At 35.7% G+C, this 144,179-nt stretch overlaps 3 protein-coding genes across 8 annotated transcripts in view; 2 read left to right on the top strand and 1 right to left on the bottom strand.

The window, feature by feature from the left end:
- The window catches only part of spir (spire type actin nucleation factor), an 825,932-nt gene extending 782,562 nt beyond the window's left edge, over positions 1-43,370 (top strand). For 3 of the 4 annotated variants that reach the window (XM_069842160.1, XM_069842159.1, XM_069842158.1), the window contains 6 exons: positions 8,182-8,365; positions 21,502-21,731; positions 24,966-25,103; positions 27,436-27,537; positions 29,996-30,297; positions 37,145-43,370. In XM_069842160.1, the coding sequence (XP_069698261.1) occupies positions 8,182-8,365; positions 21,502-21,731; positions 24,966-25,103; positions 27,436-27,537; positions 29,996-30,297; positions 37,145-37,328 (1,140 nt within the window). In that variant the 3' untranslated portion in view covers positions 37,329-43,370. The remainder of the gene's footprint in view (positions 1-8,181; positions 8,366-21,501; positions 21,732-24,965; positions 25,104-27,435; positions 27,538-29,995; positions 30,298-37,144) is intronic. The other variant, XM_069842161.1, reaches the window with a different exon arrangement.
- Positions 43,371-59,947: 16,577 nt separating this feature from the next.
- On the bottom strand, positions 59,948-66,084 carry LOC138710947 (cytochrome b-c1 complex subunit Rieske, mitochondrial-like). The gene is made up of 5 exons (XM_069842157.1): positions 65,767-66,084; positions 64,988-65,131; positions 63,528-63,705; positions 60,816-60,964; positions 59,948-60,368 (listed from the first exon to the last, which is right to left on the bottom strand). Exons 1-5 carry the CDS (start codon positions 65,972-65,974, stop codon positions 60,229-60,231), a joined length of 819 nt encoding a protein of 272 aa, XP_069698258.1. The 5' UTR covers positions 65,975-66,084; the 3' UTR covers positions 59,948-60,228.
- A 210-nt stretch (positions 66,085-66,294) lies between these two features.
- Positions 66,295-109,118, top strand: chinmo (Chronologically inappropriate morphogenesis). Of its 3 annotated transcripts, none has more exons than XM_069842154.1 (6): positions 66,295-66,424; positions 67,172-67,315; positions 67,538-67,755; positions 68,331-69,063; positions 91,167-91,346; positions 108,744-109,118. In XM_069842154.1, exons 2-6 carry the CDS (start codon positions 67,198-67,200, stop codon positions 108,971-108,973), a joined length of 1,479 nt encoding a protein of 492 aa, XP_069698255.1. In that variant the 5' UTR covers positions 66,295-66,424; positions 67,172-67,197; the 3' UTR covers positions 108,974-109,118. The 3 variants fall into 3 exon arrangements, with proteins under 3 accessions (XP_069698255.1, XP_069698257.1, XP_069698256.1); XM_069842156.1 differs by lacking the exon at positions 108,744-109,118 and adding an exon at positions 98,929-99,080; XM_069842155.1 differs by having other exon boundaries at positions 66,400-66,660.
- The last annotated feature ends 35,061 nt before the right edge of the window (positions 109,119-144,179 follow it).

The raw sequence follows: 144,179 nt of genomic DNA, 5'->3' as shown, positions 1-144,179 counted from the left end.
GTTGAGACGTCATTTTTAAACTTCCTGCGCTGTGGATTTTTAAATCACACGTCCGCTTTTATCGGTTTCCAGTCACTTCATTTTTTTTTGCTACATTTCCAGAAAAAAATGGATATAATTTCTGAATTATTAAATATACATACATGAAATTTAGAACACACATTCTTTAGACTATTAGGAAACTTTTCTCTGTAACAGAATTTTGTTGATTGATTTCATTTCCGTTTGTTTGCAAGAAAGGAAATCAGAAAATTGTTATTAAATTTTAATTGTTTATTTTACAAACGTAGGGTCTAATATCAAAATTCTGTTAAGACAGTTTGTAGAACATGCTTTTGCAAATACAATGCAAAAAATTGTTTGAATCTATCTTTAAAAACGGTTTAGATATATCGGTTTTAGTACAATCCTGCATTGGGTATTTTTTTTTTCAAATTTGGGCCCCAAATATTTTTTTTTTATTTTTATTTGGTTGAGTTGCCACAGCTTTGAGCTCTCTACATAAAAAAATTAATATTTTACACCAAATAGGAAAAAAAGTTTTAAAAATTCCATCCTCTCCCCTTAATAGCGGATAGAACAAACTAATTACACTTTCTAGTTTAGTATTATCATGTAAACATAACAGAAACATACTTAAAAATGATTAAGCTAGTAGAACAGTTTTCTTCGATTATCCACAATACTGAAAGAAATTACTTACGTTAGTGCCTTTTAACAATGACCGATTTTTGTATTAAATCATAGTTGCAGGATCCGGTGCGGAAAGCTATGTGCAAACGGTGGCATTGTCTAAGCACGTAGTCTACTGAACATAAGAGAGACCCAAGATCGTGAAGTTTCTCTCTCGTGAGAAACTCACTGCGCCTTCAACTATATCAAGGTGCATTTAATTGATGCAATGTCTTTCCAGAACCAGACAAACTACTTCGTGATTTTGTAAGTGTAATCTGGGACTGTTTAGTAAGTAAACACGGCGAACCACGTAACGTGGTAACACAAGCATTGCACAAGATTGCAGTCTTATAATTGAAGCTTAAAACGCTGCCTAACTTGACGGGGTTGTTGCTTTGTCATGCCTTAACCTACTTCAGCTTACTTTCGTAATACAATCAACTGGGGCGAGCGAAATGATCTCCCTAGTTTCTTTTGTTAGTTGGAACTATGCAAGTCACTTCTCATTGGCTTACCCGTGCATATTTAAGGTGTCTACATAAATTCTTTGTAATGATAGGCCTACTTATATTATTTATAATTGTTTACATATGCCATCATTGTATTACTTTGCAAGAGAGCTAAATCTGTGTAAAAAGTGTCATTTTCAATGAAGAGGCATTCTAAATAAATTAATAATTACAAATTGCGTAGTGGAGATTGTGCACCAACATAACCTCAAAACTGAATATTCTACAGGGAGGCCACAAACTCCCGTTATCCCCTATAATGCCGCACTTCAATTATTGTGACGTTTTGTTAAGTGACCTAAGTTCTGAACTGTCAGTCAAGTTACAGCGAGCTCAGAATATGTGCGTCAGATACGTGTACAACATCCGACGATATGATCACATATCACCGTCCTTCGCAAGTCTCTCGTGGCTCCGACTTAAAGAACGTAGAACTTTACACACTTTGTCTTTACTCTTTCGAATTCTGCACACTTCAACACCAAATTACCTTTCTTCTCGTTTCTCTTATCTATACTCTAACCACGACGTAAATACCAGATCACTTATCTGTGGCACGCTAAGTATACCTCTTCATAGAACATCTTGTTATTCATCATCTTTTACAATATCCACCTCGCGTCAATGGAACTCCTTGTCACAAAGTATTAGGGGCTGCAAGACAACAAACACCTTTAAGAACAGCTTAAAAGATAACCTTATTAGCATTTCACTCCAATCATACTGATTTAAAATATCACTGACTACATTGTTACTTTTTTCTTTAGACATCATCCTGATTGTGCTGTATTTTAATTGTCTCATAATAATCTCTTTCTATTATATAATATTATTTGAAATATATTAACATCCTATGTATTTTAGTTTAATTCTGCTACACAGTTTATTTCAGTGTTTAATTAATAGTTCATAGTATTTTGTTGTTTAATTTGTAAATAACTCTTGTATACATGTAACTCTCATCTAAATCAAATTGTTGAATTCTTTGTCAGTTCATGCATATGTATATACACTTTTTGCTGGTTGAGTGGAAGAGAAGGCCTTACGGCCTTAACTCTGCCAGCTAAAATAAATCATTATTATTATTATTATTATAATAACCAACATAAACCCCTAAACTTAAAGAACTAAAATGAACGACAGTTCTTTAGAGGAGGTTTCTTGAGATACGAACCATTACTTGTCCAAAGGATCAGTCTGTGTACCGTCATTCTTATGGCAAAGGATAATACGCCGCCAGGTTCTGTGCGACATTTTTCGGAGCATTGCTGGTGTAACGATGCACTCGTTACTCTTTACCCGTTTCAGGGAGTGCTGACGACCACTGACTTGAATGGACTGAAATTGAGTGTTTTCTCTTTACCTGCTAAATAAGCTCAAAGATTACAGCTATTAATCGGAAATATTTTAAACTTGAACTAGTTTCAGAAGTTAATCTGATTTAAAAAAACAAAAATGTTATTGTGTTATGACTGAAGACCGTTTTCTTAGTCCCACAATATTGGAATGAGTGTAAGTGCACTGGTTATACAATACGGCACGCGCTCTTCAGTACAGACTCTGCTCACAATCACACAAATAACGCGCACTGAAGATTCCTTACTCCTAAACAAGTACGGTTTAGCACTGTTTATGATATTACACACTACTAGTTGAAATAATTATGTCTAAAACAAGTACGAAAGTATAGAAGTGGGCACAGGAATTCGGAAGACAGTATGTTTGTGTAAGTGGCGACGTAATGATGTGTAATTTATTTAAGTCTGGCTGTATTTACAGCAGCACTATAATTTAAAAAACATAAATCATTTTAAATTGATAGAAAGAGCGAGTCTGACGAGCTACCTTCAACTAATAATTCATTGTCGGCGGACGAATTTTGCAGAGGTCTGTGTGAAATGATGGTGCATACATACCAAAATTCATTTCAACAAAGTTGATGACAAACACTTTAAAAATTCTGTTGGAAAATAGGCCTACACTTATACACAAGGCCAGTACCTGTGTTATAGTAGCACCGGTCTTTAGGTAAAATTTTAAGCAAAGATTATTGTAATATACTCGTAGACTTACACAGTTCATTAAGAGCAGTGCCTGTGTTACTGTTGTATCGGCATTTTAAGTTAAAATTTTACAACAAAGATTATTGTAATGCAGACTTAAACATTTTATTAAGAGCAGTGCCTGTGTTACTGTTGTACCGGCATTTTAAGTTAAAATTTTACAACAAAGATTATTGTAATGCAGACTTGAACATTTTATTAAGAGCAGTGCCTGTGTTACTGTTGTACCGGCATTTTAAGTTAAAATTTTACAACAAAGATTATTGTAATGCAGACTTAAACATTTTATTAAGAGCAGTGCCTGTGTTACTGTTGTACCGGCATTTTAAGTTAAAATTTTACAACAAAGATTATTGTAATGCAGACTTAAACATTTCATTAAGAGTAGTGCCTGTGAAACAGTAGCATTTTAAGTTAAACGTTTACAGCAAAGACTGTTTATTTATTTATTTTTTTTTGTAATACACAACACAGCCCTATCCTTGAAATCATTCTTTTACGATTGTGTGTGCTTCCCTTGATGGATGCGTCGTCTGTTTTCATTGTACAGCACGACGTGTCACTATTCTTCAAGTCATTGGCTCCTTGCACAAACTCCGTACTCATTTAACTTCAAAGGTTGAGGATTAAGTTTCCGGTCTCTACTTATGACTTACGAGGCTTAAAGAATCACATTCTTGGATAATATGTCAGATGTCCCCTTTTTCCAGCTCAAAAAGGTGAAATTTACCAGAAGATTTCTTCGGCAAATCAAACTTTTATCCTTCAATTTAGTATATTTCCGACGAATAAATTGAGATTAAAGTTCTTTCTATTAGTACGGATTGCTTATTCTGTGTTTGTCTCGAGTTTAGTGACGTCTACTTGTAGGCGAGCTTTGGGACGCCACCCTCTCTGTGAAGATAATTCAATTTAAAAAGTTATTCTTGCTTTCGCTTGCCCCACGATTTCAATTAAGTTATGTAAGTGCGTGCTCTCGCTAAGAATGAATTACTACTGTTCTGAAATTCGTAAATTTTTATTTATCTTAACTGAGCCCCATTATTACTAAACTCCAGGAACCACCACTACTCTAGTTCCATCAAATGTTGACGTTGCTCCCTTGTTCACCACATGAGCAGAAATTGCGCTTGATGTCGTGATGTGTGTAAGATTAGTTCTTACAAAAAAGAACGAAGATGTTTTGTTTCGTTACTAATTTTAATAGGACAGCGTTTTTTCTGCATTATATCTCGTGCAGAACCATATCGACAATAGTAGTAGAAGTTTCTTTCGTAAATGAACAAAACTGGTGAATTCATAATTTTTATGGTGGTGTGTCGAGACAAAACGGTGATTCACTCCCTTCTGGTATCTTAGTATACACATCAATACAGACAGAATAAGGTGAACGTCCGGCTCCAGCCTCCTCCTGAAGTGGCTGTGCTCACTTCCGGATACAATTTGTTCAGCCACTTTTTTTCACGACAGAAATGACTGTAAAGGAACGTATCACCGGTCTTTCACCCTTGCCCTCACGAAGTTTAAAATGACGGAGGAGTTGTTTGATAAATAATCCTGATGAAAGAAGCCCGAACAATCCTCGATGTAGCTGTAAGTCTGCATGTCAGTCATCTATGCGTCCAAAAAAGTTTTCTTAAACAAGAGGAATTTTAACGAAAACGTCAGGTCTAGACAACTTTCTCCGCTGCTGATAAAAAAGATAGTACGGTGTATTCATGCTTTCCAACCTTTCCCTTCTGATATAAAGAGCGAGAGAGAAAATAAATGCTAGTCATTGGGACCGTCACAAATGGTCGAACCCACTTCTCTATAGTCCATCAGCAGTGAAGTAATCCTGATCTAAATTTTAAACATGCGTGTTAGATCCCTTTAAAGTGAAATGCTGAAGTTTATTTCTCTAAATTAAACGTTCACAGATTCAATCCTGGCCGGAAGTTATGGATATTAATTTATAAGCAAACTAAATAAATAAATAAAAATTAGTGATTAACTATCCTATTTCTTTACTGTGTTAATATTTAGGGACCGTATTCATAGACATTTTTAGCGCGGGTTTCCGGTGGATGATCAGCGTTTTTCGTATTCATAAACCAGTGTTAGCGATAGGATATGATTTGAATTTTGTACTAGTAACCAGTGGATAGCCGGGGCTAGCTTAGTACGCTCGTAGCGCGTGCTGCGAAATGTCTATGAATAGCACCCTAGGAATTTACCTGGCGACTAGTTTCGAAGTCTTGTTCTTCGTTGTCCAAAGCCTAGTGGAGAGCCCGCGCTGTCTTCTGGTTTCCTATTGTGGTGGGGTGTGTTAATTATTGTGTCGAAAAGTGTGTGTGTTTTGAAATTGAGTTGAGTGTTCAGTGCTGGGGTGTGTTTTTCTATTTTTATAAATTTCATATTGTTCTAGAGTATCAAGTTTCTGGTTTTTTGGCTGGATAATGTAAATATTTTCATATCGTTGTCTGTGTTACTTCCAAACTGGTCGCCAGATAAATTCCTAAATCTTAATACAGTAAAGAAGTTGGAATCCATATGTAGATGAAATTATTGGGGATCATCAGTGTGGTTTTAGGTGCAATAGATCGACTATTGATCAGATTTTTTGTATTCGACAGATATTGGAGAAAAAATGGGAGTATAAGGGTACAGTACATCAGTTATTCATAGATTTCAAAAAGGCGTATGACTCGCTTAAGAGAGAAGTTGTATTTAATATTCTTATTGAATTTGGTATTACCAAGAAACTAGTTCGATTAATTAAAATGTATCTTAGTGAAACTTACAGGAGAGTCCGTATAGGCCAGTTTCTATCTGATGCTTTTCCAATTCACTGCGGGCTAAAGCAGGGAGATGCACTATCACCTTTACTTTTTAACTTTGCTCTAGAATATTCCATTAGAAAAGTTCAGGATAACACAGAGGGTTTGGAATTGAACGAGTTACATCAGCTTCTAGTCTATGCGGATGACGTGAATATGTTAGGAGAAAATCCACAAACTATGAGGGAAAACGCGGAAATTCTAGTTGAAGCAAGTAAAGCGATTGGGTTAGAAGTAAATCCCGAAAAGACTAAGTATATGATTATGTCTCGTGACCAGAATACTGTACGAAATGGATCTATAAAAATTGGAGATTTATCCTTCGAAGAGGTGGAAAAATTCAAATATCTTGGAGCAACAGTAACAAATATAAATGACACTCAGGAGGAAATTAAACGCAGACTAAATATGGGAAATGCCTGTTATTCGTTTGAGAAGCTTTTGTCATCTAGTCTTCTATCGAAAAGTCTGAAAGTTAGAATTTATAAAACAGTTATATTACCGGTTGTTCTGTATGGTTGTGAAACTTGGACTCTCACTTTGAGAGAGGAACAGAGATTAATAGTGTTTGAGAATAAGGTTCTTAGAAAAATATTTGGGGCTAAGAGGGATGAAGTTACAGGAGAACGGAGAAAGTTACACAACGCAGAACTGCACGCATTGTATACTTCACCTGACATAATTAGGAACATTAAATCCAGACGTTTGAGATAGGCAGGACATGTAGCACGTATGGGCGAATCCAGAAATGCATATAGAGTGTTAGTTGGGAGGCCGGAGGGAAAAAGACCTTTGGGGAGGCCGAGACGTAGATGGGATGATAATATTAAAATGGATTTGAGGGAGGTGGGATATGATAGAGAATGGATTAATCTTGCTCAGGATAGGGACCAATGGCGGGCTTATGTGAGGGCGGCAATGAACCTCCGGGTTCCTTAAAAGCCAGTAAGTAAGTAAGTAAAGAAGTTGGAAAGTTAATCAGTGATATATAAGTGTTAAAAGTGTATATGGAAAAATGAAGAAAAAATAAGAATTGTTAGTACCGGTACGTCTTTATTTGCAAAGAAAGTAATGCGTGAAAGTGTCATGGAATGTGAGAGAAATCTGTTCTTCCAACAAAGGACTAGGCTAAAGTAACAAAACGTTTCTCTCTGTGTCAAAACTTGAACGTTTGTCGATTATTATCAGTGTAATGCTTTGTATTGTCTTAAGATGAAGAGATCTTACGTCGTGGTATAACTATGTCACAGTGTGTTAATGCACTATTTAGATCACATTTAGATAAAAATGAGATATATGAACCTCAATATCGTAATATAGGAAAGGACAGACTATAATAAAACCACAGTCTAGTATATACAGTCACGAAGCTTGAGTTGTGAGGGTGCTAGGAATAATAGACTGTGCCGGTACTATTTCGCATTGTCTATAATGAGGCGATATTAGCGATCCTAGTGGTCAGCAACTGTCTATGGATTCATACGTACTACGTATTGACCTTCGTGACTGTATATAGTAGACTGTGATAAAACTAAAACGGTTCCAGACGCGTATCTTTTTTTTTTTTTTTTTTTGGGGGACTTAAGGAAACTAGCATATGAACGCAAGGAAAGTCATTATAATATTTAAACTGTAGATACACGGAAGGTTGCAGCCGTAATGTCATTTTTACGGCGTTACAGATCATTTAAGAATGTATGTATGAATTTATTCACTGCAAATGGGTATATACCCGGTGGCAGTGGTAACTAATTACACTCAATAATGGCAATTAATAATTAACACAATTAATAAAAAATACAATTAATAATAAATAATAATACTAATAACTAATAATAATAATAATAATAATAATAATAATGACGACGACAACAACAACAGGGAGCATCCTAAATTAAATGAAGCACGATCACATAAAATAACATTTAAAGTAAATCTAATTTGTATCTTAACTCTAAGTACGAACTGAAACCCACGAGTATGATATGTTTTAGATCCACAATTTTTATTTACTATTGCATACTATGTGAAAAAATATATATATATTTTTTAATTTGCATGTAAAGTACAAAGGATGGCAGTTCGAGATATGAAAATAATTTCTTTTGTTTGCAGATGGACGATGACGAAGACGATGATGATGACGAAGACGATGAGCAGGATTCCGGTCCCGGAACATCCGGCGCCATAGAGAACGGCTTCGGAGCGTCGCGACGCAGAAAGAGCGGGAGTAACCCGTGGCACCGGACAGGTATCACGCACCACGAGTATCACAGCTACATCGACAGCGCACTGGAGTGTAGGCGTCAATCTCTGAATTAATTCTTTGTCTCGATGTTGTGTGCCTGCATGGTCTGCCTGCCATGCCAACGCAAACTGCAGCAGCGTGCATCTAGGGTGACCAGGATTACATAGCACGTTTTGCACACGTAGTTCACATGCGAGTTGCTTGTTTACTGTTTTTGAGTCGTGAAATATAAGTGATGAGACAGAAAGAATGTTTCACAGACAAGTAGAATGAGTTTGTCAATCACTGAATGTATATAAATTGATATGTACAGTATATAATGTTTATGGTGATTAAAATAAATCAGTTTATTTTATAGCGCTATCAGTGCTTCCAAAGTACATAAGCAATTCTTGAACTTGAATAATAAAAATTACGACTCATTCAATAGTGGCGTATTGCGTTTGAGTCGTGTACATTTATAAGTGGTGTAGCAGTTTAACACCCGATTTAAAATGTAACTAGTTAACTTAAGTATATGCCTAATGCATGTGTTCCAGCAACAAGCTTCAATCAAATAGGGAAGAACGTTTAGCTGAACCATAAAATGTCACCTGGTGCAAAATGTACTCGCTCCTTCTAATACACTCCACTTGCGTGACAAACCAGTCCTGAAACAAGGGAATAGTTGCAAGGAAGGGAAAGCTGATTACTAGAGCATTCATTTTTAGCCCCTTACCTTTTAGTTGTGCGCACATGGAGTTCACGTCGTTGTTTGTTGAAATCAGATCGAAGGGGTGGAGTACCCGCTAGGACACACCGGACACGTATACTCGCATTAATATAAAGGTGAACCACTTCTGTTAATCATTCTTGAGCGAAACACGTGAATTTCAACTGTTGCAATTTATAACTAAGTGCATGCGTAAAGTATCGAAATTAAAGCTTCTCCTGCGATCACTCAACAACAGTTTGTATTTAGAGAAATTTCTCTCAACATCACAAGACGTTATTGGAGCAAACAGGAAATAAGGAACGTTACTGTCTTTTACTCCACCTTGTGCCAGTTTTTTGACACATAAAGCGTCTCTGGCAGAACACAATGCCGAATAACCGGGGTTCTTGTGTAGGACTCCTTTAAGTTTTTTTTTCTTAACTTTTTCGCCAACAGTTTTACCTTGTACATATAGAACATTGACGTTTCTTTCAAGTTCTTCTATTAAATTAAAGGCGTCTGACATTTTCAGATCACGAGCTTCTATACTTGTAATTGTTTTCGAGAAACTTGAAAAATTATTGTGGATGTACAACAGATGTTATGTAAATATCGTTCACTAAGTGTTGTAGGTCGTGGTAGTTTTTGTTGTGTATATTTTTCCAGAAAGTCCTTAAAATAATTATTTTCGAGCTTATGAAATGGTATATTACATTTAACCATCATTTCACATAAATCTCTGTAAAATTCCGAGTCCTTAACCTGATTTTCTGTAGAGATGGACGATTGTTCATTGCCTACATAGCTGAACAAATTTACGCGATAAATATGTTTCTTCGAATTACAATGTTGTTTCAAGTACTTACTTTTACTTCCCCTTATTGACGTCTTACACAGAACCCATATTATAGAGTCGGCATGTGACTTTATATGTTCATTTCCAAAGTCTTCCACAATCTTATTCAAACGATCCTGTAAAGAACGTTTTTCTTTCGGCATTGTAAATGCACTGATCTTGTAAAACTAAAGATAACTGACACGCTACGTTCGCTGTGTGCTCTACGTGGACGGTCTGTCTTACAACTCCCCAACTATTTTGTATGTGATCCGTACGTACGCAAGGTCAAGTGACGTCATCCATACTCCGTACAGCTAACTTAACATTCGCCGTCTTTTATGTTGTGGGGCTAAAAATGAATGCTCTACTGATTACGGTAGGGTGGTACAACCAACCCTTTTCGCCATTGTTACCGTTACTGAAAACTTCAAGGTCACAATGGCTGGTAAATGCAAAAGCACTTAACTAAATGCACATGTTGAGAACATGTTGGAGTACTAACGGATATGTAGCAACAACAAATTACTCTGTTAATATATGTACATTAACGCTGAAAATATATAGATAAATCTTTAATTTTGAATCCATCTGTAGAGAATATTAACATACCACAGCACCATAAATCATTATCATTTGGCGGTGGTAGTGATGATGCCTTTGTTTTGCGTGTATAACTTCCAGAAACAAAAAATGACTGATCCTAATGAGTAAATGCGTATACAAACAGTACAATTGAAACCTAAAACTGCTTTATTTCCTTTCACTATATTATTCCGCGTACAAGTATCTGAATCCCAAACCTATTAACTTATTATAAGAATAAAAGTATGGCAATGTTTGTGTTTTTATAGCTCGATCAGTGAATACTACAGTACTATAATCTGGATCATCTTTATATTGTAAGGGTGAAATCTAACCATTTTCTCCCTATTGCTACATATGCTAGTGGATTATAGTGATTTTATAGTTGTCAGGTTAAATTTTCTTTTGCCAACTTTTTCTCGGATTCCGGTAGTGACAAATACTGTAACTGGCAGTTACTTTCCAACTGTTAAGTTGACAGCATCATGTGCCCTTAAAGAAGCTGCCAACACTCATGAAATAAAAGTTACTAGCAAGTGTTATTTAAAATTTTAACATAATTAATAATATTATTATTAATTAATAAAACACTAATAATAATTAATAAATAAGTAGTAGACGTTTTAAAGTGGTTAAGTATTATTCGATTTTCGGAGTTGGTACTAATTTCATGTGGTCAGACAAAATGAATTAAGTCTCATGAATCGTAAGTTAAACAGAGCTGAGAGGTCCCGGGTTAAATCATAAGTTGTTTAGTCAAACCAATTAATTTCATGTTACCAGACAAACAATAGGCCTATCTTGATATTAGATGAGTCATAAATAAGTAAATGAATGAATAAATAAATAATTTTCAATACATAACCTTGAGTTGAGATTTTGCCTGTTTTGGTGATATCTGGTAATAGTTGGCAACATTGAAAAGGCGGCCATATTGCTTTTTAGGAACTAATCTTACATGAACTTCACTAAACAACACGCTCACGTGTTCTAAACAAACTCGTTTCTTCAACATTTTCTTTGTAAATTGCAATGGATTGGACGCCATAGTTTTAAACAAAGTAATAATAATAATAATAATAATAATAATAGTAATAATAATAATAGTTTATAACGAAAACAACGATTAATTAGGCTACAATCTCTGAATTTTAGTAAATTATAACGATTTTATACTACCTCTTTCCCCTATTATTGAACATATTATATTAATCATGTTTGTCTAGATCAAGCAACATGGTTGAGTTTGCGAACTTAATACTGGTATTACCTAAAACGTTTCCGTTCAGTTGTATTTAATTAATGTATGCCGTAACAATACTATGGGTATAATTACGTTTGTTTTGATGATTTAATTAAACATATAACCCCATTAATGATTCCAGTGATCATAGTAAGGTGAGTAGAAAATGAAACGCCCCCCCCCCCAAAAAAAATAGCAAGTCAAATCACGACAGATTGTCGTCAGAAACATTGTTAGATATAGCCTGTATATGTATAATTTTGTAATATTTTATTACCTCTTCGATATAAGATAACCTGCTACGAAAGAATACATTGCGACTTTTCCTGGAATCTCTCCATATACGCCTTATTGCTAGTCTTCTTCTCTGCCTTTCAAGCGGTGCGTTTAGTATAGATTCGAGGCGTGTCTCTGGTTCTAGATAATTATTTATATGAGCTCTTAACTTCTCTGTTTCCTATGCCCTGTGTTTTGTTTATATTCAGGGCTGTCCAGAAACTTATTGATTGCTCCTTGTATATATTTATATGGAATATTTTTTAATAGCTCAATACAATATAATAGATTCAGGATGCTGAATATTATGCGAAAATTCTCGCACCACAAGATGAATAATACACTTGATAAATCAATAAAATAATTAACTCAATTCTTATTATTTTTCTTTAATTCGCATAGAAATTGTCATTGGTAGTTGATTATCTTTAAGCTACTGGAAATGTTTAAATGTAAACCCAACGTTGATGCATCGACTATTCATATTAATCATAACTGAAATTTGTTATAATCAAAATGTAAAAATAATTGACGTTTATTTTTTACTTTGAAAAGTTTATTTGAGACGAGCATACTGTATATCAATATGGCGACTCTGCAAACGTGTAAAAATATGAAGTGAAGTAGTACATTGTGTTGAATTTTGATTATGATAACTTCATTCACTAGTTTGAAAGATTTCGTTTTGTAAATTCTTAGAGAACTTAGTAACTTATAATAGAAATAATTAATGTGTAACAATCTGGTCACCCTAAAATAGAACATATAGCATAGTAGTTGCTGGCACGTGTTCAGCTTGTTGATCTTGTGGTATCGTAACTATTGTTTTTTCTTACATCATTAAATTGCACGACGTATTATGCACCAGATTCAGGAGACGTGCAGTTAGGACAAATCATTATAGAGGCATGTACCTTTATGATTGTGTTAAGTCTCAGAAAATAATTTAAATTTGTTAAACATTATTGTGTTGAAGGTAATTTAATTATATATTTTATTTCTTTAAGTCTTTCATTTTCAAAAAATATTTCAGACAGTACGCTGGGTGGAAGACAGATTCAATAAAAGAGACGTTATTTCTTTAAAATACTATTTTTCAATAATTCAGGACTAACAACAGTGGAAATGAAAATTCTAAATAAGAGACTAACTTAGCTTCCACTCTAATACCAAGAAACACTCGTCCTGTTTGTACACTGTTCTTTCATGAATTTGAAAGCTTTCTTTCGAGAACAATTGTGATATGAAATTGTAATTATACTTACATGGTACAATATCTGAAAATGCTATAATAGTAACAATACCACGAGCAGAATAATTAAAATTAAATAGACGTTGTAATAACAGTGCATCAATTGATACGTATTTCTAAAATTTCTCAAAATTTAAAGCGAAATTAGTTTATTGCAATAATAATATAAAATTGTTACTTAGCATTTGTGCCATGTAAATACCTGAAATCATAGATGACTGAATGTAGGAAATACTAGTTTTAATGTTTTATTTTTCTTTTGTGGTTGTGGGTAAAGAAAATATTTAAAATCTTTTATTTTATTAGAATAGTAACTCTCTCCTTTCTCACTCTTTCTTCTTCTTTCTAGCTCTTTCTTAATTTAAGTACTTCAGTGAATGTAGTCTTCGAACAGAAATAACTAAACAATTGCACAGTTCACATGAACTTGGAAATTATAGCACTTCGGAACATTTTGATGGTTATTGTTTACGACGTGAATAATGGATCTTTATTTGAGGTACTATTATTAATTATAAAAAAAAATGGAAAATGTGTACAGTAATATGAAGTTCAAGAAATCTCCGATAGATCCTGCACATGCGAAAGCGTGCGCGTGCTGCCATCTGTCGAGTGTTGCGTAATCTACTTTCATGTGAATAAGCGACGAAAGAAAACGTCAATCGAATCCGTAAATAAAAACTACCGTTGTAGCTCAGTTTGCCTGCTGATCCGTAGCTGCACTCTGGCATGGATTCTTTTCGCTCTTGGGCTGATTGGGTTTTTTCCGAGGCTTTTCCCAAATCTCAGGTAATCCATAGCAAATCATTGGCCTTATCTATCAAAGTACTACCTCACTACAACCAGTTGCATCGATCTACGTTACCTAGCAGTTGATACAGCGTCGTTATATAACTGAAAAAACTTAAATAACTAAAAATAAACAAAAAAATGTTTCTAATGATAAAAAAATAGCATTCAATTGCAAAACAATAAAACAGAGAAATATTCACGCAATAATCGGGATTGTGTGTGAATCCCATGTTATTTTCTTTTATTATTATCAATATTATTAGTCGATTTAGTTGCGGAATGAAGTATTGAATGTTTGTTTGCTTGTTTGCGTGCTTGCATCGCTGCTCCAACTGATTAGTTCAAAAGAAAAAAACTTAATTCGTTTGTCTTTATTTATTTTAAAGGCTCCTTCAAAATCAAAACTTTCAAGTTTGATAATTTTCGAGTAGAATATGCATGGTAGTCGCACTTTTTTTTTAATTATTATTAGAAATTTGATTGCAAGAGATCATTAGTGTAGAATATTAACACTTTTTTCGCTTAAAATATAAGTGACTAAGTAAGACTTGCGTTGAATTCAGTGCTTCATACGTTGGACGGAGGAAATTTTAAAATTATTGTAATAATTGGACAGTTATGCAATATTAGTCTCCAAGTAGTGAGTAAATCAGTCATTGTAATGCTTAAGATCTGACAGAGAAATTCACAGCACTGACCACTTTTTTTTACTCTGAATTTACGGCGTATTAAAACTACTGACTCCTACTTTTCTCTTTTGAAGTAGGCTATAATATAATAGCTGTAAAATTAATGATACATACTGTATACTGATACTGTTGAGCTGTGGTTTTGAGTGGACAGTAATTTTAAAACGTACATCCTTTACAAAAGAAATTCACATTCGTTCCGTGATTTATTAAGTTAAATTACTGAAATCAAATTATTATACCAATAAAAAAAAATATTAATGATGAAATTTACATTAACATTCCTAGAATTTCTGTAGAGTTCATGGTGTGCGGTCAACTCATTATCACAACATTAATTAAATTTGAACACTTTTAAATGGAGCAAAAAACGGAACATGTGATAGAAATAAAGAAGTACCTATAAATTCCAGTACCGATACTAAAGCTTCTTGTGCAAAGGTAAAAAGCAATAAAGCTTTTCTAACATAAAAAATATAAGCTACCGGTACACTTACATATTTCGAAAATCTTTCCTCTTTCCAGTGTGTTAAGCACTGAAAAATATAATAATTCTACAATACAAGTATTTATAATACATTACAGTAGTTGTAAATATGAACTTCACTGAATATAATGCAAAGCATATTTGTTTTGTTTTTGTTAGAGGAATGGATACCGTGTAGTCATATTTAATAGCTTTAATCATATTTGAACATTGTCTCTTGTGTGGAGTGTAATATTCAACATTTACGTAGAAATACGAAACCTGAATTTAGTTGCATCATTGATAAGAAACATGGTCACTGTTACAAAACTCGTAATAATACCTGGATCATAATTAAAACATAAAAAAAGAGAATACAACACACGTATATTATTCATAAATGAAAGCAGTAAGTAGACGTTAATTCGTTCAAATGTGAACGAAATTGGTCTTTTTATTTTACATTATAAAGTGTTCTGTGAAGTTTGTGTATTTTTTTTCCAAGTTTTTGGAAGAATTTTTTATTTTCTTCACATATGTTTAAAATTTAGGTCGACACTGATACGGTATTGATTGCAGTCGACTTGGGACTGTGGTAGTATTGAGATGTTTCTATTGCATATTGCAGTTTCTAATGGCTTCTGATGTTTTCAAACAAGATGCGACTATCAGAATGTTGAGTAATAATGTATATGGATATTCTTTGTCTTGCAGGCCATTTAAACTGTTATACCTTTTCGTATATAATAAAGAATGGCGATGATAATGGAATATTGCAGTACAGGCAATTTATACAGGCCAAAACGTACAATACAAGAGTTGATCCCTATGCTGTAGCCCTGACTTATTTATGGTTAAAAAAAATGAATCTTACCTCATTTTTTCACAGAGTCCCTAGTAGATTAATGCTTCAACATTTCCAGATTTCTGGAAGAAGGATTGTCCAACCTCTGCAAACCACTGGTTTAAGGACTGTATGACTTCATTATTGGATGAAAATTTCTTCCCATGCAGGTATTCTTTTAGTTTTGAGGATAGTCTGAAGTCGCTGGGTGCCAGATCTGGTGAGTAGGATGGATGGTTCAGCAATTCAAATCCTGCTGTTGAAATTGCAGCCATTACAATTGAGGACTTGTGACTTGAAGCGTTGTCTTAGTGGAAAAGAACCTTTCACCTCAACTTGACACGACGTTTCTTTTTGATAACATCCCACAATTTTTCAACTAAATTTGCATAATAAAAGCCTGTTATTGTGGCTCCTTTCTGCAAATAGTCCGTCAAAATAACACCTTGAGCTTCCCCAAAAAAAAAAAAAAAAAAAAAACACACACACACACACACAGAGCAAAACCTTGCCTGCTGATGGCTGCACCTTGAATTTTTTAGGGGTCGGTGAACCCTTATGATTCCACTCCATACTTTGAATTTTGGTTTCAGGGCCATAGTGGTGAACCCATGTCTCATCCATAGTCGCATATCGTTCAAGGATTTTTTTTCTCTAATATTAGTTAAATGCTGCTTGCAGAGCACTGCTTTTTGTCATTTTTGTGTCAGCGTTAACATTCGAGGCACCCATCTTGCAGTTATTTTTTTCTTGCCCCAATTTACCGAAATATTGTGCACACTATGGTATGAGAAGCTTGTTTCCTCTAATATGACTTGTCGATTTTGCAGCACTAAATCATGCACTTTATTGATGTTTTCTGGTGTCGTGACAGTTCTCGAAGGACTGCCAGCATGTTCATCTTCACAGTCATGATGTTCTCCCACATTTAAACATTCTACACCACCTTTTTGCTATATCATACCTTTTATATCTTGGTGAATTTGAGCTGGAGACATTTCTTATTTTGCGGGTACCGATATTCAATCACAGCTCTTTGCTCGCTAGGCTATTTTTATCTACTGACGCAGCACCTCCGGCCACTCGAACACCTGCTACGAGCCAACGCGGACATGTATAGACTTACAACCTAGCATTTAGTCATAACACATTTCAGTCATTTGTGTACCACAAAATAGAAATTTTAGTTCATCTAGAAATATATCAGGGCTACAGCATAGTGGTCAACCCTATATATTCACTGTAGGCCTATACAGTAATCATTTCCTTCACTACAAATCTCAAAGAGTAAGCCCATGTCGGAAACTGAATCTCATTCCTGTATATGAGAAACTGCCAGATAATTTGACTGAACTGCGACTAGACCATCACAGTAACAGTTTTATCGACCATGTTATAATCATTCCAGACAAATGACAATGTTCAATAATTTTACCTGTTCAGGTAAAAACACCTTTATTTATATTAGATCGAAGACGTACTCTTCTATCTAGTAAGCTAATGTAAATATTTTAATACTTTGTAGAATAATTGCATTTTGTGAAAGAATCACATACTTTTATTTACGTATATAAATATAAGGTTCTGCATGTATGTTCAAATCAGAATACTTAAAATCTGAAACTGAATTTTTTTGGTTACGACAGACTAAGTAAATTATCATTTGGTTTATCACAATAGCGGTAATAAAAAACAAAAGTTCTAACTTCAGAAAAAGACTTCTGGGAATTGCACCACGTGCTGAAATAAAATCTCCTCAAATGTTTCGGAATTGTAACTTATAGATGTTCCTTCCTCAGGTTATCTGCAGTACCCCTGATCACATATAACAGATTGATCAGCCTAATGGACTTTGAAGACAACCACTACATGGCCAATCTGATATGAGTGTGATCAGGGTAGTACTTACATGAACTGAAGAGTCACTTAGGCCTTTTCTGTTTGGCTCGTTATGTCCGGCTAATGCAAGCAACATGGCTACTATTTTCCCTGAAGATAGAACATGTATGCAATTCCGAAACGTTGAAGATGTAAAGTTCCAGCACATTACTCAAGAATGCTTCTGAATGCAATCACCCTGAAGTCCCAAATATCTTATCAAAGTTCTGACTTGTACATAATGAGGAAGTCTAATATAAATTCCGACTTGTACATAACGAGAAAGCAGTATAATCCCATCGTAGTCATCTGTTGTCAGTTATATAAAGTGAACCGTAAATAACGTCATTAATTTCAGGAGATTATTCTTTTGCGTATTACAAACAAAAACGTTTAATACAATTTTACTCCATGTTGAAACTTTCGTACACTACTTTTAACACTTGAATATAAATAATTGATTAAATGGCGATCTTACTCGTGTTAATTACGTAAGTATGTGCGGATTACAACCATTTCGGTGCTACTTAACACCATTCTCAGAGCCTACTAGATCTCGGCGCTATCTCAACTTAGCTGCCTGTTGTGTGGGTGCGTTCGTGTGATGAAGAGTTGTGTCAAATAGTGTGTGTGTTCTGAAATTTATCTGTGTGTTGAGAATTTGATTAGGGTGTGTTTTAGTGTGTCTGTATAATTCATATTGTTCTAGTGTGTTGAGTGTGTTGAAATATACAGACACACTAAAACACACCCTAATCAAATTCTCAACACACAGATAAATTTCAGAACACACACACTATTTGACACAACTCTTCATCACACGAACGCACCCACACAACAGGCAGCGAAGTTGAGATAGCGCCGAGATCTAGTAGGCTCTGAGAATGGTGTTAAGTAGCACCGAAATAGCTGTAAGCCGCACATGCTTACGTAATTAACACGAGTAAGATAGCCATTTAATCAATTATTAACAATTTTACTCGTTTTTTGCTTCTTTTTCGAGATAAAAATTGTTTTATATGAAACATTTCATTGCGTGTTTTGGGAAAGCCATTGATTTAATTCCCAATATGCTCAGTCCGTTTAAGAGAGCAGTGTGTTATGATAATAAATTATTGAAAGAATTTTAATTTTGTCCTTTAAATGCGCAGAAATTTGATCTGAACAAATGTAACTTTTCGTTGTAAAGAAATTTTAAAATTTTATATTTGTTCGGATTAAATTTCTGCAAATTTAAAGGACGAAACTAAAATTCTTTCACTCATTTATTATCATACTACACTGCTCTCTTAAATTAACAGAGTGTATTGGGAATTCAGTCAATGGCTTTCCCAAAACACGCTATGTTATGATTTTTTTTTCTCGGAAAGGAAGTACAAACGAGAAAAATTGTATTAAACTTTTTTGTTTGAAATATCTCAAAGAAGAACCCTTTGAAATTAATGACATTACTTACGGTTCACTCTGTATATTATGGTTGGATAAAAGTCGGAAATCTAATAGGTTGTAATATGACAGCAGATACAGACATTCAGATATATTTTGATTCTTAAGGTTCATACTCTTGTGCTGTACTGGTACAATGTACATTTTTCTTTGTTACTCTTTATTTTCATTTTTCCTTTCTATGTTGCTATGTACAGATTTCTTCATAAGAAAAATCTGTCTATTCAGAACAGTTTGTATCACAAGTTTCTTCTATTTTCTTAAAAAATAATGCACAAGATTGAAGTTTGGTTGATGTATTCAGTTTTTATGTTCCATATTTTTCTTTTTACAATTATTGTGAGGAGCATACGTGTTAATCAGTTATATCTCTTAAAAACTAATTTATTTTAGTAAATTTTTGTTTGTACAGTTTATATGCTGTCATTTAAGATGAGACTTACTAACACTGACAACTCAATTCACTTAATTTACTCAACAAGGTGAAGTAACAAAATTGTTTGAAACATAATGGAAATACTGTAGGTGGTATATTTTAATACTTTCATTGAAGGTATTATCAATTAAGGCATGTCCCAACTGAAAGTAGTTTTAAAATATGTAAGAAATTATTTCATTAGTTGTAAAAATTGAATTTTGTAATTCATTAAAAACAATAAGTACTGTAGTTTGAATATAATCGTTATTTTGAACAAATTTCAGAATGATATATACAAATACTTGAAGTATTTGTATTTTAAAATGTGGAGTAATTCAGAAATATGATTGAAATGATATAGATTGCTATCATTTTTACTGATTAACCAAATAATGTTTTTTTTTCTTCAAATTCTGAGTGGGATGGAATATAAAATATCCTAATAAAACGTCATGGTTTAGCATGTACGCCTGCTCGGTTTCACAAAAATTGTTAAATTGGTGAAACTTTAGAGTAAGCAGGGAACAAAAGTTGTTTTAAAAAAATTCGTAGAAAATAATTCAAATTAATATGCTGTAAATTATTACTGAATCAGTAAAGCAGCTGGCTACACAATGGAAGGATGCATGCTTGATCCTCTGTAGAGGCAAGAGATTTTCTTCTTCATTGTAACTTTCAAGAAGGAACTGAAGCCTGTTGAGCCACAATTCAAGAAATGTTTGCCCCCTTTAGGGCTGTTATGAGTCTATGTGGGGAATTTAATTTTGTATACTCTATTTTATTATATGTGACTTAGGTATGTTCCTTTTGAGAAGAAAATGGTTAAGACTAAATTACAGATTGGTCTATAATATAAGTATGAAATGACCATACAGTTGATATTTTTTCGACTACAGTCCATGTGTAGTAATTTTCATATTGGTAAAACTTTGTATTTCGTTACTAAATTGTAGTTAATAACAACATTGTTGCCTGTCGTCCAATAAATACTGGCTACAACATTTATGATCTACATAATTATACAGAGTGAACGTAAGTAATGTCATTAATATCAGGGGGTTAATCTTTGATATATTTCAAACAAAAAGGTTTAATACAATTTTGCTCGTTTTTACTTCCTTTTCGAGATAAAAAATGTTTTATATGAAACATTTTATAGTGTTTTGGGAAAGCCACTGATTTAATTCCCAATATGTTTAGTTAATTTAAGAGAACCGTGTATTATGATAATAAATGATTGAAAGAATTTTAAGTTTTGTCCTTTAAATGTGTAAAAATTTGATCCGAACAAGTATAACATTGTAAAATTCCTTTGCAGAACGAAAAGTTACATTTGTTCGGATTAAATTTTCCCACATTTAAAGGACAAAATTAAAATTCTTTCAATAATTTATTATCATGATACACTGCTATATTAAATTGACTGAGTATATTGGGAATTAAATCATTACCTTTTTCAAAACACGCTAAAAAATGGTTCATATAAAACATTTTTTATCTCGAAAAGAAAGTAAAAAGCGAGTAAAATTGCATTGAACTTTTTTTGTTTGAAATATCTCAAAGAATAACCCCCTGAAATTAATGACATTACTTACAGTTCACCATGCATAATAAGGTACTTTAAGTTGGGATAGGTCTTCATTATAATATTGTTGCCTCCAACAAAGATTAGTCGGATATCTTGAAACAATGAAGTACTTGTTACAAGAGGTCGAAAATAAACTTTTTAAAGCAATATACCAAAGTTAAATATGATTTTGTGTTTACAGCATATGACCTAGCAACTCAATGTCCCAGTCGGAGAGCTTCAATGCGCAGACACACTATAGTTGTTTGTAATGGAGACAGTGGAAGTCAGTCACTTCCTCATTCGCGGCCGCAGTCACGAGGCCCAACACTGTCTTCAGCTAGCTCAGAAACGGACTCTGGGAACTTAGGGTGCACTCTGCCAGAAATGTCTTGGTCACGAAGCTCTTTGCAGGATGAACTGTTGCAGTCGGTAAGTGATAACTGATTTGTCAAAAATGTCCTCTTTTTTTTTTTCTCTTATATTAAAATGTCACGTTGACTGACACAGTTTTATAAACTATAACTAACATAATGATAAATATTCATTAAAATGTTGAAAAAGTAATTCCTCAATTGTCCTATACATACATAGGCTACACAGTATTGATACATCATTATTAAGTCACTTCTATATCAACTGCACTAAAATATCCCTCTAAGATATTTTTAAAATCGGGCAATCCTAGGTATGTGTGGCCTGCAAAATCTTAGAATTCGTGTAAGTCTATAGTTTATTGCAGGAATGTCAAAACCCTGCACATTGTGCAGTCGCGCACATTGTGTACTTGTCTCTGTGCTATGTGCAGTTCCTATTCCCCTACCTGGAGGGAGTGAATTGGCTTGGAGGGGAACGCGACAGGGCTATACATTACCTGCAGTAGCAGAACAGCTTTGGTTTCAGTAACACAGATCAGTAAGGGTGCGCTCATTGAATTGTGATTGTGAATGCGTTATGAAAAATAAAGGGAGGAGTCCACAGATATAACGAAGAAGAGAAATCACGAATCATACAACATAACTGTTATGATGTTTTCCTAAGCCAACAGTAATTATTTTAAAATGAAAGGCTTTCATCATATCATGTGGACCTAATAGTGATGTGAGAATTTAAATCATATTAGTAAAGTTCTCAAAATATGATATTCGCCAGCTCTTATTTCTTAATTAGTACTCTCACGGCAAGGCAAACATGACAATGATGTTGTTTTTGGAGTCTGTACTAACATAGACATCAATGATTAGACGACTTACAACTTTTATGTGACAAGCTGATAAGTGATGAGAATATTGAGTGAAGAATACATGTGAGGGTCTTGAGGTTGTAAGGGAAGGAAGAAAGCAACTATTTGTAAGGCGGAAAAATGTTCTGGAAAAATAATACATAATGGCGAATTTTCCATCTCACGTTACTATATTATCTTAATATACTACGTTAATAAATCTTTAATTTATTTTGACACTTATTTATTAATAACTGTATATCCGAAAGAAAATTAGTTAATAATGGAGTTCGACAAGGTTGTCCATTATCACCAACTTTATTTAATATTTATATAAATGAAATTATTTTAAAATGGAACCAAATCTACACATCAGGAATCAAAATAACCAGTGCTCTAACATTAAATACCTTACTCTATGCCGATGATCAAGTCATAATTTCCAATTCAGAGGATAATTTACAAAGAGGATTGTATACATTAAATGAAATATTAAAAGATTTTGGGATGGAAATTTCAGCACAAAAATCAAAAGTAATGGCATTTTTAGGACAAGACCCAGTGAGAAGTAAGATAATACACAATAACCAATGCCTCGAACAAGTGCAAAATTTCAATTATCTGGGTTGTGAAATATCTTATCAAAATGAAAAAGATGTGAACAAGAAAATTACCAAATTTACACAAATTCTAGGAATAATAAACAATACATTAAAAGCTAAATTAGTATAAAAATCTACAAGAATAAAAATATATAATACACTAGCATTACCCACCCTTCTATACGGAAGCGAGATTTGGACATTAAAGAAAAAAGACATGAACAGAATCAAAGCAACGGAAATGAAATTTTTCAGGACAGCAGGATATACTCTTTTAGACCGAAAAAGGAATGAAGAAATTTTAGAACAATTAGAAGTAGAGTCAGTAGAAGAAAAAATCACCATATACAAATTCAATTGGCTAGATCATGTAAGAAGAATGGAAAATTCAAGAATCCCAAAAATTATGATGCAATATAAACCTAGAGGACATCGTCGACCAGGAAGACCATTAAGAAGACTGCTAGATGGGGCCGAAACAGGTCTACAGAGGCCTAATTCGTGAAGGATGATGATGATGATGATGAATAAATCTTTAAACCTGACATAAAGAAAATGTCCTCGCTTCACAGCTTGTGAAGTACTCTTTTAACTCAATTCAGTAACGCTTCCAACTTGCTGATACTTGCTCTCAACGTTTTCCAAATAAACTATATATAAATTTAAATTCAAGCTTAATTTATCCAATTTATTAATAATAATGTGAATTTATATTAATATACAGCAAGGAAATGATTCCAGTGTAAAAGTCTCACAATGTCCTAATGCATGTAATTGGCAGTAAAATATTTTCTTTAACATCTGTGCACCAATGGACCCAATAATGCTTGAGGAACAATGAAAGAGTATAACTTTGAAATAATCAGTACCTATTACGTAAAATGAAATACTGTGTTCGTTTTTTGTTGTTTCGAAATTACTGCAATATTTATATTTTCTTCAAATACTGTATACAAATCATATAAATAAATGATTCTTTACAAACGACTGCATTGTGAATTGTAACTGAGTAAGTCTACAATAGACTTACTCAGTTACAATAATTATTGTCAAATATAGACACTGACAATAATAGTGTTTTTTCCATCTGCTAAGTATGTTTATAATGTCCAAATGTCAATTTAATTGAACACTAGAAGTGCAGAATAGATTCTTGTACATCCCTCCCGCTAAGAACTGGTAAGAGCAACACGTGAATAACGCAATCTGCACAGACCGGCGTTCTGTGCACATACACTGCACTTTCAGTGTCTGATTTCTGACATGCCTGGTCTATTGAGTACCAGTCAGTGGCCGAATTAGGCCGGTATAAACTGGTATGGCATACCGGAAATAAAATAAGATGCCAAAAAGCATATCGGTAGTAAAATTTTAACATGACTTATTTAGTTGAGCTGATTACACAATCAATGACGCTAATCAATAGTGTCGTCATACTCTGTACTTTCTCTTAGACATTCTTGCAGTAGTGGGTGATATCTTATACAATACGTTATTTAGTTCATGTGCAAGAGCAATGTTTTATTTAAGAAATTCCCAAAATAGTTGTATCACAGGACAAGTTTGTGCATACCGGCAGTAATTTATTTCCATTTCGACCACTGATACTGGTACTAAATGTCTGGAACTAAAAGGTAAAAACATAATCTGTAGTCAAATGGTAAAGTAAAAACATGGTGTCACTTTCAGTACTTGAGCTCATGGAAATTTTGAACATATTGTTGTCAGATTTCTAAATTGGCATCCTTTCCTTTAAAAATGCTATTTAAGAGAAATTATGTCTACTGTTTAGAACTGAAGGAGGAGGGGGGAAGAATATATAATGGTATGTTTTATTTTCAGAAAAACTGGCAGCAAGCAATGGAATGCCTTTCTCTAACGTTGGAGGAAATTGTTCACATACGCAGTGTTCTAACAAAAGCAGAACTTGAGAGTCTTCCTGTGGAAGGCCATGTTAAAGAGGATGTTGAAAAAAGAAAGGTAAGACATTTTGCTCCTAAACTGTTTATTCTTATATATGAGGCACCAGTTCCAATATCCGTTAAATCAATTTTTTCTTTAATTGAGTTTTCACTCTGTGTATGTTCAGTTTGAAGTATTACATCTCCTGATACAAGAAACCTGTTCCGAAACGTGCTAAAATACCATTAAATATGAATTTACCCTCCAGTCCCAAAACCACTAAATCCACAATATGCAGTTGCAATAGTCTCCATATTATACAGTGTGTGAATTAACGCAATAGAAAAGTAATGTTCGACTATTTTAACAAAGTATTATATCAAGAGGTTTTTAATCTGAGACATTGCAGAGTAATTGGGTAGTAGCCACATATTTGGCTGTTGACAGCACTACAAAATTTATTCCCTCCATTGAAAACCATGGCACAGTAAAACATCTTGGAGACAAGATACCTTAGAAGGAATGATTGTCAAAGATACTGAAGCCGCCTAGTGGGTGGCATTTTAAATTTGCATCCTGAAAGAGAATTTATATTAAAAGGGGAGCATGTCACGTCTTAGTGAAAGGAGATATAGGAACATACAGATCTATTTTTGGAAAGGAAAAGACACAAGAAATCTGGTATTAGGTACAGAGGAATTAGGGGTTTCGGTTAAAAAAGGAAACTGCATGACATTGACAATCTGCTTTCAAAACATTGTAAAATTGGTAAAATAAAGAAGATCTTGCCAATCTGCTGGAAAATATGATGAAGACGAACAGGTTCAAACAGTGACGGCTCGTGAACTTGTGGATTGGGGGCGCTGCAGTAGATTTTGGTATATACAAATTTCACTTCAATCTTCTCTGTAAGGGAAAGTTGAGAAAAATTAATATTCTGTAATTCACACACACTCATGCTTGCACATTTGCACTGGTTAAGTTACGGTACTAAGATGTCACACCAAAGCAACACTCGGATATACTGATGGTCAACAATTTTCTAAAACTGGAAAGAGGTCTCTTTCGTATTTCATGTGCTATATCAAAAGGATTGTACTCGCGCAAACATTTTGAGTTACGGAAGCTGGATATATAATAATAAGGCAAAAGAGGATATTAATTTCGTTATATTAACTCGATAAGATTCTACAACAATAAGTATGTGAAGAGAAAATGAAAATTTTGTCATTAAGTTTCAAGGGAATAGAGAATCCATTTGACGCAGCATTACAATAGCGGTTTGGGAGGGGAGGAAAGAGCTTCCCTTGTAGCCTGGCTCTGCAAGCCACTGCAGCGAAATATGGGTTTTAAACAGCGGCAGTTTCCCTCTGCTTCCCTTCACCTCTCTACCCCCTGACCATGCAAGACACACTCTCTATGAGCTGACCACCCTGCAGATCCCAGGACGACTTTGAATGCAGTGTCAATTCCAATACAGTCGATGCGCAAAAATATTATGCATCAGATAATAGTACACATTCCCGGCCAGATGAAATATAAAGCAATTTACTTAAAAGCTATAAAAAATTATTCTACAAATTAAAATTAAAATTATTTTTATTTACTTGACAAAGCAGGGAGTGCTCCAGCTCCGCAGCTCTTATGGGCGAGCCGCCCCTGGGTTCAAAATAACCCGAATTAAGAAGGGGAGTAGGAAGAAGAAGATTTTAGAGTGTAACCCATTTACTTCTACCATTCGTTAATACAGTACCGGTATTATTTAAATTGTACTTGTACAGTAATAAAAATGTTTTGCCTAGGAAGCCAAAACCTGTTAAGTTTTATTTACATTTCTAAGTCACCACATCCACTTTGTGTTCCATATTCCATTACATTCTATATACAGTTCCAAAAGTCATTATATCTATAATAAAACTTACATTTTCTTTGTTATTTTTGTGTTATGCTCATTGCAGAACATGAGTTCTTATTTGACAATAGGATATCTAGTCAAGCATTAAATATTTTGCGGGGAAACTTTTTTTCCTTCGTTTCCTGGGGGGGGGGGGGGAAGAATGGACTCTTTATATATTTCACTTGTATTTACGACTTAAGCGCCCAATATTTTGCACTACAAAGCTACTTTCATTCTGATTATTTTCTGCATTCTTCACCCTCAACCCATTGTTCTAATACATCTACTACACCATTTTTACTCATTCAGAAGATGAAGTTCCTGAGATAATTTGCTTAATATGAAAGACGAAGTGAAACCAGTCATCTCGATTTTTGTCAACAACTACTACATTTTTTTTTAACTAATGAGCAATGACTATAGAGAAAGAGAATCGAAATGGTGAAGAACATGTTTTACAAATGGACATTACCTGCATTCCTAGTAAATGGATCGTTATTTTTCTGCTTGCAGGTTTGCTTCTTATGTCTCAAGACAAGATTTGGTATATTTGGACCTTGGGGACAACTTTGTAAACTCTGCAAGAGGACTGTGTGTGCGAAATGCCACTCAAAGGTAAGATTCTTAAGATAGTACTAGTTATGCCATGATAAAATACATAAGAGATAGATGGCATAGATTTCAGGTTTGGTGCTACTTAATAGTGAATGATTATCCATATATCCGATATTATTTCGAGAAATCAAACAAACTCGTGAATTATTTCATTTGCACTAGGAAAGGTAAAATGTACAGCTGTCAAAAGAAAAAGTGGCTGCTCTCTAGAAACTAAGTTCCCTTCAGGTATCTCCGCTACAATTCGGAGACAGGTGATGTTACATGTTCGTGTAGGCTTCTGCGCCTGGTGTACATGGTGTGTGGATAAGCTTCAGGGCTTCTACCGCGTTGTCTTGGTGTTAGTGGCTGACGTTTCGACCACTGTGTTGTGGTCATCTTCAGAGCAGTTGTTGGAAGCTCTGAAGATGACCACAACACAGCGGTCGAAACATCAGCCACTAACACCAAGACAACGCGGTAGAAGCCCTGAAGCTTATACACACACGATGTTACATGTTGTTGGACCACGTTGCCTGATCTCTACAGTTATAATTAAAATGTTCTCTGTGTTACATTGATAGCGTAATGGTAGCATTTCAGGCTGGTATTCATGAGGTCGTGCATTCAAACACAACCTGGTGCTTTTTATATTTTTTTGTTTTTAAGAGAGCGAGAGAGAGAAAATATAATTGCTCCCATCTGTTTTATGACTGCTTTAGTAATTAACATCAGGTACATGAATGTATTATGCCATGACTTTATCATTATTTATTACGACATTATGGCTGCAAATGGAAAGAAAGAAAGATTATATTCTCAACAAAAATATCTTTCGTGGCATAAACGAAACAAACTTACTGGCGTCAGCCTTAGAAAATTCAAACAATTAAAAGTTCAGAAAACAAAACAAAAGTTCATCTTCCTTCCATCTCGATCACATCTTTCAGTCGAGTGGGCATGAAATCGACTAGTCTTTTCAAATAGCAACTGTTCTCAATCACGGCATCCCAGGCATCCTGGACGAGCTTCCACAAATCATCAGGACATCTTGGGCCAATTTTTCCTCATATGCTTCTTTACTAGTGTCCCATAGCTCAGTCAGAAGAATGCCCGAATTTAGATGTCAACATCTCAGGTTCAAATCCTGGTCATTCCTTTTCATTTTATTTATTTATTTATTTTTATTTATTTATTTAACCTGGTAGAGATAAGGCCATCAGGCCTTCTCTTCCCCTCTACCAGTTACATGATAGTATAATGTAATAATATAAGAAGAAAAAACTAACACTTATATTATTTCAAATCTAACATTAAATTTTATTACTTATATTACTAAAGAACAATAACAGAATACAAATGATAACTTGAATATTATTTATAACGCTAAAGAATGATAACAGAATATAAATGATAACTTGAACAAGTCTCGAACTCACAACCTTCGAATCATTTAGCGAACACACTATCATTCCTCTATGAGACGCAGATGTGAATGACTCCTGCTTAAACATCTAAGTTCCGAAACTGCTTCTATAAGTGTATGCATCATGCGACATCACCATTATCTGGTCCACACCTGTGGAGTAATGGTCAGCGCGTCTGGCTGCGAAACCAGGTGGCCCGGGTTCGAATCCCGGTCGGGACAAGTTACCTGGTTGAGGTTTTTTCCGGGGTTTTCCCTCAACCCAATATGAGCAAATGCTGTGTAACTTTTGGTGCTGGACCCTGGACTCATTTCACCGGCATTATCACCTTCATTTCATTCAGACACTAAATAACCTGAGATGTTGATACAGCGTCATAAAATAACCCACTAAAAAAAACCATTATCTGAAGTGGACTTAGAAAATATTCGCTGTTCATGAGTGCGGTCGTTTTTTTGACAGCTATACTTGTTACTGCTGATACTGTTTTCGTTGTTGAACATTTATCGGGTTTTCAGCTCTACGTGCTGATGCTTTGTCTACTAAGTCCCACCTGATTCCAGTTCCCTCTCGGTTTTCCCTTAGGTGGCCTACCCTCCTGTACTGTGTATGTGACAGTGGCACAATGTCCAACACACTATGTACAAAGGTGCATTCATTACGAGTGACTAAGCGACCAGGTTCTGATGGAATGAGCGCCGTCTTGAATCACTGAGTGATTACTTATGCGTATCATATTATTATGATGTACCGAAGTACATATGTTATTTCGTGCAGGTATTCTGCGTTACCATATGATGAAGGATGGGTAGAACAGAGAAAAATTCAGCATGTAGAGCTGAAAACTAGGGTTTGAATCCTGGAGAGAATTTTTCTCTGTTCTATCCATCCTTCATCATATGGTAAAGCAGAATACTTGCACGGAAATATACGTACTTCAGTACATCATAATAATCTTATTATCTTGTTTTTCAAATACCGTTACCTACTTGTTAAAACTTGTCAGTGAATGTACTAGATATGTATCAATTTATTTATTTTCGTCCCAACAGATGCGAATTCCAACAGAACATTTCTCACGAGTACCAGTATTTGCTCTGAGCCCTGGATTGTCGTCACCAGAGGAAGAAACAAAAGAGTCATTTCCTAGGTCATTGATGTCGCGTCTGATGGTGCCAGATATGGTACGCAACAGTGTTGGCAGTGCACCTTCCAGTCCTAACTTGACTCGTGGAGAATCTATGTCTGCCCCATGTTCTGGTGTCGGTTCTAGCATGGCGGACAGCATGGAAGGTCCACAGTCGCTTCCTGCTATCAGTCCTGCATCCACCACCACCACTACAAGTGAAAGGAGGTATGTATGCTGTCCACATAAGTAAGACCATTCTGGAAAAAGGTTCGTAATCTAGAATGAAGAAATATCTTGTGGCACTACTTCCAGGTCTGAGAACTTCTCCCTTTTCCTGAATACAATGCTGCCTATCGAGCTCGATAAGCCTCATATTTCTGTATAATAGAATTTATATTTTAAAACCTCCAGTGCACTTTGCTAGAAAGGATTTCGCCGACAACTCTTTATTCTATTAATATTTTGGCCCACTATCGTTGTCGGTCTGGGATTGAGTGATTAATGTGTGTAGTGAAAACTGTGATCCAAAATACGATGTTGGCGTTCATATTCACTGCAGTCGGGATTGAGTCTGTGTCAATCATTCGCACACCGAGAATTAATAAGGCCACACTAAAAAAAAATAATAATAAAATAAATAAATAGAAGAGCGTTTTAAAGCTTACTTTTAGCCTGTAAATTCAGAAAATTATTATTTCTGGCTGATTTTTCTCTTTATTTATTACCATTTGCGTCTTTTCAACAATGAGATAAGTTTTATTGCAATTAACACAACAATAAATTATTATAGCAAAACTTTTTGTTAAATATTTTATAAGTAATTTTTATTGAGTGTTAACTGTGTTTTTCGTATTCTCTTCCTTTATTGTTCTGGAAGAAGACTCCAAATAACAGGTTTAATTTTCTAAACATTTTATGCGAATAAATAATCAGTTTGTTACACTAATATAGGAAAGTAGTATATTAACCTTAATACTTACACAGAAATAAAATACAATAGTATCAGTTATCCGTGGTGCTACAGCCCTTTAAGGGGCCAGACCGATCAGCCAGCTGTTGGTCTCACTCCCACATGCCGAAGCAGAGGTGGACAATCATCCAACTACAATGAAGGTATTTTGTGGTTAACATGATGAATGCCCCCCCCCCTGCTGTTATCGCTGGCTTTCATAAAGGATTTCGCTACCTATCGTAGCTTTCCAAGTGCATCACGATGCTGGGTGGGCACCTGTCCCATACATTGGCCGAAATTCCATGAGAAAATGTCTTCCCCCACGAGGACTCGAACCAGCGCACATTCTGTAATGCGAGTCCTGGGCAGAATCTTTAGACCACGGCGCCACTGTGTAATTCAATGTAATACTGATTGTTGTAATCCTGTGACTGATGTTCTGGCTGATATGTACATCTATTATCATGCAGTACATCTCGCTTGATGATATGTGTCAGAGGAAGAACAATTGTTTATATGCATCTGAAGTCTGATTAGTGTAATACAGTATGTAGCTAATCAGCGATGTATGCATTGGAGGGGGAAAGGAACTGGCCACCCTACCCTATTATCTCCTGACCTCGTTGCCTCATAAGTGTGCCTTGTTGGTATCACAAAAGTGAGGTTCAGACCTGTCTTCAGACAGGTGACTAAACAACTGTTGGTTCTATTATTCAGAGCAGAATATAATAACATCATTGCAATTTGGTTGGCTTGTGGCATCTCTGTATCATTAAAGTCCATTTTTCACTTTAGTTTTTGCGGAATAACTATTTCATCTACAAAAACCTGGATTATGAACTAAGCCTGGGAGCCTGGGGAGGTTTGACCCATTATTTTTATTTTGTTTTTATTTTCAAAAATAAATTTCCTTAGAGGTGATGAAAACATACCATTAGATAGATTAAGATCCCAGACATACTTACAGTATATGGTAAATTGCAGAACAGCCTGTTCTTAATGTATTAAATTTCCTATATGTTTTTTAATTATACTGCTTTCTGGATCAAACCTCCCCGCATATGGGAGGTTTGACCCACATGTTGGGAGGTTTGACAAAACAGTACAAATCTCAATATTTAAATAAATTAGGGATATGAATACAAAGAACACTATTTCTAACATAAGTACCAAACACAAATATTATAAAAATATAGAAAATAGAAAAAGTTCCACTGAGAAATAGCACTTTTTTCACTTAACGCACATTTAAATTAATAAATCTCACTGAAAACCTAAGTTTTGAAGACATTCTTTCAGTTCCATCTTGGAAAACTGGTTTTGGAAGAATTTTCATATCTTCAAATGGCACATAACTAGTGTCTTCAACATCAGGATACACAAAGCAATCTGACCCGAATTGGTAGCGCCGCATGAATTTCACTTTACACTCATATTCTCTGATCTGTATAACTTTTCCAACATAATGGCATGCTGTCGACTTGGTGCAGAACTTAACCAAGACGAAATCACCACTTTTAGCAGACATCACTCCCCAATCTTCATTATTCATCTCCTCGCACTCATCATCAGTTATATTTTCAGAAGCCTCGTCCTCATCAGCCGTAGGAGTAAAGTGAGACTCTCTTCTCTTTTTCCTCTCCTTTTCAATCGATACAGAGTCCTCACAGTCATTAGGAAATATTTTCCTAATAGTTTTGGAAGGAAGGGTAGTCTGATTTCTCTTCCTATTGACGCGTTCTTCATACTCTTTCTCAATAGCTGCTTTGACAGGTGTGTCTGTCAACACACTACTAACAACCCTTTTGCGGCCATTTTTACTTTTCTTTGAACCAGCTTTCGGGAAAGGTCTTACTTGTTCTGGTGAAATTCCACTACAACTTGGCTGGCTAATCAGTGTCAGATGGGGTTCTTTGCTTGTGGCTGCTGCATCTTCACTGGCAGGACTTGGTCGATAAGTTACATATGAGCTCATAAAATCAGTAGAATTGAAAATAGTGGAATCAAATGGCCAGATCCCAGTGCATTTAAAGCCACTGATTATATTGGCAGGAGTGAAAGAAACAGGAAATGCATTTCCAACAAATTTTGGGATCTGGTAGATAGTTGCAGTTTCTCCTGGATGAGTGGTCATGAAGTCATCAATAGTTTGATTGTAAACAATTTTTGAAGGGCCCAAATACAGTTCGATCAAGTGGTTGAGTTTTTTGGCTTGTGTGGGGTGGCAATGTTAGTAGTGTGATACCATTGTCCTTACCAATCTGAAGTGTCTGTGGTGTTACGTGAGATTCATGGTTGTCTAAGATGACAAGCACAGGACGTTCTTTAGAGCACTTTGTGTGTTTGATAGTGTTCCCAATAATGAACAAAGGTCTCTCCAGTCATCCACCCACTTGGACTAACACCAGCACAAGAACCCACAGGAGCACCATCAATCATTTTATCATTTAATCTCTGTCTTGGATAGACAAAGAATGGTGGAACAGCATTTCCTGTTGCATTTACTGCACTGCAAAGTGTAACAAGTGTCCCTCTCTCAGCGGAAGTCATTTTTGAGACCTGTTTTTCCCCTTTTGGTGCAATTACCTTGCCAGGTTTCTGTACATTTGTTACCCCAGTTTCATCCAGATTGTAAATTGATTCTGGGCCAAATTTATTGGTGTGATACGCAGAACGAAGATTCTGGAAGAACTCGCCTATACTTGTTGGGTTAAAGGCTGTCCCTCTCCCTAGACTTTTTCCCTGGGGATTCCGCAGTGACAGTCTTGGATGACGATGCATGAATCCTCTCTCCCAATCATAACTGGCTTGATTGTTTTTCTTCCAATTATCACTGATTGGTTTACCTCTAGCAATTGCATATTCATAAGCAAATCTTCGCAACTCTTTAGGAGTAAGACCATAATTCAACCTAGCTGCTGTTAGAAGGTACTTTTCTAAATCATTTTCCTCTTCTGGACTAAAAATCTGAGAGCTGTTGTGGTCTGCCTTGAAAGCTGTTTCATTTCCTTCCTTTACTTTAGTGACATACCTCCCTAAAGTCTTCCTATCAACTTCATATTCAACTGCAGCTGCTCAAATGCTCACATTATCATCGAGGATACGCTTTACAGCAGCTTTCATTACTTCTGGATCTACTTTCTTCCTTGGATTTTCAGTAAGTTTCCACTTGAAAGGCATCCTATTAAGAAAAAAAAAAATGTTATGAAAACACGCACCATAACATAAGGTTCATTGCCGCCCTCACATAAGCCCGCCAGCGGTCCCTATCCTGTGCAAGATCAATCCAGTCTCTATCATCATACCCCACCTCCCTCAAATCCATTTTAATATTATCCTCCCATCTACGTCTCGGCCTCCCTAAAGGTCTTTTTTCCTCAGGTCTCCCAACTAACACTCTATATGCTTATATACTTAATAATAAAGAAAATTACACACTAAATATATGAAATTGAACCTAAAAGGATGTAGAATCAAATGTATCTTATCACTATTACCATTAAGATTGCAATTACTTACCTGGATTCTTATAAACAAGAGCATCAAACCAACATCAGCAAGCAACAAATCAAACAGGAAGTAGAATCTCAGCTGTTCTTGGTTTCACTGCCTTGAGGAGCATAAATATTACCTCTGACATTAAAAGCAAAGAGAACCATGACAAATACCAGAGATAAAAATGGCGGGATTTCAAATTATAGAGATGGGTCAAACCTCCCCAGTCTCCCTTACTATTACATACAATGCAATCCTTCCAATTTTCAGATTAACAATACTGATTGGAAACAGTATTGAAATAATAAAACCATGAGTGACAATGTGTCCTCTCACTTTCAACATTCGGCAAGAATTATTTAGTCTAATAAGGACGTAAATAAAAATGTGGCTTTATTACCCCCTCTTTTTGATTATAAAATGTTATAAGGAATTACTAAACATATGACCTTATTAGACCACATAGAAGTGATACAAACAGACTCTTCTAACAACACACACAAAATTTAAATGTGGCCTTATTATTCTCGGTGTGCGAGTGGCGATGGAGGGGCAGGTCAGATCGCATTTAAAGTCTTCCTGTTTCCAGCAATGGAAGTAGACTGCACTCGAAGGTATAAATTTTACTACATCAATTAATAGGCACAATGAGGTTATTTTGCAACAGTATTACCAATATCAAGCACCTTCTTCCATAATAATATAGACGTAAAAAGTAAAGTAATTGTTACAGTATTGCTAACTAGATTAGATTACATTTTTATTAGTCATAGGAATTACAAGTATTCATGGCATCATCAGTAAACAGGAGTAATTAGGCACCTGCTACATATAACATGTTAAGACACAGAAGAAACTTTTATCTAAATTGCATGCATAATCCGTTGGAACAAAGCAAATTAATTTATGTATATGTTGTTTCCCACTGTAGTCTCTCTAATTTTCCTGCTTCATCGATTTCACTGGAAACCTGAAACATAAAGGAGAAGAGCATTATCAACAAGGGATGAATGTTAAGGCGCGTGTCCACTATTAAACATTTAACAACAACATGTTAAATATAACATGTCGAATTTAACATGTATATGGACATTTCAAGTCTCAAGTGACTTAACATGTTAACTGTGTTGAATGTAACACTTTTAACATGTTGGCGTGTTTTCCAGCAGCAATGGAAAACATGTCAAGTCAATTCATTTGATCGTGCAGCGTCAGTACAGTTCGGCAAAGTTCGTACAGTCTCCATAGCAGCAACTATAAGTTCCGATTTTGTGGCGCGTATCTTGATCATTTTTATACTATCATTGATCCTTGGTGTTAGCTGTAAGTTGTTCGAAGTAATGGAGTGGACGAAAGAAAATACATTAGAATAAAATTAATGCACTGATGGAAAGGCCTTGTTTGTGGGATGTGTCTGCAAAAGAATACACGGGCAAAACTAAGAAGGCCGACTGTTTTAGAGAACTGGAATTATTATTTAATTGTTCTCGAGAATACAATAGAGAATTTTCGCACTCTCGTCGTACGCTAAACGTTAATGCTATGTTGATGTCAGTAATGGTCGTATTTGGTGATGTATGTTAACGTTCGTAAAACTTCGGAAAGAATAATTATACGATATTACCCACTCCTTTAACATCTATCATATCGTAGGTCCTATGATAATCAATCGCGCTGTAATTTTTATAATTGAGATGAAATGGCTGCTCTTAAATTGTGTATTTCTTTGATGTAACAGGAAGTATTTTTGCAGCACTATATTAAAATCGTGTTCTGACATTCTCAGCAAGTTTTTGAATCCAAATCGATACTGTATTCAACTTTAAGCTCGTTTAGAATGTATCCTGCAAAGTGTCTTTTACTAAGATATTGCCGCATCCACATTCTCATTTTCTTCCTTTTCAAAGCCTTGTAACAAGCAATAGAGGCAATTACAAAAGTCAGATCATCATCTGAGTTCATTGTCCAAGGTTTGAAAATAAAACGCTATCTATATTAAAATCTCATAGACTGTTTATGGTGGACTACGCAAAGAAAGTGAAGTTTAACATGCTTAACAGTGTGGACAAAGTGTTAAATGAAATTAACATTAACATGTTCAATCAACATGTTGGGATGTTAATGGCAAACAATTTAACATTTAACATGTTGTTGTTAAATGTTTAATAGTGGAGACGCGCCTTTAGGCTAATTGATTACTTACTTAACCTACTTATGGCTTTTAAGGAACCCAGAGATTCATTGACACCCCCACATAAGCCTGCCATCTGTCCCTATCCTGAGCAAGATTAATCCAGTCTATACAATCATATCCCATTTCCCTCAAATCCATTTTAATATTATCCTCCCATGTACGTCTCAGTCTCTCCAAAGGTCTTTTTCCCTCCGGCCTCCCAACTAACACACTATATGCATTTCTAGATTCGCCCATAAGTGCTACATGTCCTGCCTATCTCAAACATCTGGATTTGAATGTTAATTGATTACCAGTACTAAATCTTTAAATTTAAATATTTATTTATGCAAAGCGGCACATGTGCTAGTAGAATGTTCCTTACCTTTTCTTTGAATTTGTTTCCACTTTGCGACTAATAACTTATTAATACGTTGAATTTTGTTCTCCAGGAGTAGATTGGGACGATCGAAGACAGTTGCAAGACCGGACACGAAAAAGGAGAAATTGAAGGGACTTCAAATGAATGTGTGTCATGACTGCAAGACGATGGTGATCCAGATTATCAAGTCTTCACGCACAAACCGCACCAACGCTATTCGCAACCTCACCCTCAACCTTTCCCCTGTGTATTAAGTCCTCGTTTTGATGGGAGGAACTCCTTTTAAATGTACGCCTGTCAATACTTGTAAATATTCTGTACTAATATATCATACACATTCTAATGAAGCTACTTCAGTACTGTGAACTAGCTTTTGTAGAGTGCTATAATTGTCCACGGTTCCTTGCACTTGGTTCCTCTCCTGCAGGGAGCCTTGGATTTGTTAATTTGGCAGGGAGAGAAACATTGGTACTAGCAAAACAACACATCAATCGTATTAGCCTCTTGATTCTGGTCTTTTGTTCAGTTTAAAATGTAACATGCTTCCTTTATTCAGACGTCTGGTAGAGGATTATGAACAGAAGAATAATGAAATCGGAGAATGTTCTAAATAGTCATGTTTCTTGAAGATTTATCAACTCCGCACTTCGTATGTGTTTTTCTATACATGACATACCTAGTTCATGTTAATAAAAAATGTTCTCATGTTGAGAAACAGAAATGTAAATTTAATTACATATTTAAAGAAAGAAAAAGAAAGCATGTTAAACATTGTGCTCACTGCAGTGCTATGGGACTAATTCCTTTCGAAATGTATAGAATTTTGTAAAATAAATTTAACGGATTATAGGCCTATTTATCGAAAACAACATCTCGTGAGGAATTTAGATGAAATACGTACTTATTACACAAAGTATATTTTCAGTCTTGCACATAGGGTTGTTGACTTCACTCCATGCTAAGAAGAAGAATACTTGCATTTCAAAATTTTAGTACTGTACTAATTTCTTTTCATGAAGATTCATAATTTAGCAAAAAGAAATCTAACCTAACATTGGAAAATAAATATTACTTCGTTGACATGTTAATAACTTCAATATAAAAACTTCCAAATGTTGGGTTAAAAATATTGTTCAAATAACTTTCTGAGGAATTCAACGAAGAATATATTTTGATCTTGACCCAGTCCAATTTGGGAATAGGTGTTAACTAGTTAGATTAGTTGTCATATAGGCCTATCTTGTGTTTTCAGATAAATCTAATTCAATATAATAAAATGTTTTTAAGTTCAATCAATAAGATTTATCTATTTTGCAAATGTTTTATTTGCTATAACATTTTAGATGGAAAATATTAACGTTTTCGCCTTTCTTGGGCTTCATTTAGATTTCGTTCCTTTCAACAATATCTGATGATGCCCAAAAAAAGGCGAAAACGTTAATATTTTCCATCTAAAATGTTATAACAAATAAAACATTTGCAAAATACATCAATCTTATTGATTGAACTTAAAACATTTTATTATACTATCTTGAGTTATTTATTTTGAAGTTTTGTCAGTCATAAAATTCATCTCTGTAACAGAGATAGATAATAAGTTTTGTTTAATATCCGAACTATGAATAATAAATATTCCCGTATTAACAGAAATTATCCTACTATTGAGAAGAAAATGCAGTCATAAATTTAAAAACTTAACTGTCTGAAAATACCAGTGAATTGATTGAGAGAACATGTCTTCTGCTAGAAGAAACTGGTACCGGTATGTTTTAAAGAATGATACTGGTATTATGTTGACTAAAATTATTAATCCCGCATTACCGGTACGGTACTAGAAAGATTTTATTGTTTCTATACCGGTACATGTATTTTGAAGCTGTTTTCGGGTTAAATTAATCATTCTTATTATCACGCAAGAAGCATTTTAAGTCCATTTATAATGTACTTGTACAGGAATCCAGGCCTATGTATTAATTAATATATCCAATTTTGTTCATAGGGTTGTTAAGATGTTGATGTGTTCGAGATCTTTCTTTTTCAGAAAAATATCGTTCTATAACATGCAATTTCGAGCCCTTCCCATGCCTCGTGAAACATCCTTTGTCCATAAAATCATGCTTCGTATAATTGACGATTTATATGTAACCAGCTCACATTTCAAGGGTATGGTACGGTACCCATTCAAAACTCACATTCTGCATTAGGTAATAAAATTAATATGTTCCTTTTATGTAAGCACATTGGTTAGAAATTAACTTAATTTAATCAGCCAATTACATGTCACTTTGAGTAAATAAAAGTAATATAACTTACAGTGTATCTATGTACCGATATATGTGTGTGTGTCTATATATCGGTACTGATACTGTAGTGGTACCTTAAAAATTTAATACTAAACTGTTATTACCTGAGAAATTAATTAGAAAGAATATCTCTATAGAGATATATTAAAATAACTTGCTACCATTTTGTAAACTCATTAAGTTCACATGTTAAGAATGATGAAAGTGTAACGCAAGTGATAAAAAAATAAGTACATTAAATAATAAGAGATATTAATAAAAACGTGTTTTGAAATGCTTGTATTTCACTTGTTGAAAATGAGAACAAATTAAACAGCAGAAACAGTCAAGTAGGCTTATGAATATCATCGTATGTACATACATAACTGGAGAGGCCATACCATTGCCATTCCCTGTCGTGTGTTGCTGTAATATAAAATTGTATCCTTCGTTCCTTTCTTGAAATTTTCTAATGTTTTAATGTCCAATGTTGCATCAAAATGATACTGGATATTTATTATGATGCAAATACAGTATATGAATATTGTAAAATTATTAAAATACCGGTAGTGATACCTTGGCTAACACATTATTCACGAAAAAGATATTGTTAACTGTTTGTCTAATTCTGTCCTGAGTAAACATTACAGTCATTATATGCAGTATATATAATTATTTAAGAAGACAGGTAATATATGTGCAGGTTTATGATTCTAAAATAATCTCTTCTAATAATTGCTATATGGGATAAACTAGTCACGACATTAGTCTTCAAATTTTTAATTGGAATTTTTGTAATTTGCGTGTAAAATTTTAGTTTACGAGAGTAAAAATTGACGTTTAACCTAAATATTTTCCGAAATTTCTAGGAAATAAATAAATTCTAGACAATTTTATTCATAAAATTACTAAATACGAGTATTTTGTGTTATTTCTTAGTACAATAGGAATTATCATTAACTAAACTGATATCACTAGTTGAATGAATAGAATTCCATTAGCCTATTGTTTAATTACTATTACTCGGTGTATCTAAAGGTACGTCTGGGATTTTTAAAATACGCAAGTAGAATAGAGTTTGATCTTGTTTTTAAATGTACTGTAACATCATTATGAGTTTAAAAGAAAGACGTTGGAAGAGTGTTACAATTACTGAAAGTTTAAATTAAAATATAAAGTATAATCTTACAAACATTGGACAACGCTTAGTAAACTGGTTTTAGGTTATAATTTGGAATTACTAGCTTCATGTCATCATGTCTTCTTCCAAATTCACAGTTTTATTACAAATTTAAACACACATCCGTTAGAAGATTCTATTGAATCTGTGGCAGATGTAATACTTTTTTTTTAATTGAAGTACCTATAATTCAGAATTGAAGAGCTTACTTCCAAACTCCACCTGTCATTTTCTTATGATTATCAGGAGGAATAAAAAACCTACCCGTTGTTCTATTTTAAATCTAATTAATTTTAACTGTATTCATTAGGTATTGTTATGTATAACAACATACTGAAGTATGAAAAAAAATTGTTTTAGCTTTTAGGTCCAAATGGCATCTCTAATTTCCCCCCCCCCCCCAGAAACCACTTAAATCATATAACATTTAAGAAAAAATTCACAGTAATGGACAATAATAAACTAGTTTATGCTAATTACACTTGACTTGAACAATTTAGATTCTCAGGGAAATTAATGAATGTAATATATTATTGAATATTTAGCTAAAACTTTCTTTTATGTGTCGGATACAGAATACATTACAGGAATGGTTCCTCAGCACTTAAGTAGAATATCTTTCCCTCTTTGCTCTTGGAGGATACAGTACTGAGTGTCTCTTCATAGAAAGCTCGCTCGTCATCATTGACATCCACAAATTTTAACAGTATTTAAGTATTTGATGTCATCATTACTTATGCTATGTTCACAGTGGCAATTCAATCTTGGTGGACGATTGGCTTCTTTACTGGCTGTTTTTTCTTTACCCAGTTTCCTTCATCTCTAGAACGTTTTCTTCCTTTTGACTTTCTTAATCTACTACTTCGCCTTCCATTTTATATTACTTAAAAAGACAGCCAAATTATAACAGTTATACTTCCAGCGGTTTTCTGTACAACTGTAACTTTAAAATGTTAAAATCAACAACGATCATAATTGTGCAGCAATCAATGAAGTTAGAGAATATACAGGGTCTTTCATAAGTAACGAGTCTATCGAAAAATTAACTATTTTGGATCATTATTTTAAATGTTGTTCATCCACAGAGAAAGGACCCTTCCCGGTGCCGTACAGTCGATTTGAAAACAAACACCCCCTCCCCTTGCTGCCAGAGCTATTAAACGAAAGAAGGGTTAGTGTTTTAAACATTTATTAAAACACATAAATGTAAAAACAGTTTCAATTGTTGAAAAATTATGGTGTACAGTTTTCAAAATGTCTTCCATTCTGCTGAATGCACAAAGGTAAGCAACATATCAACTCTTCATGGACTCTGGTGAGCATGTCAGGCGTAATCATTTGTATTGTGTGTTCAATTCGTTTCACTAATTCAGGAATGGTGCGTGACTTAGTCGCATAGACACGATTCTTGATGAATCCCCAGTAAAAGAAGTCCAGGGGAGTCAAATCAGGTGATCGCAGAGGCCAACAGATTGGGCCTGTGCGACCGATCCACCTGCCTGGAAACTCTTTGTCTGCGGAATAAACGCTTAATTTGAGCGACACTGTTTCCAAGTTAAAATCAGGCAGCAATTTTTCTCTTCTGCAATAACATTAAGTGGCTGCATGGCATTTTATCATTCCAGTCTATCACAACAATGTGTATAGACATGGCCGTGTGCCATTATCCTTGGTGTATAGAAGGCCATGCTCCAGGTCATTTTAAGTTGGCATCAAATGCACATTACACATGGATAAGTAGCTTCCTCTGGCGACTGCGGGAGGGAGTGTTTGTTTCCAAATCGACTGTACGGCACCGGGTCCTTTCTCGTGAGGATAAACATCATTTCCAAAAATGATCCGAAATAGTTGATTTTTTGATAGACTCGTTACTTATGAAAGACTCTGTATATGTTACTTAAGAGGGGTTTGGAATTCAATTTTTTCACGACTTGGGTGGGCTTTGGAAGAAAATGGAATTTTTTCAATATAATTCCAACGTGACTTAAGGGAGTTTTGAATGATATTATAGTGAAGCACATGTATCTAATCCTAGTAAGAGGTATTAACACAAAAAAAGATAAAAAATTACTTGGATGGAGTTTGGAAGTAAGCTCTTCAATTTAAAATGCTCAAACTTCATACTAAACTTCTTATTTGACAGTTTCATTATTTTTGTTTGTATTTAAAATTACGTAAGAATGTGATAGAAATAAAGAAAATTTGGACTTCCATAACCGTACATGAATAATTCAAACGAAATGATATAGATACAATAGGTTACACTGTATCGTCTGTCGGTCTGTCGTACTTAATGAGTTTGGATGTAATTTTGAGGAAAATTTGTCTTAAAGTGTTCTATTTCCAAACGTTGTAGAATTACGGTTCTTTCAGGACATGCGTAGAAATTAATCAACAACGTGCTCTAATGAAATTAAGATAGTCTACTGTATGTCTCACTCTGAATGGAAGCTTCAATCTGTTAAATGAGTTTAAATTTTCCCAGGATATAAAGATAGTGTCTGTTATATGGTACACAATATGAAATTTGTTTTAGTTTTAAAGTTTGTCTCATTCAGAAACTTTTTCGGAGTAATTTAACAGGAATTTAGAAAAAAAGGAGCAAAATTTGAAATAAAATATTGAAATATGATATTTCAAGAGCAACATACTGTCCAGTATTTATGGGGAACATCTTGCAAGATCTGTATCTCTTCTATGATTAGAAATAAGACCAAGATATGTTCATTTATTTCCTAGAGATTACATTTCAAACAACCCTTACAGGAGTATGGTGAATGGGTGATGAACCAATTGTATTGTTTCAGATACAGATAATAAAAATTTCGTGAGTTTCCGTGCTTAAAATTTTAATTCCTACCAGAACTTAAATCTTGCAAATAGCATATCACTGTATAAACTATAGTTCCAAATACTTCATCTATAAGAGTCATGTATCTGTAATATTCATAGTTGTGTTGTTCTGTGAGATCGCCCTCTCAACTCATATCTGTGAATTTTTCTTTTGTTTTTGTATTTTTATTTTACAAATTATACCCTATATGTGTACACTTACTATACCACTATGTAAATAGTTGCTTAGCATGTAAGTACAAATTAAGAACTGTACGTATAGTATATACAAGAAATAATTATAATAATAATAATTATTAATGTACATCTTCCTGCAGCTTTCTTGTGTTAAATTATCTATTTATATTATTATTTGTGTAGCTTAATGCATTTTAACTTTTTATTTTTCTATGTTACTGGGTTGAGCATTAACATTAGTCTATGCCTACTGGTTGATTTGGTGAATACTTTTATTTGCTTCATAGAATGAATACACACATAGGCGTCAACTGTGTGACACTGAGAGAGCCATTTATCCCCATGCCCAATATTTTGATATGTTAATGGCACTATTTTGAGTGTTATTCACTTTCATTAATCACTTATAAACATGTTACAAGAGATGTTCATTTTAATAAGGGAAAATAGTTCTCTTTCGTCATTGTTTTTAATGGACAATGACTACCTGTACTAATATTCTTCATAAGTTGGCGCTTATGATAATGCAAAATTTAATCCCTTTCCTTTCCCGAGAATAACAATTAGTTTTTTCATACGCATTCAGAACTTAACAGCTCTGTCATATCTTTCACAATACAAGTATTCTAGTTGAATTAAAAATAATGCATCTAATTTGCGGTGACCAGATGTTCAACGTGACCTTTAAAAACTTTCATCATCTGGTAGTTAATGGACCCATAGTGAGAGAAAAGCATTATACCACAGTCTACTATACTTGTTTTTTTGAAAGATGGGACATGGCAGTTAAGCGGCCGAACTTGGAACAACATTGCTATGTTACCAATATGGACTATCATGCTGCCAGCTGATGGAAGGTATCAATTGACGTTAAGATGGCTGACGTTAAAACATTAATTGACAATTGACGCAAAGGTAAGAAAACAATACAAAAATCGACAGAGAATCAAAGACGAAACGTACCAATGCTAACACTGTGTGCAGAATAAATGTTGCCAAGAGAGCTATTAAGCACTCGCCATGTGGGAACGATAAGTTTGGCAACTCAACCGTTGTTATCATAGCAACAGGCCTACCACGCTATGTGACATTCAGTTGTTTTTCCGATCGCAACACTCCTGTCATGTCCCATCTTTCAAAAAACAAGTATATATACAGTCACGAAGCTTGAGTTTTGAGGGTGCTAGAAACAATAGACTGTGACTGTACTATTTTGCATTGCCTGTAATGAGGCGATCTTAGCGATCCTAGTGGTGAGCAACTATCTAATGTTTGCATATTTACTACGTATTGAGCTTCGCGACTGTATATACTAGACTGTGATTATACTATGCATGTTGGAAGAATCAAGACCCATTCACAATGAAAATAAAGCATAAACTTAAGAACCACCGCCTGCTTGGATGCATCTGAGGGCTGCTTCTACTGCCTGCTCATAAGACCAATCTAACAATGCTTTCGCTGAAATGTTAGATGGCAACACCAAATATACTATGTTCATCTGTATGTCTGCTGAAACCAGGAGGGTGGAGGGGACGTTCTATTTATTTTGTGTCAGTGTGACATATTGAAGTGTGTTGGGCAGGGGCGGCTGGTCCTTAGGGGCCATGCCCACCAATATTTTGTCACCCAGAAATTTGAAATAACTACTGAAGCTTTCCTGGCGACGTGATAATTCGAAATTTTCTCAGGCTTCCAGCCAGGTCATAAGTTGATGATCACCGACGTTTCGAGGATGTTCATCTTCATCTTCATATTCACAGGGAAGTTGTCGGGAAAGATAAGCAGACTGCTCCACAAACATGGAATAAAAAACAATCCACAAACCTCCGCCGAAAATTAGGAATAAGGTCAGATTCAGTAAAAGACGATCTAGGCCTCAGAGTACCAGGGATCTACTGCATTCCTTGTGAATGTGATGCGGCTTACATTGGACAGACTGGACGCACAATAACGACGCGTCTTTCGGAACATCAAAGAAGCATCAGATTAATGCAGCCCGAAAAATCCGGATTGGCTGAACATTGTATTGAAAAAGCCATAGGGCTAATTTCAATAACACCGAGGTCCTGGTGAAGTGTTTGGGCTATTGGGATAGAAGAGTAAAGGAAACCCTGGCCATAGCGGCGGAACGCGGTAACCTGAATCGGGACTTGGGTCTCCAACTAAGCGTGGCGTGGGCACCGGCTATTAAATTTCTCACCGCCCGGACGACGGGCCATCATCAGCGGAGAACACATGAGAACTCGTTCGCCAAGCCCATCGTGAGACCCAAGGTCATTCAGCCGAACAGCAAGCACAAAGCAAGACGACACGTCGGCCGCATTCACGCCACGGTCCGCACTAATAAGAGCCAATCGGCGCACAGCTCCTCGGCTGACTCCTCCCTCTGGCACTATAAATTAAAGAGCTGGGTACCCTTAGATATCGTTTAACCCTGAAGATGAGGAAGATGAACATCCTCGAAACGTCGGTGGATCACCAACTTATGACCTGGCTGGAAGCTCGAGAAAATTTCGAATTATCAGAAATTTTCTTTTCGCATTTAAAATGTGTAAATTTTGTTCAGGACAATGTACTGGATTCATAATTGTTTCAGTAAATTTCGTCACATGACGCGATGTGTGTCAGTAAAACGTCCAAGATTGTATGACACTAAATATTGTAACTGATTATAAGTAATTGATTAACTAGCGGACTTACTCGTGTTAATTATGTAAGTCTGTGCGGCTTACAGCTGTTTCGGTGCTTCATCACACCATCCTCAGAGCCTACTAGATCTCGGCGTCATCTCGTACTTCTCTGCCTGTTGTGTGGGTGCGTTTGATATTGTGAGCTTGAGCCCGCGTCAAAGAGCCCCACAACTTGAATCACTTTAGCACTCAACTGCCATGGTGTGCGACTTGCAATGTCGCGTCTGCTACCTACGGAAATTCACGAAGTGTTACGAAGTTACCGTTACGAGTATAATGCTTTGCTTGGGGCCCGACCAGCCTGGACCACCTGGCCTGTTTGTTTGGTGGCGAGGGGCTGTGGACGTCGACGGATTGCAAAGATATAAAACATTTAAGTGAGCCCTTCAATAAACATGAAGTACTGGTAAGTGCTTGTAAGTTTAAAATATTTGGGACAGTAAATATCGCAGCACAAGTTGATTCCGCGGTCAAATTTTCAATCCAGAAACACAACGAACAGGTCACAAAAAACGGGCATATACTAGGGAGAGTAACTGATTCTTTAGTATTTTGCGGAACTCACGAATTGTCACTGAGGTGTCATAACGAAAATCAGGAATCAACAAATCGGGGAAATTTGTTAGACGTGTTATCTTTATTTGCCAGTCTTGATAATATATTGGATGAACACTAAAACAGTACTTATATTTTTAAATATACTTCACACACTATACAAAATGAATTATTATTAAAGATCTGAAGCAGGACATTCATTCTACGGATTTTGTTGCTGTGCAGGCTTATGAAACAACAGACATAACCTCCAAAAGCCAATTTGTTATTATTTTATTGGGTTATTTTACGACGCTGTATCAACATCTAGGTTATTTAGCGTCTAAATGAAATGAAGGTGATAATGCTGGTGAAATGAGTCCGAGGTCCAGCACCGAAAGTTACCCAGCATTTGCTCCTATTGGGTTGAGGGGAAACCCCAGAAAAAACCTCAACCAGATAACTTGCCCCGACCGGTTTCGCGGCCAGATGCGCTGACCGTTACTCCACAGGCGTGGACTTGTTATTATTGTGAGGTACATTAAAGTCGATAAACCTGTGGAGAGATGTCTTTCTTTCAAAGAGGTAAACAATCGCACGGCTAATGGCCTGAGTGAGGTTCTAAAACAAACTTTACAACCTTTCAATTTAGGAAAATAAACTCAAAGCTCAAGCATATGATAGTGCTACAGTAATGAGTGGAGACCAGGGTGGGGTCCAGACTTAGATGCAGAAAACATTTCCTTATGCGAAATTTGTTCACTGTTATGCCCACCAACTTAATTTAGTTATAGAAAGTGCATGTTCAAAACGCATTATATCCAGTGAAGTTGTTTTTTTTTTTGTAATATTACTGGGTTCACAACATTCTTCTCCACTTCACCTAAATGCAGTGATGTACCAGTTCCAAGTTGTATCCTCCTTTAAGGATAATAAAGCAGAGCTTTTTAAGTGCTTGAAAAGAGCTGACGAGGGAGATGACTCGAATGGGATGATATAGTAGTGAGAGAAGTTTTGGCTTGAAAACTTCTTAAATAATAATGAATTTTCGTTTTTTTTTTATTTCTTTTATGACTTGATGAAACATGTTGATGTATTATTATACAAGGTGCGGCAAAGGAATCGGATGGTTTTAGAAGGCCATTTACTGAGCAACATGAGGGGTTATGGATATCGATCGACCATCGTTTGTTAGCATTTTTGATGCCATTTTGTGTAATCATGGAAGTATGGAGCTCGGAGCATTGTGCTTTTGTTATCGAGACATGTTTCAAGAATGGTGATTCAGTTGTGAAAACCCAGTGTGCCTTTTGTCTCCAATTTAATGTTGGCCGCCACGGAGCTGTTCCTGCTCGCAATACCATATTTAGATGGGTACAAAACTTTCGATTATCAACATCAGCTTGCAAGAAGAAACCACCGGGACACGTTCGAAGTGTACGAATGCCAGATAACATTGAGCGAGTAGGAGTGGCTGTTACAAGGAGTCCACATCGATCAGCTAGACGGCAGGCTATAGCACTGCGACTTTCAGAACGTTCTTTGCGCCGAATATTGCATTCAGATCTTAAATTTCATCAATATAAACTTATGAATGTTCAGAAATTGAATGAGGGAGACTATGTCCAATGCAGGGCATTCGCCGAGAGAATGGTGGAAATTTTTGCTGACGAAGTTATGTTCATGAGAAACGAGGCACATTTCCATTTAAATGGTTATGTTAATAAGCAGAACTTTAGATACTGGGCCCCCGAAAATCCTAACTACACGAGTGTCTGCTTCATTGTGCAAAGGTTACAGTTTGGTGTGCTGTGTCTAGATACTGCATCATAGGCCCATATTTTTTTGAGAACGGGAACACTGTGACAGTGAATAGTGAATGCTACATCGAAATGCTGAGGACATTTGTTAAACCAAAACTGCGTAGGAGTCTACGTGGGATTGCTAGACAAATTGTATGGAAGATGGTGCCACAGCTCATACGGCAGAAAATTCAATGACAGTTCTGAAACGCAAGTTTCCGGGACACATCATTTCTCGGCGACATTCCCTGGCCTCCCCACTTGCCTGACCTTACCGTCTGCGACTACTTTCTGTGGGCTTACCTGAAGTCCAAAGTGTACGAAAACAGACCACAAACAACTGAACAATAGTAAATATACAGACATACAAAAACGGATCCTTAACATACAATTAAGTTTCAGAATGAGGCCTACACCCTTTTTGACACCACACCAATCATAAATGCACCCCTATTAAGGCACCAATAAGAAGAAACAGGAAACAAGCGCATGACCTTACTAGAAATCTGAAGATGACGGAAATTAAGCCGAAACTAGTCATTAACACAGGAAAGTTACAAAAATTGTTCAAATCATTACTAACATAATTCTTAGGCAACCCTTTTTGACACAACACTACGGATCATAAACACACCCTCACCATGGCACCAACAAGAAGAAAGTGGAAACAAGCAGAGGACCTCGCTAAAAATCTGAAGACAACGGAAATTAAGCCTATACTAGTCATTAACTAAGGTAAAATATCATACCGTAATAGTTTCAGTTAACACAGGAAAGTTAAAAAAGTTGTTTATGTAACAGATTTAACAAATCATTAGTGTTACAAGTAGGTATGTAATCATGATGTATAATATGTCTGTCGATTTGTATAGACAGAAAAACTAGAAAACACTACCTGTGACAATACGTAGCTGCTATTGACCAGGCACAATGAACACAATTAAATAAAAGAAATGCTGGGTTTTATTATTACGAAATTGCTCCACGACCACGCAACAACAGACTAAAAGACACGGAACTGTCGATAGTTGTGAGCTGACTTTAATTTGTTTAGCCTAAAATGAAGGAGAATATATATAAATAATAAATCCAGTGTTACATTTTTCTGACTTTCTGAATTATCATTGTTCCTTTCCTACTCCTTAGTGTAGTATCATAATATTGTGAGACATTCCCTGAAATAACTTTTTCTGTTTCCAGCATATATTGATTCTTTAATATAGCCCATCTCTTTCCTGACAAAATATTATTTACCTCCAACAAACACAGCTCCCTCTAGAAACATTTGAATGTCGTTCTGTGCAATGCTGTTAAATTCGGTGGCGAAGCTCTTAAGAGGCTTTGAGGCTTAATAATTATCCGTGGCGCTACAGCCCGTGAAGGGCCTAGACTGACCAGCCGGCTGCTGGCCTCACGCCCACATGCCGAAGCAGAGGTGGACGATCATCCAACCAGAATGGAGGTATCGTGTGGTTAATATGATGATCCCCCCCAGCCGTTATAGTTGGTATTCGCAACCGGATTTTGCTACCTATCGTAGCTCCCCAAGTGCATCACGATGCTGGGTGGGCACTGGTCCCATACACTGGCCGAAATTTCATGAGAAAATTTCTTCCCCCATGAGGACTCGAACCAGCGCGCATTCCGTAACGTGAGTCCTAGATGGGATGCCTTAGACCGCGACGCCATGGCGTGGGACCTTTGAGGCTTAGCCTACTCAAAAAATTTGAGTTATGTGTATCTAATGCCTACTCACTTCACTTGCGTGTCGTGTACTAGGGTAAGTGTTCGTGTAAGTGTAGTGTAGGGAATGAGTGAGAATGATGATGGTGAGGAAGAGAGAAGGGGAAACCCAGTGCTGGCACGTAGCCTAATCTATTGAATAGCATCAAGGGGGCCGCCAGGCATAATATCCCCATCTGATGGATGAATCACTATCAACAGTGACATATGCCTTCTCTTCATATGCACTGTGGAGAGATTTGGAATTTAACCCAGGAATATTGTTGCACAATTTAGTGATTAGAAGTTGTGCACTGCCATCTCTCCTAGTTTCGAGGTAGAAATTTTATATGAACATTTCTGACCCTGCCCGGCTAGCTAGTCTGAAGGCAAATGCGCTACCAAGAGCTAACTCCGCAGATAAATTTGAGTTATTATATCTTGTAACAGTGTAAGTTCGTAATAACGATGTATTGTAACACTTGGTTTCACTCCGATCCTTCCATATATTAAATTCACTATTGGCAGTCATTCCACAGCGAGAGGCTTGTGGCAGAAGCCTTTCAGCAAGGCGGGATGGCCTCGCTCACAGGCAGCTGTACTTGCAAGCTTGAGGAAAGGCCTGGAAAAAGGGAGTATCTATTCACTATGACTCGGTAGCAGGAAGTGGGATTAGCCCATTGCTATAAAACACACCATGCTATGTTGGTGTACTGTGAATGTGCTGCATTGTTAAGTGTTAGTTTAATCAAAAGTGCATATGCATATATATATATATATATATATATATATATATATATATGGGCATATGAAACAAAATGGGCTTACAAAAAGTAGGAGGTAGACACTACATTAACATATTAAAATAAAATGGAGGAAGACAAAATAAGAAATTTCAATTTTCATAGTATAGGAAATATTCTTGGCTAACAGGGTGCTCTGAGACAAATAAGTTATATTGTTATACCTGTATTCTGTTTGGGGGGTGAAAATGAGAGGTCATCATCTTGTTCAGTCTGTGTCAAAAATTTTTTTCATTGAAAACCAAAAAACATCTACTCTATAAGAAGATATAAGGTAAGCAGATTTTTTCAGCCTACCCAATATTTCTAGCTTAGCTTCGCCACTGATTATACCAGATCTAAAAAGTTTGATGTTCTATATCTCAAATTCAAAATTTTGTATTTAAATTGTTCTAGAGAACCTCTCAATTACAAATAGCAAAGCCTCTCTTGCTCTTTCACCTTCTCTTTGGCCCAGTGCTCCTTGAACTATAACCCCAATTGCGCTTATGGCTATGATATCATTGCGCACAAATGAGATTGCTTGAGGACTAGGAGTGCATCACAGCCTTGTCCATGTTATTTTGAGGGAGGACTGTCTGTACTCGTATAGATACATGTATGCTCAGCATCTTATGGAGGGTGATTGGATTGCATACAATGTTGTAATTGGCTGTTAGAGGCACAAGGCAAGAAGGAGGATTTCCTGCTAGGTGGTATATGTATGCATATTGAAACTGATTTCACATTCATTATGTTACTCGACTTGACTAGCGTAATATGTAACTGAAATGTTGCAGTGCCTACCATCATAAATCAAGGGTGGACATCAAATGTCAATCCACAGATGGAAGAGAAGATTCTGGTCATGGTTACTGAGGATACCATAATTACCATCCAACAGATTTCCTGGCATATGAGAGTCTGATCATTGTCTCATACTCAAAATTCTTCTCGACAATGACCTATACCCTTACCATTACACATCATCCAATTTGCCTGATGTTCGCCGTTGCTGTATGACACACTGTTAATCATCATAAGAGGAGCAAGGACTTACTGGAGAGGATGTTTGAATCTATAGTCCCATCGCTCCAATTTCCAGCAGCCAATCGAGTTGCAGGTCAGCTACATTTAAACGTGTGCGTCTTGTGATTCGCTGATTCATTTCTTAAGGCTCGATAAATACTTAATATAATTTGCTGCTCAATTATTTGCTGAATTACATTGCGTTTGATTTATTATCATAGGAGCTACGATATGATAATGTTTAACGGTATGGCAAATAGATTCCTCATATGGTAGCTCGGCAGCATAAGAACAAAAATGGCGAACGATACTACCTACCTAGACTTTATAGAGCCTTCACTTTCTAAGACGTGAGCAAAGAGGCGGAGTCATGCCGGAAATAACAGCGTCGAGACTATAACAAGGCGCTGTTCACTTGCGAGAACCTGTACACAACAGTCCTGCATAGGCTTACGAAAATCCGCACACTGCATATGAAACAGGATACAAAACATGCTGGAAGATCCAAATGTGGGCCGAATTCTTCAGCTGTGGACTTACAGGTGCATATCTTGTCGTGAAAGGTCTTGATGGAGTGAACTATGTCACACATTTCCGGATGTTTCTCTTGCTGTTAGACAGAACATGTAATATCTACATGGCAGAGAATCATGACATTTCCATGTTGAAGCCTGACAAAAGCTGAACTGCAAATTCTAGCACAGGTATGATACGTTGGGAAAGGTCAGTGACCTGATCACTGAGGGACTACTTCTTGTGGGACCATTTGAAGGACTTTATCACTGAGTAGAACCACATAGTGCAGAGGAGCTCGTCCCTAGACTGAACACAAGGCTAGGGCATGTCTGAAGACGAAGAGAGGCCATTTTGAACAGAGCCTCATATAAGTAACCATACATGCTGCTGTTACTGTTACCCTATCACTACTACTGTGTACTGTATCATGAATGCAGAATTCTAGATACTTCGTAGATTAAAGGCCAATTAAATGCACCAAAGGTACTTATATCTGCAGAACTACCTATTTTTTCCCCAGGTAGCTTGTTATGTATTTTTCAATCAATCTTCTTAACGTATTCAGCAGTTTGCTGACATAAAGTCCACTGTAGTCTATTCAGTTGTTGTTTTTCACGAGAAATGAGGGGTATTTTGATCGGTGTTCATTATAGATGCCTGTTGCTAGTAGCCAGAGTTGGGGTGTAGTCAATATATACTACAGGGCTGTGTCTTCTGCAACTGGTACTGATGATTTTAATTTACTTCTTTTGTGGTTTATGGATGGACAGTGTAGAAGAATGTGTTCCAGATCTTCATCATGATTATTACACCACAAACAAGTAGGATTATCAGAAATCTGAAATTGGTGTAGGTACAATTGAGTGACAATGTGACCTGTTCTGGCTCTTGTTAAAAATGTTTGAACATGTCTGGGCAAGTTTTTGTACATTTCCAGGTCATTTGGTTTCTTTTGTACAGACTGTAAAATTTTTCCTTTGTTAGAAGAGAGCCAATTGTTGATCCATAGGTTTGTAAAATGAGACTACTGAAGCAAAAGCACTAGAGATATCACTTGAAGAGGTCTTGGTTGCAAATATGTTGCCTGTTTTGCAATATTATCGTTTCCAGGTATACCACAATGACTAGGTATCCATTGCAATGTTATTTCCTTTTGGAGTTCTTTTAGTTTACTTAATTGTTTCTGAATTGGAATAAACCTATGTGCATATAGGTGTGGTACATATATTTAATTATATTAAATATAGCCCCCTTGGAGTCGGTAAGTATGCAAATAGATTTTTCAGAAATTTGAGTAACACACCGAAGAGCAGCATCAATAGCCAGCAATTTAGTGTCAAGACTGGAGGAGGATGAACATGGTACGAAATAACTTTCTTGATATTTTGGAATATAATACCCTGCTCCTGATGTATTTTGTTGAAGACCAAAATTATTCCTACTATTTGTAAGTTGTGCATTATATAGCGAAATTTATAAACTTGTACTTGCTATTTGGGAAAAGGAAATTGTACCAGAACAATGGAAGGAGTCCATAATTGTACCTATTTTTAAAAAGGGGGACAAAACCAACTGTGGTAACTTTCGAGGAATATCACTTTTGTTGACGTCGTACAAAATTTTGTCCAATATTCTTTTGAGAAGATTAACTCCATACGTAGATGAAATTATTGGGGATCATCAGTGCGGTTTTCGGCGTAATAGATCGATATTGATCAGATTTTTTGTATTCGACAGATAATGGAGAAAAAATGGGAGTATAAGGGTACAGTACATCAGTTATTCATAGATTTCAAAAAGGCATATGACTCGGTTAAGAGGGAAGTATTATATGATATTCTTATTGAATTTGGTATTCCAAGAAACTAGTTCGATTAATTAAAATGTGTCTCAGTGAAACATACAGCAGAGTCCGTATAGGTCAGTTTCTATCTGTTGCTTTTCCAATTCACTGCGGGCTAAAGCAGGGAGATGCACTATCACCTTTACTTTTTAACTTCGCGCTTGAATATGCCATTAGGAAAGTTCAGGATAACAGGCAGGGTTTGGAATTGAACGGGTTACATCAGCTTCTTGTCTATGCGGATGACGTGAATATGTTAGGAGAAAATACACAAACGATTAGGGAAAACACGGAAATTTTACTTGAAGCAAGTAGAGCGATCGGTTTGGAAGTAAATCCCGAAAAGACAAAGTATATGATTATGTCTCGTGACCAGAATATTGTACAAAATGGAAATATAAAAATTGGAGATTTATCCTTCGAAGAGGTGGAAAAATTCAAATATCTTGGAGCAACAGTAACAAATATAAATGACACTCGGGAGGAAATTAAACGCAGAATAAATATGGGAAATGCGTGTTATTATTCGGTTGAGAAGCTCTTATCATCCAGTCTGCTGTCCAAAAATCTGAAAGTTACAATTTATAAAACAGTTATATTACCGGTTCTTCTGTATGGTTGTGAAACTTGGACTCTCACTCTGAGAGAGGAACATAGGTTCAGGGTGTTTGAGAATAAAGTGCTTAGGAAAATATTTGGGGCTAAGCGGGATGAAGTTACAGGAGAATGGAGAAAGTTACACAACACAGAACTGCACGCATTGTATTCTTCACCTGACATAATTAGGAACATTAAATCCAGACGTTTGAGATGGGCAGGGCATGTAGCACGTATGGACGAATCCAGAAATGCATATAGAGTGTTAGTTGGGAGACCGGAGGGAAAAAGACCTTTAGGTAGGCCGAGACGTAGATGGGAGGATAATATTAAAATGGATTTGAGGGAGGTTGGGTATGATGATAGAGACTGGATTAATCTTGCACAGGATAGGGACCGCTGGCGGGCTTATGTGAGGGCGGCAATGAACCTTCGGGTTCCTTAAAAGCCATTTGTAAGTAAGTATGTATTTGTAAGTTGTAGGGTTGTGTACAAGTCATGGCATATCAGACAGTTATAATCACTTCAGGCAACCCAGTTCTGTCAACTAACAGCTGGGGGGATTATCATGCTAACACCATACTAGTTGGATAGCTGTTCACCTCTGCAAAGACATGTCGCATGTGGATGTGAGGCCAGCATTTGGCTGGTCTTGGTTCTCTACGGGCTGTTATGCCCAGGATTATTATGGAATAAAAGTTAAGACGAAACAGATGGCCAGCCAGAAGTTTTTGAGAGAAAGTTAGTTTCTAATGTTTGTAAAATTGTAGTTTATTTTCCTTTTGTCTCTCCAATAGTAATCAAGCTGTATTGGTATATCAGCTTGGACCTTTGGAATGGCTTCACACTTGACCAGGGGCGGCTCTACAATAACTGCAGAGCTGCAGAACCGCCATTTAAATGGACCTGAAAAAATTTAAATTGTAAAACGTGCTTTTATGTAATCTAATTCATTGTTTCATTTATTTTTCCAATTCATTTTCCTTCGATTCGAGATTTTACTGTCTGTAGGAGCCTTGAACTGCTCGAGAATTTTAGCTGTAGTGTACTTTTCGGATCTGTGATCGGCAGTTCCCGAAGCTCAACGTAGGTAGTCGGCAGCAGAAAACTGGTTTTCTTCACCATCCCATAAGACTCTATTAGAGCTGCAACCAAAGCAGCTCTCTCCGAATATACAAAAGAACCATTAACACCATCTCTTTATGACCTGTGTTAGGAGAACACATAGGCTTCTGGACTACTGTACATCATTACAGTTACAGTGTGTTATAGTACTGTGGGTGGTGTAATGTGATTAGTCAATGTGTCTAAGGAAATATTTTATATTAAAAATGAATGAAATGAAAACCTAATCGACCAAACCTTTTCGAAATTAAAAGAGAAATTGCATGTTAACTTAAGAAATTAGGACGTCCTACACAAAATTTAAATATTGAAATTTCTGGAAAAAGTCGAGGAAATCATGTAGCCTATTAGTCATTTTAATACCGAAATGTGTAATGGAAACGATTGGTTTTTCGCTGCGCTCATGAAAATGCTTTCTGTATTCTGTTTAGAGGAGAAAATATATGGACAGACACCGGAGTGAAGGATTTAGATAATTTGACTTAAAAAACTAGAAAAGCATGTGGGGCACATCTCCACTACGTGACTAGTTGTACCAGGTGGGTGAGATGTAGCGTACGTATGATTGGAGTACAATTTCAGGTGCACAGTCAACTTCGAGAAGGAGCTGTAATTACACGTGTTATCCGATTTAGATGCAATAAACAGCATGCGTTTGCTAAATACACTATTTTTCATGCAGAACTGCCAACCTTTGTAACCGCGGGCCACTACTGCACTGGACACAATCCCTATTTACTCTAGGTTCTTGCCTTTTGCACAGTACACATTCTGAAAAGTTGTAGATGTTGATTCTGTAGAGATGGGCTACTAGGCAGTCTCATCACCAAAAAAAAAAAAGTTGTAGAGCATGTAATACATTAAGAATGTGATTTAGAATATATTTTTTCTCTCTTACAGAGGAGAGACCTGAAGGCTTACCCCAGAGTCTGAGGTTTATTATACTTACCACTCCTGTTCTATGCGGCTGGGGGGGTCATTGTGCTAACCACACGTTACCTCCATTCTGGTTGGATGATCGTCCACCTCTGCTTCAGCATGTGGCCGTGAGGTCAGCAGCCGGCTGGTTGGTCTTGGTCCTTCGTGGGCTGTAGTGCCACAGATTATTATTATTATTATTATTATTATTATTATTATTACTCTTGTTCTATGAATGATACTTGCCACCAAGTGTGGCTGTGCGTTTTTTGTAAGTATACAACTACAGTGAAACCTCTCATTTATGGAAATCAAAGGGACGTAACAATCTGTCTGCATCTGGGACGTGTCCTTTATTGGGAGGGAGGCTCCCCAATCTAACAATACTCTCGGCTCCACAAGTAAAGAGCCCTGGCCTCACACCACTTCTGCACAGATGACAGTGATTGACAGGCCAGTTAGGGGAAGCTGTTGCCACGTTTGCTCTTGGCTGGATTCTTTAAATGTATTTTCTTTTGCAACTGGTTGGATTCTTTCAAAAATGGAAAATTCATAACACAGCATTCTCGGCGGTCTCCTGGCGGTATCTTTGTCCACAGTTTCACTAATTGGGGGAGCGTGTCAGTCAGATTTATGGCTTTCTGAACCCAACCCTGCAACGAAGGTTCTTTACTTGTGAAACCAAGAGTAAATGTATAATATGCTTTATGTATCCCTTCACGCTTTAAATGAAATGTATTACTGTAGTTTAATTCTAAATACAGTCTACTGTACTACAGTAAATTCTTTGCAACTTTGAACTACAGTAGATAAGACCGAAAAAGAGAAATACAGTACTGTGCCATGCAATTTTATTCTAGGTATATAGTTATGGAGTATTGTAATTTACAGTTTTCAACTTAACCTTTACGTTCAGATGCCATGTCTCTCGAAACAGATCAACTGATTTAAGTGAAGAGAATAATCCTACCGTACTAACCCTATCATGTGGCGAATACAATTTCACGATCGCGGAAACCTTGGATCCATAAAATTTTATGACTTTGTTTATCCACCCATTTCCAGCTAACAACGGGTAGCCAGCTGGGGTATTGGTAGCCTACAAGACCCTTATTGTCTTCTTTCATGTTAAGGAATTTCTGTACAGTTCTCAAAACTAAATTTTCCATTTTTGTAACATATTAGGTCTTGAAATCCAAGTTCTGTCCGCAGTCAGGAGGTAAAGCAAGCTTTAGGACTGTGAAACAGCTGTCCGTGTCTGAGAATGTCCGTAAACGAGAGTTAAATTTATCATTATTTCTATATTATTTCAGTTGGGACATAAAAATCTGTCCGTATATGGGGAGTGTCCGTATCTTGGGGGTGTCCGTAAGGAGAGGTTTCACTGTATAGGCAATAAAACCATTAACTAAAATGTAACAAAAACAAAACTATAAACAGGTCTATATGACTAGCTGGAAAGACTGTCAGACAACTCCACTGACCACATCCCCTTTTCACTACTTACGTATGCCATGGCAGGTCAGCATGCTGAAATGACATTTCCTCCATTTTTGATGGCCTAATTTGTTAAAAACAGGTTGTTCCACGGGAAAGTGAAGATGGGATTTGAGTAGGAGAGGTTATGGAATGCAGTTCACTACTCCTTGCAACCCACTAATCATAAGCTATATGTTTATGAAACATGAATCTGTTGACTACAATACAATGTGCATGTGACTCTCTTTTCCTGACACCGTGTACAAATTTTAGTGACTTCTAGTATGAGATGTGAACCTATTTACCAAAATCTATACATGTCACATTGTGTACCTATGAATAAGTAATTACATAACACTTCCTTTACTTACTTACTTTTAAGGAACCAGGAGGTTCATTGCCGTCCTCACATAAGCCCGCCATTGGTCCCTATCCTGAGCAAGATTAATCCACTCTCTATCATCATATCCCACCTCCCTCAAATCAATTTTAATATTATCTTCCCACCTACGTCTTGGCCTCCCCAAAGGTCTTTTTCCCTCCGGCCTCCCAACTAACACTCTATATGCATTTCTCGATTCGTCCATACGTGCTACATGTCCTGCCCATCTCAAACGTCTGGATTTTATGTTCCTAATTATGTCAGGTGAAGAATACAATGCGTGCAGATCTGCATTGTGTAACTTTCTCCAATCTCCTGTAACTTCATCCCTCTTAGCCCCAAATATTTTCCTAAGAACCTTATTCTCAAACACTCTTAATCTCTGTTCCTCAAAGTGAGTGTCCAAGTTTCACAACCATACAAAACAACCAGTAATATAACTGTTTTATAAATTCTAACTTTCAGATTTTTTGACAGAAGACTAGATGACAAAAGCTTCTCAACCGAATAATAACAGGCATTTCCCATATTTATTCTGCGTTTAATTTCCTCCCGAGTGTCATTTATATTTGTTGCTCCAAGATATTTGAATTTTTCCACCTCTTCGAAAGATAAATCTCCAATTTTTATAGTTCCTTTTCGTACAATATTCTGGTCACGAGACATAATCATATACTTAACTTCCTTTACTTAGTACCAGTAAATGACTTACTTATGATATTGCAAACAACTTACACTTTCTCAGCCAGTGGTATTAAGAGATTTTTTTTTTAACCAATGGCAGGTACTTGAGTTACATCATTCACCTATATGAAGCCATTTATGTAGACAAATTTATCGACAGAATCATTGCCCAGGGTGCGCCATAGGAGGCTGGTCTACAGTACATCCGCAATGAGGTGATTATGGAGATTTGTTGGGATGCCACAGGGAAAATATGCTAAATTGAAATAATACACTTTATTTACAGGGTTTGTAAATTTTATTGATATTAGTATCCAAACCCAACTCATTATACATTCAATAGTTTACTGTACACTTCAATCAGAGGCAGATTTTTTCCATTTATTTAAATGTACAAACATTAAGTTCTTGCTTTAAACTATCATACTTTGTTCACTTAAAGTCACAAAATCGTACTTGGTACTGTTGCTTTCACTGACAAACAAGTTATGATTATCATGTCTCTGTAATAACATTCTTCTGCTAAATAAATACATAATTTCAGTTGTATTTACATTTATCCTACAATTAGAGTTCCATCACCAGGGAACTCATAAGGTGGGACTTCCAAATTAAGTGGAGCTGGTCCTTTCCGAATGCGACCAGAGGCATCATAATGTGAACCATGACATGGGCAATAATAGCCACCAAAATCACCTGCAGAAAATAAATATGACAACATGAGAAAACACAAATAAAAACTTTTCCCAACTTTTATTGAGAAGCAAGAAGCAAAATGGGTTAAATGATCCCACATTGCGGCCATTAGAGAACAACATAAGAAAACACATAGAAAAAATGTTAATTAACACAAGTCTTTGTATATAATATTATAACCTGACCATTTCCCTCCTCCTCTTCCAAAAGAACTGCTACATAAATTACATATTCGCAAGTATTTCGTGAAATAATTATTAAAGGTTAGATTATCTATATCTACCACTTTTGTCTCAAAATAATTTTACTATTTCTTAATGTAAAAAGTATGCTGCAATGTCAATATATGAGGCGTGATTCCCTTTGAGGGAGTATGAGGGACAGAGGCAAATTGAAATTTGGAACTTGTATCGTAAGATGAAATGAAATGCATCACAAGTACAGTACCTGCATTTGCAATTGGCACACAACCCAGATGAGTGCACACACCGATGATCACCAACCATTCTGCTTCCTGTACTCGTTCACTGTCATGTTGAGGATCCCGTAAAGCCTTCACATCCACACTTCTTTCTGTCTCAATTTCACTTGACGTCCTGAAAAACAAATTTAATTTATTTACAAATTCTTATACAATTGAGGGGCTGCTGGAAGTATTGCCCATCTTGTGTGATAATTCACATCACATTATTCACAGAACCTGTTTCATTAAACCTATTCACTAAATTTAATATTGCTTTCCTACACAGAACTGGACAGCCAGGAAACTGATGTCTGAAGTTTTCCCTTGTTCTGCCACACGATTTGTTTTTTCATAATGTAATTTTTCAAAATTCCCCGCACTGTGGCATCATGGTCTAAGGCATCTTGCCTAGGACTTGCATTATGGAATGCACGCTGGTTCGAGTCCTCATGGGGGAAGAAATTGTCTCATGAAATTTCTGCCAGTGTTGTTGTTGTTATTGTTGTCTAATGCCAGGCATTTGACAATAAAGTCATTTGACCTCTTGCACTCCAATATTTTTCAAAGATATTATCTTGGTCAGCCACTGAAGCACAGATTTTGAGGTGTTCCGAATCCATTTCTTGGTTTGAGTGTGAAAACGGCAAGTTGTAGCCGATTTAAGTGAGCACCATATTTTAACGCTTTGGTGGCTACTTCATTTACACACAATCCCAGAATATCTGGAGGACCACACCTGCTGTTGGTCGACGGGTCCATTGGACCTAGCTGGGAGATCTATTTCTGCCAGTGTATGGGACCAGTGCTCACCCAGCATCATGATGCACTTGGAAAGCCATGATATGTAGCAAAATCTGGTTACGAAAACCAGCTATAACCGCTGGGGGGATCAATGTGCTTACTGCACGATACCTCCATTCTGATTGGATGATCGTCCACTTCTGCTTTGGCATGTGGACATGAGGTTAGCAGCCGGCTGGTCGGTCATGGTCCTTCATGGACTGTCGTGCCTAGGCTTTATTTTACTTAATTTTTCAAAATGTGTACATGTTCACGCACTGAATATGTAACCATTGCAAAATACAACACAACGTAATAAACTGCAGTTATTCTCAACTGAGACACTACATGTATTCAGTGATGCTTGTCAAGGACAGACTAAAGACTGAAACAGCTAATTTTGGGGAATGGGAATTCACCAATTATGCAGCTTTCATGTGGTGATCTCTATCTCTCTTCCCCTCTGTTGTTGGAACATACAGAAAAAAAAAAAAACATCAGTTAGGAGTGATGAAATAATCTAAGAATTAGGGGATTCACCAGCCATACAGATAAGGAAAGATGAACTCGTGACTGTAGTCGAATTGACATCTGTAGCATTAACCACTCGGTTAGTTATAAAACAGTGATAATCCAGTAAAGTACCATGAGTTCTGAGGATGCAAGCAGTATGAGTAGCGAGGGGCACCTGCCACTGATTGGCTAAGAGAAACACTGAGAAAGTTTGCTGGGACCCACTGTAGTAATTTTGATGTCTTTCAAAATAATTTAGCCTACATAATAAAATTTGGGTCTATTTTATAAAAAAAAAAATAAGACATTAATTCTGTTAAATATACCAAAAAGCACAAGTAACAATGTCACAAGTGCTCTCATGCCAATTTGTTTTAATCTTATAGGTATGTTAACATTATTTTAATTATGAATCTTTTACTAGGAAACTAGATCTAGACCATCACATTCTAAAAGATTATGTTGTTGTTGTTTTCTAATGCCAGGCTTTGACAATAAAGACATTTGACCTCTTGCACTCCAATATTTTTCAAAGATATTATCATGGTCAGCCACTGAAGCACAGATTTTGAGGTGTTCCGAATCCATTTCTTGGTTTGAGTTGCACAAAGGGCAGTTAGGGGACTGATATATTCCAATTCTATGCAGGTGTTTGGCCAAACAATCATGGCCTTTGCCAATCTAAATGCAGCTACAGACGATTTTCGTGGTAAATCGGGAATTAACTGTGGATTTTGATGCAGAGAGTTCCATTTTTTCCCTTGAGATTGTGTTATCAAATTTTGTTTGTTGAAGTCTAAGTATGTAGATTTAATAAATCTTTTCACAGAGTAATACGTAGATTTAGTAACAGGTCTGTAAGTAGCAGTGCTGCCCTTCTTTGCTAAAGCATCCACATTCTCGTATCCCAGGACTCCACAATGGGATGGTATCCATTGGAATACAATTTGAGAGAGCATTTTAGTTATTTCTGCTGTTTGAGATGAAGGTGTGTGTTTAGAGACTATTGATAGAATAGCTGCTTTGGAGTCTGACAATATAACTGCATTTTTAAATTTATTGATGTGGCAGGCCTATATTAAACACACTAATACTACAAATATAAATAATGCTAAGAAAGCAGCAGACGTGATCGATATGTTGTAGGCCTATACAGTTACCCTAACACCTACTAATTAAATTATTTGATATAGTTAAAATATAATAATAATAATAATAATAATAATAATAATAATAATAATAATAATAATAATAATAAGTGCACAATGTGAATATAGTCAGTAACCTAATTACGATTCACAAAATTTTGTTAATGACACTGTTCTTCGCTCGCACTTCGCTACATGGTATCTGTCACATATGTCTCCAAAGAGCTTAAATATAAAATATAAAAATATATTTACCTGTGTCTGATGAATAATGGTTTACCACGCCATTTGAAGGTAACACTCTTGCCTTCAGGTATGTCGCCTAATTTTATTTCAATCTTGGCAAGTGCAAGAACATCTGCAGAAGCACTCATTGAACTCACAAACTCGCTCACCAAAGTTTTTGCTGCATATGCACCAACAACAGATCCACCTTAATAAGGAAAAAGAAGTATACTTTAAGAGTAGCAGAGATTTTCACTTCTGCAAAGATTTTCGGGTCTACTGGAGAATACAATATGGAAGTTTGTTTTTTGATAGATTGAGTTTTTGTAAGGCTGAGAATCAGTGACAGATTAGATTAGATTTGTTGAGGCTTTTAATATGCCTGTTAGGTCTCCGCATTTGTGTTAATATATATTTAAACATAGCCTATAACTTATTATAAGAGCAGCTGGCTACGGACTGCAAGGTCCGGGGTTCGATCCCAGGTGGTGACAGGATTTTTTTCTCGTTACCAAACTTTCAGAACGGCCCCGAGGTTCACTCAGCCTCCTATAAAATTGAGTACTGGGTCTTTCCCGGGGGTAAAAGGAGGTCAGAGCGTGGTGCCGACCACACCACCTCATTCTAGTGCCGAGGTCATGGAAAGCATGGGGCTCTACCTTCATGCCCTCCAAGTCCTTCATGGCATGTTACAGGGATACCTTTACCTTACCTTTTATAACTTATTATAAGGAAAGGTAAATTATTTAAATTAATGTATTTTTTCTACTTAGCAGGTGAGTATTTTATCTGATCTGGGTGTGTAGTTAGTTGATTGGGCGTTATTTTGCACGTTACGAGGTAGGTAAAATTAGAAGGGAGGTTTGAGGAGGCCGTTAGATTAGTGTAGGTGAGCTAGGTTAGCATAGATAATTTGGGTGGAGAGTGAAAATACGCATTTGTAGACAAAAAAATTATAAGTGTTTTAAAATTCCATCATTGCGTGTGAAAATGTCGGAGAAAATGATGGGTCTATATGACTATAGGATATCGGTAGTGTGTTTATGAGAATATATATTGGCTAGACTGGAGAATGGGGTGATGTCATGTGGTCGACGTATGTGAGAAGGTTAGTGGGTTAGTTGAGGTGATATCTCAGTGAGTTTTATTCACTCGTTGTGTTGGTTTACGTCGCCCATGTTGTGACGTCAGAATCGTTTGTCAAACTTGACGAAAATTAAGCGATATCCTATAATAAAAGAATCCCAAAATGATCAGTCGGATATAACAAAGGTATATGGGGCTGGTTGATTGGGTTTATAGCTTTCGCAATCATCACATCTTATCTCTACAATTTTGAGGTTACTTTCAATGATCTAAGTACATTTTTCTCCCGTGTGTGGTGTTTCTTTAATTCAGTTCTTGAAACTTCTTAACGAAACGACTTTTCTTTCGAAACAGATTGCCAGAAAATGCATTAATCTCAAAGATGGAAAATTTGAATCACTTACCTCCAATAACTAAATATGTGAAGGATTTTCGTGACTCTTCGCTTGCTCTACTAATGGTTGTACTGTCTTGGACATCTTTCCTTCTATATGCAGAAAAATCTGGAACTGGGATGTCTGTGTGAGCAAATCTTACTTGTGTTGATACTGCAATATAGAAACATAAAATGTAAGTCTCGATATTTACATGTTGTTGGTTACCCAACTGTTCAAAGACAGGTCTGAACCTCTCAAGTGATACCAAGAAGCCACCACTTATGAGACAACTAGGCCAGGAGGTAATGGGGTAGAGTGGCCAGTTCCTTTCCCCCTCCACTGCATACATCGCCGACTAGCTACATATACACTACTAGTCAGATTTCAGATGCATACAAACAACTGTTCTTCCTCTGACACATATCGTCACGAGAGACGTACTACCTGATAATAGATGTACATATCAGCCAGAACCTCAAATCAGAGGACGGATTTTTACATAACCTATAACAATACCGTACTGCCTGATAATAGATGTACATATCAGCCAGAACTTCGATCAGAGGGCAGGTTTTTACATAACCTATAACAATACCGTCTAATGAATTTATTTTCAAAGACGATTTCACATGAATGACAATACAATACTATAGAACTACAAATTATTCTTTGATATTACAGCACAATAATGTACTTTCAAGACCACTACAAATGCAACCCATCTAGAGGTCATTCCAAAGTTTGGTATTGTTATTTGAAAATGGATTTTGTAATTCAGTGATTGTTATAAAAAATTCAATATGTACCTGCAGGGCCGGATGTCACCTTTAGAGGACCAGTAGGCAAAGAATTACTCAGGGAATAACTTGTGTGCAAATCAGGATTTGGTGGGACTACGGTCTTCGCTGATGTTACTACAGCTGGGCTCAGCGGTTTAATCTGCGACGCTACGACCTGTGTTGTAGCCTTCAAATATGGTGCCAAGTTCCCAGATTTGGAAACTATATTAATCATCTTGCAAAACAAAATTTCAAACTATTCGTAATAATTATGTACAGAAAGTTGCAAATGGTGACCGAACCTCAGTCTAATGGATAGGTTGGAAAGAACTAATGAAGAAATAATGTTTCAGATTTTGTCCGCTAGAGGAATTATGAAAAATTTCTCTTCCGGACTTGTAATTGGGAATTATATTTGGTTAGTATTTAGTTACATTCACATGTAGTGACCTGATATAGATTGTATTAAATTATATGCATAATATACTCAATAATATATGTTGTGTAATGTATCAAAATGACAACTAAGTTATCATGAAGTATTGTTGTTAATTTGCAAAATGGCTGTATTAACTTTCATAACATATGCCCAACTGTTTCCGGCAGTAGCCTACACCAACATTTCTTTTTATGCACGGGTTAGAGAAATTAAGTTATTTATAAATAGCAAACGGACCTATCTCAGGTATTTTTTTAACGCTCTTCATGTAAACTACAATGATACAATTATTGTAGCAGCCTTTGAAGTGTAATTTACAGCATAGGTATTCTCGTTAACGGCGCATTCGCGAAATTTGCGGGAGTCTCCATGCAGCGGACATGGATTGTTACATTGGTGTTGCATGAATCGTGTCAAGATGGTTGCATGTGAATGATTTGGCGCAGAGCTTACCTTGAGCGGTGCCTAGTGAGGAATTTTATGTAGGTTTTTGCTTAAATGAGTTCAATATCATATTAGTGAACTATTGTGCGGTATAATAAGTTCCATAATAAGTAATTGTGTTGTTTATGGTGTTTGATTTGTGAAATTTCACTGTTAATGTATATAAGTGCATCTACTGCATTTGGTTAAATATAGTTCTAAGCCTCCGTATTCCATTCATGACACATAGTGAGAGGTGTTTGGAGCATGTTGTTTTACAGCTTGTAATCGTAATTGGAGATAAAACTGCAAGGTTTTATTTACGTATGCATGCTGCAATGAAATCAGTGATTTTATTTAGTGAAAATAGTAGCTTAATAGTGTTTCAGTAGATATTTGTAAGGTGTTGTTCAGTGTGCGATGAATGATTTATTTTGATAGTGAAGTTGGTTTTTAGTTTTGAAACAATGATCTTGAAGTTTCTCGTATTTGTTGTCATTGACATCCATGTATATATTAGGCTGGAAAGTAGCCTATGACAACTTTAATGAAGGTGTGCACCTGTTTCAGCGAATACATTCCAAACAACATCTGGAATGGATTCACAGCAGCAGTTTTGTCTTAAGTGGAACAGTTTTGGCAGCAATTTGGCAACAGCATTTGGCAATTTATTCAAATCAGAGAGCTTAACAGATGTCACATTATTTTGTGAAGGTATAGTACTGTGTGGACTATTATAATTTCTTTAATTCAGTAACAAGAATGTTATTTTATAATTGTTACGTGCACAAAGTACATGAATATACCTCAGTACATCACATAGACCCGAAATCACTTAAGATTGTTTGGCCTAAGCGAACATGAAAATTCCCTAATGTTTAAAGTTTATCGACTGTTTGATATGTTATGATTTATTGGTTATCTCATACATTGCAGGTGTAACATTCAAGGCCCACAAACTTATCCTGGCAGCATGTAGCAAACATTTTCAGGATTTGTTTGAAACAGCACCACTTTGCCCAAGTGTGTTGGTCATTTTGGATGGCACATCGTCGTCTAATATGTCCGCCTTATTAGAATTCATGTACAAAGGAGAAGTTCATGTCTCTCAAGAAAGCCTCTCCAGTTTCCTGAAGGCTGCAGAATGCTTACAGGTATGGTTCTAAAAGTAAATTTGTGCCTTAAATTTGCATCCATGTAAACAATATTTTCAGTGTAGCTATATGTTACTAGACCTATTTTTGTAATTTTTCTTTACATCACTAGATTATAAACTGGATAGAAATACTGGTAATTAATAAGAAATATGGGTAGTAGCTTTTATCATTTTGTGACTTCGTAGACCTTCTCAAGATAAATACTTTTAACCGAATTACTATAAAAGGCTCTATTATGAATGTTGATAATTAGCAAGGGACCTCTGTTCTTTTACAAGGTACGTATGTGACAAGGTTACTGGGTTAGTTCAGGGGATATCTAAGTGACGTGAGGCCGAGAAATATGTGAAAAGATTTGATGATTTAAGATGTTCGGTCTCACGTTACTTAGATATCCCCCCAGCTAACCCACTATCCTTGTCACATATCTTGTAAAAGATCGGCGATCCCTTGCTAATTACCTGAATGTTATAATTGTTGCAAAAAATAACGGATAACATAAATTAGGAACTGTTGTCATTGTCTAGAAGTGTTTATTGATTGTTGATTTGTATTTTATTATATTTGAATAGGTTAAAGGCTTGTCAATAGAGCATGAAAAGCTTGCTGTGGTCCAAGGACAGCACACCACATCTGTGGGCCACGACAGCCAATTGGACTCCCCTACGGGTCGTAAACAAGCCAAACTGAACAGCAGTAGTAATAGTGGTACAAAGGAAACATTGGAAGGGGGCTCAGGTGATCAACTCCTTCAACAGCACCATGCATCTACCTCATCATCATACTCCCCAGTCATGTCTCCGTACATGCACCCTCCCCACTACCGTCCAGCGTACGAGCAACGCGTACCTGCCTCGGCGCCACCCCCGTCTCATTATGATGCGTCTCCTCGAAAAAGGCATCACCGCAGCTCTTCCGAAGCCATTCAGGACTCTGCAGCTGCGGCCGCTGTCCGTGCCTCAGTTCTCCGTGATGGCAGTAAGTCCCGTACTGCGCCCGAATCTGAAAAACACTCCCCTATATCCTTGGCATACCGTCCTCCCGTGTCACAACCACAACAACCTCAGGAACCAGAGCCCAAGTCAGAAGACAAAGCTTATCCCCAGAGTTCATCTGCAACTCAGCATCTCATGAGGTACGAAGGGGGACCTGATGCCAGAGATAATGCTGCTGTTAATGCCGCTGCCAATGCTGCTGCTGCTGTGACTTTTGACAGAACTGCTGCTGTGGATGTTGATGGCAACAGCAAGACTACACCAGACAGTCGGCGTTCGTCTGTAGACCCTGGGAGTAGCTGTCCAGAAGGTAAGAATATTTGTGGTCTTATTTTCGATCTAATTGTAGCCTGTGTGTCGCTAATGGACGGTGGAAGGGAGCAATATTATTGTAATTATTTGTCTTCAGTATAATTATTCACCCTATTAAATTACTGGCAAATGCATTGTGTCACTCCATTAGCTTTAGAAATTCTATCCATATGTGGAAGAAATGCTTACTATTTATCTTAAATTTGACAGTTTTTCCGGAATCAATCAATCTTCTTACAGTCTTACTAATAAACCGTGTATAGTTTTTATACGAGACTTATGCAGCGTTGATACAGAAAACGTTACTAATAAACCATGCAGAAGCGATGGATGTATAAACAATCTGTAACTATACTTTGCAGTAGTTATATATACGAAACCCCTTGTTTAAGCATTGTATATAGAGAAAAAATTGCTGCCCCTCTAACAGCTGTTCGTATCGACTGTCATTTTATGATTATGGATGCCTTGTAACCACAGAAGAACAAACCAAAGAGCACAGAATAAGTATAATATTATTGCTGTAGCTTGTTCTCTTTGACCAAAATATAGTGTGGTAATCGATCAGAGCCAGTTGTACTATCGATTCTTAACACGGCACACTAGAGCGCTCTACCGGATGCAATCGGGAATCGCAGATATTCTATTACCTTTCGCAATGAAGTAGTGACAAAACTATGACGTAGCTGTGTAACAGTTGTATTGTTATACACGACGTATGTAGTGATTATTAGTAAGGAATTTACACATGACTTATAAACGAGCTATTCATTGTATAAGTATAAGACAGTTAAACGTCAGTATATAGAGTTTTTATTAGTAAGACCGTTAATGTATCCAGCTGTTTGCTGACAACATAAAGTCCACTATAGTCCACTGTAGTCTATTCAGTTTTTGTTTTTCACGAGAAATGAGGGGTATTTTGATCGATGTACTGGTAAAATAGTAAAACAGTTTTTATGGAAGAGTACTTTTCTTTTGTGTAAAAATGGTAAGTTGTAGCCGATTTTAACGTTCTGGTGGCTACTTCATTCACACACAGAATGTCTGGAGGACCACACCTGTTGGTCGACGGGTCCATTGGACCCAACTGGGAGATCTTGTTGATCACCAGCTTTCCCTCATTAAGCCACTGAAGGACGATTTTAGTGCCATAGCAGGGCAGCACTAGGAACAGAAAAGTAGAAAGAGGAGGAAGGAAAGGGAAATGAACTCCTAGGCCTCGAATGTTCTAATGCCGTCGGGGTTGAAGAAAGTAAGAGTTCAGTCAGAGGACTGGATAGGAAAGAGTAAAGAGGGAATTAGGTATTGAATAGAGGAAAATTATACCAAATTCAGTCATTAACTCATCAAGCTGACCAGTGCTAATTGAAATGACCAAGAAATGGATTCGGAACACCTCAAAATCTGTGCTTCAGTGGCTGGCCATGATAATATCTTTGAAAAATATTAGAGTGCAAGAGGTCAAATGACTTTATTGTCAAACGCCTGGCATTAGAAAACAACAACAACAACTTCTTTCCTTTTGTGTTGTGTTAATAATTCTGGATTAGCTGCCTGACATTTCAGATCGCATTAAGACTTTGATTTGAATAATTCACATACATTTCATTATAATATTAATAAGACATCCTGGGAATAAAGACACCATAAGCAGTTGATATTGGACCATATCGTCGCTTTTCTGTCATAAGGTCGTAAGGTCGTAAGGTCGTATGAGATTTACAGAAACACAAAATCTCAAATGATCATGAAGTATTCAGTTTTTATTCCAGGCACTTGAAATTTATGATATAAATGAATTTCAAGTTCCTCAAATGAAAATTGGAATTTTTACGGTTACTTATGACAGCAACGCAAGATATTTTCTCTATATAACTTCCTGGAATTATATTTCAGTACAATATGTACTCTCAGAATAAGAAAAATTATGATATAATGTTTTCTCGTAAAGTTGCTGGACGGCCTTGATTTGAACATTTACCAATATAGAGCTATGATTTGTTCTCCTTAGTTAGGCTATATTCTGAATGTAAATCTATGTTTATAAACTGATCAAGAGATCCAGAGACGAGTAAACTTTTTTTACATGAAGATGTGAAATAATTTACTATAATTAGCTATAATGTTAGATATCTGTTGAAGATCTTGACAGCTTTTTTTCTTATGTCATTCCTAAGACTGTCCACATAACTTTTGATTATTTATATATGGCATAATCTTCGAATGTTTCATGTAAGCATAGCTGTTTTAATCTTGCAGTTACAGTATTCCAAGTCGTTTGTTCTCCTCATTGTTATGGTCTAAGTTTCTTGGTTACTCATCCATCATATGTATTGAGTAGCCTACTGTTATTTTAAATTTTTTGTGTGAGCACTCAGTTTCTTACTGATATGTTTTCAAACTCAGTGTCTGGACTTAAAGGATAGGCCTATATGTATAAATCTTTTATGTTACTTTTATCATCTCCGAGATGACAATAAATTACTACTGCTACTGTTTCTATTATGGAGTATCCAGTGGCCTAATAGCATGTGGCTGGATCGTGTTATGAGATATTTTCTGTATAGCATGCTGGGGAAAGGTGAGCATTTGTAATGTGCTTTACCCATGTATAGACCTCAACCTTGTATTAATAATAATAATAATAATAATAATAATAATAATGATTTATTTTAGCTGGCAGAGTTAAGGCCGTAAGGCCTTCTCTTCCACTCAACCAGCAGAAAGTGTATATACATATGCATGAACTTACAAAGAATTCAACAATTTGATTTAGATGAGAGTTACATGTATACAAGAGTTATTTACGAATTAAACAACAAAATACTATGAACTATTAATTAAACACTGAAATAAACTGTCATTACATCTGTATTACATCATTGTTCGAAACAAAGACCTTCTGCTTCCATACAAACTTTGAATCTTTTCAAAATGTTCATAGAATGTCCAGAACATGTATCCCAAGAGTGATCTTGAATTATGAACCTCGGGGCAGTAGGTCACAAGGACGTTCTGTGAAGAGATGGATTGAAAACTTTTGTAGATTGTAGCATTTCTTATAGGACTATAACCTGATAGGATGATGATGAAGAATGTTCATAGACACATGGGAGTATTGTTCACATGTAATAGTTTAAATTTTATGCATAATATTTTCTTTGAATTTCTCCAGAGAATGAGAATTGTTTGTGCAAACCTTTTCTTTCAACCTACTCCATAAATAAAAATCATAGGGATTTAAATCAGAGCACCTAGGATGTCAAAGTCCTTGTTATACCTGTTTTTCCGAAAGATGGGACATGATAGTTAAGCGCCTGTACTTGGAACTATAGTGCTATGTTGCCAAATTGGACGACCATGCAATCAGCTGATGTGAATTACCACTTGTTGTTAGATGGCTGATACTAAAACATTCAATGACATTTGACGCAAAGGTATAAAAGAATACAAAACGTAGACAGAGAATTAAATATGAAATGCATTAGTAGTTGACATTATGTGCACAACAAATGGTGCCAAGAGAAGCTATTGAGCACTTGGCATATGGGAACTGTAACTTTGGCAACTCAACTGTTGTTACCATAGCAACAGGGCCCTCCTATGCTACGTGATATTCAATTGATTTTCCGATCTCAGTGTTAATGTTATGTCCCTTCTTTAGAAAAAACAGGTATAATTACACATTCCCTGAAAACTTCACCTATTGAATTCATTGATTAGTTTGCTGTCTTGCATAAAAAATACATAGTTTTTCTAGTTCTGTCAACAATTTTAAACCTGATCTTGATAGCAGTCAGTGATAAAAATTGATTGTCCCTTGAAAAAAAAAAATAATAATAATAATAATTTATTTATTTAATCTGGCAGAGCTAAGGCCAGTAGGCATTCTCTTCCGCCTAGCCCTATATGGGCCCTATTAGCTTCTATGCACTCATAGCACACCACACTTCAGCCTTCAAGTTGTGGAAGGGAACTTCGTGAATTGCAAGAGAATTCTCTTGAGCTTCACTGCCTGTTATTCTTCATATTTACGTAATCTCTTAACGTGATTGTCACTGGAACAATTTAACTGAAGTTCTGGACCAAGAAGTCCATTGTATAAGTATATTTGAAACCACATGTACGGTAATGAATTCGTGTGTCATAGCTACATTATTTCATGTTAAACGGATGAGTGTACCAACAAATTCACGTCCTATCAAAATAAACAGACTAGCATATGGAACAGAAATCATGACAGCTGATGATGCATCACCAGCTGAGACATGCATGTACCCCGGTTAGAAGGTTGCTGGATTTGGCTTACCACTACTACTGCAACTGCTGCTGCTGTTCCACTACAGTTATTGCTACATGCCAGAGGAGGGATATAAATAGCTAAAAAAAAAATTCTTACTGCTGCAGCCTACATTCTACTCCTCATTATCCTCTGAAGTGTCTTTGAAAGCTTGCATCCAAAACATCTTACAGAATAATATCATTTGAATATCAGCAGCATATTGAAAATAATGAAAAGATCATTCTAACTATAAGAAGCGTGGGTAAACAACTGATACACAAGAAATCAGCTTGTCATTTTTGGTAATTTGTGATTATGTTCATGATACTTTGGGGCTAATAATACCTGTAAGAGTATAACTATTGCCATCACTACAACTACATTACTAATGAATATTTCCACAATAATCAGCACAAATACTATACAGGGAGGATGGTAACTTCTGCAACATTATTTAAGAGGTGATTCTACATGTTAAATATAACAAAACTCTTATTACCTTTTTCCTTCAATGAAACACCGTTAAGCAGGAAAACATATAATTATTAATGAAATGAACTTCATTATTTCATTAATAGTAGTTATCTCATTAATAACATTATACTACTATTTACGAATTTATTCTTGTTATTAATATTATGATTACAATATTTTTAATGTCAGAAAGTAGTTTATTTAAAATATTAGTTTTGGGATTTAATAAAAAAATGTAATGTTTTTCTGAAGCTTTAAAAGGCATTCCTTATTTTTGGTTTACAAGACCAATATTAAAGTTCAAAGATTGATTGGGGGTTACTATGTTGTTATTCACTACTGCCTGTAAATGTATTAGTTCACCGTAGAGCTCCTGGCCATTAATATCACTTTCTGCTGAAGTCTGATCCAGAAGAATTTCTTGTAGGTTAAGGAATTTAGATTTCAGAGACTGAGGATCTGGTAATTTCTGCATGTTGTACAGGAATCCCCAAACTTCACTGTGTGTATCCAGCTGCTTCAATCTTTGTTGCATGCAGGATAATGCTATGTCAATTAATGGATAAAATACTGTAGTTTTGAAGTGGATTTCAGGATCAAGAGGGGCTTCATCTTTTGCTTCCTAAAGAAATTGCCTCTTCTTTTTTCTGGATGGTGTTTTATGAACTACAGGATCAATGTCAAGTGTTTCTGCTATTTCTTTGGCCATTGTAATATCTATGGCATTACCAGAGTCATGATAATCTTTCAGAGTAACAAGATACATTATTCATTGTTGGACACTCATGTGACATGATGTAAGCTCGATCTGTGTAGTGCAGAAACATTAAATTCAGAATAAATTAATTATGATATTTGATTTAATAGTGTGTAATTACTTAATCCAGGGTCTCATCTACTGGAAATAATTTTTGATATAAAAATATCAATGTTTCATTAAATACATAATAAGTTGAATATGATTATTCATTATTTTGGCACCCCCTCAAGTCAGCGCCCCGGGCCGCTGCCAGCTGGCCCACCCCATGGGCTGGCCCTAGTTGTATAATAACAGTAATAATAAGTTATTAGGTACAGTGATTTTATGGGAAAAAATTGAAAGTGTTATTTGAAATATGTATAAGTGATGAAGATATGCATCCAGCTTAGAAAATGGGACATGTTTCAATATTACATAAAAACGGAACTAGAAATAAGTACAATATAAAGGATTTACTGTTATATTACATAAAAAAGGAACTAGAAATAAGTACAATATAGATGATTTATTGTTACCAATACTATATATAAGTTGTATATAGGAATTTATTGTTAATTTGTATATGTAATTTATTAGATGATAAATGAATGGATTATGCAGAATGGTACATCACTGTAAGAAAAAATCAATTGCAATAAGGTAGTTGACAGTGATTTTCAAATGTACTCGTATATTGATTTGATTTTATCTGTATAACTTATGGTTTGTCAGAAGCTTGGATTCTCACTTTGAGAAAGGAACAGAGGTTAAGGATGTTCGAGAATAAAGTGCTTAGGAAAATATATGGAGCTAAGAGGGATGAAGTTACAGGAGAATGGAAAAAGTTACACAACACAGAAGTGCACACATTGTATTCTTCACCTAACATAATTAGGAACATTAAATCCAGACGTTTGAGATGGGCAGGGCATGTAGCACGTATTGGTAAATCCGGAAATGTATATAGAATGTTAGTTGGGAGGCCTGAGGGAAAAAGACCTTTGGGGAGGCCGAGACGTAGATGGGAGGATAATATTAAAATGGATTTGAAGGAGATGGGATATGATGGTAGGGACTGGATTAATCTTGCTCAGGATAGAGACCAATGGCAAGTGTATGTGAGGATGGCAGTGAACCTGCGGATTCCTTAAAAGCCATTGTAAGTAAGTAATGGTTCATCAGAAGATGTTAACTTTGTAAACCTGAGGGAATAATAATGATAATAATAAAATAATAATACAGCTGAACTTGCGAATGTAATAGATGTATGAAGAATATTTAATTGAGTTATATGCATTATTACAGTTACAAACATTTAAAATTTTAAAGGCATATTTTTCAAAGGCATTCAATTTAAAATTTTGTTTTACAATGTTTTCGTTAATTGTTTGTGAGTTATGTGACAAGACAGTTCATGGGTGATTTTATTTTGAAATAAGATTGTTTCGAATGTTCATCAAAGAACTGAAATTAAAGCGAAACGCTGTCACAGTATCAGTTTAAAGATGGCAGCCCCACTTGAGACATGCACCGACAAAGAACAACGTTCTGTTATAAGTTTTCTTAGCAGTGAAAGTGTGAAACCTATTGAAATTTATCGGGAAATGGAAGTTCAATATGGTGATACATGTTTATCACAGTAGCAAGTGTATGAGTGGAGTAGAACGTTCAGTAACGGCGTGACTTCTGTGACAGATGCTCCCCACTTGGGTCAGGCACACGTCATTGTGACACCAGAATCTATTACAGCAGTTGAAGCCAATAGTGATGGAAAATCGACATGTAACCGTGGATGCAATAGCCACAAATCTGAACGTTAGTCATGTTTCAGCACATCACATTATTCATGACGTGCTTAAGTTTCACAAAGTGTCTGCAAGGTGGGTGCCACAGCAGCTCACTCCAGAACTCTAACAGCGACGTGTTGATGCCTGTGAAGAACTTTTGCGGTGCTTTGAAGCAGAATACTTGCTGTGAAGATATGTAATGTAGGACGGAGAATACTATCAGTATTAAAATATGGCTACTTAAAATACAGTGTTTTAACCTCATGAGGTAATAATGCTATATATGCAATGTGACGTCTATGATAACATGGGCTACTGAAAAATGCTAATTGTTTAAAGAATGTTAAGTGATATGTTAGAATCATAAATACATTTTTTAAAAAAAGATAATTACAGGTTTGTTTCATAACAACACGTAAGTTAGGTCACATTTATCTGCTTGCTTTAAATAGCCAAATGCAGGTAGTAGGCCATTGATGATACAAAGGAGGAGAGCTCGGCTAGTGCCGTGAATCGGGTCTTGGCATAGCTCAGTTGGAAAGAGTGCTCAGTGCACAAAGCTGAGAGGACCTGGGTTCGATTCCCGGTGCTGGAATGGATTTTTCTCCAATAATAGTATCTACATGTTGACTACATATAGGATAGGTAGTCTTGATTATTCAATGAGGACGGTGAGGCCTTTATCTATATTAAATAACCAAACTTCCAAAGGACATGCTTTGTATTTAGTTAATTTAATGAATTGGTGTCATTTTCTCATTATACTAAATACTGTAACAACTGTTACATCCAAATGGTTGAATTGCCAAGACTCCATACATGCCCTTGTTTTGGACAGTTCACAAACCCCTGCAAAACATATATTCTCCCAATTCTCTTAACATTTACACAGTTCAAAAAACAGAAACCAATTGCCTGTCATGCTCTCCCAATTTAATCAGTTTAGATTTTTATTTATGGGATGTTTGAAAGACAAAAGTGTCTCGCACAAATTCGCACACAGAGGAACTCCAAGCTTATATTAAGCATGAAATAGAAGAATTTCAGTTGAGCTTAAACGAGTAAGTGGGAACATATTCTCAAGATATCAAGCTTGTATCTGAATGGAAAGACGACACTTAATCTACTGTAAGGTAGCTTTCATAATCAATTTCTGCTTCTGCCATTGTAAACAGCATTTTATCGGCTGATGCTTGGCCTGTCACTGGGAGCCAGATCCTGTACTATGACAGCCATATATCTGAAGAACCTCGTACTTGAGGATAATGATTAGGGCTAGGATTTTGATGAAATTGCATCTTTTTTCAAGTAAGCCAGAAACATAGCCGCTTTAGTATTTATATGTTATGTGATAAACTGAGTGTTTTAAGACATATTTATTAGGATATTTTTTTGCATTTTTTGTCTGTTTCAGCTCATAAGAGCATCTTTTGAGTTATTCGGACAGTTTTTAGGCATTTTCATTTGATTTTGGCCACAAATCCCCATTATTAATATAAAATAATGTCTATTTCCTTTGATATTTTGTCTACATATTTTGTCCATTAATACCCATTATTTTTTACTTGGTTGCTTAACGACTCTGTACTAGGTTATTTAGCGTCGAGATTGGTGATAGCAAGATGATATTTGGCGAGATGAGGCCGAGGATTCGCCATAGATTACCTGACATTTGCCTTACTGTTGGGAAAAACCTCGGAAAAAACCCAACCAGATAATCAGCCCAATTGGGAATCGAACCTGTGCCCGAGCGCAACTCCGGATCGGCAGGCAAGCGTCTTAACCGACCGATCTACGCCGGTGGCTAATACCCATTATTTTGTATAATATTTTAATCGTTTTTCTACACAAATATTGCCCTTTTAACGTAGTACACCCCATGTAATGGATCAGTCCAACCATCCCTTCAATATAGACTCCTCTGTACTTGCTAATTCCGTATGAGTGGCCTTGTGATGGACTACATCAGGTAAAATAATTAATTAAAGTGTACCACTTAGAAAAAATTATGTAAAATTAAATAAACTTAAGTGTTGGTATCAGAATTTAATTTAATTACTAATCTAAATATTAAGTAGCACAAAACTCTTTTCCCTACTAAGCCAATTTTAGAATGTAAGATCAATTTTTTGGGCATTTTAAGGGCATTTTTTTTTTAAGATTTTTAGATCATAAATGCATTGTTTTAGGATATTTTTTCATGATTTATAGGTCATCAAAATCCTAGCCCAAATAATGATAAACAATCAAAGCACCCATCAGTAAAAAATGTGAGTGTACTATTACGTGTAATAATGTACTTGTAAGATTTCATCACACAGTGACAGTTGCAGACAGTATAATGTCTCTGAAGTAGCTTATAGTTTGCAGTAATTGTTTTTTTTTTATTCCGAAGAGGTTTATAAGCTATTTTTCTTGTAAAAAGTGATCCTAGAATCCATACATTCTTTGATATGGACAGAATTAAGTAATAGCCCTCTTTAGATCCATTTTTTTACTACATTCCTCGAGTTTGTAATAGTGTTCACATGTATTATGTAAAAAAAAAAAGTGTTCGTTAAAAGTAAAACACATATTATTGAAACATGTTGAAGTAAACTAAGTTTGTAAAGTTCAGATCTCACTTAGTCACACTGTAAAATGGATAAATCACACATATGAAATCACACCATTATGGACACTATGAATGTTTGAATGAATCAATATTCAGTTTATTTTGATGTGAGGGAATTGTTTATTTCCATAGTTTGGGTCTTGTAACTGAAGTGAAAATACAATATGTAATTCTTTAATTTTTGCTGGACTAAAGGAAATTCATAAATACTATGTTTAGGTTCATAACTTAAATAAAGAATTATTTATTTATGTTTTGCCGTCTGAATAGCTTATCTTATGCTAAGTGAATTACTGTTCACTAAAATAGCTTGATTTATATGATAGATACAAATACAGATTAACGTTTTTTGCAAGTTATTTTGCCATCTTCAGATCAATTAAATATGAATATAACAATAAATGTGAACACAGTTCAGGGATAAAATTGTAAACAATGTTAAAAATTAAAATGTAGTTGCAGTGAGTGTAGAAAGTATTGATACACAAAATGTTGTTGTTATTGTTTTCTAATGCCAGGCGTTTGGCAATAAAGTCATTTGACCTCTTGCACTCCAATATTTTTCAAAGATATTATCATGACCAGCCACTGAAGCACAGATTTTGAGGTGTTCCGAATCCATTTCTTGGTTTGAGTTGCACAATGGACAGTTAGGGGACTGATATATTCCAATTCTATGCAGGTGTTTGGCAAAACAATCATGGCCTGTTGCCAATCTAAATGCAGCTACAGACGATTTTCGTGGTAAATCGGGAATTAACTGTGGATTTTGATGCAGAGAGTTCCATTTTTCCCTTGGGATTGTGTTATCAAATTTTGTTTGTTGAAGTCTAAGTATGTAGATTTAATAAATCTTTTCACAGAGTAATACGTAGATTTAGTAACAGGTCTGTAAGTAGCAGTGCTGCCCTTCTTTGCTAAAGCATCTGCATTCTCGTTTCCCAGGATTCCACAATGGGATGGTATCCATTGGAATACAATTCTTTTATTAAGTGATATTAATTGAGAGAGCATTTTATTTATTTCTGCTGTTTGAGATGAAGATGTGTGTTTAGAGACTAATGATAGAATAGCTGCTTTGGAGTCTGACAATATAACTATATTGATGTGGCATAGAAGATTCCTGAGACTTTCGCTTATTGCAATGATTTCACCATCAAAACTTGTTGTTCCATATCCAAGAAATCTATAAAGTGAGAAGAGACAGCACGTAACACCTGCACCAGCATCTTGTTTTCTGGAGATTAAGGATCCGTCGGTGTATAAATGAAGCCAGTTTTGTGGAGGGTACCTAATATTAATTGTCTCTAAAGACAATTGTTTCAGTATTTCAGTGTTTACTTCTGATTTCAGTATTTCTTCTGTTAAATTTAGATTATATTCTATATTTAATAGAGTTAAAGGGTTTGGTTTAATTTGTAAGTTTTCTTTTAAATTCGGGATATTGTTTTTCTGTTTTAATTCTTGAACAATGGATATGAAACTTTTTTGAGTTTTGAATCTACAGAGAGGACTGTATGAATGCCAATTGTTTCCTGGTAATCTGATAAGTTTTTCATATTGAATCAGTGCTTTTTCTTCTATTGTCATTTTGATGCTGTTAATATTAGTGAGGAATCTCATAGAATCTATTGGAGTTGTTTTGATTCCACCAGTAATGAGTCTGAGAGCTTGGTTTTGAACATATTCTATGTCGTTTATGAAAGGTGAAGTAATTAAAATTTCTCTGCAGTATGTCAGCACTGGCTGTATAAACATTTTGTATGTAGTGTTCAAAGTATTCCTAGAGCATCCCCATTTCTTTCCTGCTAGTCTTTTTAGAAGGGAGAATCTTTACGAGCTTTTTCAGAAATGTATTTCAAATGGTTGCTCCATGTTAACTTACTATCGAAAATAACTCCAAGATATTTGGATTCATAAGTCCTAGGAAGGTGTTGGCCATTGTATTCGATATTGAATTCTCTTTCTTAAAAAATGGCAAGTTGTAGCCAATTTAAGTGAACACCATATTTTAATGTTTTGGTGGCTACCTCATTCACACACAACCCCCAGAATGTCTGGAGGACCACATCTGCTGTTGGTCGACGGGTCCATTGGACCTAGCTGGAAGATCTTATATACACAAAATGTAATTTCAGTGAGTGTAGAAAGTATTGCTACACCTAATGCAAGTTACAAGAATTGTGTATTAATTATGCATGCACGTGATATCTAGTGAAATGTGAAATGGGTATAATCTATTACTCTTCATTTGATTGAATTTTGAAATAGGAATGAGGGAATCTTGAAAGAAATTGTGTTTTAGAATAGAAGAATCCAAAGCGGCAGAAATACACACAAAAAAAAAAAAAGCATTGATACAGTACTACGTTTCAGTCAATAGCAAGTGTACATGCAGTCGAGTGAGAGTGTTTCTTGTAGCGTTGTTATTCAGTCTGGTCTTGAGTACATTGCTGTGCAGGTGTGTTGTTTCGTGAATGCAAATCAGTGTTGTAATGGGGTGCAAAGGAAGAGAGTCTACAGTCGAAGAGAAAAGAACAATTATGTGTGTGTCCAATGCCTACCCACTTCACTTGCGTGATTCGGGTTCCGCATATTGCAGATAGATGGCAGAACTGTGACCCATTTTCTAGTTGTACACCACTTCGGCGGGTCACACTGTACATGATGTATATCTGTGGAGAGTTATGTCATGTACTAGGGTGAGTGTATGTGTAAGTGTAGTGTCTGGAATGAGTGATGATGATGATGAAGATGAGGAAGGAAGAAGGGGAAACCCGGTGCCGGCACGTAGCCTACTCCTGTCGAATAATACCAAGGGAACTGCCAGGCTTAACATCCCCATCCGATGGACGAATCACTGTCAACAGTGGCATATGCCTTCTCTTCATATGCACTCCAGAGAGATTTGGGATTTAACCCAGGCATATTGGTGCACAATCTAGTGATTAGAAGTTGTGCACCACTATCTCTCCTAGTCCCAAGGTAGAAATTTGACATGAAAATCTCTGATCCCGCTGGGAATCGAACTTGGGCCGACTAGTCTGGAGGCAGACACGCTACCACAGAGCTAACTCGGCGGACCTAAAAGGACAATTATTCACTTACATAATGAGTGTAAATCGCTAAATGAAATTAGTAAATTAATTGGAAGATCAAGAACAACCATTCAGCATATAATTGATAGAGTCAGCGAACGAAAATTGTTGGAAAATAGCCACAGATTGGGACGTCCTAGAAAACTGGATGTATGTATTGAGAGAGCATTAACAAGGGGAGTAAAGCAAAAATCTCAAATCAGTGCACCAAAATTAGCAGCTAGTGTCAATCATCAATCTTCTTAATGTATCCAGCTGTTTGCTGACAACATAAAGTCTACTATAGTCCACTGTAGTCTATTCAGTTGTTGTTTTTCACGAGAAATGAGGGGTATTTTGATCGATGTTCATTATAGATGCCTGTTGCTAGTAGCCAGAGATGGGGTGTAGTCAATATATACTGCAGGGCTGTGTCTTCTGCAACTGGTACTGATGATTTTAATTTACTTCTTTTGTGGTTTATGGATGGACAGTATAGAAGAATGTGTTCCAGATCTTCATCTTGATTATTACACCACAGACAAGTAGGATTATCAGAAATGTGAAATCGGTGTAGGTACAATTGAGTGACAATGTGACCTGTTCTGGCTCTTGTTAAAAATGTTTGAACATGTCTGGGCAAGTTTTTGTACATTTCCAGGTCATTTGGTTTCTTTTGTACAGACTGTAAAATTTTTCCTTTGTCAGAAGAGAGCCAATTGTTGATCCATAGGTTTGTAAAGTGAGACTTTACTGAAGCAAAAGCATTGGATAGAGATATCACTTGAAGAGGTCTTGGTTGCAGATATGTTGCCTGTTTTCCAATATTATCGACTTTCTCGTTTCCAGGTATACCACAATGATTAGGTATCTAGCACCTAGTGTCAAGAATGACTTGAATATTAGTATTTCTGCTAGCAGTGTTCGTAACTATCTAAGAGCTAACAAACTACATGGGAGAACAGCCCGACGAAAATGCTTTGTAAGCTAACAAAACAGAAAGAAGAGACTACACTTCACTGAAACACACATCAGCACCACCCAAAAATTTTGGAACAAAGTCATTTTTACTGACGAATCTAAATTCAGTATTTTCTCTTCAGATGGAAGAAGAAAAATCTGGAGGACGAAGAATACAGAGCTACAAGAGTAAAATCTGCAACTCACTGTGAAACATGGTGGTGGTTCTGTAGTGGTATGGGGCTGCATGAGTGCCTCTCCGGTAGGGACCTTGCATTTTATCAATGGCGTCATGAATCACCAACAGTATATAAATGTACTACAGACCAATCTTCACACATCTGCAGAGAAATTGGGGATTAGACAAGATTTTGTATTTATGCAAGATAATGATCCCAAGCACACCGCTTTCAATACGCACTTATGGATTCTGCATAACACACCAAAGTACTTGGAAATGCTCCCACAGTCTCCAGACATTGACCCCATTGAGAGTTTATGGGACCATCTGAAAAGAAGAATTCGTTCAAGACAAATTTGCAACAAGAAAGACCTGAAACATGCTTTAGAAGAAGAATGGAGAAATATCCCTGCCTCAGTTAGTCGAGTCGATGCTACGTCGTTTGGAAGCCATCTTGGAATCCAAAGGACTCCCAACCAAATATTGAACTCCGAAAGTAAAGACAAAAATCAGCTATAATATGGGACTGTATCAATATTTTTTGTTGGTTGATTTTTGTTAATGTATAAATTATTTTTTTACCCATGTTGAATCTTTTGTACACTACTTTTAACACTTGAATATAAATAATTGATTAAATGGCGATCTTCATCATCATCATCGACGCTACAGCCCAATTTGAGCCTTGGCCTCCCTTAGAACTCTCTTCCATGCATCTCTGTCCCTGGCAACCAACCACCATCCTTTAATTCCCACTTTCTTTAGATCCTCTAATGCTCCATCCATCCATCGCAGTCTTGGTCGTCCTACACTCCTTTTTCCTTCAAATTTATTCCCCATAACTTTCTTGGGTATCTCATGATCTGCCATCCTTTGCACATGTCCTGCCCATCTTAATCTTGATATTTTAATGAATGTAACCACATCAGGGGACTTATATAGTTGGTAAAGTTCAAAGTTGTATCTTATTCGCCATTCTCCATTATCACATATTGGGCCATATATCTTCCTTAGAGTTTTGGTTTGAAAGGATCTCAATCTTGACATATGAGTCTTTGAGAGGGTCCATGTTTCACTGCCATATGTTAATACAGGTTTTACCAAAACATTATAAATATTGCATTTTGTTTCCCTTGTAAGAAGTCTTGACTTAAAGTGCCTCAATAATCCAAAATATGCTTTATTGGCATTTTGAATTCTTCTATCAATTTCTTCACTAACATCATTAGTGTCATTGATTAAGGAGCCCAGATATACAAAACTAGAGACCCTCTGAAATTAAATGGCGATCTTACTCGTGCTAATTATGTAATCATGTGTGGCTTACAGCTGTTTCGGTGTTGCTTGACATCATCCTCTGTAGGCTAGTAGGCTCTGAGGATGGTTTCAAGCAACACCGAAACAGCTGGAAGCCACACATGTTTACATAATTAACACGAGTAAGATAGCCATTTAATCAATTATTTATTTTTTTACGTGTTTTGTGTTAAAACAGAGGAAACTGAGTTTATTTGACTTTGTAGAGTACAATTTTATAGGTGTATATTTTTGTTACTGATATAGTGAACAACTAAGTATGGTTAAAATAATTGTTGATAGATACAGGTTGTCATTGAAGAAATAAATTATCTTCCATGAATAGACAGTTGTGACATGTAATATAAGATATGTAACTGTTTGCTGGTTTTCTTAACATTGTTTTGTTAGTTCTTGTATCGAAAATTGTTAACAGAGTCTTCCATTAGGAAGGTCACTGCTGATTGTGTGTATCAATCGGACCATTTGTAACTGCTAGTATTCAAATGGAAAAGAATTATGTTATGGTTAATTATTACCATAATGTGTTCATATTTATTGTTATATTCATAATTAATTGATCCGAAGATGACTTGCTGAAAACATTAATCTGTATTTGTATTTATCATATAAATCAAGCTATTTTAGTGAACAGTAATTCATGTAGCATGAGATAAGCTATTCAGATGGCAAAACATACAATAAGTAATTCTATTTACATCAGCTTATCGGAACTCATACAATATGCCTGTAAAATTTAAATAAAGAAGTTAAAAATTGTGTAACTAATTTGAGTTTTTAAATTTTAGGTCAAATGTAGTCAAGGTCGTTTTTATTATTACCGTTAAAATGTTTTCATTTTTTACTGCTTTCCAAGAAAACGTTATTCGAACCAAGTAGTGAGTGGACTGTAGTATCATAGTGTAATATCTGCCTCTTGTCGTTATCCTTGAATACAAGGTTAATTTTACTTCAAAACTGGTTGTAGGTTTCAAGTTATACTGATAATTTGCAGTGCTGGTGGTTAATTATTGCATATCTGTTCCTTAAACTTGACGTCTATTTTTATGGGACATTAATTCTAATAACTACTTCAAACGTTGCTGTTCCTACTATAGTGACAAAAACATGTGAATTGATAATTTCACCTAATACATTTGGTTTTAGTGTGCTGCTATAGTAGTATTCGTGGTGATTGTGGTGTTGGAGTGGTGGTGATGGTGGTGGTGGGGGGAGGGTGGCGGCGGGGCGGTGGTGGTGGTAGTGGCGGCAGGGCGGTGATGGCGGGATCATGCTTTAAAATAATTTTATTGTTTAAAATGAAGTACTTATATAAGAAGTGCTTTGTCTTTCGGATAAATGAATCAAATATATTTTGTAATAATGATAGATTTCTTTCTGCAAATTGCATTCAACATTAATCTGTTCTGTAAATTGCTGAACTGTTCGTCACCTTGGCCTTGTACTTTCTAAATCTAAATAATTTATGATGATAGTCTCTTGGGTCCTTTAGGTGTTGCAGGATTTTAAAGTCTGTTGTGTTCCATTTTTTCTGCTTTGTCTACTTCTTTGCTCATCAAAGACTTCTACAGTCTTACGAGATGTCTTGCAAAGATCCCTGCAATCTCAGTTAAAATGTTTGTATATGAAGAGTCCACTGCAAGAATGATGGATGTCACTTTTTTGTCGAAAATGAACCAAGACTGTCAATGCATAGCTTAAGACATATAGAATGTATATAGAGAGTTACATGGTATTAACACTGATAGTCATTGTCCAGTAATGATCGGAAAATCACAGTTAAGCTTTGAGCGCTAAGCATTTCAAACTTTCAATTGCTTGTCCCGCAAAATGTATTCCAAATGACATCCATCATTCTTGCAGTGGACTCTTCATATGGAATTATCCATCCATATAAGGTAATGTAGTGGGGCAAGCAACAGCTGGCCAATAATTTTGTCTGGATCAGGATTCTTTTGCATATTATTAATTTACGACAACTGGACATCATGTTTTACTCCCCTTCTAAAAAACGCCATACCAAATTTTTTGTTCCACTTAAAATACCATCACTCTCATGTGAATTTGAACCTTCGAACTTCAGATCCATGTCAGTAATTAGCCGACTGAAAGCAACATGGCAAAAGTTATGATTCTCAGTTAAACACTGTTGCTGCCCTTTATACACATACTGATCTGTCTTTGAGAAGGTATGTGTGACAAATGTTTTATGTTATGACAGTATTTTTCACTTTATCATTTATGATAAAAACTTGTGATGATGCAAATCTATGTATCTGTATATCTAATATTCAGAATTTAACAATGACGTCATCATCCTCATGATGCAAAAAGTGTGATTTTGAGACCATGTTAGCATCCTTGACACCAAAAAATTAGATTGCAGTATTCAGCCTACCTATGTACACTGATTTCTTCCAAACTATTGAACAGATCTTTTTCATATTCAGTATCTGTAAGTAAATATTGCCAGTGACAAGCATACGAAATGGAATATTTTTTAGTGCGAGGCAGTTATAATAGCTGGGGGATTATCATGCTAACCACACTGACTGGATGATCATTCATCTTTGTTGAGTCATGAATGTGAGACCAGTTGTTGGATGGTAGGCATTGGCCCTGTACAGACTGTTGCAAAGGAGATGATTACTATTGTTATTATTATTATTATTATTATTATTATTATTATTCTGAATTTGTACACTTTGATTTTCACTGATGATCTAGCCCTTCTTGCTACCACTGAAGACGAGACGATCTACAGCAATCGGTGCATTACCTAACACTAGTTGCAAGGATATATCATATAGATTTATCACCATACAAAACAAAAATCATGGCCTTCCATGGCAAGGATTCTTCCCAAAGTAAAATATGCTTCAGTGATAAAATTTTGAAAAGAGTTAATGAATTTAATTACTTGGGTTACAAACTTTTATTTTCCACAAACTTGGACATGCTTGAAAAAATTATTAAATTTAATAAATCCTAGTGTATGCTAAACAAAGTTATGAAACCTTCTCTGGTTCAAAGACACATGCGAATTTGTTTGTATTAAATCCCTGCAAGACTTGTCCTTTGTTGTGGGACTGAAGCGTGGACTGTACTACAAGGCAATAGAAGTAGAATCACAGTTGATGCGCCAAACAGCAGGTCACACCAAGTTTGATCACATAAAAAATTAAGATATTGTAACTTTTAATTCAAAACAAGAGTGTAACTTTTATTGTTACGACAATAATCACTTTCTATAATTGAATGTAAACACTCCCGTCAACAATGGGATTTCCACTCCACACAGTAACACAGTATTCGTTATTGCACTCCACAGAGGACAATGACAATTTACTTGGATTATTGAGAACAACAATGTACTGCTAATCTTAACTAATGTTCACAAATCACTATTTACAAATCAGAACTGTCAGTTCTCAGTTCACAGTTCGTTTGCCTTGGCTAGTTCTTCTAGCTCAGTTGCTCGAGTTCACAGTATCTCGAACCCCAGACCTTCAGAGACAGTCCACTGAACTTCGAACTCAGGTCACCCAACTGCAGTCCACTGCACTCAAACTCAGGACTTCCGGCTCCCACAGTTACGGACACAACTCAAGTCGAACTCCGGTCTCGAAGCTGGCTTCACTGCTACACAAGACTGCCTTGCTGTCCAAAACTAGCAACGACTGCAACTAACTAACTGCTGCAGCTCACTTGCGTCTCCTCTTTATGACCAAACCATAGTTTCCAGAGAGTACGATTTCGCGATCAATCTAGAGAAGATGGCGTCTCTCGATTTCTCTGGATTTCTTCCCTCAGTCGCAGGCGCATTACTTCCCCCTCTCTGCCGCGGAACAGCGTGTCGTCGTTCCCCTTACGTCGTGCCTTCAGCACTCCACAGAGCTCGCTTCGTCTATCGGGCCTCATGTCTTCTCGCGCACACTCCTTGTGTGGGATACGTGATCGACACTCGACGTGGCTGTCACAATATATTACATGAACCGAATATGGACCCAATATTGGATTATGTTCACAAATATCAGAATAATTGGTTACAACATGTTCGATGGATGCTCAGAGATAGGATCCCTAGAGAAATCTTGAACTACAAATCAAATGGGAAGAGATTGATTGGATGTCCTCCAAAAATATGAATGGAAAATTTTTTTATAGATGTAACAGTTCTTACAGAACTTTAACGTGTTAGGATGATGATGATGATGATGATGATGATGATGATGATGATGAGGGGAGTATGGTCCTTGTGGGTTAAGAGGAGAGGGTAAATTAGTAACTCAGCACTTCTGAAGTAGTGGGTGGATGGGGGTGATGTCATTGACCGACTGGGATAAACAAGGTTCAGTCATTGGCCAGCTTATCCCGTGTCAGGGGTTGGTTGTAAGAGTGGGGAAAAAACTAGCATTCCTTGCTCGGATCTTCTCCTGAAATGCGACCATACTCCCTTCGCAGGAATCCTTTCATGAAATTTGTACAGTACACATTGCACATTTTCTTGTAGCAAAGCCATTTCATATATTCATTAGCTACAGTGCTCCTAGCAGCAGAATTGGGAACTGAAGCACATAGCTGCCAAAACTTTAAGAGTGTGCCATCTCACTTACAAAAGAAAATCAGAAACCAGTGACATTAGTAGGAAGCAATAACAGTCCTTGCTTGTTTGACTAGTGAGTGCGTCATAAGCAGAGAGAGCATTTGGTGTACGTAAACCGTTGAGTTAACTGCTACATGCACTATATCGTAATGTATTAAGGAGCAAGGAAGGGAGGGGGTGGATGTCATCGTGTCACTACAATAACAACGACTAGAGTACAGTTCCTGCAGCAAATTATCTTTACTATTCAGTAATTTCACTTTATAATATTAAATAACCTATTGTTTATATTTTGCATTTAATTACAACATACATCGTTCTGTGTTATATGATATTAATGTAGCTACATAAGAACAATATATTGTATATAAATACAACAACATAGAAAACATAGTATTTTACTATGTACTACTTTGCTCTTCTTCATGACTGCATTTGTTACAGTGCACGACAATATACTTCATTAAGCTTTTCTGCTTTCAAGTCGTCAGACTACAATAATCGCATTGATTTTTAAAACAGAGCTTCTCTGCTTTCATTTCGTCAGACCACAATAATCGCATCGATTTTTCAAACAGAGTTTTTCTGCTTCCATTTCGTCAGACCACAATAATCGCATTGATTTTTCAAACAGAGCTGCAATGGTAACATGATTTACTTTCTCTAGCACTTCGGATGTCAATAGAAACATTTTGCCCACACCTTCAGTTTGAAGTGCCCCAACAATAACATTAGCAACGGATCTGTTTGCAATATTTGTCGTTTCGTCTATAGATACCCACAATTTTTCATCTTTTAAGGTTTCTCTAATTTCACGTAAGACATCTTCATAACGTTTTGCTAAATAACCCGTACACAGAGTAGATTGTCCTGATAGTGTTCTACTTGTATATTTTTGCAAAAATGATTTGACACATGGGTGTTTCAGTTTTTTAAATGGAATATTTGCCCTAACGAACATGTGGTCCAAGTCTTGGTAAAAATCACATTCCATATTTGAACTTGTGGGAATAGCTTCGACTTTCTTCAAATTCAACAACTTAAAACATTCCTTGTGTCTTTTAGAGTTGTAGTGTTTTTGTACATGGTGTCTCTTGTTCCCCAGTAGATCTACTTTACATACCATGCATGTAAGTTTTTCACCATCCGTGGAAAAGTGCTGCGATCCGAACTTCTGAACAAATAGCTCCAATTGTATATGCCGAGGCTTCTTTTTTTCCGCATATCACAAACTAAGTTGTAATGTAAAGGCAAATAAATGCTTTGCACTTACGGTAAACACAAGTAGAACTAATTAGAAGGACTGCGATAGGAAAAAAGTAAATACAGGAAATAGTGTAGAAGGACCAATAAAGTAGAATGTGAAGAAGACAGGAAGTTCAAATACGCCAGGAAATGCACAGGTATTGAAAACTATTTCAGACAGCACATACAACATCCGAGAGCTTAGTGCCTACAATGACTGTACCTTGTAGGTAAGACCCCTTCCCCCACCTCGTGACGTAGTCAAAGCTCTCGGTATAGTAAACTTGTGTCCACTGATAACGCACCCCATCTGCTCTCTTTGGTCATAAGAAAGAAATTAATCACATACAGGAGGGGAAGAGGGAAGAGGAAGAATGAAAACAATATCTATGCTCGTAGCTGAGGGACACTCTATGTCACGAAAATATGTCATTATGACATGTCAACAGATGTAGTGATTAGTAATAGGTTGTGTGGAAGAATTTTTTTTTTAAGATGGAGTGTACCACGTCATTATAAGAAGGAAGTGTTAGGTGTTATGACTGTGCTGTCTGACCTGTGAGGCCCAGCCCATCCGTCGTTTGCCAGTAGTGATGAGTAACTTGCTCTTAGTCTATCTATTTACTTTTTACAAGAACCAAAATCCCTGAATCTAATTGTAAGTGAATAAAGGAATCTACAATCCTTCTGACATTTATTGCTGGTTGTCCACAACTTCGGACTAATTCTTTGTGCATTATAATTTATAAGGATTGATTGTCTTAGCTTTAGTAAGGTACATTAGTAATTTTTTAACTTCCATTATTTGTCATGCAGATTTGCGGGTAAAACTTGAGCTCTCCAGCCGCCCTGAAGAGCATCATGTGGCAAATGCTGCGCCATACACAGAGACGAGTGCTGACAAAACACCTGAGATAATTCCAGCCAATGTTTGGAACTCGGGTTCAAGTACAAAACTGGCTGTCCATAAAAGTGGCTCCATTGCAACAGCTGATGGTAATGTTAATTACTTTCTCTTATTTGGTGATTGACTGGTTAGTGTGGAAGTGTTGAATTACTCTATTTGAAGTTTCATTCATCCATTTGTCGACCCATGCACCCACCATCCATGCACTTGTTTGTTTTCTTGTTTATTTGTTTCTGCACATATCTTTGCTGACATGAAGCTAGTTTCAGATGCATAAATATGGCATAATTCATTTATATTTTTCAAATACAATTCAGATTCAATAGGGCTATGAATCTTAAGATAAATGGAGGGGGGAAAAAACTTGTTATGTTTTGCTTAAGCATGTTTATATTCACGTAATTCATTATGATGGTTGAAATTTGCAAAAGAAAATTGATAAACTATCCCTTAGAATAAAATTAAAATTAAACTATGCTTATATGAAATATAATCTATACAATATTGAATTACTATTCTAGGATATGAAGAGAGTGTTTCAGGTAGTACTTATAAAACATTGTATGTGGTTATTTTTTACCATTGGGTATTAGGTTTGGAAGTAAATCCCGAAAAGACAAAGTATATGAATATTTCTCATGATCAGAATATTGTACAAAATGGAAATATAAAAATTGGAAATTTACTCTTTGAAGATGTGGAAAAGTTCAAATATCTTGGAGCAACAGTAACAAATATAAATGATACTCGGGAGGAAATTAAACACAGAATTAATATGAGAAATGCATGTTATTATTCGCAAACCAGTCTGCTCTCAAAAAAGCTGAAAGTTAGGATTTATTTATAAAACAATTATATTACCGATTGTTCTGTATGGTTGTGAAACTTGGACTTAGAATTTATTTATAAAACGATTATATTACTGGTTGTTCTGTATGGTTGTGAAACTTGGTCTCTCACTTTGAGAGAGGAACAGAGGTTAAGAGTGTTTGAGAATAAGGTGCTTAGGAAAATATTTGGGGCTAAGAGGGATGGAGTTACAGGAGAATGGAGAAAGTTGCACAACACAGAACTGCATGCATTGTATTCTTCATCTGACATAATTAGGAACATTAACTCCAGACGTTTGAGATGAGCAGGGCATGTAGCATATATGAGCAAATCGAGAAATACATATAGAGTGTTAGTTGAGAGGCTGGAGGGAATACGACCTTTGGGGAGGATAATATTAAAATGGATTTGAGGGAGGTGGGATATGATTGTAAAGACTGGATTAATCTTGCTCAGGATAGGGACCAATGGCGGGCTTATGTGATGGCGGCAATGAACCTCCGGGTTCCTTAAAAGCTATATTGGTAAGTATATAATATTATATATTCAAATTTGGTACAAAATTACTTTTCAAGATCAAACACGTACAAGTTTTTAAAGAATTTATCAAGTTTAAAAACTAATTTTATTTACTTTATATTAATTAAAATTTGAAAGTTAAAATATCTTTTCAGTGCTGTGAAGTAAAAAATAAATTTGTTTATTTTGGCAGAGAATAGGAGAAAAATTATGACCACAAGTATTTGTATGTAAGAAATATACATTTTCAGGATCCCTAATACAGAAAATTGGCCCTTGTCATATTGTCTCCTGTCTGGGTATTATAACTTCTTTTGTGCTGTATGTGTATATTGAGTATGTACAAGCCAGTTCATCCATAAATTATGCATATGAACTAAAATAATTTTTACTAAAATTTTATAGACCTTTATTCATCCACGATTGATGCTCATGATCTATAATAATTAATTTATTAGAAAAAAATTGCACATATTGGCAGTTTACTCAAAATTAGATGTAACAATTTTATTCTAAAATATATTTTTTTACATAATACATTATGCATAAAAAATTGATTATTATCTTTTTAAATATCATGTTTTTTTACCTTAAACTTTATTTTTTCTAAATTATTGCAAACCTTGCTGTGAAAGAAAGCAAACAAGTGGTCCTATGCACGCTATTCCTGTTATCAAAATCCTTTTTGCTTCCAGCCTTCTTTAAAGTCTTCAAAATCCTGTCATTTTTGCAAATTGTAAGGAATGTCTGAGATGGAGTCATTGAAATCTTAAGTGTATGTGACATGAGGGACTTTGTTCACTATTCATTGGCATTTTTGGTAGCAGTTGGGTGAATTTGCTCCATGTAATAAGATTCGTGAATAAATTTGCTACTATGAAATAATAATGACTGAAATTAACAGGTCCTCAACTTTACTCACTATTTGCTAACCACTTTATTCTCTCATTAATGCAAGTTGCTCTGTGTCATTAATTATAGCGAATAAAGTACCTAGTATATGATACAAAATGACATTACAGATGATCAATTTCGGTGTACTGAATGAGTAAGAAAATGAAATGTGAAGAGGGGTAAGGTGCATCTGAACACCTTTTTAAAGAATTGTCTTCCGAATATCTTCCTTCAATTTTCATGTTTTTAATTTTTGCTTTCAGTGCTTTGGAATCCATATCTCCCAAAAGATTTTCAATTTTCAATTCGTCAATTAGCTGGCTGTAAAGTGTGTATTACAATTTTGCTTTTAAGTAGTCTTTACTTTTAATGTTCTACAGTGCTGGATAATTGTGGTATATGAGGGTCACTCCAAAAGTAATGCATAACATTTATTTAATAATTACATTTTTATTCTTCAGCTTTGCTATTTTCACAGAATGTAGATACATCCTTTAGAAACAAAATGTCACTTTTCCACATAATCCCTATTCCTTTCAACTGCCTTACGCCATCTTGGAACGAGGACCTGTATACCTGCACGATAAAAGTCTGGACCAACACGTCTGAGCCACTCTTTAGCAACATTCATGAGGGAGTCGTCATCTTCAAACCTTGTTCCACGAAGGGAATTCTTCAGTTTACCAAAGAGATGGTAATCGCATGGTCCAGATCAAGACTGTAAGGCGGATGTTTCAGTGTTGCCCATCCAAGTTTTCTGATCTGGTCAGGGTTGCCATAAGCTTTGGAACTGAAACTGGGACATATAATTAAAACACCCGCTCATTGTGCAAAAATTGATTTTTAGCTGCCATCACAGAAAATTTGCATTCAAGATTTGCATTGTGATTAGGCACAGTGAAAATAATGACAGATTTCCAATAATTCTGAATACTGTTCTGTATGGTTTACAGTCTTAAAAAAATGTAAGCCACTTGTCTTTAACTTTCCTGCTTTCCCATTCATGAACATCCAAGTTTGTACTTGCAAAGATTTTCAAGCAAATAAATTGACCAAACACTTCAGATTCTAAAAGCTGCACTTTTTTTTTAGGTAAGTCAATGTATCTTCTATATCATTATATCACTTCTGTATCACTACTTAAAATTTTCAACAAGTTCGGCTAAATCACACAGTAGATACAGTATATTGTAGTAACCTTAAAATACAAAGAAGCTGTAAACCAACTCAAAATCAGGACATCTGACCATCCCGAATGAATTTGTCGGGACACCGGACAGTAGACACAAAAGCAGTGACAATCCTGGAAAACTGGTACGTGTGGTAACTCTGGATCTGGTCTGTGGTCTTGTGACTGACATGTGACTTGGAGTGACAATTCTTTCACTGTTACATGTTTGTCAGCCACAACTATGTCAAAGCGCTACACATTGTCAGGACTTCGTGCAGTGCATGATCTGCCGCTGTGAGGAATATCCCGAATATTGGAGTGCCCTCTTTTACCAGATAATCTGCTTGCCCACCGACTAACCGTATTGTGATCGACAGCTGCATCTCTATACACCTTTTTCAACCTCTTGTGAATGTTTCCTACTGTCTCGTTCTCACAGCACAGGAACTCAATAACATCACGTTGCTTGTGACGAATGTCAAGTACAGCAGCCATCTTGAAGAGTGCTATCATGGTGCCACTCATGGGAATGACTTAAATTAAATTTGAATACAAGCGGGAAGGTTGTATCTATAACCCCCATAAATTGCAAAGGTGTAGAATAAAAATAAATTTAAAAAAATATGTTGTGCATTGCTTTTGGAGTGACCTTCATATCTCCAAAAAGGGCGAAATTTGGGTACAATTCCACTTCATTCTGATACTTTTCAACTAGTTGATACCCCAACATTGCAAGGCTGGTAGGTGAGTTTGTTTAGTCGGTACTACAACTCCTTGCTAAATATTGTTACATCAGCAAATTTATTCCAAACTCTCTCATTTGCCATACTACCATATATGCTAAATGCAGCGAACAAATTCTCCTCACGTCTTACTGCCTTTAACAAGTAATTATGCCACTGAAACTTGTCATGCTGCCACTAGTGCACTTATCTTGAGCCTACATAGATATTATTGGCTCTGATGACAATGACAATCTGCATGAATCATGGCATGAAGACCACAGAGTCCTGGATCATCTTTTTGTGTATGCACTTTCACTCATCAAGTAATGCATCGTTTACAATGACGCGACATATGCGACATTATATAAATTATGGCCCAATAGGAAATCCGAGTTCCATGATGTCACGACGCAGATCGTGACGCGACAAAAGTTAAAATTGAGTTAACTTTACTGCACGACGTTACCGGAATGCGTATGTGTTTTGTTTATGCAGCAAAATTGAATACTTTTTCAGATGAGATGTTGATAGAATTGGTTCAAGGATACCCTGAATGATACAGAATGAACCGTGAGTAATGTCATAAATTTCTAGAGGTTATTCTTTTGGAATATTTCAAACAAAAAGGTTAATATAATTTTGCTCGTTTTTGCTTCATTTTCGAGAAAAAATTATTTTATGTGAAACATTTCATGGCGTATTTTGGGAAAGCCATTGAATTAACTTAATTCCCAATATGCTTAGTCAATTTAAGAGAGCAATGTATCATGATAAAAATATTAGTTTTTGTCGTTGAAATATGCAGAAATTTAATCTGAACAATTGTAAATTTTCGTTCTGAAAAGCAATTTTAAAACGTTACATTTGTTACATCAAATTTCTGCGTATTATCATAATACACTGCTCCCTTAAATTGACTGAAAATATTGGTAATTAAATCAATAGTTTTTCCTAAAGACTGTAAGAAATGTTTCATATAAAACAGTTTTTATCTCGAAAAGGAAGCAAAAGGAAAACAAAAATTATATAAATTTTTTTGTTTAAAATATCTCAAAGAATAACCCTCTGAAATTAATGACATTATTTACGGTTCACCTTTTATATTACGGTTTGTTTACGTGAAATACACAATGCTTTCCATCCATGGCTCCCATGAAGTTCGGAAAATTTACTTTCTTCCAATAAGTATCCTTCTTCCACCTTCGTGAAATTGTCCTCAAAGAGTTTCCATTTAATGAGGTGCTTTTTAATTTATCCCAGATTTATCCCAAACTATAGGCCTAATGGACATTGTGTAGTTACAATATGAAAATCGTAAAGAGAGAGAACCAAGTTCTTAAAGAGAGATACCAACTATTAGAGAAACCTAACCTCAAAGTTACGCTTAGACGCTCTGCTGGATGCCTCCCGCATTGGACGTTTTTGTATTTGTGGGCTAATGATATGCAGGACATCATCAAATTGCGAAGATGTCATCCGCATATAGTTATGATATGTTGAGTTCTTCTACTCCAAAAACTGAGAAGGCAGGCATCGTTTCATTTTAAGTTTCCTAATCAATACGAACCAGCGATTCAAGTCACAGAATTGTGAACACCAATCCGCGATGCGATACTGCGATGTCGCGTCATTGTAAATTAAGCATAATACTGCCTGCTTTTTACTTAGTGTATTAAATTTGTTACATTGGACATTCTGCTAAAGCATATCCCATAATTGTTCAATGGGACTGAGGGTTGGACTGTGTGCTGATCAGTTCAGGGCTCATGTCCTTATGTTGTGAAGATGTTCTGTCATGCAGCAAGTGGCATAGTCTCTCATCATGCATAAAGATGAAATTTTCAGTAATGAAAGGAATGAAGAGGATTACACGTTCTGGTAACACCTATATCTCGTAATATGTTTGGTGAACATTCAGAATACTTCAATAGATGAGAGTAAGTTGTGTCTGGACCTTGAAGCTGATACTGCCCCACACTATATATAATGACGTCCAGTGGCGGCTCGCGGGTATTGAATTAAGGGGGGCTGCATACAAAAATAAATCAAGCAACTTATTTTATTTAAAGATTAGTTCCATGCGCCTTGTCTTGTAGGTTGCAAACTTTTGAATCATCTTCTTATTAAAATCCGGTATGTCGTTTAACATAATCTTTACAATGGAAAACATAGCTAATGCAGTCACTTCTCTCATCGTATTTCTAAGATAGGATTTTACTCTCTTCAAACACGAAAAGCAACGTTCTGGTACGGAAGTTGTCATTGGTATGGCGATAGCTATGCGTAGTAGTTTCACAACTTGTGAAAATGAGACCTGCAAGTTCTCAGATAGAAGAAACTGCAAGAGCTTGACTGCGTCACTGATATTTCTGAATTCTTGTCTCTGATACAAGACAGTGGGTTCCGTTTTTAGTTTGTCTTTATCGAACATTGGAAAAAGCTTCACACATACATTTAGGTCATTTTCAGGAAATGACCTTTTGTAGCATTCAAATTTTTCTTGACACAGAAGAGAAGATAATGTCAGATGATCTATGAACTGGAATCGGGTGTTAGCTTGTGTGATAATGAGGTTATACACTTCCTTGTCTGCCGCAACCCGTGTCTGAATCCCTTCGACCTTATGACGCTTTTTAGGGTTTTCATTTTCACAGATCTCGCTGCTCAACTGTGCACTGTTCCATGCTTGCCTCATTTATTGTGATGTTAGATGTTTCAGATTCCATTATGATTTGAAAACACTCTAGTAATGGCTCCTTCTCATGAACAACATTTACTGTTCTTATTTTAAAACTCCATCTTGTTGCCCTAGCTGATGGAATTGTCTTTGAAACACATTAATCTAATACAGACTGTGTGGAGATCGAGAGAAGAAAGCAGGGATACTAGATAAATTAGCAAAAAATATGCGAGCCTTTGTATTTTGTTTAGTGGCTCTTTCCATAATGAGATTCAACTGATGGGCACTTAATTTCACATTTTTCCTGAATTGTTAAGGTACTGAACTGAATAGACTGTAAATATTGTACAGAATTAAACACTGTTGCACTTGTTATACTCACAACATTAAAGAAGATGTATTTAAAACTACGTGCTACTGACAGCTGCTGCAAATGTTGCAGCGCCTGGAAACTCTGGATTCGCGGGAAGGGGCAGCAGGGGGAGGGGTAAAACTAACGCGCAAAGCATCCGAGATGAGGCTGGCAGCTCCAGGGGAGGAAGTGGCTTCACCCATAGTCCTTGTCTCTGGCTTCGCTCTGGCAGCACCAGGGGAGAAAGTGACTTCACTAACGATTGCGTACATGTCAATGAGAGCGAAATTTTAAAAAAATTCTAGCCGCTAAATAGAGACTGTATAATAAGTGTATTTCACAACATAAAACGAGACAAATGTCTGGGGGTGCTGCAGCTCCGCAGCCCCTCTTCGAAAGCCGCCCCTGATGACGTCACGTCCAAACAGCATCCTCTCAGAGAATTTGCAAGGTGAATGTCAGTCTTCAGCTCTCCTACATGTTCTCTTTCTACCATCAGGTCACAAGAGGCAAAATCGCAATTGATCCATGAACAATACCATGACCACTGGCCCACAGTCCAATTCTGGTATTGTCACAAACTGTAATCACGCTGCTTGATGCTGAGGAGTGAGCGGTGAAGCAATTGCGGATCTCCTTGAAATCAAATTGGCTTTCCAGAGTTTTGGTCTGACCTTCCTTGTACCCAAAGTGACATTTCTTACTGTCTTGACGCAATTTCTGGCCTGAACTACAGTTGTGTGGCAGTCTCGCAAGAGGACCAGGAATTAGTCCTTGATGGATGTAAACCTCCAGTCGCCTAATTTTGGTCGTCTTTGGTATGTACCAAGTTCACAGAATCTTGTAGGACACATTGGAGGCTTCTGAACAACACACCAGTGGCATTAGCCACAAAACAAATGCCTTGTCCAGTGATTTATTTGTGTTGTGCAAGCCTGTTGTCCAGGAAACACAGGTTTTCTCCAGGAGCTCTGGTTTCCCTGTGACAACCCAACAAATTTCCATCATCATCTCATCTTATCAAAAGTGTAGTGTAGACCAGCATCCTGTGGTGCACCTGGGCAATGACTCTATTGGTAATTGGTCTACACAATTGGCTTCATCTAGGTGAATGATGAACAGTCAAGTACCTGCCATTAGTAATAAATAGAGACTGGAAGTTTAGGCATGATGAATCATTAAAATAGGCAGGCAAAAAGGCATCATAAATAGCTAAAATAGGCAGGCAAAAAGGCATCATAAATAGCTAAAATAGGCAGGCAAAAAGGCATTACAAATAGCTAAAGTACGCAATAAAAGGCAATTACAAAAACCTTGCACTACACCAAAAGCCAGGTTATGAACCGACTAAACAGGAAGTAGTTGGCAGGGCGAGAGGAAAGTGCTGGTTAGAGGGGTAGACTGTACAGCGATGACACGTTGAGTGTGGAGGATTGGAGGGGAAAGGAAGAACGGAGCTTTTCATTGGACCTCACGTGAAAATGTCGTCTGCTAACGAAAATCTGGCAACGGAATCACGGAGACAGTGTAGCCAAACTTCCCTGTTCATTTGCAGTACCACGTGCATTATGAGTCGCATTTCGTACCAGCGTCAATTAGCTCGTGCTTTCTTAAAAACCGTAATTTTAATTACTAATATTGTTGATAGTGTTATCGAGAACTATATATAGTAGTTATTTTAAACATATCTGTGACAAATGCTAAACACGCTTTGATCTCGTGCCACTATGTGGCAACAGAACTCAGAAAGAGAGCAACAGAACGTTGCTTCCGGTTTAGTCGGTTCATAACCTGGCCTTTAGTATGGACCCACAACCTTACACTTTCCACAAAAGGATTTCAGCAGCAAGAAAAGCTCTACATAAGTCGAATGCAAATTGAGATTTTCGACTTGCTGTTGCAATTATTGTTGGAAGCAAAGAAATCTACTTCCCAGTAGCCTTGGAAAGTGCATTTTTGTGTTTGGTTTTACTGATATGTTGCGATATGAAATATTTAGCTAGCTACAACAACGTCGCAATGAAAACTGAAAGAAAAATAACCGTTAAAAATAACGTTAGACTCACACTCATTGTTGCCTTGTCAAATAAACACAAGTGATAATTAAAACGCTTACTGTTGTTACATTTTTGCACGGCAGCACTCATTGTTGCAAAGAGTCAATAATATACATTCGGTGAAGTCACTTTCATTGTAGCTGTTATAGAAATAAATTAAAATATACCTGTAGGCAATTTTTTATAATAAATTAATAAATAATAAATAAATAATAAAATAAAGGCAAAAAAAGCATATATTTTGTAAATTAGGCATTTATATTAAAAAAAAAAAGGCAGAAAAGGGCAACATAAAACTGTGACGTTTCAATCACAAAGGTATAATTTGTACAGATTTACTTTCAAAATGAAGATAAATTTAACACATTTAAAAAGGCATTCTGCCAAAGTTCCGGTCTCTGGTAATAAATAAAGACAGATTTTCCATGTAAATGCATGTTTTTTATATAAGCTTGCTGCAATTCTCAAACTTTGTAAATATCTATTTCATGACTTAGTGAGTCGAGATAAGTATACTTTTTCCTTGCATATTTGCATGTTTTGGTCTTTTTAGAGATAAATTCATGCATAATGCATTTTTTTTAAGGTTTTAGATTTATCTTGAATATTATGAGGGGCAGTCAAATGAAAACGGATCATATGCCAAAAGGTATAATAGAACATTTATTACCTCAAAAGTAATTTTCAAAATGTTTATAATTTATCCCACTTGCAGACAAGACGATCAATCTCATTCTTGAAAAAGCTTGTGCACTGTCTACCCAACCAGTTCTTTACTCAGTCACACATGTCTTCATCCGATGTAAAACGAAGTCCACGAATGTCTTTCTGCAATTCTCCAAAAATGTGAAAATCGCATAGGGAGAGATCTGGGCTGTAGGGGAGGGGGGGAGATGTTGAAGCGTTTCCCAACCAAATCTCTGAATCGAATTCCTCATGGAGTTGGCAATATGTGAGCAGGCATTATCATGAAGAAGTGTCATTCCATGTGACTCATGTTACAGTTCGACTCTTTTAAGTAGAACCTCTATTACCTGTGTTAATGAAGGGGGTGGGCTGAACGGTTAATCGAAAAAATTGGATAATCCGTATCATAAAAGATTTTCGTAAATTTAGTGAATAATGCTTACATGCTCGTAAGCTCCTCTATGGTCTTGTATTGAATACGCTAGGTGGTGGATCAGAATGTCACTGATTTAAGTGTGGTTGTTAACAACGGGTTGTTAAGTTGTAAGGAAACTCCTTATAATAGCTGTCTGTCGGAAGATAGGAAGAGTGGACGTTTCATCTTGTAGATTTACGTACCGGTACTTTATATACTTTATCCTTGATTAAATTGCATACAGTTGTGACTCCAATCTTGTATTCTGAGATGAGCCACCGTTTCTCGTTCCCCAAACCACTCTATTTCCACTTTTTGATAATGGGTACAACACGATTTTTTTTTTATATCCGTGGAAGAAATTTTATATAGAAGTTATACAGTACGGCAACTTAAACAGTAGACCATACTATGTAAGGGCGAAATCTTGTAATAATCCTCTCTCGAAAAAATAACGTGCTAATGTAATGTACAGAACTTCATGTATTTCTGTAGAAAAAAGAAGCAAGAGGAAGACAGTTGGATAATCCGACAATCGGTTAATAGGGTGACGGATAATCGGGGTTCTACATTATAATAAACAACAACTGATATACCAGTGTTGGGAATTATGAACACTAAATACTGTTAAATCAAAATTGCCATGTATTTTTCTTTCTTATGTATTAAAAATAATAATAATTTCTCACAAAGAAAGGAGACCATTCAGATCCAGATTACAAACATACAACAATTTAATTTAATTAACATGAAAACTGTACTAATATGAAAACTGGTATTATAAAAATTGCTATAAAATTTTGATACAGTCACATAATATGTGGAATACAAATGAGTATTTAATATAAGTATAGAGTCCTTAAGAATTTGTAGACAAATACTTTCTATATCATGCTGCAGTATACCTAGAGATTTTAAATAATTATAAACCTGCTAGCATCAGGGACTGTCGAAATAAAATTGAATTCAAACGCAAACTTACTAGGCATTTGGTCAGTAATTGATTTCTTCTATCTACTGTATCTCCTTTTTTATATTGTTTGTATTATTTTATTTCTATTTCTCTTGTTTGTTTGTAATTATATTCTTTATTCTGTATGTTTAAATTTAAATAAATAAATTAATTAAATCGTAAATAGTTTCCTTAATCTATCACAAAATATTTCAATATTCAGTAATTCCATCACTATAAAATATTCTTTGTTTTTCTATGATAAATTAGCTAGCTTTAATTAGTCAGGTAATCTTTTCGTACTTTGATTTTTATTGTAATTGTAATTGTAAATTTAATACTAATTGTAATTTTATTCTTCATATTATTATAGTTGGAATCTCCTGGTAGAGGGGCAGAGAAGGCCTGACGGCCTTATCTCTACCAGATTAAATAAATAAATACTACTACTACTAAATAAAATAAATAATTATTAGTATATTTAAAACAACTTCCCCGAGCTCCTAAAAGAAGACCCTTTACTTGCTATGCATGTATAGGTATATTATAACTCTCACTGAAGTGAGGGATGCATGGACGATAAATTGCCTCCTTTTCGTCGCTCACTTGTGTTGCCTGTTGTATGTGCTGCTCCATTCTCACGGTGGGATCCAGAATAAGGCTCTTTCTCTCTTCCTGTCATTACAATATCAGCTCGTCAGTGGCTGCCATCAGTAGAAATGCAATGGATTTCTTCATATACCTCCCATTTAGCTTTCTGTATGGCTGTAGAAATAGATGAATGCACATGGTGATGACAGGTGTTACAAAAGAGTTCTCCCTTTAGAGAAAACCCTAGTACATGGCGAAGGGTCTCGAAGTCTTTAAAGACAGGCTGGTGATAAAGTGTTGTTTGCTGACTCCTCCCAGGAACAGAACGAACTGCTGATATATTGCAGAATATTTTAAGAGCATTTGTCCACTCGGAACACGAGAAATTTTTCCTGTTACTCACTCACTGATTGAATTTAATGGTAATAGCTGGGAGGATATTTCCATGTGTCTGTTATTGTCTCAGCCTTATCTCCCTCTTGTTCACGTTTTCTTAAAACTATTGTTTCTTTTTGAGTGGGGATTGTGGCATTGCCCTTTTCACTTCTGTCATTGCTTTTCTCAAAGATTTTGCAGACTCAGAAAGAGAATGTTCACTGCCATTATTATTTGGAGCATTATTTTGTGTATTCTTAAATAATTTATGCTTTGCAACTCTCTTTTGGCCTCTGCTCTTCATTTCTTTTCAATGTTTTATCCTTCTACTTGGGATAGTTTTTAATTTCAATTCCCTTCTACTTTTCCTAGCTTCTAATTGGTGTTTTTGTTTGGATTTCTTATCTTTCCTTCTTGTTTTAGTTTTTATCTCCACTTCTTTTGTTTTCCCGCCATGTCAGATCTATTCACTGTATCAGTGCAATCAATAAGAAACAAATATCTAGTGAATGTACTCGCATGCAATACTGTAGAAATACAGGGTGATTCTCGAGGAAAGGTAAAAAATTTAGGATATGATATCTTAGGCCATTTTGAGTGAAAAAGTTCACATGAACATAGGTCTGTTTTCGAATGATGACAAGAGCTAGATGCTTTTTTTTTTGGTAAAAGTCTCGCCCCAATGTGAATCAGACATTACCATATGTTGCTGACTTGAGAACTTGAGACAAGGTCACCAATCGCAATGAATGACGTAACATTGAAATCTGCATTGTTAGCAGTGTAGATAAGAGAAAGAAACCAGGTGGTGAGGCATTATAAATGTCCAATTGCCTGCCCTTGTCTGATGTAATGATACAGAACCCGCAGATAACACAAATAGCCTACACTATCACTTATCAATTCACAGCAGTTCAGACAGCTACCCACAGTACAGTAGTTATACAGGTACAGTTATTGGAAGTGTTAAGTTGTGTTTTTCAAGATGTCTTATAAATTTTCGACTACAGAATATGCCGATATTGTGTATGTTTATGGTTTGTGTGATGGAAGTTCCTTGCGTGCCGTCGCTGAATATGAACGACGCTTTCCAAACAGAAGGGTACCATATCTAAGAGTACTTACTGTCTATGGGATTGGATGAAAGACTTGGTATAGCAAAGGAAGGGGGAAACGAGAGAGGCACTAATCGACCATATTTTGGATGCGCCATAAAGAACAGCCACGAGGAACTCTCCTGAGCGATGAGTGCGATTCATGCCCGAGCGCTACAGTGCAATGAAGCAGAAGGAGGTACCTTTGAAAATGTGCGAAAACATCGACCTCGATGTCTAGAATATTAGGTATGTATGCATACGTGAATATAAACTTTAAATTTGTCCGTTGTCTGTCTCTAAATGCGAGTTAGTACAGTGAAACCTTGGAAGTTTTTGTGAAATCAAGGATCCATATCTCTGTAACCGTTCAAAAACGGACCCATATTCATATGAACTTTTTGACTCAGAATGACTTCAGAATTCACATCCTAAATTTTTTACCTTTCCTCGTGAATCACCCTGTATAACTGGAGTGCTAAGACACTACTCTGTAATAATCAGAGAGGAAATTTTTTCTAAAATTAAACTGTGACTCACGTTACGAAACTTAAGAAGGCTATTATGACACTAATTATACAGATATAACCTTCAAATTTTCTACCGATGTTTAGCATATATTAATGTAAGATGTGATTTGAAATCACATGTATACTGATCAGTGATGAATGGTGGGTTAAAAACTTGAGGAGGCCAGGACGTGATGAGGGGTTACATATAAAAACTACCATTTTTGTTCGCATAATTTGCGCACTTTTTAATCTGTTTTGGCTGTTTGAAAAATTGGGGTGCGTAAAATATGTGAATTTTTGAAATTAGACTTCTTAATCTGGGTTTTATTCAAGTATATAGTAATTAAGAATACAGTACTTTTGTCACCTGAGACTACTGGTAATTTTGATTTATAAATAATAATTAAATTGGGGTATATGACAATCATAATGAATGCAAAGTACATACCAGACGTAGCATTCTCAATAGGTAGTCTTTAATTGAGCACATTGTACGAGTTTATAGGCCTATAGGTTGTTGATCAATGTTGCGGTGACAACTGCAGGATACCTGTTGAACAGTAAAACTTGTCACAGTCACTGTTTTTAGGGGTAATTTACAAGAACAAGCATCAGTGTTGAAGTAACATTATTTAGGGTTTCTTTGTGAAGCAGGTATTTGAGTTGGATACTGGTCAATGAACAATGCCGTGGAATACAAGTATTGCCAATGGAATTTAGGGAAGGAAAATTCATACTACACTAAAAAAAAAAAAAAGTACGTAAAATATGTGCAGAAAATACACGGAGCAAAATTAAAGTTCAAAATAATCCTTTAAAAATTAGGGTGCGTAAAATACGCGATGGCGCAAAGTATGCTAGCAAACACGGTATTAAAATAGTACATTATGCAACGAGCCTATAATGATAGTAATTAAGACGCAAGTATGTTTGTTTATGAAATGAGCGCAAGCGAGTTTCATAATTTTCATAGGAGCGTCTTAATTACCATTATAGGCAAGTTTCATACGACTTTTTATGCTCGACCATATTTCTAACTTTAAATTATTCAGAAGTATACATTTTATTTGTATCTGACGGAAGATCGGAAGTGACCTTGTTCATAGCTCTTGAATTGTGAGATGTGCGCAGACGCGAAAGTATTGATTTTTTCCGAGGAACAATAATGTCATTGACCTTGATGTAATGCTGGAATGTATAACCTGGAAATTGATTTAGAATTTAAAAACGAGATGACAAATTGAATGTATTTGAATATTATTTACAATTAACGCTAATTATTATAGTAACAGAACATAACCTTCTGCGACAGTATTGGATTTCCAGCCTTCATGACGTTTCCCTCGTTATCTTTCAATTGCATATCCGAGAATAATCGAAAACCTGAACTTTAATGAATAGGTGTACTTTAATGACATGCATTAAAGGACTGCTACCAGGTGTATAATTACTACATTTCGGCATGGTCGAGCATAAAAATATATTATATACCAATATTTACATTATCTATCTGGGTAAAGCTTATTTCCATTTAAATGAGAATACATTTCAAACTCAAGTTTTGGTTCCTGTCAAAACTGTATTATATTATTAATTCTTATGATCTTAGATCTTGAAATTTTATGTTCAAACTTTTAATGTATTAATTATTATTGTACGTGTTTTTATCATTGCAGGATCCCTCTGCTGCTCCCATACAGATTTCTTGTTTGTACTATAAAGATTGCTAATCAAGTAGAGATTGAATGTTAACCGAACTAACACAGTTCTTTTAGCTTTTATTTCATTAGACTAAAAGTGAGTTTTTATATATTATTTTCATAGACTTTTATCCTCTGAAAGCTGACTTTTTTTTCTTTCTTTTCTTTTCTGTTATTAATGTGGTAAAGTTATGCTTCGTAGAATATTATGAGAAATTAATATATTTTCGGAAAGCTGCATTTCAAATTAATGTTGTATGTACAATTATTTTCTTTTTTATATTGCTTAAGAAGGACATTTTATTTTTTAGCTACCCTCGTAATTGTCCTTTATATATTTTTGCAGGTTGCAACTTACATTTTGTAGACACTGGCATCATCTTTTTACAATTCTGTGAAATTAATTGAAAACCATTAACATTTTACATAAAGATTGTGTCTTCAGTAGCCAATCATTTTGTGGGCCAGTACGTACTGTAATTAGGTAACTGAAAATCTAATGTTCACAGTTTGCAAATAATTAAATAATCTCAAACCCAGAAAAAAAATCGAATTACTTAGTTATAGTACTGACCCGTGTAGGCCTAATAGATCGACTATTGATCAGATTTTTTGTATTAGACAGATATTGGAGAAAAAATGGGAGTATAAGGGTACAGTACATCAGATATTCATAGATTTCAAAAAAGTATATGACTCAGTTAAGAGAGAAGTTTTATATAATATTCTTATTGAATTTGGTATTCCCAAGAAACTAGTTCGATTAATTAAAATATGTCTTAGTGAAACTTACAGCAGAGTCCGTATAGGCCAGTTTCTATCTGATGCTTTTCCAATTCACTGCAGGCTAAAGCAGGGAGGTGCACTATCACCTTTACTTTTTAACTTCGCTCTAGAATATGCCATTAGGAAAGTTCAGGATAACACAGAGGGTTTGGAGTTGAATGGGTTACATCAGCTTGTTGTCTATGCAGACGACGTGAATATGTTAGGAGAAAATCCACAAACGATTAGGGAAAACGCGGAAATTCTAGTTGAAGCAAGTAAAATGATAGGGTTGGAAGTAAATCCCGAAAAGACTAAGTATATGATTATGTCTCGTGACGAGAATATTGTATGAAATGGAACTATAAAAATTGGAGATTTATCCTTCGAAGAGGTGGAAAAATTCAAATATCTTGGAGCAACAGTAACTAATATAAATGACACGCAGAATAAATATGGGAAATGCCTGATTCGGTTCAGAAGCTTTTGTCTTCTAGTCTGCTGTCAAAAAATCTGTAAGTTAGAATTTATAAAACAGTTATATTACCGGTTGTTCTGTATGGTTGTGCAACTTGGACTCTCATTTTGAGAGAGGAACAGAGATTAAAGGTGTTTGAGAATAAGGTTCTTAGGAAAATATTTGGGGCTAAGAGGGATGAAGTTGCAGGAGAATGGAGGAAGTTACACAACGCAGAGCTGCACGCATTGTATACTTCACTTGACATAATTAGGAACATAAAATCCAGATATTTGAGATGGGCAGGACATGTAGCATGTATGGGCGAATCCAGAAATGCATATAGAGTGTTAGTTGGGAGGCCAGATGGAAAAAGACCTTTGGGGAGGCCGAGACGTAGATGGGAAGATAATATTAAAATTGATTTGAGGGAGGTGGGATATGAAGGTAGAGACTGGATTAATCTTGCTCAAGATAGGGACCAATGGCGGGCTTATGTGAGGGCGGCAATGAACCTCCGGGTTCCTTAAAAGCCAGTAAGTAAGTAAGTAAATACTGACCCGTGATTTATAAACATCTGTTGGATGGCCTTTTTATTATTCATTTTAAATGTATTACTTATTATTTCTGTATATTTTGTTGAAACTGTCAATTGAAATAATCATATGCACTGGTTCTTCAAGTAGTTATTATTTCCTTTGCTTTGCAGGTAAGAAACTCAAATGTCCGTTCTGTGAGCGACTTTACGGGTATGAAACCAACCTGCGTGCTCACATTCGTCAGCGCCATCAAGGGATACGAGTGCCGTGTCCCTTTTGCAGCCGTACCTTCACACGCAACAACACTGTGCGGCGGCACATTGCCCGCGAGCACAAGACCGAGTACGGCCTCAAGGCATTTCAACCACAAGCTCAGGTCCACAACCACAACAACCAGTAAAAAAACTCAAGCCAAGCCTCACAAACAAGTTCTTCACAGAGAAACAAAATCAATCAGGATAGTAACAGAAATACCTCAAAGGATCTTATACATAAATATAAATATATAATTATTACTTGATATATATAGAAATATATATATATATAAAATATATATATATGACATTGTTAAAGGACAAGCAAGAATAGTGTCCTATTAACAAGTTATTGTGTATCTTTTATTTTTCTTTATTATTATTATTATTATGATGATTTTTGTTTTTGTTTTTTTTTTTTTTTTTGTTCTTTCTTGAAGCACTTTCTTTTTCTGGATGTCTGTGTAAGAACAAACACTTGTAGCTCTCTTATCTTTGAGGTTTAGGCAAGATTTCAATGTGGGATATGGGTTGTACATAATGAATTTGAAGACCTCCAACTTGTACAGTCAAGAAAAGGGCTCTATGTACTTCACACTTTTATCCACTTCTTCTCGTCGTGCCCAAAGGGCAGTATTTTATCTTATGATGGTGCCTCACTGAAAAGCTACAAAACACAAATTGTTCAAATACAACTGGTGATCAAACTGTTCCTCATATGGAAGATGGCTTTAGATTTTAGAAATTTGTTGTGAAATTTTCAACGGAGTTAATGATATGTTTTGGTATTTCATGATAATTGGCAAGCAGTTTTAATATTTTTCGTGCTTATGAAATTCTTGAAGAGGTTTTCTCTGCGATTGAGGGGAGGTTATCACCAGTTGTAAATATTGTGTGTTTGGCAAACAAAGTTATTGATTCATACTCTAAATGTCCCACTCTCGGTGTGTTTTTTGATCAGGTTCGAAACCGTTAATGTGTATAAGTTGCATGTGGTGGAAGTAAGCACCAAAGTGTCACCCGTTTTGAGGCATTTACAGTATGCTGAATAACTCAACGAAGAGCTGTACACACTATTTTGTTATATATGCTTTTATTTGAAGTGAATATTGTCAACATCAAAACCGTTACTCTCCTGTTAGAAAACTAGTCATTGAAAGTGCAACAGATCACATCTTTTTACATCTCAGGAATCAGTAGCAAATGACCATATTTTGTTTATCTTGCCCCAAATGCCACAGGGGAAATCAGGGACAATTGTTTAAAACATCCTAGTGCCAAATCACAGCTATACACAGCCTGTAAAGTATTTTATTTTATAAAGAAATTTTGAAAGTTTAATATGTGAGCTGATCGTTTGAGGACAACCTGCAGCCAGCGTCGTGTGGCTGGGTGCATCAGAAGCTACTGTTACATTACCTCCAAACTGCTGTTACTGCTGCATTATCACCCTTGGTTTCTCTTTCTTCATCCCTTCCCATTCTGTTGTGCTGTAGTAGTTTTCTACATACGTAAGGAAATATTTATATTCATAATGCTATCTGCTCCTAGTCAATGTATTTCCCCTAGTATATAGATATTTGTCAGTAAATACAGTCGTAGTTGCATTATTCGTACACATTTTAGATTCCAGTATTTATCGGTCGTTGTCTTTATCTGGGCAGTGTTAGTGATTCAGATCTGAGGCGATTCATTACATGACACGTTTTTAACCGAACTCAGGACCCAGCATCACGAGTATGCTAAACTCTTGTTTTATACAGCCATTTTGAAATACTGCATTTTCTAGGAGATACTTTTTACCGATATGTCCACTTTTCCTAACGGAGGAAAAAGCCATCGCTTAGTTCACAGTCACGTTCGCATCATTTACGATAGGTTTCCCCTATGCAATCTCAGGTAGTCGGACGGTGTACAATGTCACGAAATTTAGGATTATAGCAACTTTTTTATTGTTTGAGTAAGTGTACTGAAGTTGAATTGACTTCTTAAAATTTTAATATTGTTTTATTTCCCAATGAGTTTTGTTGCTTGCTGTAAAGTTTTGTTATCGTTGTTGAAATATTGTAAGATGCAAAGTGTATGACGGAGATAAGTCGGCATAGAATTTTGTACACTTTGACAGTGTGCAAAGAGGATAGGAAGCATTTGTAGACGCATGGTTAAGATACCGTGTGTTTAATTGGGTTGGCACTGCGTTACACACCATTGCAATTGTAGTCGGTATGTGTGAGTGAAAGAGTGTGTTATGTGACGAGTGTTGAGTGTGGTGTTTATGTTCTTGTATATTAAGAATTTTTATAATGTCAAGACCTTTGACGGTAGGTTGAAGTACAAGAAAGCCACCACCAAGTGGCTTCTCTCACTCAAGTGTCTTTGGCACGCACCATGCTAACTTCGGTGCAATGGGTACGCTGCAGAGATCTTGTTATTGTTTTTAGGTATGATTTACATTATGTTGGACCCTCTGTTGATCAGAGCCAACCTGATGTGGCATTGTGCATTTGATGTATTGTTTTACGCATGTGGGGGATGGAAATTGGTGTATGGGTACTTTCACACTTGTTTAGTATTTTTTTAACTATATTCTTTGTTTGAAATATTTGACAGCATCTTTAGAGGTTATGTTGTTTTTATTTGGTGCTTCTTTATATTTTGGGCAATTGGTTATTAGTTTATATAACAAAAGTAGCTCTTAAGGTCAAGGTTGTATTAAGCACCTCACGATCAGTTAATTTATTTACTAACGATTTTACCCATAAAATTATTTTTACTGCCTCTTCATTGTAATTAAAATGTTATGTATATTTCATAATTCGATGCACTTTGTGCTTGACTACTAAACGGGTAAAACATGGTTCACGAGATTTGTCATACAAATTAAGTCATTTTTGCATAATGAACTAGAGTAATCCATTTAGTATGCTATAGTTTAAATCTTGTAGAGAATACACAATGTGCAATGCTTGGAGACTTTTAGTTCTGGCATGGAGGAGGAGTTTGTCAATTGTGCTGTTGCTTCAAAAGCTGTGCCCATGGAACTGAAGAATATCGGATGTAACAGCAGTTGTGTCGGTTACTCCTTACCTTAGCATCTCGATTTGTTCAGTTTTACGTCCTGAAATTCTGAAGAACCGCTGGAGTTCTTTTCATGTCGGCGACAGTGTTTGTCCAAGTGTTTGTTATTGTTTGAGTTACGAAGTTGTGAAAAGCATTGCAACATCTCCTCTATTCACCTTTGGAATAATATTCTCTATAGTATTTTAGAATATTGGTTCTAAGAAGCCTTGTGGTCTGTTTTCAGTGTTTTTAAGAAAGTATCTTAAGTTTTATTTGTGTATATATTTTTATGATAGGTCCTGTCAAATAGCAACTATTTGTATAGGAGTTGGAAATAATATTTCCTTTGTTTATTATATAGAACGGAGACAAGGCTTCATGGCCAGACATAGCATGGATAGCTGGTTTCTAGCATCTTGGTTCATCCACATTTTTAGTTTGGTGTTCCATGCTTATTATTAGTTGTATTATCTTCGCATAATTTGACAGAACAATCTCAGGAATTCATTTCAGGGATAATGCCAGGTTTTTCACTATTCAGTACCTAGTATATTCAGTAGTAACATAGTATCATGCAATTCATCTATATTGAGAGAGAGAGAGAGAGAGAAAAAAAAAAGGAAATACGAGCAGAAAATTTGCCTCGAAGTACAAAATTAATTTGAATTTACATACATCACACGTGGTATTGTGAATGTTTAAAAAAAAAATTCGAAAACTAATTCATGGTGTACAATAGTATTACAATGGTATTATGGAAAAGGTGAAATTGATTCAACCTGGAATATGGGATTACTAGAACTTCGATTGTTGATATTTTCATCCCATGTACTAATTCAGGTTTAATTACCTTTTAAGTTTTAATTGTCAGTTAATTTCACAATGTATTTTAATGAAATAGTTCTGCAAACACTTGCTCCGTATTCTTTTACCTCATTTGCTTTTCGTCTCAGGGCTCAGTGGAGCCAGAAGCAATAGTGCAAGGCTACCTACTACCTCAAATTGCATACAGTTGGACTATTGTCTCTGTGCTTTATACTGAGTTTCAGGAATTGGGTTCTCGAGCAGAATCCATTAGCAAAGATATGTGTTTACTGCAGCCCGTGCCGTAGTATATTAAGCTGGTACCATTAAGTTACAGACGTTTGCGCCATCTACCCAAGAATTTCCTTGGTTGGTGTGAACATGCTGCTGCTTTTGCCGAAGAATAAATTTGCTGTTGTACATCATAGTTGTTGAATCTCCAAGCCTCCATAAATGCATATTTTTAATCTTAAAACCCATTACATGTTTATCCTATCATATAATTGTAATTTACTCAGGAACTTCCAGAATTCATTCATACATAACACATATATTATATATATACACATATATAAACATATATATACATATATACATACATACAATAGTAATAAGTTGCATAAATACCGTGCTACCTCAGTACAGGATTAACGTAGTATTACAGTTAATTACCTCATGCATACTCTGTCATCGTAGGTAATCTCCTCAAGGGATTTGTTTGATGTTAGTGCACTTTGCATATCGCATCACGTCAGGGCAGTACAGATGCCCACTTGCAACCGGGTCCAAAGTGCAAGTGTTTGTGGATTTCGTTTCATTAAGAATTTCACTTGTGTATTGTGTTGTTTTCCTGGTATGGGCATAGTTAAGCACTGCTGTAGGCAAAATTTGTAAGGGATTTTGTTTTTGATGAACTGGGTGGGTTTCATAAGTACAAATTAAAAAACTGATATCAATTGTTTACTTGTAGCTGCCTTTCAGTTTCCGTCACAATTGAACAAGCCCTCTTATTGGCACCGCCAGATATTTTAAGTCCAAGTGTTGTGCATCTGACGCACTCAGGTTTCAGTAGCTCTCAGCATGTCCATGTGTTGCTTACTCCCAATTCATCCCCAGTGTCTATAGCAGTGTGAAGGAAAGTTGTCAGTTTATTTACTGCAGATAAGTAAAGGAAGAAAACCTCACAAAAAATAAATACAGATATCCATATATATCTGTGATCAAGTACAAGATATTGCTGTACAAATTAAGCAAAATAGTAGTTACAAGATGTGTATGTGTGTATGCTTGAGTACGTATAATTGTGTGTGTGAGTGTATATGTTTAGTTTGCTGGTAGCCTGTAAACTGCAGGTTTCTTTGTAATCGGACTTTTTGTGGTTTAAAGTGGACAGACTGCTGTTGCTTTTTGCTAATAATTGAGGCTAGTATAAGTAATTTTTATTAAAACGTGAGCTACAGGTAAAGTGTACTGTATAAGATGTATTTCAGTACTCTCGAGATCAGTTTGCATAACATTCAAAATTATATTTAACAAGAAGCGAAGATGCAGAATATCAAATTATTATAATTCACCAATGCACACTTTCTATATTGGTAAAAAAATTAACTAGGGCGATGAGCTTACTGCCTGAAAGAGATGGCAGTGAAATAAATAGTCGTTCACATTGAGTCCGGCATTACAAACTAACTATGTAGTTTGCACACTTAACTCAGTCCTCATGTTTTGATACCCAGTGTTCAGCTGTGGCGAGCCACTAGGAAGTTAGCTAGGGTATTCACACTACAGATATTATTGTGGGCGGCCGCCACCGCCTGGCGGGTCGCGTGTACAGTATGCTCGAGATAATGAGCATTTAGCCGTGTACATACATTTTTCTCTTCCCCAAGGGAGATTTTTAAGTCGCTCAAACTTGTTCAAAAGGTGTTGCACCTCGATTCGTGGCGTGGCACTTGAAAAATGTGTCGGTCCTGTGATTGTGGGGGACTTGCATGCCCGTCCCGTCCACCAATGTTGTATGCTGTCACGATAATTAACGTTGTTATGGATGTGTGTGTGTGTGTACATGAGTGTGTGTGCGTGTTTTCCAAATTTAATCGGATTTACAAATCAAGCTATTATTCTTTTTAAAAACTGAAGAACGTGCTACATGTGCCCATGGGGAGTGAAACCCAGTCATAATTGTCTATGTATTTGAAGTGATTTTTATACCGGTATCTTTAGTTTCAGATGTAATATATGTACTTGTTTTTTATTTGAATTTTATGTTTATGGGTCATATTGTGTTGTATAATCATAATTATTGATGCTGTGCATAATTGTAGAAAACAACAAAAAAATTGTCCATGTATATTTACACAAATTTAATTGTTATATCCATAATGGAATGTGAATTACATAAACTGAAGATAGAGTTCTAATTTACGAAGGTAATAGTCCATCAAAAACATCAAATGAGTGGGTGAAATTCCTTTATGTCTTGGTGGTAAAACTGTGTAAAATCAAGTATAATGTCTCAGAGCATTAATATCTCGGTGTGTTCGGTGTTTGTCATGTTCAAAATTGTTTTGTTTGGGCAGATCTTCAGCCGTGTGATGCACAGTCCATTAGAGCAGTGTTTGATATTTCCAGACACTTGTACTTAGATCTGGCATGTGTTCAGAGAAAATATCATAATTTCAACACCATATAAACATTGGTAAAATGAAATGGGCATTTCTGTCGAATAATATTTCAGGCCATGTCAGACATGAAGCAAAGCTTTAGTCGTTGATGACTTTTTTTGTGAATTTATACTCGGGTTGTTCTTGGGTGTTTTGGATCTATGAATTTTCTGGCCACAGTACGTGTCATCATTGTTTGGCAGTTAATTGTTTGCAGTGTTCTATGCTCATTGTAACCAAATGTTGGCTTATGATACATGTGGTTTTACGGCTGTGTTGCATTGTGGGAGATATTTTGACTATCGGTTGGAAATTGATAGAGTTATCGTCTCATACAAGTTTTTCGCAAAATTATCATATAGTATTTGACATCAATTTCATTGAAATTATTCTTGTTCTTTGTAGAAGTGTCAGCAAATTAGCAAAATTTTATACATATCTCAAAAATGATGTACAAGGTAGAGATTTCTAAAAATTCTCTCTCACAATAAGTGTAAACTATGTTGAATTACCAGCCAATATTTGGAAGTGGGCACATGGAGGGTCCTAGTGTTTTGTGTTGTGACACCAAGGAAATACCTGGTAAAGTATCCCAGACCATGTGTTAATGCAAGATTATATGAGACCACAGTATGTTTGTGCTCCCAGAAACATTAGAAGAATGTTTCTAATTTTGCTGCTACCATACCATGAAAACGATTCCCTCAGGTTCAGTTATCTTGTGAATTATAGTTAGTTGACAATCTCTGAAATATAAAAGTTGTCATACACTGCCATCCACATGTACAGTTTTCTTTCAGGGACAAAGCAATGAAATGAAATAAAAGAAATTAATAAAATAAGAAGACCTTTGAATATAGGAATATAACAACAAATGAAAATGTTACATTCTGTTTCACAAAGTTTATGTTCTGTTGGCATTTGACTCTGGAATGAAAAGTGCAGCACGCTACTTGAAACACTTAGGGGAACATGTGTTCTTGTCATTAAATAGTGTCAAGTAAAAGTGTTTTATCTTACAAGATCTTCCTTATAGATTGACAGTCCTTGACTTATGTTTCTCTCTGATGGGAATAGATTTCTATGTACCTAAGAAATTGTTCCCATTATATAATACGGGTATACAGGTCTCATATTGAGGCAAAAACCAATTAAAGACATTCATTGGAAAATAAATATAATTTTAAACAAATTTCAAAGCATGTTGTTGGACATTTTCTTGAAATAAATGGATTGATACATTGACACTTGTAGTTTTTCTACCTTTTTGATGGTCATAATTATCTTAATATACTACAATTGGTAATATCGTTGTGATACATACTATTAATAATAAATTATTATTACTGTAAATAACCAATATGATATTCAGGATATCATACAATTTTGCTAACTGCAACTTATGTGCTGTTCTCTCAGGAATGTTTGATCTTCCTCAAGAAATTGCAAACACTTAATGTGTAATCCTGATATGTTAGTTCATTCAACGTGAGTGGCATGGGTATAAGATGGTACACAGCTCCGATGGTGCACAGTTTTGCCACTGAACATTTTACTGTAAATTTAATAGTAACGACCTAGGAAAGATGATTTGTAGTTAGTATTTCAAGAAAATGATGTAAAAATATCGTTTAGACAGCTGCTTAAACATACATTTTCTGCAGAATGCATTCCGACAAGAAATTTACCCTTTCCTGCTTACTAATATTATTTGCAGTTGTTACAGTAAATTTTTGTAATATAGTTACATTAGGTAAATCACCGAATATTAAAAGGCATTGACTCCTTTGTTCATTGATGTTTGTCTTGGCTTAGTAAGATATTGTTGGAGAAGAACTTCCTTCATATGTCTCCTTGTTAAATGAAGTTATGTTCTTCATAAAAGTATTCTTAAAACAATCATCATTAAAATTTGTTACATTGAATAATATAACCATTGCTGAATGTGGTCTTTAATATGTCAGTGATTTAAATGTGACTACGTACTTGGGTTTCTCAGGGATAATCTTTCATGCATTCGTAATAATGTTTGTTTATTGTTAATTAGTGACCTATCTGATTTCAAGATTCCTCAAATTCTGCTTTAGTCGGTTATGTGCCAAAGCAGTGATGAATTCTTTGTGGTAAGGGTGCAGTAATTTTAAGAAGGATGCACTTTCAGTGCTGTGGAGTGTATAAACTTGCATCGTATATTGTAGTACATACTACATTTTAATTGGTTTGTTATTTTTAGTGTATATCTTGCACAGTGTTAAATATGAATTTTATAATATCAAAATTTCATGTATGTGGACTTTTGTCATTTGGTATTGATTAAAAATTAGTGTGTTTTTTGATATTTCAGATGAAGATATAAAGATTGTCCATGCATCTTGTAAAATATTCGCTCTTACTGTCAAAATTAAAAAAAAAAAAGAATATACGTTATCACTGCGAGAAAATGAAGTACATTGGAAATGCATATTCAATTAAGACAAACGGGTGCAGTACCTAGGTCTTGTTACATGAAGCTTTTCGTTTGCGAGTTTAGTGGTGGATTACATGATACAGTAATCATATAGTGGGATTTCAGAAAATGGTATATTCAGCTAGCATACTGTGTTGATTGGTTTCAGGGAATGCTGTACATTTCCAAATATAAACTCGAGGGGGGGTGGGGGGTCTTAAAAATTGGCTAAATAATTAAAAATGACGTGTTTTTCAGGTGTAAAGTGTTAGGAAGGAAAATGTTTATATCTCGAAGATACCTTCAGGATGAAACGTTGAATAGCATGAATTAATTGCTTCGTGTAATAAGCTTTCAAATGTTTGACTTGGTCAGTTGCACTGCTGGTTTGTGTTATCCCTTGAACATGCCGAAGAATCCTGTTTATTTGCTGCTTCAGTAATGAAAAATTACTATTTGAGTGACAGTTTATAGAAGTTGTGTTACGTATATATTTAAAAGTTATCTTATTTGTTTTTACCAAATGATCGAATTGAACTTCTCGTAAATCTATAGATTAAATATCAATAAGAAGACAGACATTTATCGATTTTACCATATCTAGTAAATACAGAATATTTTAAGTTTGGAATATTATAAGAGAGTTTTCTATTATTTAATTGCTCCTTTGTAGTTTGCGTTAACAATGGATTATCGTCAGATTTTTAACTTAATGGAAATATTTTTTATTCAATCTTTTACTCTTTTATAACTGATACAAAGTGTAATATATATATATATATGTGACTGATGAAAGCATAAAATGTTTATTTTATCCGAGGAGAACGTATATAAATGTGGGAGAAGATATAAGTAGTTGATTCAGAATTTAAGTATGTTGCTGGATTGTTATTATTTTATTGATTATTTAATCACTGTCATCATAGTCTTGTGTTGTTGGGGACGAGTTTCCATTGATATTTCATACGGGTAAACTTAGGTCATTGCTTAGTTCGATGGAGTATTTCTTATAGACTATGTACGAAGTACATTACGGTCCCTATATTTGTACAGCAGCAGATGTTGATGAAAGTGGTGCATCTGGCCATTGTCTTCATTTTGTTTTGCTTCATGAAGTTTTTCACTTGGCACTTTCTATCATGGAGTTGCACTTGGCACTGTCTATCGGGCAACATCACTTTTAGGGATGCCTGTGCTGTATGTTTGTGTCTATCTTGGTGCCTAACATTGCGGGAAAATGTTAAAAAAACAAATTCATGCTCTTATCAGTTAACAAAAACCTGTCAACTTGGCATCTATGTGATCACCCTGTCATTAAGGCTGAATATTTCTGGTGCTTAATTTCATGTGTAACATGAACAGATGTTGGATTTCCAATTGAAATTAATGGACTGTAGGTAAATTACGTAACCAGGTTGCTTTTCCTTTTACCTACATGCCATACAAAAGAAATTGCAGCTAGAATGCGTCGATGTACAGTGCATTGCATATTAGCTGATATATTATTACATAAACAAGTCAAAATTAAAATCATCTCTGAGCATTTCAAAGTGAACCAAACTTTAATCACTATTTGTGCACATTATGTAGAAAATTAACGCTGTAAAAATTTAAGATTGGACTTCTGCATGCTGCTGTAGATTGTATTGACTATTGTGCTGTTGAAGTGTTCTTTACAGTGCTTTCCAACCAAAAATGTCTAGTAGACATAGCAGTATTGCTGAATATAATTTTTATCTAGATGGGAATAAGGAAGATATTTACTATCTTGGTACAAATTGTATTGGTTTTGAATATAACGAAGATTTTGGTTTTGTTCATGGATTTCCAGTCAAATTTGGTCATGTTGATGTAGATATTGCACAATAGCTACCCACTACTCATCTCTATGACACTATTAAAATTGTTTGGGTGCAACTTGATATGTTATATGTACATATGTACATTTTAAATATCGATTGAGATTGTAGATGTTGGTAGTGTTGCATGTTTTAAATGAATTGTGAAGCTTATACATTTTCTCTGTTCACGTGATTTTGAATATTTGTAAGGGAGAAGCATATAGATGGCATTTAGGAGTTCTAAGCGAGGTGAATCATTTGTTTGCTCATTATTGACGTACCCAGTAATAATAAAAAAAAAGAAAAAAAAAAAAACAAAAAAAAAGAAAGAAATCCCCATGTTAAGTGCGATTCAACTTGCCTAGAATAATTTGATGCAATCTATGCTTTATTTACATTCTGCATTCTCCTAAGTCTGGTGTATTTCACTTCTTTCATGGTTCTCTTTGAAAAGGAGATTATACAGTGAAGTAGCCAAATGTGGAAGTGTGTAATTGAGCCTGGGTAGGTATTGTGCAAACCCACTTTATCATACTGTGTGGTGTTATTTTGGTTGGTGTTCCAAATCAATATGCAGGTAGCATGAAAGGGTTGACTTGCTGTGCAGGATAAAGTAATATTACCTTTTTGGTCCAGTTCCCGTGTGATTTCTTGATTAAAATTATGATTGGCTAATGTGTTACAATACATTAATCAGTACAATTAGTCAACCTTTCTGAGTTACTAGAAACGAAAATTAATGTTGTTTGTTGAACTTGTGGTAAAATTTGTTTCACTGATGAAATTGTTTCAATTTTATGCTTAATCGAAATCTGAATGTTTTGCAGTAATGTTGACGTTCTTTCCCACTATACCAGTTCAAAATACTTAGTATTTGGATATACACCACTGTAAGTGGTTTTCCTTAATGCAATGCTAATCCATCAGCATTGAAACTTAATTTTGCCCTACTGACCATGTTAACATTATTCAGCATTAGTATACTAGTATACTATATATTTACGTATAGTACGACGGTCTGTTATCCTTACTCCAATATGAAGGATGGCCAGCAAAGGCGTATTTCTGTTTTAGCAACATTCAAAGTGTGACTATGCCATTACTTGAATGCAACTTCATGCAATGTTAGTTTTTTGTGAAGTGATATTATTCCTGTTTAACAGGACATTTTTACCAGTCTAATGCTATACGTATTATCCAGAAATCATACCTATTGTCCTTTTTGTAACTTTTTAAAAATTAAATTTCATTTTATGTATGTTCTTGAAATCTATAATCAGTCTTTGGTGTAAAGTAATCACATCAGGTTATTAGTAATTTACTATTATAGTTTCACATGAATTTAGTGTAACACGTGCATGTTTAAATGTATTTTTATCTGGATGTTTGTTACTATTCGAGGTACTTTATGTGACGTTTAAATGAAAAGTATTGTAACAAAGACTGGTAAAAGTGAGACTAATAGTATAAAAAATGAATGCGTCATTTGTGTAACAGATGGATTGAAGTTACTTTCAAGATATGGTAAGTTAATATCACACTATGAAAAGTGTTATGTCTGAGGGTATTTGAACGTATTATCATGGGTGGGTTAGGATTGGCTTAGGAAAGAGACTGAGTCATATAGTAAGGTTGAAGTACTTTAGCAAACTTGCATACAGTTGAATCTTTTAGCTGTACAAGTATTTTTTATTATCCTTAGAACATTTATTGAAACATAGATATGAAAAACTCTTTATTGCACACTCATCAGTTTATCAAATAAAATTTTTCTTTCAGAAGAGCTTCCATGACAAAATATGTGTTTATATTTATCAGGCAAACCGTGAAATTTGCAGACTTGCCTCAATCAAAGTAATGTTCTCTCTGACACTTTGGTGTAGAGGTAAGTTTTCTGAAAGTCATATTGATAAATTGGACATCAAAACAGTAATATTCAGTCTGCTCTTTAAGGGGATGCGCTATTGAAAAATATCAGATTTTGAAGAAATTTCATGTTTTTTTTTTTTTTAATCTAAAAATATTTTACTTACAAGCCATGCAAATATAATATAATATGTGAAATAAATCAAATTCTGATTTTTGAGTTCCAAAAAAACGAAATTTTGAACATTACCCTTGCTTCATATGCTAAATTCCAATGCTCCATTACCACAAGCTGTCTTTCAGCTATAATATGCATTATAAAAAAACATAGAAAACTCTTGTTTTAGATTCCAAAAAACGGTTTCCAAAAATAAACGTGTTATTTTCAAAAGTTATTTCTTGACTTAGGTCATTGAAATTTTCCAGATTAATTCATAATCATGATCATTATATGCTGTTAAAATTTCAATACATTATCTCTTAAAATGTAGAAATTAGAAAATTCAGTAGCGCATCCCCTTAAATGCCGGAATTAAATTTAATTTAGTACTTGTAATTCTGAAACTATATTGTGGCCACATTTATGTCTAGTTTTATTTATTATATTCATCAGTCCAGGAATTGCTGTTTAGCAAATTGTATTAGAATGTAGTATTTCTGTTTAAATTTATTTCATAAATTAGTCTATGAAAAATGCTCACATGTTCTATCATTTGGAAACCACTGTACGTTTTTCTAAAAAATAGTCGTCCATAATTATAATAGCTTCACAAAATATGGCACAGGTGTGATGGACGCTTGTTACTTGAAGATATTATAATCTAGAAATATGGACACTATTCAATCTTGAAAGTGAAAAAAGAAAAGGTTCAGTTGTATGCAGCTGGTGGGTGTAAGTATAAGACTACATAGTGATGGGTTTAGACCTTGTGATGATGTGTTTCTCAGGTTACGTTGTGGTTGTAGTCGATGGTGTTGGTTATAGCAAGGGTGCGAGAGAGGAATTTGAAATGTTGCGTTCATTACAGCCATATCTCATGAGTATAGCTTTTGGGTTAACTTTGGTAAGTTGATTGAAAATCATGTCTCCCAATGGCTTTTGTACTGTAATGGATAGGATATGAAATATGGCTAAGGGTAAACAGTACATTTAATCTGAAATAAATTGAGATATTGGATGTGAAATATTGGTTAGCTGGAACGAAATTGCTCTAAATATGATACTATTCTTTATCAGCAGTGTGCAGATTTATTGAACGAATGTTTTTATTTTATAATTCTGTTCTCAGATACACGAAACATCCTCAGTTCCTCTTCATATTGCATAGATTTTACTGTACATCATCTCTGAAACCGTTAACAGGGAGTGTCTGGAGTTTGTGCTCTTGATATTGTTGTTCTCTGGTAAAGTGAATAGCATTTGGATTGGTGTTAAGTTTTACCAGTTTCTTCCCCCCTCAACCTTCTGGTGTGGTTAAATCTCTTTTCATCAACAGGTGTACAACATGCTCGATGTGATCACAGTTCCATTTTGCCACTTACAGGTGCCATCTGAGTTCTGGAAGCATATTTTTATTTTTTAATTAAATGACTAACTCATCTTTAGTATCTACCTCAGAGTGGATTATTCCACTTCAATACTTTCTTGATTAATCTGTGATAACTACAATGAACCTTTTTTCTTCATTTGGCTCTACAAATGATTTTTCCACCAAATCAAGGCTGACTTCCCTATGGTTCTCAGGTTGTAAATTGGTTTAGCCATAACACAAAAGCTATGAGTAATGTACCTGAACAAGTAATGCAAATTTGGTAGTCGAGATATGTCTGCAATGCATGGAGCTTTCGGTGCCTTTTCATGCCGATCGTAGATCAGAATAATTCCTGGAAGACGCATGCTTAAGCAATGTAATGTTTAATTCCAGAAATTATTCAGTAAGCTCTTGCAGAACCATGTGTAGTATGTAATAAAAGAATTGATTGTTAAAGTGGCAAATTTTATTAGCTAACAAAAATCAGTTTTTGTTTTCTTGTGCTAATTTTTATTTCACCTTGTTATCAGTGGTCAGTGTTCATTTTATTATGACTTTGTGATGATTTATTGGATACCAGTACAGGTTAAAGAAGCTTTTGGATTGATATTAAATATGAAATCATGAAGACATGATTAAGGACACAAAAAAAAGTGAGCATAAAATGTTTTTAGAATATTTTCTTGTTATAATGTGGTTTTTAATGTTTGGTACCAGATAGTTGTGTTGAGTTCTAGTAGGATGTTATGCTCACGGTGATCATGCCTTACATACATTTGGTGGAACGTAATTTGCACACACATGTAATAATTACTGTAATACAACAAAGTGAATGTTTGAAAATTCAGTTTGAAAGATTTCACAGATTACTAATAAACTAAATTTGTTGCTAATTTACTTCTGTTTCATTTTACCATTGATAATGTGCTTCTTCACCCTCTGCACTATTCTATGACTACTCAGGATTTCATAAACTGCATTTGACTCATTCATTCATTTATTATCTTCCATAGATCTTACATGAGCAATGAAGCTTTAAGATGTGGAACAAGTCAAATTTTTACAATGTAGTAATTTTCTACAATGATGAGGTGAGGCCTGAGGATTCGCCAAAAGATTACCCGGCATTTGCCTTTTGGTTGGGGAAAACCTCTGAAAAACCCAACCAGGTAATCAAATCAAAGGGGGAAATGAAGTGATGCCGAGGACTCGGCATAGACCATCCGGCTTCAGTCCCACAGCTGGGAAAAACCTCGGAAAAAACCATTCATTGAGACCAAAGGGGGATCCAACCCAAGCCCGAACGCAGCTCCGGATCAGCAGCCCAGTGAATCTGCCGACTGAGCTACATCGATGGCTCTACTAAAAATATACAATACATAGCCAATCAGATTATTAAATTTACAAGCGCAAACGATCATTCATCAGTTGACCTATATGTATAATACGAAACAAGTAAGCTAATTAAATTTAAGGCATACACAATTCAATCAGTTATCCATTTGTGTATGTAGTCTACAGTAATTAGAGGTAAAGCGTCGTTTGTCCCGCGCTGTGGCGTCGTGGTCAGAGGCATTCTACTTAAGACTCACGTTACGGAATGCGCGCTGGTTCGAGTTCTCATAGGGGAAGAAATTTTTCTCAAGAAATTTCGGCCAGTGTATGGGACCGGTGCCCACCTAGCATTGTGATGCACTTGGGGAGCTACGATAGCGAAATCCGGTTGCGAAAGCCAGCTATAACGGCTGGAGGTGATCATCGTGCTAACCACACGATACCTCCATTCTGGTTGGATGATCGTCCACCTCTGCTTCGGCATGTGAACGTGAGGTCAGCAGCCGGCTAGTCGGTCTGGGCTCTTCATGGGCTGTAGCGCCACGGATTATTGTAACTAACAATTGAGGTCACCTCAAGTTCAGCATCTATTGTCGTCTATAGTTTTCTCCACTATAGTCCCGTCGCTCTAATTTCCGGCAGCCAATCGCGTTGCAAGTCGGCTACATTTAAACGTGTGCGTCTTGTGATTCGCTGAGGATGACGTTATTCATTTCTTAAGGCTCGATAAATAATATAATCGCCCGCCATTTTGGCTCTTTTGTTGGCGTTCACAGAAAGCACACGAAGACGTTATTTGCCGCTCAATTATTTGCTCAATTACAGTGCGTTTGATTTATCATAGGAGCTAGACATGATAACGTTTAACGGTGTGGCAAATAGATTCCTCGTATGGTAGCTCGGTAACGAAAGAACAAAAATGGCGAACGATACTACCTACCTAGACTTTATAGAGCCTTCACTGCCTAAGACGTAAGGAAAGAGGAGGAGTCACGCCGGGAATAACAGCGTCGCGACTATAGTATTTTGTTAGTTATTTTTTAGTTATTTATAGTTTTGTTTGCAAAAGTTTTCAGCAGCAATATGGCTGATTGGTACACCACAGTATAAAGAAGACTTACACCACTTCTGCTCTGAACGGCTCATATTATAGCCGATCATTCGTGGGCTATTATTAGGCACGACCTGGCCTGTATACAAAATTAGTAATTTACTTGCTTCCTCAACAATCAGAGGTATATCAAATATAATTGAACAATATTTATGCAAAAAAACCACATATAAAAAGGCTGTGGTAGGGACTAGTATTTCGTCCACAAACCACCTGCATCAACAACTGCTCTCATTCTGCAGGGCAGGGAGTCCACAAGATTATGGAATATGTCTACATCCGTGGCAACCTCCCACTCATATAGTGGGTGGATAAGGTGATTTTCTCAATTTTTAAAATTGAAACTCTTATCAATTTGAGATCAGGAACCCTGGTCCGGAAATGACAGTCGAAAGTTATAAGCAAAAATAGTTGTGTGGAAATGGAATTGTAATTTCTCACCACGTGCCCTCCTTCCCTTAACCTTCGGAACAGTCGTGGAAAGATGGTATGGGCCGGATGTCTCCTACGTAGGTACTTTGCCCGATACAATCTGTGAGCTTGTCTACTGTTCCGATTGGCTCATCCGTATCCGAAAATCAGATCTGCATATTCCACTCTCGTGGACTCCTTCATTTCACTAGAACTGATCGACTGGACACTGCAACTTGTACACATACATTGCTGTCTACAGACGTGTATATCAGGACCGACCATGTCCGTTACACATTACGCTATCTGCATTGCTTTAGTGTAGTTTCCTGTCCCATCCTTCAGACAGCGCACTGAATGGAATACTGTAAGTAGACAACGTAAACGACGTCAGATGAATGCAGTATGTGTAAGATGTACAGATAAATACACATAAATAAGGTGTACAGAGGAATAAAATTATTTCATTTCCACACAACTATTTTTGCTTGTAACTTTCAACTCAGTCATTTCCGGACCAGGGTTCCTTATCTCAAATTGATACATGTGCCCTTCGCCATGAAAGTTTGTAACAGTAACCCGGAAACGCCCTGTATATGGTGACCATAATGTAGAGCAAGGAGGCTGTTCTAAAAAAATATACAATGTTAACCTAAGTTCCATTACCGCATATTTATTCTCATATTCATGTGTAATATTAATGCATAAATATAGTATGGTAATAGAGGATACATTGTATCAGATGTGGTGGCTACTGACAATTGAGGCCATTTCCGGAAGAAGGGCACATAAAACAATATGGTGATTCGAGTAATTCTAGTTTAAAGATTTTGTTTTAATTTATTTCAATGAATACTTTATTCTTGCATACAGGAATAAATTAAATATATCTGTGGCCGGGAGGAAAAAGGTCTTAAGTAAAAATTTTATACTTCTCAAGAGAGCAGTAGAAAGATTGAAATTGGTGTCAGTTATAGAGTTCTTTTAATTAAGAGGTTTTTTCCTGGATATTATTTGTTTATATTTCTTCTAAAATAGGTAATGTTGCTCATTTAACAATTTTCTTGATTATTTACAAAATAAAATAGCTGCACTTAAGCCCTTTTAAGACTACAACCCAAACTTAGAGAAGGGACTATTTAAACATAAGATCTTTTTCATGTCAAAATAAATGGGAGATGTAAATTTAATAGGAATGCAAAATAGGTCTTAAACAATATAGGATTGTCTACCTGGTGCTTAAATTTTTTAAAGGAAAGAGCATCAATATGTGATAAAATAGCTAAAATACAAGTTAGACCTTCTTAATAGTGAAGTATGGAAAGTAAACATGTGATGTTTGTAAGGAATAAAGTATTAAATATTCTTAAGTCCTTTAATCTGTGTGTGCTCGATTTAGAAAGTACTTAGGGCATTTGGTAACTCTATAAATTCAATCAGGAGTCTTATTCGACTTTAACCGTTTTACCATATTGTAGAGAATTGTTTCCGCTTTCAGAAAATATAAAATTCTCATTTTCACAAAAAAATTGACTTAAGACCTTTTTCCTTCCGGCCACAGATATGTAGAATATCATTAAGAACCCACTTTCACAATACAAAGCATTTTTATCAATATATTCAATTTTAAAATATTTCTTATAAGCCATTATGTGGCCCTTTTCCAGAAATCAGTCTGAATTTGAAATTATATTTAGCTTTAATTTATTATTACGGAGAAATAGATCCCATATGCAGGGTTGCCATACGTACGACTATAGTACGGATACGACTATTCCGACTAATTGTACGAGGTACGACCGAACTCTGTGTCGTACGCTATTTTGTACGACTAGTTGGTAGAGCAGCTGGCTGCGGACTGGAAGGTCCGGGGTTCGATCCCAGGTGGTGACAGGATTTTTTCTCGTTGCCAAACTTTTCAGAACGGCCCCGAGGTTCACTCAGCCTCCTATAAAATTGAGTACCGGGTCTTTCCCGGGGGTAAAAGGCGGCCAGAGCGTGGTGCCGACCACCACCTCATCCTAGTGCCGAGGTCATGGAAAGCATGGGACTATACCTCCATGCCCCCCAAGTGCCTTCATGGCATGTTACGGGGATACCTTTACCTTTATTTTAATGAAGGAACAAAATTATTTTGGAACTTTGTCATCTAAAATTGAAAATAAAATCAAAGGTTAATTCGTCCCTTTTTAGACAAGTTTTCTTCATTCAGTATGTCGTTGACTAATATGAAAAAATGAACATGTTTTAAAGGTATAAAAGATGTTTTGAAAATTGATATGGTGGCTACGCTTGCCATGCAAGTCCTAATTGGTCATCTTCAGCTCTAGGTTTCATTGTATTGCGCGGTTATGTCAAAGTAATACGATTTCGGAGATCTGCTATCTTCCTTATATATATTCGGCTATGGAAGTCTTTTATCAATGAAATAGTATATCACAATAAGATTAAGAAGTTTAAACGTGCTGATATTATAGCGGTGTTGGATTTGAGTGGACTGGAGGTGAATTAATTTGATGTAATTATCAGCTGAAACATTGATTAATATTAGTCTAAATATCTCCGTCGCGCTGGCCAAGGACAAATTTCTGCTGACTTTCAGTATAATGATGTTGTTTCTGACCAAGCGTCATCGTGAATGCTTTACGGAGTTATCAGTGTTGATGAAGAAATGGTGATTTGTTTGAATGTTCAATGTCATTGTGGATGTGGAAAATAATTAGTACCTAATAGTCTTCATTTGAACAAAAATTTGCTGATATAATTATAGAAATACCTATGAATCACTTTTTTTTTTTTAGTGTATTGTGAAATATGTTTGTACACTCTATCTACAAACATAGTTAGGTGAGAAATGTACGACAATTTTATGCTGAAGTACGACATTTTTCATAAGATGGTACGACGATTGTGTTTCCTTTATCTGGCAACCCTGCCCATATGTCTTCCCTGAATACGCCCCTATCAGGGACTCGGAATAAATTAGCTTACTACATTTTCGTAAAATCTCAAAATAGGTTTTTACAGTGTCGCAATATTTTTATATATCTTGTGTCTTTAGACAGTAAATGTAACCGAGTGACGTGGACTACACACGGGTGTTCTCTTTACAAAGGGCGACAGGCCTCTCGAGGCAGGTGACACAGGAGGGTCGAATGATTGGAGAATAGGTTCTGCTTACGTGTAAAGGTTTATAGTGTGTAAACTGGTGTGACGTCATACCGAGATCGATATCGTGGGTTAGTACTGCATCTTCACGGCTAAACTAATGATGGGTCCTCAAAGTATGCGGCTCATCGGGGTGGAAGACCGTCTGTGTTATTAGCTACCGCGGTCTAGAACCTCAAAGCAACGGACCATTCGATTAAGTTTCTTTTGAAGAGAGATGTTCCAATTTACATCGTTAGTGACTTTAATACTACAGCGCTATTTCTTTAAAGTTTAAGAATATCGGAAGTACAGTACATTTATTTTTGTATAGGCCTATTTAAGAGTTACTATTATTCACGTTCACGAATTTAGAGCTATTATAGCAGTATGAGATGAAGATAGATGTAAACAAGATGAAGATCATGGTTATCGGAAGGAAAAAGAAGGTAAACGTGAGAATTCTAAATAAGGCAGTAGAGCAAGTGGACAGCTTCAGATAGGCTACTTGGGGTGTACTATAAGCAATAACATGAACTGCTGCCAGAAAGTCAAAAGGAGAATAGCAATGGCAAAAGAAGCTTTTAATAGAAAAAAAGAGCATTTTCTGCGGACCTCTGAAGAAAGAACTAAAGAAGTGACCATTGAAGTGCTTTGTGTGGAGTGTGACATTACGAACATGAACATTACGACAAAGTGAAGAGAAACGACTAAGAGCATTTGCGATGTGGACATGGAGAAGAATGGAACGTGTGAAATGTACAAACAGAATAAGAAATGAAGCAGCGTTGGAAAGAGTGGATGAAGAAAAAATGATGCTGAAACTGATCAGGAAGAGAAAAAGGAATTGTTTGGGTCACTCGCTGAGAAGAAACTGCCTACTGAAGGATGCACTGAAAAGAATGGTGAACGGGAGAAAAGTTCGCTGCAGAAGATATAAGATGATAGATAGACATTAAGATAAATGTATCATACGCGGAAACTAAGAGAAAGGTACAAAATAGGAAATATTGCAGAATGCTGAGTTTGCAGTGAAAAACCTGCACTTGGGCAGAACACTATGAATTTTTTAATTTTATTTTAGTAGGTTATTTTACGACGCTTTATCAACATCTTAGGTTATTTAGCGTCTGAATGAGATGAAGGTGATAATGCCGGTGAAATAACTTCGGGGTCCAGCACCGAAAGTTACCCAGTATTTGCTCATATTGGGTTGAGGGGAAACCCCGGAAAAAACCTCAACCAGGTAACTTGCCCCGACCGGGAATCGAACCCGAGCCACTATGAATGAATGGTGTGAATTTACTACTATTTGTCATAACGAGACGGACTACAGCTATCCGAGAAAAAAAAAACAATCGTTTGTTTAGTCGAAGAAATCCAAAATTATTAACAATAGTGAAAGAACGATGTAAAAAGACTTCCAAAATTAGCTATAGCATAAAGACTAAAAGAATACAGATTCCGGGAAAAACCAAGTTATCGGTGGAAGGATCAATGTCATCTTTCTTATATTACCATCACAGGTCACATGGACTAACACGGTAAAGTTCATGATGATGATGTCCATGTCCATGTCCATCACTCTCGCAGGATTTGAACCTGTGTACCTTGGATTCAGCGATAGCAGGAAAACAGCTAGGGCGACGTATATAAGGATAATTAATATGACAAGTAGACTAATAATTTTGATTTTAATATGATATAATTGCAGGAAAATTTGAATTATATTCCTGTTTCTTCTATCTCATAAAGAAGAATTTTCAAGAGAACAATAACAAATTAAATCCTAAGTATAGCTCGCGCAAGAAACGATTACCGAAAAGCAATGATGGCGTTGCTGTCTGTTTTGACGTGTGTATGTAGGCACGCCGAGGGGAGAGAGGTGTGAGCCGATGGAAGTACCGTCTCTTCCAAGAAGATGAACAAATGAGGGCATCGCTGTGGAAATAAAGAACGTAGCAAGAGAAAAATTCGAAGCTAATTAAACGCGCAACATATGTTTACGAATGAAATAATAATGCCGTGCTCAGAGCAGTGACCATGCGATACAAGACACGCATTCACATGCAATGGAGCAAACTAAAATCCAGTGTTGCCAACAGTTGTTTGTATAATCCCGCTAAATAGCTTTCGAAAACCCGCGATTTTCTAACGAATATCTCTAGATTTTAATGTATACTTATTATTCAATAATAATAATAATAATAATAATAATAATAATAATAATAATAATAATAATAATAATAATGGTCAAGACAGAGCATCTACCCGCCAATGTAACGACATCCCCATCCAATGTAACGAATATTGCACACTTTTATTATTCCCAATGTGTCGTTATAAAGCAATTTTAAACACTTTTATCACAGACACAACATATTTAAATTCTTATTGCATTATATATAGGGGAGAGTCGGGTAGTATCGGACAGCGGGTAATATCGGACAGTGAGTTTCTTTCATCTACCGCACGATGATAGTACCTGATTGACATGGTTACGTTTCTATGATGTCGGATAGAGAAACGTAACCATGTCATTCAGGTACTACCATATGGTGGTAGATGAAAGAAACGAACTGTCCGATATTACCCGATGTCCGATACTACCCGACTCTCCCCTATGTTACCGTTAAAACCTAAAATCCAACAAAACCAGTTTACCAAACAAAAACCTAAACAAACCTGACACTGATTCTACATCATACGAAAACTCAATTTCTATCTTTATTTGCTTAAACTAGTTTTTACTAGTAGAAACTGGTTTTGACGAATTTCGGGTTTCAACTGTAACATATATATAATTTGGAATTATCACTACATTAACACATCCATTATTTCACAAAACACATACTGAACGAATTAAATGTAATTATGAAAGCCGCTTATAATGCTAATATGAATTCCATTTCAGAAACTTTAAAGATTAAAGACAGCTAGTATTCCCGCTAAGCGGGATAATATAATTTTACCCGCGAGACGGTTATCCAAAAAAGCTAGATTTAGCGGGAAAACCGCTGACTTGGCAACACTACTAAAGTCGTAATGTAACTATCACAACGCAAGACTGATTCCATCGATGTCATTTCTCTTCCGACTGTACTCTTGAATATCATTCAAGTTATCTCGTGACCTTTCCTGTCGCTCGCTCTTCCTTATCGCAGTGTTTGATTCGCATTCCTTCCGTCGGTAATCCGTACTTGCGAGACCTATACCTTCTTTCAATCTCTCGTGCACTGATTGTGAATGATTGACCTGTAGGCCTAGAATTGACGAAAACATTTAAATTTTCATTTTGGTAAACCTATTAGAATGGCGGCCGGGTACCTCAGCCGATAAAGCGAAGTTTTCCTCCCTTGTCAAACTAGAGGTCCCCTGCCAAATTGAGTACTGGCTATTTCCCGGGGATTAAAGGCTGTCGGAGTCTGGTGCCAAGCACACTACATTCTAATGTCGAGATCAGGCCTGCAGAACCCGTAAGTGGGGGAAATATGACGTCAGCTTCACTCCACTTCTATTGGGGATGATCGACTTCTCCGTAGAGTTGTTTACATTCTTTGCGCTTGCAAGGTCCATCAGTGGCGGCACTGTAATTTTCAAAAAGGATTGTAAAGAAGTCATTGTATTTATTATCTCGTTTCAAGGTTTAAAATTATGCTAGATTTCTCTTCGGTAGTTTCATTGAGGTTTCTTTGCACCTAGCCTGCTTTAGATTTTCGAAAACTTCCCTCCTGTCATCACCTGCGGAAACATAAATTTATAGTATTTAAGTAATGAACCTTGAAAGTCACTATTCATTTCAATTCGAAATGAACACAACGAGTGATGTCCTTAATTTAACAATACATAAATAAATAATCAATATACAGTTCGTAATAATGAACTTACCCGAAAGTTTGTCCATTCCATAATTCTTAATATGGGCTTTGTTGAAATGTGGTTTAATATTGAAATGACGAGTAGAAAATATTGAATAGGACACAGTAAACAAGCAATTCTTTCGTCTTCTTCAACAACAAAATAATCATATTCCAATTCAAAGTTGTATTTCTTCCGGGTGTTTTATTTTATTGGGTTATTTTACGACGCTGTATCAACATCTAGGTTATTTAGCGTCTGAATGAAATGAAGGTGATAATGCCGGTGAAATGAGTCCGGGGTCCAGTTCCGAAAGTTACTCAGCATTTTCTCGTATTGGGTTGAGGGAAAATTCCGGAAAAAACCTCAACCAGGTAACTTGCTCCGACCGGGATTCGAACCCGGGCCACCTGGTTTCGCGCTGACCGTTACTATAAAGGTGTGGACTCGTCCGTGTATATATTTTGCCATGTTCCAGTTCTCTTCAAATTGCAGTACGCGTATTGTGTATTTATTTATTTACTTATTTATTTATCTATTTATTTATTTATTTGGCTGCAGTGCGTTACAATGTTGAATGACAGCATTGACATCCGGTCATATAGCTATCACTCACTTATCAACGTACAATTTATTTATCGTCCTATTACTAGTAAAACCAGTTAAGTCCAGTAATGCAAATTTTGTAAAATTAGGAATTAAAACTTCATTAATGCACGAAAAATCATAATAAATTCTTCAAATAAAGTAATTGGTTTGTTGCCTACATTTCGGACCTATTCCATTTCAGTAGAATACAGAGCACGAAAAGAAATGTTGGGGATTGTACTTAACTTCTTTTACAGAAAAGTGGACTTATTCGGTTTTATTACGTAGTAATAGGACAATATATACATAAGTAGACCTTCTTACATTATATGCACACATATATTTTATAATTTATTTTACATGTCTTTTAACTTATTTATTTCCCTCATTCGTTTTTCTCTTACTTTCCAAAGGTATGTTCCTAGGGATTTTATTATCTGTTCATTTTTGTAATTCTTGATAGAGTATTGTATACCTGCCACCGCGAGAATGAATGTTGATGCAGTCGAGCGTAACTAGAACGCCATGACCGCACTGTTAGAAAAGGTGGGTGGAGTAGAAGGGATGGTAAGGCAGTCACTCTGAGGAGCTACAGTTCTGCAGGTCTGGCATAGAGCTTTATGTCCATATCCAGCATGCACTTTCATGGTATGTAGAGGAGATTCTTTCACTTAATCTTATTCGAATATAGGCAAATCTGAATCGCAATTTTTTTTATGAACAACCAGTATCATACAGTTTAAAAAAAAAAGGCTATACGGGTGGTCTGTAACACCCGGTATAATACACTTATAGGGAGGTAAAATTATAAATCTTGTTGCTCTAGACCATCTCTGCACAAACAGCGCTCAACGAGCGCGCGCGCTCTTTGGGAGCGGGAGAGCCGTGTTTACCGCTCGCCGAAACGGAGAGGAAGATACTTATAGAGGAGATACGTATAGAGTGGAGGAGAGGGAAACGACCACTCAGTTATCTAGTGGAGTGCAGTGTGTAGGCCTATTCTCAGTAACTGTTTCACGTTGCTTACCTACTGCTACAGTACCATATGGAGGAATCTAAAAGACGGAACGTAACATTTAATATTTAACAATTTACAGCTCGAACTTATTGATCTTCATTGTGACCTAAGGGCTAAAGATCGTTTGAATAATACTATTAGCCTGGTTGAGTTTTACAAGACTAAACATTAGCAATAATATCCACGACTACACTGGCTGGCTGTGAAAATGACTGCTATGTTTGGCTCAACATTTATATTTGTGAGCAACTGCTTTCTATAATCAATTTTAATAAAGGCAGATATCGAATATCTGTAACTGATGTTTCATTACGATCAGTAGGCTACTGTTCCTTTCAGCTGCCAACAGCATAAAACTTCGTTTTGATGTACTGATAAATAAAAATATAACAAAATGATATTGTACATTTAAGTAGCTATAGAATTTCTATTATTTCTGTAAAATAAATATTTCTTTATTAATAATTAATAATAGTCCAAGATAGTTTTGCAAACACTGAACGGGAATTCATTTCATAAACACTCGTAATATTACTTCCTTTTGTGTATATTTTGTACGAGATCACCCCTTCTTCCAGTCCAACCTTATACAGAGCGCAGTTAATATCTGTATTCCGCTCATGAGCTGCGAGCCGGCTCGGAGAGCGCAAACCTTGTGCAGGCCTGCTCTAGACTTTGTACTTGCAACTATCTCATTTTCATATAAAATAATAACAAATAAATTAATAATAAACATATTCATTCATTCATTCATTCATTCATTCATTCATTCATTCATTCATTCATTCATTTTCTATGTAGGTTAACTACTGCATTTATTTATTTCTTTAACCCTTTGAAGCGCAGTGGTTACAGTACATAACCACCTTTTAAATTTGAGTTTTCTGCCTACTTACAGTGTGATTTTTATTTCAAAACTACTGTGCTGCGTTCACTGATCCCTAGTAACTGTAGAAGAATTTTATTTTCCCTATATTTGTGTTGCTCCACTAAGATGGCCGATGTTGTTGTGTATAGTTGAGTGTGGAAGACTCGCTACGTGTTTTCATTTCAGTTGTATGCTAAAAATCACAGTTACGTAAGTTTATATTTAGTATTATTTGTCTTTCGGTCTTTTAGAACATATTTCAGTAACAGACTGTAATTTCTTCGAAACATTTGCCGTCAATATAGAAATAATGTGGTGGTTTCAAAACGTAACCACTACGAAAACAGGGTAGTTATGCTTACCATATCCAACAAAATGTTCCATTTTTGTGTCAGCTTATTCATCATGGCTACAAGGAAGAGATGGTTGGTGACAATCACAAAGTGTTTTTGACAACTTTTTCACAAGTTTGAACCTGATGATCTCTAAGGGAGCAAAATATCTATGCATGTGGTACAGTTAGACATGGGCATATTGGTTTACCACACGACGAAAGAAGAGACCGCGATATGAAACGTGGTGAGAGTGATAGCCGTACGTTATATGCTGGCTCAAGTGGAAGGATAGAAGTTCCATTCTTTTCCTTTCTAATTACCACGCAACACAAGTGAAGTGGCACTTTGCCTTAATGAAACCAGAAACTATTTCCTTTTGCATCATTCGCAATAAGTCTGAAGACATTGTGTTCTGCAGTATTGCATAGTGGTTTTACCATGAAACCACCCATTTTCTGTGTAAAAAATGGAAGTTTTTAAGAATTTAAAAATTTGAGGCACTTCTCTTAAACAAATAAAAGTTTAATTTCATTGCAAACACAATTTTCTATTTCCTTCCCAAATGCGTGCATCAAAGGGTTAAAAAGAAACTGCGTTTTTATTCCACTTTTAGTCCAACTCGTGAATTAATTATTCATATTGATTAAAGATGTGATAATGAATAAAAGTTCTGTGTGATGGATATAGAAAATTAGACGTAACTCTTTTAATATTTCAGCAGTTCAGTTTATGTGGTGCATAACATTCTCATATCATTGCTTGGAGTTCTTCTCAGAACTACGCACAGCCCTCTGCCTTGCCCACAAGACCGGAAGACTGTGGAGGGAGGAAGAGAGGAGAAACTTTCTTGAACTCGAAGTGAAGCTGGTCAGACAACAACCCGAGGGAGATGGCCATTCTATCGAGAAACATGTGCACCCATGCCAGGGGCACAAATGGGATTTAAAAATGAGGCGATGACGTTGTCTAGAATAGTGGGGTCTACTGCGAATTGAAACCTCAGAAACAGATGAATCGATTTGCTTTACATTGCACACTTGTAGTTTGCTTCTTGCTTTGAATATTTTGTCGGGTATGATGAAACATTAATTCTTCTTCAGTACTTAATCAGTTGATGTTCTCTCTGAAATTTTATTCCCGTTATATTCGGCTAATTTCATTCTTATACTTCTTCATTTCTCTTTTCATTCCATGTTTTGTCATTCAATGTTACCAATGATTAGTAGCGGCTGGTGGTCAAAATAATGAGTGTGCTACAATCTCTAAATCTGCCTATTATATACACTTATATGTATTTATCTTAATTTGAGACTCGCCTAGTGACGAAATATGAAGTCCATACGACGTTCCTTCCTACTGCAGAACTTGTCAATTACCCTGGTGTTAAGCCCCTCCATCTTGGACTTCATACTCTTTTCTATTGACAGTATTGCAAGAGAAGTGAGACGATCCTGGGACATAGTGTTCCTTAAAAACCGTTTTTATGCGTTTCAAGCAAGAAAAACATCTTTCTGGCTCAGCAGTGGTCATTGGTGTTGTAAACAAAAATATTTAACAACTTCGTTACTTCACGGAATGGATCCTGTAAATTGTTGGAGACTATGTATTGTAACAATTAAACAGACATCTATATTTTGGAAGTCGGGTTTTCCGTATAGAACTTCAAGTTGTGTCTTTAACACTCATTTTTTCAGTATAGTATAGCTGTTGACAGCAACTTCAAGTTCGCGTTCACGAAAATTATACGAAAAATTCTAAAAAATTTTGCTGTTTAACAATTTTGTTGCGTCTAGGTAGCTTAAAGACTGGAAACGGTGAGTAGTTTCCTGAATTATACAGTCACTTACTTCCATGGCTTCAGTTTTCTAGGATTCCATTTTCCGTCGCTTGCTAGCTGATTCAGGAGGAACCTCATAGGCCTACAGGTACATGACAGCAGCAGTCGGACACTTGAATTACCAAATACATTGTAAATAGTTCCGTGTTCTTCCACAAACAAGCATTCTTTCGTTACGCTTTACTTTTGCAATCTCCAAGCTGTGTTGTGCTGAAGCTGACTACAGCACTTTCCCGCGTAAAAATAGCCAATCAGAGCAGTGATTTCAGCTTCGCACATGCGCATAAATGTCTACATTCTCATATGAAGTCCAGAGTAGCACAACGAAGCCCCCTGAGGCACCAAAGAGCGAAGAGCGAAGACTAAACACTCGATAAAGCGTCATTAATATAACCACGGGAAATTGTTAAGTGACAGATCAGATACTAAGGTATTACAAATACATTATTTGAGCAAAAATTATCATTGTGCTGTAGCACTGTAGCAAATAGGGACGGGCCGCCCCTGCCAATGATACAGACTCAGCATAGGCAGCGATACGGGGGGAAGGGCATAGTCTATAGGAGGATAGATTGATAGGGCCTATAGGTTACTGTCTCTCCCTCTAGCATTAAGTATGAAGAAGGCACAATATTTCTGCAAATTAATAAGCAAATCGTTTACTATTAAACGTTATACTTCCAAGTACATATGGGCTATTCCATATGAAATCGATCAGTAAAAAACCTCGCATTTTTTTATAGCCTAATTTTTTCCCTATTTATATAAGGTCCTGAGGAGAGTGCTTTTGAAAAAAATATACTATCGAAAGTCAAACGGTTTTCGTACTATTGACCGACAAATTTAGCGTATTTTAGAAAAACAAGCCTCTTTCAGTGCTCAGAACTCTGGAACCATTTACTGCAGAACATTGAACGAGAGCTCATTTTGAAGCTGACATTTGGTAGGTTATGATAACAAGTAATCCTTATTTTTATTGTATACAGAGAGAGAGAGAGATAATCTGATTTTACTTACTTTTAGGCTTTTTGCCCATTTGTAAAAATGTAAAAAGATATTGAGAAAGAACCTTGCATTCGGCATTGTTTGCTTAGTGGCTCGGCAATAAGTTTCGAGGGTATTAAATAAATTATTTTCACACACCTAGACTTGAACGGCGCAGTACCGCACGCACTAGCCGAGAGATGAAGATAAGCGAGCGTTGGGCATCATTTTACTCCTGTGTTTATGAAAACTTGTGATAAAGTTAGCCCAGCTATGCGCTACTAGACGAAACATCATGTGTTTATGTCTCCTGGCCTTGCTTGCCTAGGCTAGCTCCCGCCTCACAGTCAGCTGGTTAGTTCACGCGCGTACTATTTATTTTCTTTATTTGATATTTTCAATACTTTCTTATCAACGTGCCATCAGTAAAAAATGTGTTTATTTGTACTTTCAATGCGGAAACTAACCATATATTTTAAAAATATTTTTTTCGTGGGCAAAGGCGTCTTAATGAAGAAAAATCTAAAATTCTCCATTTCCATAAAAAGCAAGAAAAACTGTTTACGTGTCAATATAAACTTTAACTTTTCAGCATCAAAATAAACCATGATTTTGATTATTGGGTGAAAGGGTTTCGGAGCCACAACAGTTTAAAGTTGCTAATTTTATGAAAATACGATAAATTTAAATATTTTTAATTTAAACACTATGAAGTTCTGAAGCCTCAAACTTTGCACAAAGCATTGTATCACAGTTGTCTACGGACAGAAAAAGTTTCATTGTATTTAATTAACAATAATTAACAATTAATTATAATATAAAAACTGGACAACAAACTATACATATTAGATTCTTCTTCCTACATAAAACACATTTAACAATCTGGTGTGCATCTAGCATAGGCTACAATGTTCCTGCTTGCACAACTTACGACTTACGGCAATGACCCAGAGCAAAGGACTCAAATATCGTTCTTACCTAATAACAATGAAGACATAGTTAGGTAAAAGAGAATATAGAGAAATATGTTAAATTAAAAAATAGAGCTTTCATTCATTTATATTTCTTTTAAATACTACTAAATATAGACATTAATTTGCAAATGTTAATATTATTATGTAAAGCATAGCGAATAGTTATGCTTGTGTGTAAAATTATTACATAGACTAACGCCGGTGTTAAGTGTCCTTTTAATAAACCTCCTAAATGTTGTACAAGTTGTAATTAGGTCTACTCACCAGTTAAATTAGAAAAAAGCGTCTTCCAGTAGCTTCACTAAGATTTTTAAAGGACAATGATATGAATACCCAACTGTTTTTCGAAGAGCTTCGAGGCCATTGTTAAATATATTTCACGTAGTTTATAAAATGCACCACTTTTAGTACGATCGAAGTAAAACCAATTATAATATAAAATAATATAAGATAAGATAATTAATAATTATAATAAGATAATCTAATAAATAAAATTGTCTAGACATCACAATAACAAAAGTAGACAACAAACACACATTCAAAGTATACAGAAAACCCACAACAACAACAACACACATACACAACACATCCAACTACCCCACCCAACACAAACAAGCTGCATTTCGAACAATGGTACACAGACTACTCAACATACCAATGAACCAACAGGATTACAACGAAGAGCTAAACGCAATCAAATACATAGCACAAGAAAACGGATACAACCCTAACATAATAGACTACATAATACGTAAGACAGAACATAATTACAAAAAAACATAAGAATACAACACAAACACAAGAACGCAAAAAATACATCACACTAACATACGAAAACAAAACCACACACAAAATTGCAACCTCATTCAAGAAATTAAATTACATCATCGCATACAGAACAAATAACACTCTACAAAAACATCTCAACACACAAACAACACAAACAAACAAATACAACTACACAGGCGTATATAAACTCAAATGTAACACCTGCAACAACGTCTACATAGGACAGACAAGCAGATCATTTCAAACACGTTACAAAGAACAAATCACAGCCATAACAAAATTACAAAACACCTCCACATATGCAGAACACATCACAAATGCTAATCACACCCACAGAAACATCAACACAGACATGGAAATACTACACATCCAACCAAAAAGCCAGAAACTAAACACACTAGACCAATATGAAATATACAGACACACAAAAACACACCCCAACGAAATTCTCAACACACAACTCAACTTCAAAACACACACACTCTTTCACTCTACACTATACCACACGAACACACCCTCACAGGAAACAGAACAAGTGGCGCCAAGACCGACAACGACCAGTTCTGAAGATGACCCATAAATAGGTCGAAACATGTAAACGAGGTACGTTGAAATTTAACACAGGAGTCTTACCGTATATATTCCGAAATAAATAATATAATTATATTCAGTTTTATATTATTTTGATTTCGCAGTCCGCCGAGTTAGCTCTGTGGTAACGCGTCTGCCTCCAGACTAGATGGCCCGCACCGTTTTTTGAATAGTTGTTTGATAATGAGATACAATTTGCATGTTTTCAAGAAGATTCTACCACAGGTCTCGCTGCCCAATGTTTTTTTTTGGAATTAAAGGGAGGTTGTGAATGACAGAATCGATGGAGCCCTTGCACATTTCTACTCGTACAAATTTAATCAGTAATGGCACGAACATACATTTATATTTATTTCACAATAATCTGTGTGTAGAAGTTTGAAATTGTGTCCGTCTGCAGTTAAAAGTATCTTACATATTTTTAATGATATTAATCGCTCGAAAAATTTTCCATACGTAATTTTTCTAATTTGGTCCCGTTTTCTTTCAAGTTCCCTTAGAGTAAGCGGGTTATTCCTGGAGACTCTCTCTTAGAGTTCTCTACAGGTAAGTAGCAAACCGAGAAATAATGGAGACGTGCGGGCCACGACACTCCAGCAATGATCCTGTCATACAGAATATTTTCAGCTTCAAAGACTCTCAGGCAGTATGTGCTTTGGTAGAATCTTGTTGAAAATACACATATATCTTTCAACATCGGAAAACTAATCAGAAAACTGGGCTAAAATATTTGTTTGCGGTATCTCTCTGTACCACCAGTATAAAATATGCACCCTATTAGTCTATTGTTGCATTTGCCGATATTATTAACATTAAAAGTACTTACGTTACCTACTGACATTAGAATGTGCTACTACTGAGACACTTGCTAACAATAAAATTGGTGTAGTTGATAATTACTATCATAACAGCAACTGTAATATTATAGCTCAATACTGCCAATACGACAAATAAAATTACTCCTACTGTTAGGAGAAAATCCACAAACGATTAGGGAAAACATGGGAATTTTACTGGAAGCAAGTAAAGAGATAGGTTTGGAAGTAAATCCCGCAAAGACAAAGTATATGATTATGTCTCGTGACGAGAATATTGTACGAAATGGAAATATAAAATTTGGAAATTTATCTTTTGAACAGGTGGAGAATTTCAAATATCTGGGAGCAACAGTAACAAATATAAATGATACTCGGGAGGAAATTAAACACGGAATAAATATGGGAAATGTCTGTTATTATTCGGTCGAGAAACTTTTATCATCCAGTCTGCTGTCCAAAAATCTGAAAGTTAGAATTTATAAAACAGCTATATTACCAGTTGTTCTGTATGGTTGTGAAATTTGGACTCTCACTTTGAGAGAGGAACAGAGATTAAGGGTGTTTGAGAATAAGGTGCTTAGGAAAGTATTTGAGGCTAAGAGGGATGGAGTTACAGGAGAATGGAGAAAGTTACACAACACAGAACTGCACGCATTGTATTCTTCACCTGACATAATTAGGAACATTGAATCCAGACATAGGCAGGGCATGTAGCACGTATGGGCGAATCCAGAAATGCATATAGAGCGTTAGTTGGGAGGCCGGAGGGAATAAGAGGTTTAGGGAGGCCGAGACGTAGATGGGAAGATAATATTAAAATGGATTTGAGGGAGGTGAGATATGATGATAGAGAATGGATTAATCTTGCTCAGAATAGGGACCAATGGCGGGCTTATGTGAGGGCGGCAATGAACCTCCGGGTTCCTTAAAAGCCAGTAAATAAGTAAGTACTATTTTCAGTATTAATACTGTAACTAGAATTACTACTAACACTTAAGTATTTAGAAAATTATTAATAATTTAAGTGATAAGCAATTTGGTTTCCGTAATAAAATTAGTAAGTTACAGATAATGCAATAGGCTATTGAAAGTTATTGCAAAAATAATTATTGGAGAGCAAGATCGAGGGAATAAGTGTCTTGGTATTTTCTTAGATATAAGAAAATTTCCTTTTCAGAACTGGAATCCGGTGTGGCTTAGTGGATAAAGCGTCAGCACGTATAGCTGAAATACCGGGTTCCAGTCCCGATGCCGGAAAGAATTTTTCTCCACCCATCCTTCATCATATGGTAATACAGAATTCCTGAACTGAAATATCATGCGTATTCCGGTAAATCACAATAATATGATATGCGTAAATAATTACTTCTATTGGTTTAAGACGGCGCTCATTCCGTCGGATCCCGGCCACTTAGTCACTCGTAATGACAGCACCTCTGCACATTAGTGTGTTGGACATTGTGGCACTGTCACACATCTGTGACACAGTGCATGAGGGTTGGTCACTAAAGGGAAACTAAAAGGTGGAACTTAAACTGAGAGGATTCAATCCGGCATCGGAATTGGAATCCGGTGTGGCTTAGTGGCTAAAGTGTCAGCACGTATAGCTGAAAATCCAGGTTCGAGTCCCGGTGCCGGAGAGAATTTTTCTCTGCTCCAATCATCCTTCATCATATGGTAATGCAGAATTCCTGCACTGAAATATCATACGTACTTGGATAAATAAATAAATAAATAAATAAATAAATAAATAAATAAATAAATAAATAAATAAATAAATAAATAAATAAATAAGGAAGTAAATACGTAAATAAATAAATAAACAAATACGTAAATAAATATATAAATAAATACGTAAATAAATAATTAAATATTTAAATAAATAAATACGTAAATAAATAAATAAATAAATAAATAAATAAATAAATAAATAAATAAATAAATAAATAAGGAAGTAAATACGTAAATAAATAAATAAACAAATACGTAAATAAATATATAAATAAATACGTTAATAAATAAGTAAATACGTAAATAAATAAATAAACAAATACGTAAATAAATAAGTAAATACGTAAATAAATAAATATATACGTAAATAAATCAATAAACAAATACGTAAATAAATAAATAAATAAATAAATACATAAATAAAGAAGTAAATACGTAAATAAATAAATAAACAAATACGTAAATAAATATATAAATAAATACGTAAATAAATAAGTAAATATTTAAATAAATAAATACGTAAATAAATAAATAAAAAAATAAATAAATAAGTAAATAAATAAATAAGTAAATAGGCCCTACGTAAATAAGTAAATAAACAAATACCGGTACGTAAATAAATAAATAAATACATAATAAACTGTCGTAATCGCTAATAAATCTGTCGTAATAATATTAAATATTATTGTTGTTATTATTATTATTGTTATTATTATTCAGTTATCTATACTGCTACTGTTGATGG

Source organism: Periplaneta americana, chromosome 12 (assembly GCF_040183065.1).
Source record: "Periplaneta americana isolate PAMFEO1 chromosome 12, P.americana_PAMFEO1_priV1, whole genome shotgun sequence".
NCBI classification, from domain to species: domain Eukaryota; kingdom Metazoa; phylum Arthropoda; class Insecta; order Blattodea; family Blattidae; genus Periplaneta; species Periplaneta americana.
This window is presented reverse-complemented; position numbering and strand designations above follow the sequence as displayed.

What these genes read in the sequence shown, in the direction of transcription:
- LOC138710947 (XM_069842157.1), bottom strand. Translation starts at nt 65,974, where the DNA reads ATGATTAATATAGTTTCCAAATCTGGGAACTTGGCACCATATTTGAAG. An exon ending in CACATATTTAGTTATTGGAG is followed by an intron (nt 63,706 to 64,987) that starts GTAAGTGATTCA and finishes TTCCTTATTAAG; the next exon opens with GTGGATCTGTTGTTGGTGCA. An exon ending in CCATTATTCATCAGACACAG is followed by an intron (nt 60,965 to 63,527) that starts GTAAATATATTT and finishes TTTGTTTTTCAG; the next exon opens with GACGTCAAGTGAAATTGAGA.
- chinmo (XM_069842154.1), top strand. Translation starts at nt 67,198, where the DNA reads ATGGATTCACAGCAGCAGTTTTGTCTTAAGTGGAACAGTTTTGGCAGC. An exon ending in AGGCTGCAGAATGCTTACAG is followed by an intron (nt 67,756 to 68,330) that starts GTATGGTTCTAA and finishes ATATTTGAATAG; the next exon opens with GTTAAAGGCTTGTCAATAGA. An exon ending in TGGGAGTAGCTGTCCAGAAG is followed by an intron (nt 69,064 to 91,166) that starts GTAAGAATATTT and finishes TTTGTCATGCAG; the next exon opens with ATTTGCGGGTAAAACTTGAG.